The sequence below is a fragment of the Globicephala melas genome, chromosome 3, assembly GCF_963455315.2.
Source record: "Globicephala melas chromosome 3, mGloMel1.2, whole genome shotgun sequence".
Taxonomy (NCBI): Eukaryota; Metazoa; Chordata; class Mammalia; order Artiodactyla; family Delphinidae; genus Globicephala; species Globicephala melas.
Genome location: NC_083316.1, coordinates 93988578 through 94132756, shown reverse-complemented (window position 1 = coordinate 94132756; position 144179 = coordinate 93988578). Strand labels below are relative to the sequence as shown.

General features: G+C 37.3%; 2 protein-coding genes across 3 annotated transcripts; both read left to right on the top strand.

The window, feature by feature from the left end:
- Window positions 1-49366: 49366 nt before the first annotated feature.
- On the top strand, window positions 49367-79945 carry CCDC112 (coiled-coil domain containing 112). Its single transcript, XM_030869852.2, has 10 exons — window positions 49367-49619; window positions 62768-62889; window positions 66499-66620; window positions 69512-69601; window positions 72095-72170; window positions 72573-72963; window positions 76074-76487; window positions 77929-78024; window positions 78926-79044; window positions 79258-79945. The coding sequence occupies exons 1-10, from the start codon at window positions 49503-49505 to the stop codon at window positions 79286-79288; spliced, it is 1578 nt and encodes a 525-aa protein (XP_030725712.1). The 5' UTR covers window positions 49367-49502; the 3' UTR covers window positions 79289-79945.
- Window positions 79946-82792: 2847 nt separating this feature from the next.
- Window positions 82793-140117, top strand: PGGT1B (protein geranylgeranyltransferase type I subunit beta). 2 transcript variants are annotated; one of them, XM_030869854.2, is made up of 9 exons: window positions 82793-82939; window positions 90847-90965; window positions 102340-102407; window positions 106161-106312; window positions 107889-108021; window positions 120932-120977; window positions 128501-128685; window positions 134460-134568; window positions 138141-140117. In XM_030869854.2, the coding sequence occupies exons 1-9, from the start codon at window positions 82800-82802 to the stop codon at window positions 138320-138322; spliced, it is 1134 nt and encodes a 377-aa protein (XP_030725714.1). In that variant the 5' UTR covers window positions 82793-82799; the 3' UTR covers window positions 138323-140117. The 2 variants fall into 2 exon arrangements, with proteins under 2 accessions (XP_030725714.1, XP_069901275.1); XM_070045174.1 differs by lacking the exons at window positions 82793-82939; window positions 90847-90965 and adding an exon at window positions 91922-92104.
- The last annotated feature ends 4062 nt before the right edge of the window (window positions 140118-144179 follow it).

Genomic DNA, 144179 nt, shown 5'->3' with positions numbered 1-144179 from the left:
GTGTTCTGACTTCATTCTTAGTCTCCATTTAGCTCCAGGCTAAGTAGTGACAAGATTGCTGGGGCAGCTCTAGCCTTACATTTTCTCAGGTTCAAGTCCAGCTCAAAAGAGGTCTTTTATGGTAGCTTTTGAACAAGTCATGAAATTTATTCTGATTGGACTAGTTTTGGTCATGTGCTCATTTCTGAACCAATCATTGTAGATAGACGAATATGCAGTACATTCAGTGGCTTACGCCTGAGTCATGTGTTCTGTCCTTAGAACCAAGGGAAGGAACCTCACGGGACAAGGGGCACATCTGCAGTGGGAGTCAGGAGCTGTTGGAGGAGGGAAAATGAATTCTAGGGAGGCAAACAACAACTATTAGTGTTCTATCACTATTATAATTATCTTTAGGCTACCATTATTTATACAGTTCCACTTAGTCCGTAGTACCTGGCACAGGAGCTGCATAATGTTTTTTTTTAAAGGGAACTTTATTATTTTTATTTATTTATTTTGGCGGCGTTGGGTCTTCGTTGCTGCACGCGGGCTTTCTCTAGTGGCAATGAGCGGGGGCCACTCTTTGTGGTGCATGGGTTTCTCATTGCAGTGGCTTCTCCTGTTGAGGAGCACGGGCTCTAGGCACGCAGGCTTCAGTAGTTGTGGCACGTGTGCTCAGTAGTTGTGGCTCACAGGCTCTAGAGCACAGGCTCAGTAGTTGTGGCGCACAGGCTTAGCTGCTCCGCGGCATGTGGGATCTTCGCAGACCTGGGCTCAAACCTGTGTCCCCTGCACTGGAAGGTGGATTCTTAACCACTGCACCACCAGGGAAGCCCATAATACATGTTGAAGGAATGAGCTGTTTAGTAATGATAAACATGAGTTCAGTCTCTCAACCGCCAGTCAGACAGGGCTGCTGAAAGTCAGGTGCATAAAATGAAGAAAACATTATTCCCTTGAAGCATAAAGAATATATCAGATTTTAAAGCTGTTCTTCAGATCTTTGTTATTAGATTGTTTTGACTACCTAGGCAGTTTTTGCACATATTATAAAATGAAATACATTTTATATTGCTATATAAATTGATGGTTTTAAGTATCTCCCTAAGTGAGTGCATCTGACACACTTCACTTTCAGCCAAATTGGAATGCTTCCAAAATGTGCTTTCAGATGTTGCAAATGCACCTCCATTCTGGTGCCTCGCTGCCTAAGCAAATGCCTTCCCACCCCCTGGGCGAGGGAGGGCGGAGGCGAGAGGGGAGAGGAGGAAAGTGCCAAGTCAGCTTCGGCAGTGCAGAGAGATGTGTTCTTTCTTTTGCATCTTTCCACTCCTACTGCTTACTTTTTCTACCCTCTAAGCAGGGAAAGGCAGGACCAAGACTTTTGGTAGAGGAGAGGGCACAGAAAATTATGTAACTATTTCTAAATTCTCCCAAGCGTGGTACTAAGAATGACATATAACTAGTATAATTCTGTATGCATAGAGACAAGATAATTCATTACTAGCACCATTGTATAAGCATAGAGCAGAATTAGTTCATTATATATATGCATGTTTTAGGGCAGTAGGGAATAATTCTCTCATAGAACTCTGCTTGAGAAAGGCTGAGTTAGATCTTAGTATATCATCATCTTGTTTTATTTGAGTACCCTATTGTCTGTTGAAGAAAAGAAGGTTAATTTTTTCTCTGGTGATGGACAGGAATGCAAATCAGGCTCCATCAAGTATGCACACATACACACATGCATACACACATGCATGTGTATGTACATATATAACATATTTGTACAATACATATTGTGTTCGATATATTATGTATATAATATATATTCAATGTCCATATGTATTTCAATATATATTTGTATATATATGTATGTATGTGTGTATACACACACACACACACAGGAAATTCTTTTTTAACTTCAGGAAGGAAGGAGCAGTATGGCCTTCTGAGTGTGAAGGAGAGAAAACCCTTCCTCAGTACACATGGCTCCCCGCTTGGAGATGCAGAAATTTGTTGCTGAGGAGCAGCCCAGCAGCCCAGTATGAGCAGAAAATGGCAGTGTAGTCAACTCCATCCTTGGGCCCTGCCCCCGTCATTGGACTCTGTAGGTCTGCTCTGAGAAGGGCAGGTGTCTTTCCCCTTGACAACACGGTGTGGGCACCCTGTGCTTTGGTGGCTGTGGTGGGTTCCCCGCACTTAGGGAGGAGAGCCGGGTGAATCTCACGGAGAAGCACCTTACATGTTGCCTCCATTCTGCCCAAGATGGCAGCCCTTCCAGTGGGAAGAGGCTCCCTCCATTCTGCATGAGGCTAAGCTTTGTCACTATCTTGCCCTTTGGCCATGAAGTAACTGAAAAGATTCCTTCTACGTATGTATCTTCAATTTCATTGCCTGGAATGAGAGCTCTGGAGAAGGGTATAGAACCATGAGTCTTCTGAGGAGGTGTCAGAACTATGGGGCAGAGACAGCTGTGCCTTATGCACACTTGGCCATGGCTCCATGCAGCATACAGCTCAGAGACTGTGTAAAGGAGCAGCCATAACCCAAGTCAGATATGCAAGTGGGGTAGGTAGGATTAGAAGGATACTCCTCTCTCTTCCATGAAGCACACAGAAAAACCCTCCTTCTTCCCTATGCACAGACCACATATGAGTTGGACACCTTGAGTTTGCATAATGCTTTCCATCTAGATACTTCAAAACACTTCCTTGGAGAGAATTTCTGAAAGGTCAGAGAAATGGGAAGAAAATCAAAGCTTGATTGTTACAGCCTCACTCTGATTTTATAACACACTGAGCAGGAACGGTCTATCATGTCAGTTAATATTCCTGTGCATTTTTTCCTCCTCTCTCCACTGACTGCTTCCCAGGGGTAACTTAGCAAAATCTAGCAAAGGACTCCATCAGTCAGGGCTACATTATGAAATTTTGACTCACTGAAGGCAGTTTGGTGAGCAGTTTTTCAAAGCTGATTTTCCATTAGGAAGAAGATGGGACGTTGGGAATTAAGTGGGAACAAAACAAACTGGCAAGGACATGTATTACAACTGCCAAATGAAACAAGTAGTAAGGCATCTGGTTTCGCCACAGCCCTTCTCTGCCCTGCCTGTGGACTTTGCTGCCTTTCTGTATTTGTAAACTGCAAATAGGTTTTAAAACATTATCCTGATAAAGGGTGGATTCACTTTATTCTTGTTCCCTAAGGTCTGACCTAAGGGTTGGACTTAGGAGTAGATTTTCTTAATAAAAACTGTTCAAACATTTCATGATTTAAATATTTATTTAATCCTTCATTTTTAATTAAAACTAAACTGACCTGTTTCACATAGCCTTAGCCTAGTAAAAGGTAAACTTTACCTTTTATTCAGGTGGCATTAGTGTGAAATATTTGCTTCATCACAAAACAAACTGAGAGAGCAATTTGAAATCAGGTCAAATAAAATCAGCAGTCAGTTTGGATGGTAGTCTTTTCCTCTACCCTTGCATTCTATTTCTGCAGCCCTAAATTTTCCATAAGGGAAAAAAAATGTAACAACAGAGAAAAAGAATAAAAGAGGAAAATAATCAGAAAAACAGAATACTATGAAAATGTGCAAAACTTTCTGTGACCAAACTGCTGCTGCTGTTAATAAAGGACCCAGTGTGTAACTGCTATAGAAGGGATGCAAGCAAAATGATTTGAGAAGGTCATGGTTCATGAACTCAAATGGCAAAGGATCTAAGCAAGAAACAGAAATGAGTGATTGCAACCAAGGCAGTAGGGGTGACCAAGCCAACAGGAGAATGCTTGTTCAGTCTAAAACATTCACATTGAATTTAAAGACTACTGAGGGCCTGCTGTGGACTTCCAGTTTTCCATCCCTGGAACATGGAGGAAGTCAACTCTTACAGAAAAGCTTTCATTTATATTAAACCTTGCAGAATGAGTAAAATTTCAAGAAAAAATAGAGAAAGAACAGGAAGGAACATTCAAACCTGAAAAGTTTCACAAACACAAGCCTAGGTGGCAGTGGGAGAAGAGCTTTTGTGAGTAGAATGAGGTCTTGAGTGCCAGTGTGAGGAGTTTAAACTTTATTTAGTATGTCCAGAATAGAATTCTACATCCCCTCCAAACTATTCTTTTCCCAGGGTACCACGGCTCAGAATGTCGCTACCATTCCACCTGTCACTCTGGCCAAAACCTAAGAGCTACCATATTTTACTTTCTTTTTCTCTCAGACCCCAGGGACAGAGTCAGGTTTTGTGTAAATGAATCTCACAAATTGGTGGAGGGTTCTCATCAAGGAAAAGGCTGTAAAACTAGGTGCAAACATGAGTATTTATTTTGCATGACCTGTGCAGGTGGCAGGAAACCCACTTCTGCAGAACTTCCATCAAAGCCATCATTGGAATCTGCTGTCTCTACCTTCAGAAATACATTGCAAATCCAACTGCTTCTCCTGACATCCACCGCTACTTCTCCAGACCAAGCCTCCATCAGCCCTGGCATAGATCACTATAATTCTGGCCCCCTAACTCGCCTCCCTAGTGACATTCTTGCCCTGCTGCAATCTATTCCAGACACATCAGGCAGAATGATCCTTTTAAAATCTAAATCAGATCACATCATCTCTTTCCTCAAAATCCTTCAGTGGCTATCTGTCGTACACAGAATAAAATCCAAAGTTCTTCCTCTGGGCTCCACGGTTGTAGTATATAGCCTCTACTTACTTCTCCGGCAACATCTTCCACCACTCTTCCCACTGATCACTCCCCTGTGGCCACACTGGCTTCCTTGCTATTCCTTGAACCAGGCAAGCACTCCACTGCCTTAGGGCCTTTGCATTTGTTTTTCCGTCTGCTTGGATCACCCTTTCCATAAATACTTTCATGTCTCTCCCCATCACTTTATACAACCTTAGCTCATATGTCACCTTCTGATCACCCTGCCTAAATGTCCACCCTTTAACCTCTATCCCTTTACTTCTCTTTATATTCTTTATCACTGCTTACTTTATTATTATTTTTTCATGTTATTGTCTATTGTCCCCACTGCATGTAAACTCCATGAAGGCAGAGATTTTACCTGTTTTATTCACTTCTGCTTTCCCAAAGCCTAGCAAAGTACGTGCCTTAGAGAATAGTGTAAATCCTTCTCTGGAGGTATATGGCATTCTCCAAAGCCTCCACAATTTTTCAAACTCAGTGTCCAGCATTTACTTTTAAAAAATTCCAGGCATACCAGGAAACAGGACTGAAAGAAAAGAAATAGGCAATAGAAAGAGACCTACAGATGACCCAGCTATTGAAATTGTCAGGTACAAACTAAATTAATATGTTTTAAAAAACCCAGATTAAACATATGAGACATGATGAAGATACACATTCAGTAAGGTAAAAAGATCTAACATGAGTGCAGTTGGACTCCTAGGGAAAAAGAGAAGAAATAAGGTAGAAAAAATATTTGAAAAGATAATAGCCAAGAATTTTTCAAAAGTGATATAAAAAAAAAAATCCATCCACAAACTCAATCAGCTTTCCAAGCCCCTAAAGGGATAAATACAAAGAAAACCACAATGAGGCACATCATTGTAACACTGCTAAAAGTGACAGAGAGAACACCTTGAAGAAGGAGGAGGAGGAGGAGGGGAAGGGGGAGAAGGAGAAGAAAAGGAAGCTAGAAAAATAAGGCACTGCCTTCAAAAGAATAACAAGACTGACAAGTTAGGTCACATTGGAAGATATGGCAGAAGAGAGATGGTGGAAGTCAGAAGGCAATGAATGTAATGGCATCTTTAAAGTGCTAAAAGAAAACAGTTGTCAACCTAGAAGTTTCTACCTAGCAGATATGTTCTCCAAAGATGAAGGCAAAACAGTAATTTCCAGACAAATAAAATCTGAGAGAATCTGTTATCAACAGACCTGAACTGAAAGAAATATTAAAAGTTTTTCAGACAAAGGGAAAATTATTTCAGACAGATGTCCAGAAATGTAGTTGATAACCTCTCTGTGATCCTCTCAGCGTGGAAACCAGCTCCTCCAAGGCCTCCTGCCCACACTGGCACTCTGATTTCCTCTGTAGGCCACCCACACCTTGCCTTGGGGCTCCCATCAAAGTCCTGCTCCCTCTGCACACCCTCATCTCCAGTTGCTGATCCCCTACCTCCAGCTGCATTCCAAAGAGTTGCTTCCTGCTTGCCCAGTGACTGCAGACCAGCTCCGGCCTGGGCGAAACCAGTGAACTCCTCTACTATACAGTAATCTAAGCTACACCTTCTCCAGCAAGGTCTGAACTCCTTCCATGTTTGTCCTTTCTTCAGTACTCTCTCAGATGTAGGATACCATGTAGATTTTCCTTATACTTTATAGTCACTCTTATCAGGGTATAATAATTGTTTATTAAGCCTATTAACTTTATTAAATGTCTACTGTTTAACCCACTGATTGGATTCAGATTAATACAAAGGACTATGTCAAAATGATAAAGGGTCATTCCACCAAAGAGATAGAACAAATTCTAAATTTGAATTCAGCTAATAATATAACTTCAAATTATACAAAGCAAAAATGGACATAACTAAAAAGAGAAATGAATTAATATATAATTGTAATGAGAAATTTAATATCTCTCAGTAATTGATAGAAAAAGCAGAGGTAGCTTCACTAGATATAGAAGATCTAAACAATACAACTAACGCACTTGATCTAATTGATATCCAGAGTACTCCACTTAAAGACAACAGAATACACACTCTTTTAAAGGGCACCTGGGACATTTACCAAAATTGAATGTATGTCAGCTCATAAAGGACACCTCAGCACATATTAAGGTACTGAAGTCATTTAGAGTATGTTCTCCTACCACAGTGGAATTGAGTGAGAAATAGATCATCAAAAGAAAAAATTTCCAAATATTTTGAAAATTAGCAATATAGTTCCAAATTTGGTGTAACCTTGTGAGGTTTTGGCCCCATTCTAAATAATGTTCTCTTTGTTTAATGTAGTTTAAAAACATCGCCTTTAAGTTATACTTGGATCTACCATATCAAAATCACAGGCTCATTACTCATATTTTACAAGGTTACATGTTAATTCAACTTGATCTATGTCCCACTCCCTGTCTTTTATTCACATGTCACACTGAGTGACTTTGCGTATTTCCAAAAAAAAAAAAAAAATCAAATATGCATTTAAAGGACAATGGCTCGCTAAAATTAGGATATTTTTAAAGTGGCCTGCCTTCACCACTTAACCTCTCCATGCCACAGTTTTCTCACTTATAAAATAAGAAAGTTTGAACCGGAAGTCTTTAAGAGCTTTCTAACTCTTAACATTTTATGAGTAAGTGAGCTCTAAATATGTACAAATATTTTATTTTAAGAAGTATATATATTAGATTACCAGAAAACACTGTCAAAGACCATTAATTAAGCTAGATGCAAATGTATAGTATTCATTTACATGGATTCTTTTTTTTTCTTTCTTACAAATTTATTTATTTTTGGCTGTATTGAGTCTTCGTTGCTGCGAGCAGCGGGCTTTTCTAGTTGCGGTGAGTGGGGGCTACTCTTTATTGTGGTGCGTGGGCTTCTTATTGCGGTGGCTTCTCATTGTGGAGCACGGGCTCTAGGCGCGTGGGCTTCAGAAGCTGTGGCACGCAGGCTCAGTAGTTGTGGCACACAGGCTTAGTTGCTCTGCATCATTTGGGATCTTCCTGGACCTGGGCTCGAACCCGTGTACCCTGCATTGTCAGGTGGATTCTTAACCACTGTGCCACCAGGAGAGTCCCCATTTACATGGATTCTTGATTGAGCAAAGAAATATGAACAGTCCAAGTCATTTTTTTTCCAGAACAGTGGTTAATTTTTGGACTTTGGGGTGACTGTGAGATGAAAAGAAAGTAAATCTGGGAGATGTTAATGATGATGTGACATACTAATGACAATGTTCAAAATATCGTGGGATTAATATAGAACGTGCTCATGTGTGCTCTCAAGATGTTGTTAATGTGAAAGGCCTTTACTGGAACAGGTTTTTGGTTATCTAGTCTGACTTGAGCTGTCAGATCTACCACCAGTAAATAATCTGAACATCAGGTATATTTTATTATATATTTTTTCTCTATGTTAATATTATTATTATTAGGCTATATCAGTACATTTCCTAATAGGAGTGGGGAGAACTCTCAATGATATACAGAAGGGTTAACACTGATATTACTTTTGCATTTTTCTTGGAGTTCTTAGTAACTAAAATTTGAATGCAGCCTTTGCAGTGTGCAGATAACTTCTTCATATTTATTTGATACTTGGGAGCATCATGATGCATCAGAAAAAGCAGGGACATTTAAGCCAGACAGACAAAAGCCACACTTTTCAGTTCTAGTGTGGCTATTTACTTACTCTGAGCCCTCCAAGTATTGGTTTGGCCAAAAAGTGCCTTCGGTTTTTAAGTAAAAATAAAAGACACATTTTAAATTTTCACCAAGAACTTTATTGAACAATGTATTTACCCTTTTTTTCCACTACCTTCTGCCATTTTTGAGGCAACTTCGTAATTCCATCTTCCCAAAACCTTTTATCTTTTTGAGCAAAGAACTGTTCTAGGTACCTTTTACAGTCTTCCAGGGAATTGAAATTTTTTCCATTAAGAGAATTTTGTAAAGACCGAAATAAATGGAAATCCAAAGGTGCAATGTCTGGTGAATACGGCAGATGAATCAGAACTTCCCAGCCAAGCTGTAACAGTTTTTGCCTGGTCATCAAAGAAAGATGCGATCTTACGTTATCCTGATGGAAGATCATGCGTTTTCTGTTGACTTATTCCGGATGCTTTTCTTCAAGTGCTGCTTTCAATTGGTCTAATTTGGAGCAGTACTACTTGTTGGAATGAATCGTTTGGTTTTCTGGAAGGAGCTTATAATAGAGGACTCCCTTCGCATCCCACCATATACACAACATCACCTTCTTTGGATGAAGACCAGCCTTTGGTGTGGTTAGTGGTGGTTCATTTTACTTGCCCCACGATCTCTTCCACCCCACATTATTGTACAGTATCCACTTTTCATCGCCCGTCACAATTTATTTTAAAAACGGGACGTTTTCATTACATTTAAGTAGAAAATCACATGCGGAAATACAGTCAAGAAGGGTATTTTCACTTAACTTATGTGGAATCCAAACATCAAAGCAATGAACATAACCAAGCTGGTGCAAAAGCATTTTCAACACTTGATTTGGATATTTTGAGTATGTTGGCTATCTCCCGTGTGGTATAACGTTGATTGTTCTCAATTAATGTCTCAATTTGATCGCTATCAACTTCAGCTGGTCTACCCGACCGTGGAGCATCGTCCAGTGAGGAACCTCCAGCATGAAACTTAACAAACCACTTTTAACATGTTCGATCAGTCACAGCACCTTCTCCATATACTACACAAATCTTTTTTTGCATTTCCATTGTGTTTTTACCTTCCTTGAAATAATAAAGCATAATATGCCAAAGATGTTGCTTTTTTCTTCCATCTTCAATATTAAAATGGCTACACAAAAATTCACCAGTTTTGATAAGTTTTTTTTTTAAATGCACGCTGATATGACAGCTGTCACAATACAATCGAACAAAATTGTTTCAGATGAAGTTAAGGACAACTAAGCCCTACTAGAGCCATCTTACGGAGAAAACCGAGCAAACCTTTTGGCCAACCCAGTAGTTACTTACTGTTTCTGTGGGTGCTTTTGACTGCAGTAACTGAAATCCAGATCGAAACTAGCTTTGATGAAAAAGGAATCTGTAGTCTTTTAATTGAAAAAGTCTAGAGAGGGCAGCTGTCAGGGGCTCTCTCGCTGTCCCTCTGTGACTGTTCCGGCTCTGCCCTCCTCTGTGTGAGCTTCTTCCTCTGACTGGTAGGGGATGGATGTAGCAGTTTCAGGCATCACACTTGAACATCCTAGTATAGCCTTACCAGTTATTAATGTTTTAGAGTATTTTGGTACCAATTGATAAGTACCTGCTAAGTGCCCCCAACATCCAGCTGCTGCAGCATCACACCCCAGGACTTTCCCACAGTCTAGCACCTAAGGGGGTGATATAGGGCACAACAGGGAACTCCAGACCCTGCTTCAGTATTATGTCCAGCATTCATTCTGATTACCCTGCTGGCACATATCACCATTTGGAGGAAGAGAGTCTATCTTTCCCTATGGCTTTGTGTACGAGCAAGAAAACTTCTTTCTCAGAAGTTCCCTAGTTCACTGTCCCCATTTCCCTTTTCCCATACTGGATAATGTGTTCATTTTCTAACCAGTTTCTATGGCTAGGGGAATGTCATGCCCTTATTAGCTTAGAATAAAGTTCAAAAATGGAAAAATGGGATAGGCTCACCCTTAAAGTTAGAGGAAGGGATGACTTCCTTGCTGGGTGCAAAAGGGGTGGATATCAGAATAAAAGTCAGAATATAATTGAGAAGGGGGAAATGGCTAATAGAAAGGCAGCCATCAGTGCCTGCTCTTTTAGTCTCAGTATCATCAGCTATAGAATGGTGTTAATGTTATCTACTTCACAACAAGGTAGTAGGGATTAAATGAGGTCATATGGTACATTACTTAGAATAGAGTTTTGTTCATTGATTCACATTAGGTGCTCAAAAAATAGTTACCAACAATACAAACAATAATAATGATTTGCTATTTTCAGGGACTCTTAAGGGTCTGAGATTTCACACCATTTGCAAGCTTAACAAGTTAGCCTGCCATAGTTTAATGGATCTTGGCCAAAGATACAACACCTCTAGGTCAGAAATAAAGAACTTTTTCACTCCTGGCATTAACAGTAGCCAGAGTATCAGCATTTTCTGTTCCAGTTCCTTGAGCCCCAGTTCCCACGTGGTGATTCTAAGAAGGGCAGGTGACACCTCGAAATGCAGTGAGTGACATTATAAGGGAGAAACTCTGAGCTTAGGGAAGCCAAATATTTTATAAAGGCAGTAAGCATGCCTGTTCTTTGCTCCAGAGGGAGACAAGATCTTTGTCTTCCAAGGCTGTTCTCTGTATAAACATCCTTGAAAAGATATATAAGAACAAAAGCAGCCTGTGCCGCTATTCACAAGACATGAAGAAATTCAAGAGTCCCTGTGGAGAATTATCTCCCAACAGTTGTTTGCTGGTAAATGGGTAAAAAAGTTTAAATATTTTTCCTTAGCAGACAAGTTTAATTTTTCTTACTTGAAGCATTTGACTAATATTCTTTTAATGTAAGATTTGCCATGTGTATAATATGTTGGTGGGGACCAAATGTTCCTGGGCCCTTATATGAGAAGTCTTAATAGATGAAGTGAAACTTACTATGTATAATAATTATCCATGTCCACTCACAGTTTAGTGTACACTGATAACTGGGCAGCTCTAACTGGAATGCCTTAAAAATAACACAGGTTAGTATAAATTCTACCATATCCCTGTAAAACCCAGCACAACTCTCATCTGCAACAAGATAATGTCTCCTCACTTTAAATTAAATGGACAGGCATTGGTTCAAGATGACAGGGTAGAAGGATGTGCTCTCTGTCTTGCGAGAGCACTGGAATCACAACTAACTGCTGAAGAATCATTGACAGGAAGACACTGGAACTCACCAAAATGATACCCCACATCCAAAGACAAAGGAGAAGCCACAACGAGATGGTAAGAGGGGTGAAATACAATAAAATCAAATCCCATAACTGCTGGGTGGGTGACTCACAAACTGGAGAACACTTATACCACAGAAGTCCATCCACTGGAGTGAAGGTTCTGAGCCCCACGTCAGGCTTCCCAACCTAGGGGTCCAGCAACAGCAGGAGGAATTCCCAGAGAATCAGACCTTGAAGGCTAGCGGGATTTGACTGCAGGACTTCGACAGGACTAGGGGAAACAGAGACTCCACTCTTGGAGGGCACACACAAAGTAGTGTGTGCATCAGGGACCCAGGGGAAGGAGCAGTGACCCCATAGGAGACTGAACCAGACCTACCTGCTAGTGTTGGAGCGTCTCCTGCAGAGGCTGGGGGTGGCTATGTCTCACTGTGAGAACAAGGACACTGGCAGCAGAAGTTCTGGGAAATACTCCTTGGTGTGAGCCCTCCCAGAGTCCGCCATTAGCTCCACCAAAGAGCCTCGGTATGATCCAGTGTTGGGTCACCTCAGGCCAAACAACCAAGAGGGAGGGAACCCCGCCCCACCCATCAGCAGACAAGCAGATTAAAGTTTTACTGAGCTCTGCCCACCAGAGCAACAGCTACCTCTACCCACCACCAGTCCCTCCCATCAGGAAACTTGCACAACCCTCTTAGATAGCCTCATCCACCAGAGGGCAGACAGCAGAAGCAAGAAGAACTACAATCCTTCAGCCTGTGGAACAAAAACCACATTCACAGAAAGACAGAAAAGATGAAAAGGCAGAGGGCTATGTACCAGATGAAAGAACAAGATAAACCCCCAGAAAAACAACTGAATGAAGTGGAGATAGGCAACATTCCAGAAAAAGAATTCAGAATAATGATAGTGAAGATGATCCAGGACCTCAGCAAAAGAATGGAGGCAAGGATCCAGAAGATGCAAAAAATGTTAAACAAAGACCTAGAAGAATTAAAGAACAAACAAAGATGAACAATACAATAACTGAAATGAAAAATACACTAGAAGGAATCAATAGCAGAATAACTGAGGCAGAAGAATGGATAAGTGACCTGGAAGACAGAATGGTGGAATTTACTGCTGTGAAACAGAATTTAAAAAAAGGATGAAAAGAAATGAAGACAGCCTAAGAGATCTCTGGGACAACATTAAATGCACCAACATTCGTATTATAGGGGTCCCAGAAGGAAAAGAGAGAGAGAAAGGACCCGAGAAAATATTTGAAGAGATTATAGTTGAAAACTCCCCTAACATGGAAAAGGAAATAGCCACCGAAGTCCAGGAAGCGCAGAGAGTCCCATACAGGATAAACCCAAGGAGAAACATGCCGAGACACATAGTAATCAAATTGGCAAAAATTAAAGACAAAGAAAAAATTTTTAAAACCAGCAAGGGAAAAATGACATACAAGGCAACTCCCATAAGGTTAACAGCTGATTTCGCAGCAGAAACTCTTCAAGCCAGAAGGGAGTGGCATGACATGTTTAAAGTGATGAAAGGGAAGAACCTACAACCAAGATTACTCGACCCAGCAAAGATCTCATTCAGATTCTATGGAGAAATCAAAAGCTTTACAGACAAGCAAAAGCTAAGAGAATTCAGCACCACCAAACCAGCTCTACAACAAATGCTAAAGGAACTTCTCTAAGTGGGAAACACAAGAGAAGAAAAGGACCTCAAAAACAAACCCATAACAATTAAGAAAATGGTAATAGGAACATACATATGGATAATTACCTTAAACGTGAATGGATTAAATGCTCCAAGCAAAAGACACAGGCTCACTGAGTGGATACAAAAACAAGACCCATATATATGATGTCTACAAGAGACCCACTTCAGACCTAGGGACACATACAGACTGAAAGTGAGGGGATGGAAAAAGATATTCCATGCAAATGGAAATCAGAAGAAAGCTGGAGTAGCAATACTCATATCAGATAAAATAGACTTTAAAGATTGTTACAAGAGACAAGGAAGGACACTACATAATGATCAAGGGATCAATCCAAGAAGAAGATATAACAATTATAAATATATATGCACCCCACATAGGAGCAGCTCAATACATAAGGCAACTGCTAACAGCTGTAAAAGAGGAATTCGACAGTAACACAATCACAGTGGGGGACTTTAACACCTCACTTACACCAATGGACAGATCATCCAAACAGAAAATTAATAAGGAAACACAAACTTTAAATGACATAATAGACCAGATAGATTTAATTGATATTTATAGGACATTCCATCCAAAAACAGCAGATTACACTTTCTTCTCAAGTGCACACGGAACATTCTCCAGGATAGATCACGTCTTGTGTCACAAATCTAGCCTCAGTAAATTCAAGAAAATTGAAATCATATCTGGCATCTTTTCTGACCACAGTGCTATGAGGTTAGGAATCAATTACAGGAAAAAACGTAAAAAACAAAAACACATGGAGGCTAAACACTTCGTTACTAAATAACCAAGAGATCACTGAAGAAATCAGAGAGGAAATCAAAAAATACCTAGAGACAAATGACAATGAAAACACTACGATCCAAAACCTGTGGGATGCAGCAAAAGCAGTTTTAAGAGGGAATTTTATAGCAATACAATCCTACCTCAAGAAACAACAAACATCTCAAATAAACCATCTAACCTTACACCTAAAGGTACTAGAGAAAGAAGAACAAACAGAACCAAAAGTTAGTAGAAGGAAAGAAATCATAAAGATCAGAGCAGAAATAAATGCAATAGAAACAAAGAAAACAATAGCAAAAATCATTAAAACTAAAAGCTGGTTCTTTGAGAAGATAAACAAAATTGAAAAACCATTAGCCAGACTCTTCAAGAAACAGAGGGAGAGGACTCAAATCAATAAAATTAGAAATGAAAAAAGAGGCATTACAATGGACACCACAGAAATACAAAGCATCCTAAGAGACCACTACAAGCAACTCTGTGCCAATAAAATGGACAACCTGGAAGAAATGGACAAATTCTTAGAAAGGTGTAACCTTCCAAGACTGAACCAGGAAGAAATAGAAAATATGAACAGACCAATCACAAGTAATGAAACTGAAAAATCGAGAAGTGATTAAAATTGAAAAAGTGATTAAAAATCTTCCAACAAACAGAAGTCCAGGACCAGATGGCTTCACAGGTGAAGTCTATCAAACATTTAGAGAAGAGCTAACACCCATCCTTCTCAAACTCTTCCAAAAAATTGCAGAGGAAGGAACACTCCCAAACTCATTCTATGAGGCCAGCATCATCCTGATACCAAAACCAGACAAAGATACTACAAAAAAAGAAAATTAAAGACCAATATCACTGATGAATATAGATGCAAAACTCCTCAACAAAATACTAGCAAACAGAATACAACAGAACACGAAAAGGATCATACACCATGATCAAGAGGGATTTGTCCCAGGGATGCAAGGATTCTTCAGTATATGCAAATAAATCATTGTGATACACCATATTAACACAATGAAGAAGAAAAATCATATGATCATCTCAATAGATGCAGAAAAAGCTTTTACAAAATTCAGCACCCGTTTAGGATAAAAACTCTCCAGAAAGTGGGCATAGAGGGAACCTACCTCCACTTAATAAAGGCCATATATGACAAACCCACAGCAAACATTATTCTCAATGGTGAAAAACTGAAAGCATTCCCTCTAAGATCAGGAACAAGACAAGGATGTCCACTGTCACCACTATTATTCAACATAGTTTTGAAAGTCCTAACCACAGCAATCAGAGAAGAAAAAGAAATAAAAGGAATACAAATTGGAAAAGAAGAAGTAAAACTGTCACTGTTTGAAGATGACATGATACTATAAATAGAGAATCCTAAAGATGCTACCAGAAAACTACTAGAGCCAATCAATGAATTTGGTAAAGTTGCAAGATACAAAATTAATGCACAGAAATCTCTTGCATTCCTATACACTAATGATGAAAAATCTGAAAGAGAAATTAAGGAAACACTCCCATTTACCATTGCAAGAAAAAGAATAAAATTCCTAGGAATAAACCTACCTAGGGAGACAGAAGACCTCTGTGCAGAAAACTATAAGACACTGATGAAAGAAATTAAAGATGATACAAACAGATGGAGAGATATACCGTGTTTTTGGATTGGAAGAATCAATATTGTGAAAATGACTATACTACCCAAAGCAATCTACAGATTCATTGCAATCCCTATCAAATTACCAATGGTATTTTTTACAGAACTAGAACAAAAAATTTTAAAATTTGTATGGAGACAGAAAAGATGCCGAATAGCCAAAGAGGTCTTGAGGGAAAAAAACGGAGCTGGAGGAATCAGACTCCCTGACTTCAGATTATACTACAAAGCTACAGTAATCAAGACAATATGGTACTGGCAAAAAAACAGAAATAGAGATCAATGGAACAGGATAGAAAGCGCAGAGATAAACCCACGCACCTGTGGTCAACTAACCTATGACAAAGGAGGCAAGGATATACAACGGAGAAAAGACAGTCTCTTCAGTAAGTGGTGCTGGGAAAACTGGACAGCTACATGTAAAAGAATGAAATTAGAATACTCCGTAACACCACACACAAAAATAAACTCAAAATGGATTAGAGACCTAAATGTAAGACCGGACACTATAAAACTCTTAGAGGAAAACATAGGAAGAACACTGTTAGACATAAATCACAGCAAGGTATTTTTTGATCCACCTCCTAGAGTAATGGAAATAAAAACAAAAATAAACAAATGGGACCTAATGAAACATTAAAATCTTTTGCACAACAAAGGAAACTATAAACAGGATGAAAAGACAACCCTCAGAATGGGAGAAAATATTTGCAGACGAATCAACTGACAAAGGATTAATCTCCAAAATATATAAACAGCTCATACAGCTCAATATTAGGAAAACAAACAACCTAATCCAAATATGGGCAGAAGACCTAAATAGACATTTCTCCAAAGAAGCCATACAGATGGCCAAGAAGCATATGAAAAGCTGCTCAACATCATTAATTATTAGAGAAATGCAAATCAGAACTACAGTGAGGTATCACCTCACACCAATTAGAGTGGCCATCATCAGAAAATCTACAAACAACAAATGCTGGAGAGGGTATGGAGAAAAGGGAACCCTCTTGCACTGTCGGCGGGAATGTAAATTGATACAGCCCCTATGGAGGACAGTATGGAGGTTCCTTAAAAAACTAAAAACAGAATTACCATGTGACCCAGCAATCCCACTACTGGGTATATACCCAGAGGAAACCATAATTCAAAAAGACACATGTACCCCAGTGTTCATTGTAGCACTATTTACAATAGCCAGGTCATGGAAGCACCCTAAATGCCCATCGACAGACGAATGGATAAATAAGATGTGGTACATATATACAGTGGAATATACTCAGCCATAAAAAGGAACGAAATTGAGGCATTTGTAGAGACGTGGATGGATCTAGAGACTGTCATACAGAGTGAAGTAAGTCAGAAAGAGAAAAACAAATATCGTATATTAACGCATATATGTGGAACCTAGAAAAATGGTACAGATGAACCGGTTTGCAGGGCAGAAATAGAGACACAGATGTAGAGAACAAACTTATGGACACCAAGAGGGGAAAGTGGCGGGGGTCGGTGGTGGTGGTGTGATGAATTGGGAGATTGGGATTGACATATATACACTAATATGTATAAAATGGAAAACTAATAAGAACCTGCTGTATAAAAAAATAAAAGAAAATTCAAAAGAAAAAAGAAAGAAAAGTAAATAAATATATTAAGTGGACATTTAAGGTCTTGGAAGAATATGGAGAAAGGGGGATTGGGGTTGTCTGGGAAAAGAGAGAAGGGCTAAGAATGTACAACAGGAAGTGATCCATAGCTACTCAATTCTGTTATTTAGCCATATACAAAGAGATATAAAATTTTCTCTAAATGTATTGCAACACTGGCTCTCCCCTCAAGTATCACAACATAAGCTGAACTTTGCTTCATCAATTCCAGTGTGTAGGACTCCAGTGGACTTTGGAATCAAACAAGACATTCCAGCCTCTGCTGCTGACTAGCTTTGTGAGTGTCCACAAGTTTCACATTTTTGCTTCTTAACTGGAAAGTATATATAATAATAGCACCTACCTCATAGGGCCATTATGAAGAGTAAATTCTGAAAATTTACTCTTTAGCATAGAGTCCAGTATACATTGTCAGTAAATGGTAGCTGATATACTAGTTGAAAAAATTTTAGTGATGATAGTCTTAATGATATATGAAAATATATATATATATCCTGTTCTCCATCCATATTCCTCATACATGTGGGACAAAAGCCATTTTATAAACCAACTACACATGATGAGTGTAGACTGGTCATCTAAATGATGAGGCATCCCAGAGACTCAGTGCCACCTCCAGGCCACCATGAGGTGTCTCTGGGTAATGTTCATCTGTCCATTTCTTGTACTCTGTGCAGTCATAGAGCCTGTTCCCAACTCCAGAAGATGGGTGTAAGATGCAGTAGTTAAATTTCAGAATATTCTTTATGCATTCTGGTTCCACTTTTTTAAATTGATTTATAGTTGATATACCATGTTGTATAAGTTTCAGGTATAGAACATAGTGACTCACAATTTTCAAGGTTATATTCCATTTATAGTTATTATAAAATATTGGCTGTATTCCCTGTGCTGCACAATATATCCTTGTAGCTCATTTATTTTATGCATATAGTTTATATCTCTTAATCCCCTATCCCTGTCTTTCCCCTCCCCCCTTCCCTGTCTATATCTGTCTCTCTTTTTTTCTTATATTCACTAGTTTGTTTTATTTTTTAGATTCCACATGTAAGTGATATCACACATTATTGTCTTTGACCTATTTCACTAAGCATAATACCCTCCAAGTCCACCCATGTTGCTGCAAATTTTTATTCTTTTTTATATATATATATACACATCACATTTTCTTCATCCATTCATCTGTTGATGGACACTTAGGTTGCTTCCATATCTTGGCAATTGTAAATATCGCTGCTATGATCATGGGGGTGCATGTATCTTGAATTAGTGTCTTGGGGTTTTTTGGGGGATATGTACCCGGGAGTGGAATGGTTCCACTTTTTGACTGTAAACTAATCAACACCTCAACAAGAAGTTGTAATATTTAAATAAATTATGTTTATAAATTTCTAACTAGCACCGTCTCTGGCACATTTTACACATTCAATAATCATTTATTCTTTCTTTTTCTCTCTGTTGTATTTTAAGGACGAGGTATTTTCTCCAAGTGGTTGTCAAGTGACACTTTTGGGGTCTAGAAGGAGCAACTCGTTCAGCAAATCTTAAAGTCCTTAAATTTTAGTGAGCATCAGAATCACTCGGGGAGATTGTCAAAAATGCAGAATTCCCAGGCCCCATCCACAAAAGTTTTGAATGAATAAATCTGAGGTGGTGCCCAGTAATCTGCACTTTTAACAAACTCTCCAGGGGATTCTTCTGGTGTCAGGGATGCGTGGACCACACTTTGAGAAATATTTCCTCAAACGTACCAAACTGTTTTGGGCTCAATTATCTATCTAATATTACTTATTTCTAGTTCTCTTTTACTATATTACACCATAAAAATTTGCTTTTTGGAATAAGGTATATAGAACAGTGGTAGAGAAGACCAAGTAGGGTGAGGGAGGGCAACTCTTCTATTTCCACCCCAGAGCACTTATTTGTCAAACCTAGAGTTGACACTACAAATAAAAAGTGAATTTTCCACTGATTAGGAGACTCTGTCTTGGTTTGAGAGAAGAGAAATGGAGAAATTTTCTAACTTTAAGGGTACAGAAACACATGAAAGAAAAAGGGTATCAAAGAATAATGAAAAGCGTTTTTATTAAGTAAAAAGAACACAATCCATTAATGTGGTTGGTCAGTGAGGATTTAGGTTATTATATAGCTAAATACAGAAGTGGTTTATATGTTTTCAGTAACGAAAACAGACCCTCACGTTCTAATTATGTTGACATCTGCTGAACTTGAGAAGAGAAAAATCATATGAGGATAAAATTGATAATAAATACTCCGTACTCTTCCATGGTATCGTATTGCACATGGAAATACCTGATGGGGGGTGGCTGTCAGTTTTTCCCTATAACACAGGCCTGGGGACAATTGGGGTATTGTGGCCTGTTTCCAGCTGGCTATTTCTAAGAAATAAAAGATTTCTGTGACAGAGACTCTGTGTTCCTGCAGGAACTTCCCTATTCATTATTCAAATCCATACAAATCCCTGGAACAGGTTCAGCAGCAGAAGTTCCTTTGCTTCAGGACAGTGAGGTATAAATAGTTTTGTAAGATTGAACGCCTAGATCATCTCATAATATTGAGAACATTGGAAGGTAACTGTGAATCAGGTTCCAAGCTGTTGTACCATTTCTTGAAAAAAAAAGTATATTTTAATTTATCTCTCAAAGGTCTAATGAATTTAATTGCTCCTGTTTTGAGCCTGGCTTCAGACAGTACACCCAATTAACCTGGCGGTAGTTAAAGGAGGAGTAAAAATCATCAAGTCAAATAAAAAGGCAACACTCAGAGATACAAAACTGAAAACAGTGTTCCTCTTTATTGGGTCATTATTTGAGAGGAGTTGTGTGACCTGGAGGCCTGAAATCTCTAGGCCACCCTAAATTTGGAGGTGAACATGGACACAGTGAAATGGGATGGTTGACTTTCTTCACCAGGAGGAGGAAGCTGATCTACAGCCCAGAGAAGGGAGAAGAACCTTTCTTCTCTGTCTCTGACGTAGGCAACATCACACCCCAACACCTTCCTAGGAAAGAAAAGCCTTCCTCCACCACCTTCCCAAATTCTATCACAAAGGACGTGATAGATGCTATGAGAGATGCTGACCCAAAAGTTTTCCTACAGTATTTTTAAATGAAACAGAACACCGTTTACCAATTATTTTCAATCTGTAAGACAACTGTGACTTACTGTACATACCTCTTTTCCCTTGCTCTTACTTAGATATAGCTGTCCAGCTATCTGTCCATCTCTTCCCTCCCACTCTCAGACTCACTGTTCAGAGATCACTTCCCCAACCCTTTCCACCGTGGTCACTGACTTGTCTCACTTCTTATTCCCTCTGTACAGAAATTATCAAAGGAGATTGATGAAACACAGAAGGCCGTAACTGCATCTTTAAGACGCATCACAATTTCTCTGTGTGTTTTTGAAAAGCACTGGGTCTGAGAAAACCAGATGACAATAACCAGCTGATACTTTAGGAGCGCTTATCATGTGCCTGGACTTGTTCTAATTTAAATACTTCATCCTCACGTCAGGCCTATGTTTATTATATCCACTTTACGAAGAAGTAAATCAAGGAGGAGAAAGGATAGATGACTTGGCCCGAGGTCACAGTTCACAAGGCTTGGAGCCAGGATTGGAATGCAGGCAGCATGGCTGTAGAATCTCTGCCGTAGCCACTACCTAAACAAGAAGATTAACCAACAGTGTGCGGTCAACCCCCGTTCTCCTGGCCAGACCTTCAGTGGACCATGTGACTTGAATAAAAGTGGGGAAGAGGAGGCACTGCTGCTGTCTCAGAGTCAGGAGGACCAGCCTCACCCCCAGCTGGAGAACCCTCAGAGGGAGCTGACAATAATGTTACGTGAGCCCCCTCAGACCTGGGCTCTGGAAAACAGGCCTCCTTCTTTCCTGAAGCCACAGGACTCTAAAGATCAATTGACATCGCGCCGAGCAGACTGTCTCTGAGAAAAGGGAAAAGTTTCATTTCCCCTTTAGGTGTCAGGACCCCCATCACACGTGTTGGTGGGGAGAGAGGCCACTGTCTTCTGTCCTGGCTCTGTGGTCTTGAGCCTGCTCAGCCTCATTCCCTAAAGCAGAGGTGCCAGAGCTCCCCTCCACCGCCCCTCTGGTTGGACGGAGGTCCTGAGCTGTGAGGATTTGGTGCAGGTGGAGGGGTTTTCTCCTGTGAGCAAACAGGACCCTCAAGGCCCCGGGGGTGGCAGTGGGAGGTGCTCACCTGAGAGAAGGAAGACACACTTCTGTTAGGGCCTGGTCCAGCGTGGCCCCTGGGCGCTCACACAGCGAGCGACAGTCACGGGCATCTTTCCTGCAGTCCACTCACCAGGCAGCCCCTTCTTCAGTGTATCCCAGGATCAGATTGCAGGTGCAGAAGAGTATGTAAATTATACCTGTTTTAATCACTTCAGTTATATATATAAACTCTCAGAAAAATCGCTAGATATTGTCTTCCTTTCTCTTTTTCCTTTCTCTTCTTCTCTGTTTTTCTCCCACACGATGAAAGCACAGAGTATCTTCTGCGATTCTCGACAGCAGTTCACTTTGCTTATATCCCCTCCACTGTTTTTTCATAATAGTGTTTCCAGTAATTTCTAAACTTCAACATAATGCAAAGCTTGCTTATCTTTGACAAGTAGAAAACCACTTTTAGAGAAACAAAAGTTCATACTTACGTTTACATATGTTTGCAATAACATGGAAAAAATAGGTGAAAAGAATACACCCCAGGTCATGAACATTGGTTATCTTGGAAAGGGGGGTAGAAATAGGGGGGTAATGGAGGCAGAGTTTATATTACTGTTTTCCTTATACATACTTTTATTGTTTCACTTGTCAGAGTAAACATGTTTTTTTTTGTAAATTAAAATAGAGAACTTTTTTTTTTATTATTTATTTTTATTTGCGGTACGCGGGCCTCTCACTGTTGTGGCCTCTCCTGTTGCGGAGCACAGGCCGGACACGCAGGCTCAGCGGCCATGGCTCACGGGCCCAGCTGCTCCACAGCATGTGGGATCCTCCCGGACCAGGGCACGAACCCGTGTCCCCTGCATCGGCAGGCGGACTCTCAACCACTGCGCCACCAGGGAAGCCCCCTAGAGAACATTTTAAGAGGAAAAAGTGGACTTCCACTTCTAGAAAGATGGAGTAGACATACTTTTCTCTATTCCTTCCACTAAGTGCAACTAAGAACCCTAGACATTATATATAAAAACAAAAATTAAAATAATCTGAAAGGTGGAGAGAGAAGGCAGACCGTCCATGGACAGAGGAACCCACGGAACAACTTGGTGTTTAATTCTCTGGGTTCTCCTTCTGCCTCCTTTATCCCTGACTTGGAGCTAAAGAAGCTAGCCACCCAGAAAAGCCAGTGGTTGCAGACACAAAAAAAGCCCAACACTTCCCTGGTGGCGCAGTGGTTGAGAGTCCGCCTGCCGATGCAGGGGACACGGGTTCATGCCCCAGTCTGGGAAGATCCCATGTGCCGTGGAGCGGCTTGGCCCGTGAGCCATGGCCGCTGGGCCTGCGGGTCCGGAGCCTGTGCTCCGCAACGGGAAAGGCCACAACAGTGAGAGGCCGGCATATAGCAAAAAAAAAAAAAGAAAAAAAGCCCAACAAAAGCCAGCGCTCTCTAACCAAAGGACCCGGAAAAGGGCAGCCTAGTAAGACAGAAAGCCTTTAGATAATAACCACTCTCCTCCAGCCAGACACCCAGCGAAAGTTAAGTGGGGAGCCTAGACTTCCACCCTCAGCAGGCTGGAAGGAGATGGTGTCAGAAAAGGCCAGGTCGGAAGCCATCCCTGTCAGACAGTAACAGGCCCCTCCCTTGGCGGTGTCAGGTGAGATGTCAGGTGAGAGCATGCGGGGGCCTGGCAGGGTCAGTAACAAGGCACTCCTCCTCCTTCCCCCAGGGGTGGCGTCAGGGAGTCAGTCACCACCACCCAGTGGTAATGGGACTCCCTCCCTCCCCAGTCAGTATCTGGAGCAAGGGACTTCCAGCCCCTCCCAGCCAGGGAAGTACCCACAGAGGCCTAGTGAGAGCCAGAACTCCATCCCTGCCTAGCTGTAACTTCTATCACACCAATTTTTAAAAGCTGTGAGACTCAAAATAAGCACAGTGAGAAGTTGTATGTTTACTTGACTAATGAAGTACTAATTAGCACTTCATTAAATCTGGTGCCTTGGATGTTTGAAATATCTGGTTTCCTCTTTGTTCTCAAACCTTGAATGTTTACAAAATTTACATAAAACAAGAATATATTCTAATTTGTCTTAAAAGTTCAAAGTATATAGAGGTATATAGAAGAAGAAGACAATCATGGCTAGCAGTTTGCTATATATCCTTCCAGATGATTTTATATCCATTTGTATAAATACACATATATATGTTTATAGATCTACAGATAGAAAAATGTCCATTGAAAATTTTAATGTAAGTGGAATTAGATTTTATGGGTTGTTTTACCACTCTTAAAAAACTTTTTAAAAACTTAGCACAATGTCATGGAGACCTTTACATACTAGTACATGATAGTTACATGTCAGTACGGTTTTTTTCTCCACTGTTGTGAATATATCACATGAGTATATCATAACTCCATCATTACCATAATGAATATCTTTGTATTCTTTGGGCACGTATATATATGTATTTTTCTAAGGAAACTAGCTAGATGTTTAATTTCTGGTTTGAAAATCACGCACATTTAAAATGTTTGACCCATACTGCCACATTGCCATCAGTAACACCTGTACCGCTATGTACTCCCAGCATTGTGGGACCCTCGTGTCCCCGTATCTGGGACCCAGCGTCTGTGATCGGGGAACACTTGCCCTCTCCAGCAGCGTCCTCTATCAGCCAGCCCTGTCTTCTCGCTGTCTTTCAGGGAATTTTCAAAATGTCTAGTCCATTAGTGGCAGTCCTTGTTTTTTAGCATGACTTTATTATTTATTTTTAAAATATGTATCCTGTTAATTGAAAAGATTTAGAGAGGTAGGTATGTGTGCTCAGTCTGACATCTTGTTCTGATCTTTCAGCTCTGCATAAAGGAAGATGAGTGGTTCAGAACTGTCATAAGGGAAGGACTTGCTAAGAATCTTTACATAGAAACTCTCTAGGAAATTTTCCTCTTTTGGAAATCTCTGACCCTGAAATTTGCCAGTGGGCTCTGTGAAACATCATCTGTCACGCTAGGTTTTTTTTTGGTTGAATGTGTGGGTCATGGGGGCAGAGGACATAGATTTTTATATCATCCTAATGGATTAATGGCTCGAAGTCAAATCCTGGCAGAGTATCAAAGACTCACATCAGAAATGCAAGGGTGAAAGTTCCCTCTCTTGAAAATGTATAATTTGGGACTTATTTTTTAAATGTTGAATATATTTATCATTTTCTTTTAATCTAAGAAATCAAAAGAAAACCACATGGTGCCAAAGTAGGAAAGAAAGCCTCCAAATAACACAATAATTTTGGAAGCAATAAAAATCTACTTTAAAAGATTTGCTTGTTTTGAAGAGCAGCTAAATGACCTCATGTTTCACATCGAATTCTCAAATCTGAGCGTTTGTATTCTGTCTGCCTAAAAGTCCTGTACGGGAGTCCAAGCAAATGCTTTGTTCAGCTGCTTTGTGCCCTGAGCTGCGTCTGCTGTGACAGGATTTCACCTGCTTCGGTTGGCAGGAAGGTTTCTGGCCACAAGCTCCACACTCAGGGCTGGATCTCAGCAACGTTGTGAAGTAAAGAGATTTTTTTTTTAGCGCCCGGCTTCCCAGTTTGAGCAATCTTTTTCTTCTTTCTCTGCATTTTCTTCTGTCTCCTACCTGTTGAAAAACTTTGGTTCTTTGTTAGATTTAGGTGCAAATAACTGACAGTAGCTTAAACTTTTACCCCTTTAAAAGTACCTGCATTTGATCATTGGTGCTGTAACTGTGGCATCCTGGTGTCAGCAAGCAGGTGAGGGGCAGGTGAAGCAGGACTCTGTGGGCACCAAGGCCTTCCAAATCCCACATAGTGAGGGGGAGGCGCTTTCATCTGCTCACCTGGGTGCCATTTCTCTTCTCACCAGGACTCTCATCCCGTTGCAGCCAACAGGGTAATACTTCTGTGCCTCTTCTGTTCAAAGGAGAGTCAAAAGTCAGCAGGGCTTCATATAGTAACTGCTTCAGTATGAACCCCTCGGAGGCCTCCAGTGGAGGGAATTGGTGAGATCAGGTGGAGCTCTGGCCCCTCCCCAACCCTGTTCTTCAAGTAAAGCAATTATTTTTTCCTTTTCTTCAGTGTAAAATGTTTGAAAATGGGGTTCTGTGGCCAAAAGAAAGATAGAAAACAACAGTGAAGGAGAAAAAGCTCTCTGGAATGGGAAAGATCTGGGCTCTAATTCCTGCTTCCTGAAGCTCAGGTGAGTTCAGTATGCAGTGACTGATATGAATGAGTCTCAGTGCCACGTCTGGCCAAAGGAGATTGTGCCCTTCAGCCACATCCCAGCTCAGGACACACGTTTGTAGAGAGGGGATCTCTTCACTCCATTCTTGGGGCAGGAAGGATAATGTACATGAGAGGGACATTTTCAGTAAACATAGAAAACCAGACTGTGGTAAATGACGTGTGATATTTTCACTAACTCTCCAAGCCTCAGTTTCCTCATCTGTAAGATGGGAGTGATGGCAGCAACCTCATAGGGTTGTTGTGAGGATCGAGTAACGAGTAACATGCAATGCTCTCTGCCCAGTGTTTGGCCCACAATCAGTGTAAGTGCCAGCTATTACCATTAAGTATATGTTCTATTTCACTCTCCAGTCTCTTCATGTGGGACCATGTGTCTCCCAGCTGGACAGGAAGTGTTTGGATGGCATTATACTTCTTATCCTATATTTTTAAACTTCCATTTCCCTATAATACCTAGCGCAGTGTCGGGCATATCATGGGTTCTCAACAAAAACCTGTCAGTTGAGTCATTAATATTGCAGCTGAGATCATTGGCTCTTTTTTCTTCTGCAGTCCATGAAATTGTGTCACCTCGGCTGCCCCCATTTCTGTTTGTTCTTTATATAGAGAATGCTACCTTTACTTCTACCTTTACTTTTGATTTTTTTTTAGAAAAAGAAGTTTCTCCTGTTTCATCTTTTGGTCTACCTACATGAAAATGTAAAGGAAAAAAAGGGATAAAAATCAACTTCTTCTGGTTTTTTTTAAATGTACTTTTAAGTCAACTCAATAAGAGCTTATATTTTCTGCTGTTAAACTACAGGATATTGGAAGAATCTTTTTGCTTTATACTCTTTGCTTTATACTCTCCTCTTGTTCTTGAGTGCTGCGGAGACTGTCTTGTTTTTATAAGATTAGAGAGGTAAACATCAATAAAGATGAACTGCGTAAAGTGTATTCAGTAGTAGGGACATGAAGAGGATTACATTCTCTTCCATTATTGGGTCGATTTTAAGTTAAAAATAGATCTGCTATAAGGTTAACGTTGTAATTTATGAGGTGGCAAAGTAAATGGTTTAAGTTTTTAAAATATGAACCATAAACATTGTAGCTAATATTGAATAACAAAGGAGTTTTCTTATTTAATGTACTCTTTAAAAACAAATAGAAATAAAATGGTATAGTTACTCCAGAATACAGTTGGGTATTTTCTTTAATACTAAACATGCACTTATCACGTGACCCAGCAATTGTACTTCGGGGCATTTATCCCAGAGAAATGAAAACTTATGTTTACACAGAAATTTGTACATGAATATTCCCTGCAGCTTTATCCATAAAAGCCCCAAACTGGTAACAACCCAAGTGTCCTGCAGTGGCTAAATGCTTAAACAGACTGTCGTCCATCCATACTCAGCAATAAAAAACCCAACTATTGTTACACACGACAGGAATTATGCTGAGTAAAAAAGCCAATCTCAAAATATATGATATTACATACTGTATGACTCCGTTTGTGTAACGTTCTTGAAATAACAAAATTAGAACGATGGAGAACAGATTACTGGTTGCCAGGGGTTAAGGAGGGAAGGCATAGCTATAAAAGAGTAGCATGAGGCAGCCTTGTGTTGATGCAACTGTTCTGTGTCTTGATTGTGGTGGTGGTTACATTCATCTACACGTATGATAAAATTGCATAGAGCTGTGCACACACACATACACACACACACATAAGGGCGTGTGAAGCTGGTGAAACTGAATAAGCTCTGTGTATTCTACGAATGTCAGTCTCCTGGCTTTGGTATCGAACTATAGCTGTGCAGATGATACAGTTGGAGTAAACTGGGTAAAGGGTATTTAAGACCTCCCCATGTATCTAACTCCAGATATGTCTATTAATCTCTTAAAAGTCCAGGCGCGTTCCCCAGCGCGGCTGTTAAAGAGCACACATACTTATCCATATTTTTAGAGAAATAAAATGAAGCATAAAATGTCTCACTGGGTGTATAGTTTATGCTACCGAATTTCTGTTATCCCAGAAATTCTTTATTCTCCACAGCTCTCTATATTTCTTTCCCTTTTATTTGATCTTCACAATAATCACATGAAATATGTAGGGGAAAAAACAGAAGTACAAAAATCTTAGGCTGCTAATATTACAGTTCTTCTGTGAACTGCCAAGATGATCACACATATCCAGGCACAGGTGTCCTCAGTAACCCAGAGACCCCTGGTATCCCTCAAATATTACATCAGAAGGACAAGGACACAGAAATGTGGAGTGACTTGACCACTCCTCCGAAGCACTGTGCTGATGCAAGCATTGTACTGTTTGGTTCATTCCGTCCCCCAGCCTTTTGTTCTTTCACAGTCCTATGAGGTAGGCATCTTATAAAGAATCCAGGTAACTCGTGAACTTTGATGAAGTCTGTAGACGACTGAGCGCAGGGCTAGTCCTGGCCGTGGCACACTTGAGGTGCCTCTGTGCTCAGTGCCTGGAGTCACTCTGTGTGGGTGTGAACTTCAGCTCTGCAAGGGATGAGCTGTGCCGTCCAAGCCAGTTACATGGCCCCTCTGTGCCACGGTTCATTTGTAAATTAAAGGCCATAGAGTGTTTTGAAGATCAAATAAGTTAGTACATGTAAGTCACTTAGACCACGGGTCATCAGTAAGTCATTCAGATCAGGAGCCGTCAAGCTGTGTCCTGTGGGCCACATCTGGCCCCACCCCTGTTCAGGAAAATTAAGTTTCGCTGGAACACAGCCAGACTCGTTCCTTCCGTATTACCTGGAGCTGCCGTCTTACTACAGCAGCAAAGTTGAGCTCTGCTAGCAACAAGGCCAGATGGCCCACAAACTGAAAACACTTTCTGTCTGGTCCTTTACAAAAGTTTGCCAACACCTGAGTTGGATGAATACTTGGCGAAAACTAAGTGCTCAGGTAGTGGTGACTATTGTCACTGTTACTGTTAAAGTTGACCCTGAAGTCTTGGAGAACAGGCTTGTGCCATCCATTGAGGGCTGGCACAGTTCATACTTCAAGTAGTTTATCCTTCAGTCATAATTCTGAAGTCTCTCACTTAGAAAACCTATACAGCTAGCCATGTTTTAGGCCTGTGTCCTGAGGGCAGTAACCTGGTAGAACTGGTTTATACTTTCAGGGAAAACTACAGTCACTCTAATTAATCTAGTATAGCTGACCTGTCAAAAATTCTTGGTTTTTGGCAGTTGCAGCATAGCTTTTCCAGGTCAGACAAACAAATGTGTTTGCTAGGAAAGCATGAGGCAATGGACTGATTTTCTCCTACACTAGGTCATGATGGTCATGTTCTCTGGCGCTAGGAAAGGTCATCACCTAGAAGGCCCTGCTGTTTCTGGAGGTCAAGTCTAAAGATAATAAGGAGAAACAGCAGAAGCTAATCTGGATTTGCAAAAAATAGAAAATAAAAGTAACACTGACCCCAGTAGAACTCCTGGATGAATTGGGATCAGCCCAAATTATAAAGCTAGAATAGATCCACTTGTCACATAGCATGTAGCTCCACCTTTGACAACACAGAGCAGGTTACATCCCTCCCTTGACTAAAATCTTCCACCAACTTCTCCTTGTAGCATAAAGTCAGAATTCTACGATCTTACACTGCTACTTCTCTGACCTCGATCTGCCACCAGTCTCCCCCTTGCTCACTTGGACGCATCACATAAGCTTTCTTTCCTTCCCAGCACGTCCAGAGGCTCCTGCCTGAGCTGTTTGTACTTGCTTTCCTCTCTCTTCTCTCTGCCTGGAACCCTGTGTCCCACATCTCCACAGGGCTGGTTCCTGCGTATGTTGCGGGTCTCAGCTCAAATGGCACTTCCCCAACCAATTTTCTCTCAAGATCACCCACTCACATTCTCCACTACATCTTCCTGTTCCATTCTGTTTGTAGCCCTCCTCACTAACTGAAATGATCTTAGGTATTTGCTTACTTGATAACTGTCCTTCACCATTAGTATCCAGGCTCTGTGATAGCCTGGAATTTCCCTTGTACATAATCGGTGCTTAATGAATAGTTGTTCAATGAAGAATGAATGAGCCAGCAAGGTTTTTACCTCACAACTTACCAAAAAAGTGTGAGGTAAAAAAATAACTCTCTAGGGAAAATTAATTTAGGTCAAAGAGTAGGATGTAGTTGGAGTGCAGTAAAGTAGCAGAGACTGTGTCAAGCAGAGCTCTTTGGGATGTGCTTTCGAAATGTGATCTACTGATACGTGCATCCTGTCTCCTCCCATTTAGGCAGGACTTTCCTGCTTACAAAGTCTATGGAAGTGTGCTTTACCTAGCAATTCCATTCCTCCTTGTTAATCTTCATCAAGCTGCCTTTAAAACCAGCAGACAAATGGAATGTCCCTGAGTGTTGAGTTCATCTAAATGCCTGCAGGTAATTTTTCCTTTCAGGTAATTTTTCCTCTGGCATCGTGGTCAAAAGGTCATGTCCCTCTTTCAGTAGAGAACAAAAATCACTTATAAACACTTTTTGAACTTTTTGTTAATTGTTCCATTTCCAGTTTTTTAAAAAATATGAAAAGTTATTAACACATAAAAGCCCATTCAGGAAAACAATTTTGTATCTGAGAGTAGTTCTCTAATATTTTCACAAAAAGTAAAACCGGATTGTCATATGGAAGAAATGATGTCATTAACCCTTGGAAAGACTCTAACAGAAGTTCTTTTGTACTACTACCAAAATTAGACAAACATTCCACCCAGAATGAGAGATCTAAACAGCCCCTTAAATTATCTATACTGGCAAAATAAGGCTGCTGTGAGAGCAGGCATCCGTTCTTCAGGAATCTCTCTTAGGACCAAACATGTCTAGTTCGTTTGTCAATAGCACATGGGTGTTATCATTGAAAATGTGTTTAAATTTTCATACAAGGTAAAATGTACACAGTTCATACATGTGAAAGGTTCTAGATTAACTTTAGAAATGAAAAAGAGAGGAGAGTTAAAAATAATTAAAACTACTTGTAAAACTCAGTGCATTTAGATGAAAAAAGCTTAGCCTAGTACAGATCTTATTTTCTAGCCCAGGTATTATTTTTTTAGTTGTGTGGTAAAAAGCTTACTGGTTCATTCACCATTCATGCATTCATTCATTCATTCATTCAACAGTGACCTATTAAATTTCTATTATGTACCAGGTGAAATTCTAGATTCTCACAGGACTTATATACTAGCGAAGGCAGACAAACAATTAACAAGAAAGAAATTTAATTTCAGATTTAAAACTGGAAGTTTTAAATGTCGGGTAAACTGTCTGAAAGAGTTATAGTCTTGACCAAGCTTTAATATTCTTCATGTAAATTATTGGACATCGATCTGGGCAGACTTAGGGAACATTAATTCTAGCAAGAATTCAGAATTTCACATAGACACAGATTTGAGTGAGAATTTCAAAGTGGGACAGATGAGAAGTGTGTCTTGCAGTAGGATTTTATTTTTATTGAATTGAAAGAGGATTGGGCCCAGATTTTACTGAAACAAATTAAATATTGGGCATTTGCTCTAATTATGTAACTAAATAAATGCATTTTGTAAATGGAGGTTATAAAATAAAAAAAAGCTTTTCATCTATTTGGTGGATTAGAAAGACCAGTCTTTCATGGAGCGATACGTTTTGCTGTTCTCCACGGAGCTCTCCTCTGAGATGGGTCTCTGAGGGGGAGCACACGTGTGTAGGAAAACTCAGGGCCTTACTTGCTGACTGCTGGGTCTCTGCCATGTGCAGAGGGCTTTACAGCCATCACCTCATTTAAACCTCACAGACAGCCCACCAAGACAGGTAAAGGAAATGGACAGAAACAGAGAAGTAATTTGCCCAAGGTTTGCACAGCTAGTAGGTTAGTGGGAGAATCTAGATTCAAATTTAGGTCGGACTCAAGAGTCCATAAGCCCTCAACCACTTCACTGGGACCTCTCTCAGTTGAGAAATGTGTGGTGAACTTGAATTTGAATCGAGAAAGCGTTATGGGCTGTTTGACTGTTTCCCTAAAGGGAACTGCACAGATCCCCTGGACAAACTCCAGGCATTTGACAGGCTTATTTTGACAATGCCTGACAAAGATATTTGCTCCCAGTACATAGTTTTCACTATGGGTTTTGCCTTAAATTTTTGTTTTTCCTACAAATTTATTAATAAACCATATCAAAAGGAAATTCATGACATATTTAAATGCTAAGAGACCAGGGGACAAACTTAGCACTGGAAATAGTGACCTGATTTCACTAGATATTACAGGAAAATTACTGATTTATAGGTCACTGGTTTTTTTCTACCAGAAGTTTTTGACTAAATTAGGTTACAGCCTGCAGGCCCTTCACCTGTCTCTCACATAAATAAAATGTCCCAAGAGTGCCCTCTCAGCCCTACCCACTGCATGGCTGACACAGACATTTCAGCTAGTATAAACTACCTTTTGTTTGTTTGTTTATTTCAGGAGAAACTCCGTTCCCTCAAATGGGTGTGGGAGTGATATGAAGATTTGCTCAAAGCCAAAGGTGAGTGATAAAACATAATAGTCTCTAAAAGGATCTTTCTATGATTCTAGAATTCTTTGATTATAGGATATGGAATAGAAATTAATGAGACATGTTTCACATAAATGAGCAAATCTAGGATTAGAAGTATGTCATAATTTAAAGACAACCCCAAATTTATTTTTAGGCTGCATGAATCCTTCAGGGTCCTTGATTTACAAAACAAAAACAAAAAACAAAACACATTCTAGTTTAAGGGAAAAATAATTTTTTTATTAAAGGTTTTAAGAAGTTCTCAGAATCCTGGTGAGGGCCAGAGAATCAACTATGATGCTCTGAGACCAGGTGCTACATGCAGCTTACATAGGAGGATGGTCCTAGGGGATACCTCACTGTCCCTAGGCCTAGACAGCTCATCTCTTGCCCCCAGTGGTGGACCCTAGAGGCTACTGCTAGGACCTCTGGTCATGGTCTCTCGGAGATGCTGCTTCTCCCTCCACCTGCCATGATGGATTGCGTGAGGTACCTTGCTCACTTCCCCATGGAGTTCTCAGTCAAGTGGGTCTGATTGACAGAACCTGGACCCTATATTTGGACATTTTCCAAATATAACATAAGCCCAAAGATAATGAGTAACCAAAAAACATGACAAATGCCCACTTCAGTAAAGCAGTATAACCTCAGCTTCCCCTTGGTGCCTGGAGACACACCCTTTCCAGGGTAGTTAATGCCCCACAGGCCCCACTGTTGACCAATGGCAAGTGAGGAGTGGGAAAGAGCTGAGAGATAAATTCCTTTCCCTTCCCTTCTCCTGATGGGCTGCCTTGAGATGCAATAGCTTATCTGGTCTTGCCGAACACATCGCATGAGATGGAGCATTAACTATACTCGTTACCAACCACAGGCTGACTGAAGCCTCCCTCACGTTGCCTCTGCCTCACTCCTTTTCCCCTCACTCTTGTTTCCCTGAGATTATACCTCCCTAGAAAGTGGCAGCTCATCAGCTTTTCCCTTAGGCTCTGGTTTCTTGCAACCCAGGCTACAAGAGCATCTCTTGCAGTTGCAGTGTATTCTCACTAGAGTCTTTGGTCTCTAAGACCAGCTTCAATTATTTTCTCTAGAAAACTAGTAATAGTAGCTCGTGCTGATTTGAAAACCTGCGTTTGCCATAACTGTCACTCATGTTGAAAACTCTTCTACTGTCTCTATTTTTTCCTCATGCGCAAACAAAAAAGAAAGAAAGAAAGGAAGAAAAATTCACCGGGAGGTTGGGTTGTGAGAGTGGGAGTGGAGGAATTAACTTGTCATTGAGAGTCTCCTAGCTTTTAGTTAACTCTCTTCTAATTCCCTAAACAAGCCATAGTGTCTCATTTCTCTGCGCCCTCCCTCAGGTTATTTTCTCTTCTAAAAAGCTATTTGGGGCTTCCTGGTGGCACAGTGGTTAAGAATCCGCCTGCCAATGCAGGGGACATGGATTCGAGCCCTGGTCTGGGAAGATCCCACATGCCGCAGAGCAACTAAGCCCGTGCGCCACAACTACTGAGCCTGAGCTCTAGAGCTCACGTGCCACAACTACTGAGCCCATGTGCCTAGAGCCCGTACTCTGCAACGAAGAATAATCCCCGCTCACTGCAGCTAGAGAAAGCCTGCGTGCAGCAATGAAGACCCAACGCAGCCAAAAATAAATAAATAAAATAAATTTATTAAAAAAAAACTGTTTGCCTTTTCTTTATTTTTACAGTTAAATGTTTCTTGTCCTTGAAGACTAATCTTGGGTGTCTCCTCTTTAAGGAAACTGTCTTGACCCCCGACCCAAATCTAATTTACATTGAGCTGTGTATTCCTATGGTACCCTGTACATCGCATTTATGTGGGCCATGCTGGACTTCAGCTATTGGTCTTCCCTAAAAGCCTGTCTTTCCTAAAAGATAGTAAGCTTCTTGGGGACAAGGACCATGTCTCATTTGGCTTTGCAGCCCTGGCTTAAATCAATATAACTGGCACATAATGATTACTCAATTTAAAAATAGCTGTTGAATATGTGATTAATATATGTGGAATAACTGGTTGAATAATTCCATTCAGGATCCCTGTGCCATGTTGTGGCAGTGCCTGGAAAAATCCCCCATCTAAGCCCTTGGCTGGGTGGAAGAGTTGTTTCACCCTTGCACCCACGTAAGAGATAGTCAATAATTGCACCGCACTGTTCTACTTGACAAATCCCAGTCATTTCTCCAGGAAAGAAGAAAACCCTATGAAAGGATTTAGTGTTGTATTTTTTCTTGGTTCCTAAGTGAGTGAGTGAGGGTGATAAGAAACAAAATTTCTACTAAAAAAAGTAAGTGAAGTGTAATTTCACCTAGAACTTGCCTCATAGGTGACCAGTGTTTTTGTCATCCACATACCACTTGGCCAGTGGACAAAAATAGCTGTTAAAAAAGACATTTAATTGTTCCCGTGTTTGGCAGCCCTGTCTAAAGTTAATCCTCATTTCATATATGTGTCCAAATGTGTTCTAATTTTTTGTGTAGAAGATATCTACTCACTCATTTATTCATGGATCCATTTAACAAATGTTTATTGATGCCTGCAATGGGCTTGTGTTGGGCTAAGGATGCAACAGTGAGCAGAACAAAGCTCATTCCTCATGGAACTTGCATTCTAATAGGGGAGATGTACAAACATTGTAATCCATATTCAGTAATTCTTTCTTTAAATAAATTTTAAACATTATTTATTTACAAATAAATAAGTAAATATAAATTTATTTATATTAAGCACTACTGATGACTAGATGGTAAATATATGGGTGCCCCATGGAGGCTACTCTCTAGATCAAATCAAATGCTGACAACTGTTAATGAAGGAAGGGATCCAAATTTCGGTAGGGGTGGAGGTGGCCAAAGAAGGCTTCCTTGGGAACTGACATTCAAACCGTGTGCAGAAGGATCATGACTAATAAGATAAAGGGAGGGTTAGAGGTTCACTCTAGATTGCACTGCTAACATAGGCAAAGGGATACTTGGCACATTTGGGGATCTGAATGAGGCCCAGGGTAGCTGGAGAACCAGGAGAGAAAGAGTGGGAAACAAGAACGGTGGTCAGGGCCAGATCACACAGGGTTTGTAGATCATTTAAGGAGTCTCATCACACACACCAGGGGATAATAGATTATTGAAGTCTGAATGAGACTGTTGGTAAAAATGAGTTTGTGAACTTCAGAGTTAGTAGTATCTATTCTTTTGGCTTACATTCTAGTATGAGTAGTTGAGTTTTTTAACTGTTTACATCATGTAGAAATTAGTATTAAAAGCTGTTCTGACAATTTTCACTAAAAAGAACTCTTATATTTAGTATAAAATTTGGGAAACTCAATCTATTTAAAAGACTTGAATGTCAGTTGACTATATTTGAGAATCTGAATATGAGAGTAAATGTTTTTACTTTTCTGTCTGGGTTTTAACTGGTATGTGCCTTCATATCCCTACTGCTGGTATATCCTAGCAAGAACAGTCTAATTTTTATGCATAAAAGATGAAAATGTTATTCTTTTGCAAAGAATCAAATATAGACTCCCCACTGTTGTTTATTGTTTCTCAGGTGACATCTGGTGGATAAAAACTGAAATGCAGTTCTCTGTAGTTTAGGAAAGGTGAGGTTCTCAAATGTCTTTGGGAGGAAATCATTAAAGAATATGAGCTGAATTGGTTGAAGATTAATTTTGCTTACAATTTTGACATTATATTTTCTGCATTAAGTAGGCATTATGGTATCAGATGTAATGGAGAGAACACTCCAGTGCTCTGCTGGATTTGGCACGCTTTGAGTTCTGCTCAAACCTCTGACAGTAAATAGCAAAGTGATTTGCTATTGTTTTTGCTTTTTTAAAGAGCTTCAAAATTAAAGCAAGAGATTAGCTACAGATGGACAAGAATCAGATTGCTATTGGACTTCTCAGTGGCTATACTGGATAAAAGAGACAAGAGAACAATATCTTCAACATTCTGAGGGAAAATTTCTTTCTATCTAGAGTCCACTACCGAATCAGGCTCTCCTTCAGGTATGAGCAAAATAAAAGCATTTTCAGACATGCATGGGTATGAAAGTTATCCTTTTGTGTAAGTCCTCTCTGAAAGAGTTACTAATTTAAAATGTTGTCTTTGTTAAGCACTATGTTTCAGTTTATTTTCAGATATTTTCTTTTTTGCTGTTGCAATTTTGGTCTTTATTTCCATTATGTTTTCTTTTTTAACTTTGAGATGTAATTGACATATCCATGATGTTTTCTAACTGGTTGTTTGTATAGATGAAAGCAATTAAATTTTGCACACTAATTTGATACCCATCCATCTCATAAGTCCTCATACTGTTTGCAACAGATTTTTAATTGAGTTTATTGGGGTTTCCAGGTATACAATTATCTATAAATAGTAATAAATGTACCTCTCTTCCAATGTTTATACCTCTTATATCTTTCTCTTGTCTTATTGCATTGGTTAAACCTCTACAGTTATGCTAAATAATAGTGGTGACCATAGACATAATTGTATTGCTGTTGATTTTAATGGGAATACTTCTAATGTTTCCTCATTAAACATAATGCTGGCTTTTAAGAAATATGGATCTTTCCTATTTTATGAAGATTTTTAAAAATTAATTATGGATACTGAAATTTTTCAAATGCCTTTCCCGCATATTTGAAGAAAATTGTACATTTTTTCTTTCTTTTAATCTGTTTTATCATTCAGAGTTCACTTGCAGAAAACAGAAAGGGATTTAATACACGGAGTGAACTGCTTATAAATCAGTGGAGAGCTAGAGGTTCAAGCTCTCTAGAAATAACTCCCAAATCCACACTGTAGAACTGGCCCACCAAGAGACCTGCTCCCTCTGCCACAGTAGAAAGTCATGCTCCCACCGTTAGCTCCAGGAACACACCATCTTAATGTGATCTGGGAATGAGAAGTTGCCACCAGAATTCTTAGCTGCCAGAACACACCTTCTTATCTGTTACCTCTGAATCAGAAAACTAATGCTAGAACTGTCAGCTGCAGAGTTTTACTATGTCTGCTATAATATGTCCCAGCAAAATGTGTGCCTTGCTACTATGTCTTCCCCTATTTAAATGAGTTCTGAAATCGAATTTCACACAAGTGTATCTGATTAGTAAAACATAATTTACATTGAGGAACCTAGCTGCAAGGGAGCCTGGGAAATGAGGGTTCTGAGCTTTTCAGCCTCTGCAGTATACATGGCACACTAAAAAGAGGCTGAAATAGATGCTGAGTGAGCTGACCAACTGTACCCAACCACTTCCTAACATAGGAAATGAAACTGAATCATTCTTATGATACTGGGAGTGGGGGGAACTAGTTTTCTTTTAATTCTTCTAAGATGCTGCTGGATTCAGTTTGCTGAAACTTGGTAAACATTTTCTGCATCAATATTCATAACTGATTTTTGTCAGTAGCTTGCTTTTCGTGTTATTGCTGTCAGTTTTTGGTAACAAACGTATGCTACTGTTATTAGAATTCGGAAGTTTTCCTCTTTTTGTCTCTGCTCTGGAACAGTTTAAAAAGCATTAGAGTCTGTTTATTCTGTAAAATTTCCTAAAATCAGCCTATGAAGCCCTCAGGGCCTGGAGCTCTTTGGGAGCCTACCATTTTAACAATTTTTTCCTTTTTCTTAGGTTTTTAATGTTTAGATTTTTAATTTGCCAACTTTAGTAGACGGTGTTTTCTTAGAAAAATGATTCATTTCATCTGGATCTTCACATTTATTTGCAGATAATCGAAAAAAATAGTCTCCTGTGATTCTTTTCTTTGTATTTTTATTATGTATATTTGTGCTTTCTTAATTTTAATTCTTGATCAGGTTAGCTAGTGGTTAATCTGTCTTAACTGGTTAAATTTATTCATTAGGATTATCATTCCTCTGGTTTTTATTTTATTATTTTTTTCTTTCACATTAATTCATTTCTCCTTTTTTCCATTTTTGATTATTGATTATTTTTTCCCCTATCTTCTTCAGCTAGGTGGTTAGTTCATTTATTTTTATTCTTTCTTATTTATTAAGGTAACTACTGAAACTGCTGATTTTCTGCTGAGGATGGCTTTAGCCAATAAACCAATACTTGGATATTGGTTTGTAATGTTACCAATGTTTTCTAATTAAATTGCAATTTTAGTTTTGATATCCTCTTTGACTCAGGATTTTAAAAATTTTATGTGATAGGGTCTTTCTGTCTTCTCAGTTGATTTCTTTCATGACCAGAGAATTATATCTGCATTATTTCTGCTTTTTGACATTTACTGAGGTTTTTGTGGCCTAAATATATGGTCATCTTTGTGAATATTTCATGAGTGTTATAAAATATAGTCCCTGTTTTCAGTGAATAGAGTTCAGGATATGTCAAGTAGAATTACCTTATAAATCTGTCATCTAGTCTACTCTTTATTGAAAGCCCCTTGTCTGTGACCTTCTCCAGGTAGTCTCCCTGTGGCTTGGCAGCCTTAAAGAAGGAGAGCAATTCTGATATGGGTGTCTTGACAGCTACAGTCCCAAGCTCTGCCAAGAAAGTGAACATCCCTGCCTCCCCAGCTAAGAACTAGTCCTTGCAGAAATATTGATAGGCAGGGAAAAGAAATCTGCAAGAACTAGTCATAATGTCTTATTCATTTACACTGACCAATAGCCAAGTCAGGCGCACGCTTGGCTTTACATATTTGTACAAAACCAAAACCTTTCCTTTTTTCTTTCTTTCTTTCTCTTTTGATTCCACTGAGGTTTCCACCAAGTACTTCCTGCAGACAGTTGTGTAACACCCTCTGAGCAGTCTTTCAGTGCTGCCTACTTCCATGCCCAAGTCAGAATGGCACTTCCTTGTATTTCTCTGTCCTTGGAAACCTGGTTTGGTGTCTACAGTCTTTCCCTGATAATGGCCTAACGCTTGTTGATTTTCCTTCCAACGTGAGCAAGCCATACAGTGTCTCTGTGCTCCAGATTATGCCCATCACTAGACATTTACTGGTGTTATAAGCACCAGCTAGTGTTAAAATGTTAAGTTTATCTCAGTCTATGTGTAACAAAAATTCAAAAAGCACTGGTTTTAAAAATAGTTCTTTTTCTCACATAAAAGGAAGCCTGGAGGCAGCCGGTACAGCTGCTCAAATTAATACATGATAATTGTAAAAAATCTGAAACATTACAGAAGTCCCAACCATTCAGTAATATTTTCTTTATCATTTTCATGATGTACAATTCCTTAACTTCCACATTTATATACAGATATATGTTTTTGATTTAAAATTCTCAAGCAAGAGTATAAATACTTAATTGAAAAGTTATTTTGTTCCTGTGAGCTAGGAGTTCCTGAAAATTTTCCCATAAATCCAAGGGAATACATAGATGATATATGAGTTTAATTTTCTATCTAACTGTAGAAGAATGACCCTGTGATAACTTCTGAAATTAATTTTTTAACGATAGGTTCATGTTCATCAAATGGGTTTGCATTTTCAGGGAAAAGTGCTCTATTGGGACTAAATGGTATAGTCATAAAACTGTCAACCATACTGAACATTTTTCATTTCCCTGAGTCTGATCTGAAGGATGTAAACCTGGGACTACCTGCAAAAGAATAATCAACATCCATTCAAACACAAGTGATTATCTTCTTTATTTTCTACTGGCCTCCAGGAAAAAAATTATTTTTCAAAAGAAGAAAAATAGACTTGGAGTTTTTTTTTGCTTTAGGAAAATAAGTTTTAACTATTAAGTCAGATCCAGGCTTGATGCTTGGCTCTGCCATATTCTAGCTGTATTATCTTAGAAAGTTTATTGACTAAGATTCTCAAACTTTATTTATTTACAGCAAAGAGTAGCTGTGTGTGTTGTTAAGAGTGTTTGGCACATGATAGGCCATCAAAAGTAAGGATTATTATTTTTAAAGTAAATATTCACATTTTTTCCTTTTATCTAGACCTACCTTTAAATTGTCTTAACAGCTACATTTGGTGTAAAGATTCACTGTTGTTGCTTTGGCTGTTGTTGTTGTTATTGTTCAACAATAAATATTTTTGCCCCATCAGGGAACTGACAATCTGTTGGAGAGTATCTGATTAGGGAACTCTGATATTATCGAGGAACTATAAAAAAAGAGCTGAAAGACTGGGAAGTCTTTACACGACTTTCTCTTTTCAGTTTCTATAAATATAGTTAAGTTTAAACAATTGAACATTTTGTATGGGGATAGTCATTTAAAGGTCAGTGGAAGGAGTTCAATTGTTTTTATTTGAGAATAAAAATTGTGGAGGAAGTTATCACCCCTTACATAAGTAATATTGATTAGCTTTTTTTTTTTTCCATTAGGGATATCAAGAGGTATCCTTTTTTTTTTTTAACATCTTTATTGGAGTATAATTGCTTTACAATGGTGTGTTAGTTTCTGCTTTATAACAAAGTGAATCAGCTATACATATACATATATCCCCATATCTCTTCCCTCTTGCATCTCCCTCCCTCCCACCCTCCCTATCCCACCCTCCCTATCACACCCTTCTAGGTGGTCACAAAGCACCAAGCTGATCTCCTCGTGCTATGCGGCTGCTTCCCACTAGCTATTGATTTTATAGTTGGTAGTGTATATATGTCCATGCCACTATCTCACTTTGTCCCAGCTTACCCTTCCCCCCGTCCATGTCCTCAAGTCCATTCTCGAGTAGGTCTGCATCTTTATTCCCATCCCGCCCCTAGGTTCTTCATAACCATTTTTTTTTTAGATTCCATATATATGTGTTAGCATACAGTATTTGCTTTTCTTTTTCTGACTTACTTCACTCTGTATGACAGACTTTAGGTCCATCTACCTCATTACAAATAACTCAGTTTCGTTTCTTTTTATGGCTGAGTAATATTCCGTTGTATATATATGCCACATCTTCTTTATCCGTTCATCTGTCGATGGACACTTAGGTTGTTTCCATGTCCTGGCTGTTGCAAATAGAGCTGCAATGAACATTGGGGTACATGACTCTTTTTGAATTATGGTTTTCTCAGGGTATATGCCCGGTAGTGGGATTGCTGGGTCATATGGTAGTTCTATTTTTGGTTTTTTAAGGAACCTCCATACTGTTCTCCATAGTGGCTGTATCAATTTACATTCCCACCAACAGTGCAAGAGGGTTCCCTTATTGATTAGCTTTTATTCTGATTTCAGAAGTCAATATGAAGCAACCTTATTCCAGACCTGTCAGTTTATACTGGTGAATTCTATAGCTCACCATAAAATTATCCATTTGTTAGTGTATTTAAGACAGTAATACAAATATTTTGTTAATAATTAAGCCTATATAAAAGAATAAATCTGGTGCCCAGGCATAAGAGTCTATTTGATTTTGCCTAACTGTCTGGAGCAATTCCACACATTTTCAGCATATTATTATGTAGCTTTGGGATGGATCATAACTGCTCCACCATTGTTCAGTTTGCAATAGTGATCTCTACATAATTATTAAAACAAAATATTTGCCTCTTCTAAGTCCTAGTTTCATGATCTGACTTCAGGGGAACCCAAATTGAAAGCCTTTCTTTTTAAGTTAATTTTTATTGGAGTATAGTTGCTTTACAACGTTGTGTTAGTTTCTACTGTACAGCAAAGTGAATCAGCTATACGTATATATATATATCCCCTCTTTTTTGGCTTTCCTTCCCATTTAGGTCACCACAGAGCACTGAGTAGAGTTCCCCGTGCTATACAGTAGGTTCTTATTAGTTATCTATTTTATACATAGTATCAATAGTGTATATATATCAATCTCAATCTTCCAATTCCTCCCACCCCTCTTCCCCCTTGGTATGAATACATTTGTTCTCTACGTCTGTGTCTCTATTTCTGCTTTGCAAATAAGATCATCTACACCATTTTTCTAGATTCCACAGATATGCGTTAATATACGATATTTGTTTTTCTCTTTCTGACTTACTTCACTCTGTATGACAGTCTCTGGGTCCATCCACATCTCTACAAATGACCCAATTTCAATCCTTTTTATGGCTGAGTAATATTCTGTTGTATATGTGTACCACATCTTCATTATCCATTCCTCTGTTGATGGACATTTAGGTTTGACAGCCTTCTTCTATCTTCCTGTATGGAAGAAGTGTGAGAATTGGAAAGAAAGCGATAACATGATCTCTGTTTGCAGATAATGTAATAGAATAAAAGGAAACCCTAAGATAATCATTCTAAAAATAAAACCAAAATTAAGAGAATTGATTAAAGTAGCAGCATAAAAAACTAATAAAGAAAAATCAATAGTTTCATATATCCGAAGAATAACTAGCTAGATGATGTCAAGGGAGCAGAAATCACACTTGTAGTTGCAAGAGAATATTTTTTTTAAACTTAGGAATAAGCTTAAAATGTTTACTCTTCGAAGATGGAAAAGTAGACTGGAACAAATGTAAAGGCATCCCTTGTTTATGGGTAGGGCAACTCTACATCATACTTATGTTAATTCTTCCCAAGTTAATAAAGAAATTTAATGTGATTCCATTAAAAATATTGAGATTTTTCTCTTAAAGTAGACTGTTGAGTCTAAAGTTCTTTTGGGAAATGAGTAAGCAGGAAAAGGAAGGGAAACCCAAAAATAAGAACAATGAGAGGAACTAGCCCTGTAAGATATTAAAACACTGTATAATTTCCCTATAAATAAGAAAAGCATGTTCACTGATACATAACTAGATATACAGAACGATAGAATAGGCAAAAAATTCAAAATAGAACAATTATATGTGAAAAGTTAAGTGACACCTCAATCACTGGGGAAATATACTGTTTTAAATAAATATTTTTGGCATAACTAGATAGCCTTTTGGGAAAAAGTAAAATTGAATCCATATCTCATCCTGGATATCAGAATGAAATCCAAATTATCCAGATATCTAAATGTAAAAAGTAAAACTGTACAAGAACACAAGGATTCATTTCTTTATAAACTGGGAGTGAGAAAAGCCTTTCCAACTATGATTACAAATCCAAAAGCATCAAAGAAAATGCTAAAACATTGACAAACTTGACTACATAAAAATAGAAAGAACTTTTTCAAAGCAAAAAAAAAAAAAGAAAAAGGCACTAAACAAATTAAAAACCTAGAAGAAAATATTTTCAATTTATATGAAAAAATTCTATAACAATCACCTAATTGATAAAGAGCTCTTAAAAACTGGGAAGACCATACACAAATATAAACTCCAAATGGCTTAAAGACTTAAATGTAAGACCAGACATTATAAAACTCTTAGAGGAAAACATAGGAAAAACACTTTTTGACATAAACTACAGCAAGATCTTTTTTGACCCACCTCCTAGAGTAATGGAAATAAAAACAAAAATAAACAAATGGGACTTAATTAAACTTAAAAGCTTTTGCACAGCAAAGGAAACCAAAAACAAGACAAAAAGACAACCCTCAGAATGGGAGAAAATATTTGCAAATGAAACAGACAAAGGATTAATCTCCAAAATATACAAACAGCTCATGGAGCTCAATATCAGAAAAACAAACAATCCAGTTAAAAAATGGGCAGAAGTCCTAAATAGACATTTCACCAAGGAAGACATACAGATGGCCAAGAGGCACATGAAAAGATGCTCAACATCACTAATTATTAGAGAAATGCAAATAAAAACTACAATGAGGTATCACCTCACGCCAGTCAGAATGGCCATTATGAAAAAATCTAGAAACAATAAATGCTGGAAAGGGTGTGGTGAAAAGGGAACCCTCCTGCACTGTTGGTGGGAATGTAAATTGATACAACCACTATGGAAAAAGTATGGAGGTTCCTTAAAAAACTAAAAATAGAACTACCATATGACCCAGCAATCGCACTACTGGGCATATACCCTGAGAAAACCATAATGCAAAAAGAGACATGTACCCCAATGTTCATTGCAGCACTATTTACAATAGCCAGGACAGGGAATCAACCTAAATGTCCATTGACAGATGAATGGATAAAGAAGATGTGGCACATATATACAGTGGAATGTTACTCAGCCATAAACAGAAACAAAATTGAATTATTTGTAGTGAGGTGGATGGACCTAGAGTCTGTCATACAGAGTGAAGTAAGTCAGAAAGAGAAAAGCAAATACCATATGCTAATGCATATATATGGAATCTAAAAAACAAAAAATGTGGGATGGGGAGGGTGGGAGGGAGGGAGACGCAAGAGGGAAGACATATGGGAACATATGTTTATGTATGACTGATTCACTTTGTTATAAAGCAGAGACTAACACACCATTGTAAAGCAATTATACCCCAATAAAGATGTTAAAAACAAACAAACAAACAAACAAACAAAACCCAAAAAATGGCACTGATGAACCTAGTTGCAGGGCAGGAATAAAGAGGTAGACATAGAAAATGGACTTGAGGACATGGGATGGGAGGGCAAAGTGAGAGTAGCATCGACATATATACACTACCGAATGTAAAATAGTTGGCTGGTGGGAAGCAGCAGCATAGCACAGGGAGATCAGCTCAGTGCTTTGAGATGACCTAGAGGGGTGGGATAGGGAGGATGGGAGGGAGGCTCAAGAGGGAGGGGGTATGGGGATATATGTATGCATATGGCTGATTCACTTTGTTGTGCAACAGAAACTAGCACAATATTGTGAAGCAATTATACTCCAATAAAGATCTATTAAAAAAAAAAGAAACTGGGAAGAGGAAGACTAAATACCATTGGGGAAAGATGTGAACAGTTTAAAGAAAAAACTGACATTCTTTAACTTACGAAAAAAGACTTCATTCATAACAAGAGAAAGGTATATTAAAATTACTGAGAGTACCATTTTTCACCTATTCAGATTGCCCAAAATACAAAAACTTGAAGAAATACTGTGATGGCAAATAATAAGGAAACAGGCACCCTCAGGCATTGCTAGTTGGAGTACAAAATGGTACAACTTCTATGGAAAGGAATTTAACAATATCTAACTACATTTCCTTTGCATTTATCACTTGACTCAGCAATTCCACTGAAGATACACTTCCCCAAATATGAAATACTTATCATTACTTGTGATGGGGTTCAGGGCAGGCCACCCCAAAATATGCTACTTTGGCATATTGATTGCTTTGAGTTCAAGTTACTTGAGAAACAGCCAGTGCAAGATGGACTCCCTGACCCTGCCCTCTTTCTGCCTGAAAGCAGGAAATGAATTTCCCATCTGAAAGGCAACCTCTGAGCACCAAGACTTAGGGACATTTTTACCTCCAGGGATAGAAAATTCAGGGTGGAAAAGGCTATGTAAACTAATTCTGCTTAGTTTCTTCACTAATTAATACCCAAGCCTAAGTGTCTTTGTCAGTTCTTCACAAATTAATTGTTTCTTTGTCTAAAAAGTATAAAAGCTGCCTGCTTTGGTCATTTCTTTGAGTCTCCTGTTTCTGTGAACTCCCATATGTATGAAATTAAAATTTGTCTCCTGTTAATCTGTGTCATGTCAATTTAATTATTAGACTCTCAGAAGAACCTAGAAAGGTAGAGGAATATTTTTTCTTCCCCAATACTTGTCACAGCAAAAGATTGGAAATAACCCAAACATCTGTCAATAGATGCCTGGTTGAGTAAAACAGAGTATTATGCATCCATTAAAAAAATGAGGAGGATTTCTGTGAACTTACATCAAGCGAGTTGTAAGATATATTGTTAAGTGAAAAATGTAAGGTGTAGAGTATTATATGTGTGTTATGAGTTGAATTGTGTCCTCTAAAGAGATATGCTGAAGTCCTAATGCCCAGTACCTGTGAATGTGACCTTATGTGGAAACAGGGTCTTTACAGATGTAATAAAGTAAAGATAAGGTCATACGGGATTAGGGAGAGCCCTAATCCAATGACAGGTGTCCTCATAAGAAGAGGGAAATTTCGACACAGAGACACAGACACATAGGAGAGAAGGCCATCCAACCATACAGGCAATGACTAGAGTAATGCTTCCATCAGCCAAGGAAAACTACAGGGTGCTAGTGACCACAGGTGCTGGGAGAGAGGCATGGAACAGATAACTCACTCTCAGGAGAGGAAGGAACTCAGGAACCAACTGTGCTGCCACCTTGATTTTGGACTTCTGGCCTCCTGAACTGTGAGAGAATACATTTCTATTGTTTTAAACCACCCAGTTTGTGATACTTTGTTATGGCAGCACTAGCAAAATAATACAATATGCTACATGTTTTTGTAAGAGAAAAGGAAAAATAAGAACACATATATATATATACTCATTTTTGCAAAAAGAAATGTAAAAGAGCAAGCCAGAAATTAATAAAAAATGGTCACATATAGAGGATCAGTTGACAAGGCCATGGAGAGGGTGTGTTTGGGGGCAAGATTTCCTTAAATATGTCATATCATTTTGACTTTACATACATTACATATGTTTTACATAGTTTTTAAAAAGGATACCATAAAGAAAAAAAATAGAGGAAACACTAAAAGTGAAGACAAAAACAATCAAAAGAATCTGACTACCTAAAAATAGATTCTATTACCACCCAGAAAAGAGAAATTTCAGTAAACTCTTGAACACAACACTCTGACTGAATATCCTGTGCGGGACATATTCTAAGGGCAAAAAGAACTACAAAATGATCTTAAACTTCTTTCAGTAGGTTTACTGTTAGTGGTAATTTCAGAATTGTAATTTGAAACTACATAATTGTTGCAAGAAAAAGCAAATAAGTAAATATGTTGATATTCTAAGGAACCAAGATTTTTAGTGTTTAAGAGAAAAGAAATACAAATATAAAAGAAATTAAGGAATGACAAACCTCTGATGTAATGTTAGAATTGGTACAAAATGTAAGAAATGAAACTATACAATGAGAATATATTCTGTAGCTCTGGCCACTGAAAGGGCCCCAAAGTGAGGGCCCAGGCAGCTGCCTAATCTTCATGTTGCAAAGGCCTGCTCTGGTTTTCTGTTTATGAGATTCATAATCATTTTTTGGAATTTTTCATCCTAATAAAACAGTAAAAATCTTAAAGTGGCCATCTTGCGTGTTGTTACTATTAATATATTCCCTTATAGTATCCAATCCAGTGTTGTCCCTGGCAGAGACCACTCAATTCAAGTAATTGGTTGACTGTTTTCCCTTGAGGCTACCAGATTATTCTAGACTAACAGTTACAGGAACTCAGACAGTGCTGTGACAACACACCTCATTTTGGGTAAAAGGTAAGTACATAAATTAAAGAGGTCTTACCTTCTCAATACCCGGAAGCTTCCCTCTTCCTTCTAGTGCATGGGGAAAGGAGAGCAGCCCATCTTTTGTCTCCAAATCTACCAACCACCTTGTGCTGCAACCCTCCAGTAAGGAAGAGCAGGTGCCCCTCTCAGACATCAAACTTTCCATCTGTGACCTAGACTCCAAGGTACAGATGCCCTCCACTAGTCCCCAGCTTGAAACATACACACACATACACACCACATGTATCTTCTTTGATCACACATCTTCAAGCTACCACCTCATTTCACTGATCACCTGCATCACAGAATCATCAAAATAGTTGTCTAAAGACATTATTTCCACCCCTCACCTTCATCATCTCCTCAGCTGTCTCAGCCAGGCTCACCACCCCACTGACAGTGCTCTTGTCAGGGTGGCCAGTGGCCTCCTCATTGTCAAATCCAACCATCAGCTGTCTGTTTTCATGTCACTCAACCTTTGGGCAGCAGACCACACAGTTGATCATTCTTGAAACACTTTCTTCCATAGGATTCCGGCTTTCCTCCCTTCTTACAGACCTCTCCTGTCAACTCCTCCTGTCTGTGTCATCTGTGTTGGAGGGCTCTAGGCCTCAGTTCCCAGACTTCAATTTATACTCTCCCTGAGTAATCTCATTCACTTTTTAAGATGTTTTCTACTTGGAGATGAAGACCAAATTCATATATTTAACTCTAGTCTCTTTCCTGGGCTCCATCTGCCTGTTTTAACATCTCTACCAGGATGGTCTCTGGAGTTAGACCGGTTAGGCTTATATCCCAGTTCCTACTTGTATATGGTCTTGTGTTACTTAACATTATCCGTGAAATGAAAATGATAATAGTACCTACTTCACTAGATTGTTTAGAACAGTACTGGCACAAAGTAAGTGCTCGATAAACACCCTGTTTGTTTACTTGTTTGAATTCCCTGATAGAAGTTTGGAGAGAAGGAACTTCGTGTGTGTGTCTAATTCAACAGTTAATTCTCAAGGTCTGGCATATAGTAGCAGCTGGATATTGATTGAATTAATGAATCGATGAATGGATGAATACGTTCCTTTAAAGGAGGAAAACGCAATGCATCCACAAATCAGCTGAATTGCCACTGGTTGCCAATGCCTTGACTGCAGGAGTCATCTCTGGCTTTTCCCCACCTTCCCAACACTGTATCTTTGGAGTCTCTCTTCTAAATGGCCAAGTCCTAGGAGTGTGACATCCCTGCGTCTGATATCTGATAGTGTAGGGCGTGCTGTGTTTTGTTTGAAAATGTGAAATATATTGTTCAGGCTCATCAATAATGTTTTTTAATTTAGACTCAGTTTCACCAGAACTTAGTAGAAACCTAGAAAGAAGTTCTATTATGTAAAGTATCTCTCTCTATGGATATATAGATATCTATGTATATCATATATCTATATATAACACGAATAAATTTAAGTAGGACAGTGAAAAACAATGAATTTTCCCGGTGGTTAGGGAACAGGGGCCGGGGAGAAAGACTTTTTGCCAAATAAAGAGTAGATAACGTGCACTGTAATAAAACTGCGCCGCAGAGCACAGCGAAGCCGAGCCCGCCACCGGCCCGCGCTCCGGCCCGCGCTCGGGCCCCGCCCTGATCCCGACCCCGCCCCGCCTTGCACCGCGGCCCACCTCCGCCCCGCACTCCCGCCCCGCCCTGCGCTCCGGCCCCGCCCCACATCTCGGCAGCGTTCTCCCTGCCGGGGGATCCCTGCCGCCCCGGCAGAGCCAGAATCTCCCCACGCCCGAACCCCTCCACCCCAGGCCTGGGGGGCCGCAGCGCACCGAGCGGCTCGGCGCGGAAAGATGGCCGCCCTGACGACGGTCGTGGTGGCGGCGGCGGCCACAGCTGTAGCGGGGGCTGTGGCCGGGGCGGGCGCGGCCACCGGGACCCGCGTGGGAGCAACGCCTGTGCCGCAACAGGTAAATGGAGGAGGCAGACGTGGGCCGGGAGGCTGCAGGCGCCAGAGGCTGGACGGGGCCCCAGGCTGAACAGGTGTGCTGTGCAGCGCGGCCCCGGGAGGCGGGAGGCGCGGTGTTAGCCTCCCTTTGCTCGGGGCCTGGCGCACGCCAGCGTTTCGCTTTGTTCGCTTGTGCGTTTAACAGCTTTTACGGAGCCGCCTCTCTTGAGGTTTTGGAGTGGAGGAAGATCTGGGTGGAAACGCTGGCTCTGCCTCTTCCTAGCGTGTGATAGGAACATATTTAACCTCTCGGTGACTCAGTTTCTAATCTAAACGTTGGGACTGATAATATGCAGCTTCTCGAGCCGTGCACATTGTCTGGGAAGCCCCTGGTACAATGCTTGGTTGGAGAGAGATTCGGTGCCCAGTGACTGGTGGCTGCTGTATTATTGTATCAGCGCTGGGAACACAAGGAGGAGTCAAACATGGGATGGTCTGAGGCTGATGTGTTTCCAGAGATCTTCTCAAGACCCGTTTCTCTGCAGTGAGGACCAGAGGATCCCCCAAGGAGAATTGTTGGATCCAGTTGCTCAGGTCAAAGAGCACCTCTCCTTCTCTCACAGCCCACACCCCAGAGCATGGGCAGTTCCTGTCTGTTATACTTCGGAATAAGTCCAGAATCCCACTCTTCTCACCACCTCACATGGTGGTCCACACCATCATTTCTCCCCCAGCAGAAATACTTTCCTAGTTGGTTTCTATTCTTCCACTCTTGCCTTCCTCAAGTTTTATCAACAGTCAGGTGATTGAGTCCAGTAATGACACTTGTCTGCTCAGATCCCTCAGAGTAAAAACAAACGTTTTTACCGTGGTCCACAGGGCCTCTGAGCTGCCCCTACCACCTCCCTGTCACCTCATCCCCAGTCCCCTGCTCTGAGTCGGCTGCAGCCATACTGGCTTCCTGGTGGTCCTTCAGACAGGTGGAGCACACTCCTCTCTCAGGATTTTTGCAGTTGCTGTTCCCTCTGCTTGGAATCTCTTTCCTCATGGTCTCATGGCCAACACCATCACCGCCTTCAGATATCTTTGTTCAAATGCCATCAGCTCAGTGATTCTTTCCTTGACCTCCCCTTACTGAGTCCCCCTACCCAGCACACCCTGTTGTCTTTTCTGGTTTTGTTTTTCTCCATAGCACTTATTACCATATAATATATTACATATTTTATGCTTACTCTTAAATTTTTCTCCACCCTGCCTGGGAATGTAAACCCTGCCCTCTATGAGGGAAGAAACTTTTGGAAGTTTATTCACTATTGTATTCCCAGTACCAAAAGCTGTGCCTCTTTAGTCCAGGAACATAGTAGATGCTCATTAAATATTTGTGGATTAGTCCAAACCTGAAAGAAGGCTGTTATGAGCTGAGGACAGCTTCTATCATTTTCTTCCTCTAAGGAAATACAGTGTCTTTACCTGTTTCAAGAAATTCAAGAAATTCCACCTCAGACAAATTTTCTCACACATCCTCTGTATTTCTTTTTATTATTCTAACTCTGGCCCAAATGTCTCAGGAAAAAAATATAAAATACAGAAAAATACATAATAGATATATAATTTTTTCAGATATATTTAAAATACTTTTAAAATCTTTTTTAAAATGTATGGCCCTAGTGTTTTAGTCCTCTTGGTGGCTCTCTCTGGCTTACTTTAGTTGAAAATGATTTGTTCTCCAAATTCTTACAACCATTTTAACCTCCTGGTTTGCATTTCTCACAAGTTGGCTAATACTGTTATTGATGCACACTCTTGCCGACTACAGTGATTCTCAGAGGTTTGCCTTCCTTGGTGTTGGACCAGAATCACCTGTGGAGCTGTTTCAACTGTGACATCGGTTTCTCACATTCAGCAATGTCTGGAGACAGTTTTGGTTGTCACAGCTGCAGGGGGACTGTGGGGTGTTTGTGTGTGCTCCTAGCATCTAGTGGGTACAGGCCAAAGGACAGCTCCCCCAAAACAAAAAATTACCTGGTCAAAAATATCAGTAGTGCTGAGGTTGAGACACCCTGCTTTATACCCTCTCACCAGTTTAGGGAAGGCAGAGCCTCATGACTGACAGTCACAGCAGTAGTGAGGTAGAATTTCTCAAGGGTGTTTGGGTTTAAAAAAAAAAACAATTAGAATCTCTACTGTACCATACTGTGCTTTTTGAGGAGTTTAACTATGTGTTATCCCTCTGTGTATTCCCCCCAACATACCACATACACATACACACAGACACACACACATACACACTATACACTCAAATTCTACATCCTAGCACTGAACTTGGATATTTGTCATAGGATTTCATGAATGAGTATTCCTGTTGACTCTAACGGTGAAACCAACTAATGTTTTCCTGAGAAGAGATAATTTTCCTCATGATATTAGAGATGTCTGCCAAAATATCTAAAGTTCCTATAGTAGCCTGCTAGGGCTTCCATAACAAAATACCACAGACTGAATGGCTTAAATGACAGAAGTTTACTTTTTTACCATTTTGCAGGCTGGGAAGTCCAAGATCAAGGTGCTGTCAGGGTTAGTTTCTGGCTTGTAGACAGTCACCATCGTGCTGTGTCCTCACATGTGCATATGCAGAGAGAGAGAGTTTTCTGGTGTCTCTTCCTCTTTTTTTTTTTTTTTTTTTTTTGTGGTACGCGGGCCCCTCACTGTTGTGGCCTCTCCCGTGTGGAGCACAGGCTTCAGACGCGCAGGCTCAGCGGCCATGGCTCACAGGCCCAGTCACTCCGCGGCATGTGGGATCCTCCCGGACTGGGGCACGAACCCGCGTCCCCTGCATCGGCAGGCAGACTCTCAACCACTACGCCACCAGGGAAGCCCTCTTCCTGTTTTTATAAGGACACCAGTCCTAATGGATTAGGACTCTATCCTTATGATCCCATTTAACCTTAATTACTTCCTCCAAATCTAGGACTTCAACCGTGAATTTGGGGGGTGATAATTCAGTCCGTAACTGTTTCCTTAAATTATTTTGGAAAAATTATCTTCGAAGTTTTAGAACTATTTTATATTGTGTTTTATTTTACAACCTCCATAGAGTGTGGAATTCCATAAATTTCTCATTCATTTTGGAAAGAAATAATGTACCCTATCTATGTACTTTAATACTTGTATATTATTTGTCCATAATTCTCCTCAGCCATTGCCTTTCAAGGCCGAAGACCATGAATCTCTTGATTGTCCTCTCAGATGCCCTTTCCCTCTTGATCTTTCCAGCAGCTGAATTATAACTTTTTTGAAGTATCTCTAGCAGTATCACCTAGTGTACGTTCTGGTTTTGTACCAAGATAGAACTGTGTCTTCTGTTTGATTTGTTTCTAATGACCTTCCTGTGATGACTTGTATTTTATGGCATTTGGCTGCCTGGAGTGGTCCTTCAGTAATAAGCACATTACTTTTCTGACTTTAAATTATTACTCAAAATTGATTTCCTCTAGAAGATCACACACATGAATAGGGCTGTGTGTGTGTGGTTAGAGTGCAGAATCCCCCTCCCCCCTCAAGGATAGTCACATCCTAATCCCCAGCACCTGTGAATATGTGACCTTACATGATTAAAGGAACTTTGCAGATATGATTAAATTGAGGATCTTTAGATGGGGAGTTTATCTGGGTGGGCCGATATATTCACAAAGGTCCTTGTAAGAGGGAAGCAGGAGGATCAGAACCAGTAGGAGAGGTAACAGTGGAAGCAAGAGGGTGAAGTTATGTGAGGAAGGGGCCATGAGCCAAGGAATAAAAGTGGCCTCTAAAAGCTGAAAAAAAGGTAAGAAGTAATAGATTCTCCTCTGAATCTCCAGAAAGAACACAGTCCTGCCAACACCTTAATTTTAGACTTGACCTCCAGAATTGTAAGAGAATAAATTTGTGTTGTTAAGTTTGTGGTAAACAAATCTTTGGTAAATTTGTTATAGTAGTGATAGGAAATGAATGCAACCAGAGAAGGCCTAAGAAGGCCTGAGCTCTCACCTTTGGCTGGTCTTGAAACTCTGTGCAACAGGAAGTGAAGGCTAAAGTAGAGTTTTAAACTGCTTGCCCGAGTACTGATGGCATGCTCCAGCATGTACTTAGACCACCTCAGCAAAGACTGGGGGCTTAATTTGTTCAAGACATCTAAGAAAATCTTTGACCAACCAATTGTTCATGGACAACTAAGCTAACAAAACAGGGATTTCAGTACCACACAAACAAAGAATACAGATTTTACCGAATTGGTTCAGAAAAATGACTAAACAAACAGTGACAACAACAAACCTTGGAGAGGGGAAAGAATCTCATTTTCAGAGTTGCCACATTATATTATTTAAAGTGTTGAGTATTTGACAGACAAATTATGAGATGTGCAAAGAAACAAGAAAGTATGGTCCACACACAGAAGAATTAAAAAAAAATAGAACAGTAAAAAGAAACTGTCCCTTAAGATGATCAAATGTTGGACATAATAGACAAAGACTTTAAATCATCTACTTTAAATATGTTCAAAAATCTAAAGGAAACCATTTCTAAAGAAATAAAACAAATTATGAGAATGGTGTCTCACCAAATAGAAAATATCTATAAAGAAAAATTATAATAAAAGAATCAAATAGAAATTTTGGAGTTAAAAAATACAAGAACTCAATTCACTAGAGGGGCTCAACACTAGATTTGAGCTGGCAGAAGATAGGTCAGTTCAGATTATCCAGACTGAGGAACAGAAAGAAAAAAAGAATGAAGAAAAATGAACAGAGCCTTAGAGACCTGTGAGATACCATCAAGTGTCACAGCTAATGAGAGTCCCAGAAGGAGAGGAAAGAGAAAACGGGGGAAAAGAATATTTGAAGAAATGATGGGTGAAATATGAATCTGCACATTGTTGGAACTCAGTGAACTCCAAGTAGAATAAACTCAAAGAGATCCATACCTAGACATGTCATAATCAAACTGTAGAAAAGACAAAGACAAAAAGAAAATCTTGAAAGCACCAACAGAGAAGCAACTCAACACATACAAGGGATCCTCAGTAAAAACTGGTTTCTCAACAGAAACCTTGGACTCCAAAGGCATGGAGTGATAGACATAGTCAAAATGCTGAAAGAAAAGGACTCTCAACCAAGAATTCTGTGTCCAGAAAAGTAATTGTCTAAAAATGAAGGAGACTACATCAAACTAAAAAGATTCTGCACAGCAAAGGGAACATCAACAAAATGAAAAGCCAACCTACTGACGAGAGAAAACATTTGCAAGTCATATGAGGAGTTAATATCCAAAGTATATACTTGTACAACTCAATAGCAAAAAAAAAAAAAAAAAAAAAAATCAGATTGGAAAATGGGCAAAGGAACTGAATAGGCATTTTCCTCAAGAAGACATACAGATGACCAACAGGTGCATGAAAAGATGCTCAGCATCATTAATCATCAGGGAAATGCAAATCAAAACTGCACATTTTAGAATAGCTGTTATCAAAGGGACAAGAAATAACAAGTATTGGTGAGGATGTGGAGAAAAGTGAACCCTTGTGCACTGTTGGTAGGGATATAAATTGGTTTAGCCTCTCTGGAAAACAGTATGGGGGTTCCTCAAATAATTAAAAATAGAACTACGATATGATCCAGCAATTCCGATTCTGGGTATTTATCTGAAGGAAAAGAAAACACTAACTTGAAAAGATACATGCACCCCAGTGTTCACTGTAGCATTATTTACAATAGCCAAGAAATGGAAGCAACCTATGACCACTAATGATGAATGGATAAAGAAAATATGATACACACACACACCACTGGAATACTATTCAACCATAAAAAGAAGGAAATCTTGCCATTTACAAAAATGTGGATGGACCTTGAGGACATTATGTCAAGTGAAATAAGTCAGACAGAGAAAGACAAATACCATATGATCTCACTTAAATGTGGAATCTAAAAAAAAAAAATTAAACTCATAGGTACAAAGAACAGGTTGGTGGTTGTCAGAGGCAGGGGATAGGGGCTGGGCAAAATGGATAAAGGTAGTCAAAAGGTACAAACTTAGTTATAAAATAAATAAGTCCTGGGGATGTAATGTACATCATGGTGACTAGTTAACAGTAGTTGTTAAGAGAGTAGATATAAAAAGTTCTCATCACAAGAAAAACAATTTGTAACTCTGGTAACGGATGCTAACTAGACTTGTGGTGAGCATTTTGCAATATATACAAATATTGAATCATATTGTACATCTGAAACTAATATAATGTTATATGTCAATTATATCTCAATTTAAATATCAAAGGAGATTGGAATTCAAAGGGAGCTTGGAGTTTATCCAATAAAATATTTTCATAAAAATAACTTTAAAAATAAAGTTGAGACTTAAAGATATTAAATAATTTGCCTCGATTTCTGTTATTAGATATACATCTCAATAGGGGCTCTGTTTCCAGCATAGTGTTTCTGCCAATGAAACATGCTAACTCAAGCTCTAAGTGAGTTGATTTGTTAAAAATATAGATAATTTTATCCCTTACAGCCTAGTAAAACCCAAAGACTTTATTGTTTGCCAAGTTATTTTTCATAAAAAACATATAAAATGGAAACCTAGGTTACAAAATTTGCTGCCACTAATTATAAGGACATCTTCACTCTATTGTCCCCAAAATATAATGGCAGTAAAATATAATGGATAATGGTAGACTATGGAAAATTGAAAACATATGCACAGGTCCTCTATTGGCTCCCATGTAAATTCTCCTAGAAGTCCGCATCCCTGGAATTCACATAACTAGAACAAGTAAGTGCACTTGACCCTTAAACAGCACGAGGGTTAGAGGCACCAACCCCTGCATAGTCAGAAATCTGTGTATAGCTTTTGACGCCTCAAAAACCTAACTACTAATAGCCTACTGTTGATCTTTTGGTCAGTTAACACATATTTTGTTATACTGTATTGTATACAGTCATATAATTTGACTGTATTATATACAGTCATATAATGACTGTATATAGTTATTATACTGTTGTTACAGTATACATACTGTTGTATACTGTTGTATACATTGTTACAATTAAATAGGCTAGAAAAAGTAAAATGTTACTAAGAGAATCATAAGGAGGCAAAAACACATGAACAGTACTGTACTGTACTTATCGATACTGTAAGTTTACATGATTTGTTTATAAGATGAATTGCCAGTCAGTATCTACATCAGTATTGTCTTATACAAAACACTATAGATGTTGTATGTATTACTAACACTAGACATCAAAAATGAAAACATAATGTGAAGAAGAAATTCATATTTATTTACAAATATAATGGTCCATGCACTGATAATGAAGAGCAGCAATATGATTGCTTTATGGTAGCCTAATATAGTCGATGCGTTTGCTTCACAATAGCCTAGCCTATACACCAGTGAATGAATCATTATAAAATTTTTATGGCATACAATATTATCATCATATTCATAATGTAACATTGGGAACATTGTTCCATTTTTTTCAAAAACCACTTACCTGTGATGTTAGGCTGCTAGGCACTTTCTCCAATTAAGAGAGAGAAAAGCATACTGTACGGTAATGTAATTCTTTGAAAACAAAGTTATAAAACAGTAAGAAAACTAACGCATTATTAATTTTATATGACTGTCACTCACCTTATGCCTATGTCAGGATAGACTAGTATCTACATATATTTCATGCATTCATGACATACCTTTTTCTTAATTATTTTGATATTTCTAGGCTGTGTGATTCGTCTGTTTTTTTCAAATTGTCACAAATCTCCAAAATTTTTTCCAGTATATTTATTGGAAAAAATCTGTGTATAAGTGCACCTGCTTCAAATCTGTATTTTTCAAGGGTCAACTGTATAGTACTTCTCAGAATTGGAGCATATTTTCCTCAGCTAAACATAATTTCCCCATATGATCAAGATTATATTATACTTGTAAGCTAATGAACAAATTTTTAAAAATTGTATTCTCTACACACATTTCTCAAGTACAATGTAAAAATCTTTAGTGGAAAAAATGGAGAAATTTAGACAATCCCAGATTTTAAAAAACTGAGAGGATTCATTGCCAGCATATCTGCCCTACAAGGAATACTAAAGGAAGTCCTTCGAGCAAAAGTAAAAAGATACTAGGTAATAATTCAAATCCAAGTGAAGAATAATATCGATAAAGAGTACTGGTAAAGGTAAATATAGAGGTAAATATAAAAGTCAGTATAATGTAAAGGTATATAATAATAAAGGTAATGTATGATAATATATTATTATAATAAAGGTACATATAAATATATTTGTAATATATAATAATAAAGACAAATGTAGAGGTAAATATAAATGTCAGGGTTTTTTTTGTTGATAACAAATTTCTTTCATAAAATAGAGAAGGGAACACTTCTCAACTCATTCTATAAGGCCATTGTTACCTTGATACCAAAATTAGACATCACAAGAAAGAAAATAACAGATCAGTATCTCTTATGCATACAAATGCAAAGATTCTCAACAAAACCGTATCAAGCCAAACCTAACAACATAGGGGAGGATTTTACACCATGATTAGTTGGGATTTATTCCAGGTATATGAAAATCAATCAACATAATAGAACATACTAATAGAATAAAGGACAAAAACCATATAATCATCTCAATAGATGCAGAAACAGCAACTGAAAAAATCCAGCACTCTTTCATGATAAAAATATTCGACAAGTTAGCAATAGAAGGAAACTCCTCTGCCTGTTAAAGGCATCTATGAAACACCAACCTCTAACATAATACTTAATGACAAAAGATTGAAGACTTCCCATAAGATCAGGAATAAGACAAGAATATCCACTCTCACCACTTTATTCACTGGAGATTCTAGCCAGGCAACTAGGCAAGAAAAACAAAAAGCATTCAGATTGGAAAAGAAGAAATAAAACTATCCTTATTTGCAGATGACATGATCTTGTATATAAAAAGTCCTAACTAATCCTCCAAAAAAACTATTAGAGCTAATAAACAAGTTCAGCTGTTTGCAGGAACTTGCAGGAAACAAGAGCAATGTACAAAAATCAGTTGTACTTCTATACAGTAGTAATGGACCATTCAAAAATGAAATTAAGAAAATAGTGCCATTTTGGAGTATTACTCAGCAATAAAAAAGAATGAAATATTGCCATTTGCAGCAACACAGATGGACCTAGAGATTATCATACTGAGTGAAGTAAGTCAGACAGAGAAAGACAAATAGTATATGATATCGCTTATATGCGGAATCTAAAAAATAATACAGATCAAGTTTTACAAGACAGAAACAGACTCACAGAAAAAACAAAAACAACAAAAAAAGTATGGTTACCAAAGGGGAAAGAGGGGGAGCAGGGATAAATTAGGAGTATGGGGTTAATGGATACATACCACTATATATAAAATAGATAAAGAACAGAGATTTACTATATAGCACAGGGAACTATATTCAATATCTTGTAATAACCTATAATTGAAAAGAATCTGAAAAAAATGTAAGAATCATTTTGCTGTACATCTAAACTAACACAATACTGTAAATCAACTATACTTCAATTAAAAAATTTAATATTCCATAGTATAATGAAGAATAAAATACATAGGAATGAATTTAGCAAAAGAAGTGCAACACGTTTAAGTTTTTGAAACATATGTTTCGAAAACTCAGAAACATCATTGAGAGAAATTAAAGAAAACCTACCTAAACGAACATTCTGTGTTCATGAATATGAAGACTTAATATTCGTGAGATGGCAGTACTCCCTAAATTGATTTACAGATTCAATGCAATCCCTATCGGAATCTCAGCTGTCTTTTTTTGTTGTTTTTTTTGCAGAAACTGTCAATCTGATCCTAAAATTCATGTGGTAAATTCAAGGGACCCAAAATAGTCAAAACAATCTTGAAAAAGAACAAAGTTGGAGAACTCCCACTTCTTAATTTCAGAATTTACTGTGAAGCTACAGTAATCAAACAGTATGGTACTGGCACAAGGATAGACATACCAGTGAGAGTTAAGAGTAAACCCTTACATTTGTGGGCAATTGATTTTCAACAAGGGTGCTAATATAGTTCAATAAGGAAAGAATAGTCTTTTCAACAGATGGTGTATTCACATAAAAAAGAGTGAAGTTGGACTTCTCTCACACACCACATATAAAAATTAACTCAAAATGGATTAGAAACCTAAATCTGGGAGATAAAACTGTAAAACTCTTAGAAGACAACTTAGATGTAAGTCCTCATAACCTTTAATTAGGTAATGGTGTCTTCTATATGACATCTAATGCACAAGCAGCTGAAGATAAAATAAAGTGGACCAGCAAAATTTAAAACTCTGTGCTTCAAATGACATTATCAAGAAGGTGAAAAGACAGCTCAGAGAATGGGAGAAAATATTTACAAATCATATTTTGATAAGGACATATCTAAAATATATAAATAACTCTTACAACTCAAAAATAAAAACACAACCCAATTTTAAATATAGGGAAGGAGATAAATAGATACTTCTCCAAAGAAATAGCCAATAAGTACATGGGAAAATGCTCAGTATCATTAGTCATTATGGACTAACGAAAAACCACTGTGAGATACCATTTCACATCTATTAGGATGACTGTAATAAAAAAAGATAGACAATAACAAGTATCGGTGAGGATGTGAAGAAACTGGAACCCCCATTGGTGGCTGGTGGAAATGTAAAATGGTGCAGCCAGTGTGGAAAACAGTTTGGCACTTTTTCGAAACCTTTGTGCTTCAAAAGACATTATCAGGGAAGTGAAAAGGCAACTCAGAATTGGTGAAAATATTTGCAGATCATTTATCTGATAAGGGACTTATAAGAAGGCTCACAGCTTAAAAAAAAAACACGAAATTTTTAAATGGGAAAGTAAAAACGAGTTACCTATGATTCAGAAATTCCACTGCTAGGTATATACCCAAGAAAATTGAAAACATATGTTCATACTTAAACTTGTACACAAGTGTTCTTAGTAGCATTATTCATATTGACCAAATAGTGAAAGTAATCCCATTGTCCATTAACTGATGAGTAGATAAACAAAATATGCTAGATCTGTATGGAATATGACTTAGCCATAAAAAGGAATGAAGTACAGATTCATGGTACAACGTGGATGAATCTTAAAAAACATTATACTAGGGACTTCCCTGGTGGCTCAGTGGTTGAGAGTCTGCCTGCCAACGCAGGGGACACGGGTTCAATCCCTGGTCCAGGAAGATCGCACATGCCATGGAGCAGCTAAGCCTGTGCGTTGCAACTACTGAGCCTGCACTCTAGAGCCTGCGAGCCACAACTACTGAAGCCCACGTGCCTAGAGCCCGTGCTCCGCAACAAGAGAAGCCACCGCGATGAGAAACCCGTGCACCGCAACAAAGAGTAGCCCCTGCTCACCACAACTAGAGAAAGGCCGAGCAGCAACAACAACCCAACGCAGCCAAAAAAAAAAAAAAAATACATTAAATAAATTAAAAAAAAAATTTACTAAGTGAAAGAAACCAGACAGAACAGGTTGCGTGTTGTATGATCCTGTTTATATTAATTGTCTAGAATAGGCAAATCCAGAGTTGGAAAATAGATTAATGGCTGCCTAGGGGTATGGGGAGTGACTGCTTAATAAGTACAGGGTTTCTTTTTGGTTATGATGGAAATATTCTGGTACTAGATACTGTTGATAGTTGCACACCTTTGTGAATATACTAAAAACCACTGAATTGTAAACTTTATGTATACATTTTATGGTATGTGGATTATATCCCAATTTTAGAAGTATTTCCTAAATTCATTACTTTATTCTTGCTTGCTTCTCAAAATTTAAAGGCTTGTTTCCTTTTTTCTTTTTCTCCCACATCCAGGCTGTCAGCAATTCCTCTTGGTTATACCTCCCAGATATATTTAGTCTTCTTACTTTTAATCTTCACCGTCACCCTGGTAGCCCTGAACACCATCTTTCCTTGTCTGTGTTGCTGTGTCACCTGCCTCATAGATTCTCCTGCTTCCAGTCTTTCCTCACCTCCTCCTCCACCTTCCATCAATTTATTCAACAAAAAATTAGCCAGAAGGATTTCCTTTAAAAATTAAGTGTATATGGGCTTCCCTGGTGGCGCAGTGGTTGAGAGTCCGCCTGCCGATGCAGGGGACACGGGTTCGTGCCCCGGTCCAGGAGGATCCCACATGCCACGGAGCGGCTAGGCCTGTGAGCCTGCGCGTCCGGAGCCTGTGCTCCGTAACGGGAGAGGCCACAACAGTGAGAGGCCTGCGTACCGCAAAAAAAAAAAAAAAAAATTAAGTGTATCGTGGCATTTTCCTACTCTAAACCCTTCAGTAAAATCGAGACTCCCCTAGTGACTTAAAATGCTGGAGTGATGTGCCACTTGCCTACCTCTGTATCCTCATCTCCTACTTTACTCTGCACTTTACTAATCTCGTGTCACAGTTGCCTTTTCTCTGCTTTAACTAGCCAAGGTTTTTCCTGCTCTAGGGCTTTTGCACGTGCTAGTCCCTCTGCCTGGCACACCTTTCCCTATAGTTTTTGGCATGGCTGGCTCCATTCTTCCTTAAACATCATCCCCTCAAATAGAACTTCTGTGGCCATTCTAACTGAAAAAAAAAAAATAAAAAAAAAATAATGCTTTGCCCCATTATTTTCATCTCAACATTTTTTATTTCCTTAATAGCACGTACCATGTTTTTGTTTTTAATTTATTGCTTTTTTACTCTTTTCTTTTTAAGTCTGTTCCCCTCACTAGACTTTAAGTCAAGCGCCATATTATCATGGGCTATCATTGTTTCCCTAGTGTCTAGTGCAGCACCTGTCACATCATAAGTGTTCAATACATATTGGTAAATGACTGATTGAATGAAAGAATTAGATCTGTTTCTGAAAATCCCTGAAGACTTTACATATCTTACTTACTAATTTAGCATTTTAAGATAGATATTCCTTCTTCCACAAAATGTATTTTTAAAAATTAAATAAGATTGGCCCCCAAATTATCCCCTGAGAAACTCCATCATTGATGTTTTTTCTCTGAAAAAAATTCCACCTTCATCTCCTACCATTTTTATTATTGAGGATAAATTTATTTTTGTTTTCTATTCAGAGTGATGGCTGTTTTGGTACTTCAGGTGGAATTCGTCCTTTTCAGCTTCAAAACTGGAAGCAGAAAGTTAGTCGGACTAAGAAAGCAGAATTCATACGTACAGCAGAAAAATTTAAAAATCAGTAAGTATAAAAACATTATCTTCAGATAACATTACTAGCCATTTTATGGTGAACAGCATAAAAATTCTACTACACCCTATCCAGTCCCACACTAAGTTATGAAATTCTAGTCACTAGTCTTTCAGATGTAAAACAAGAGAAAGGTGAGAAGTGTGAAATAGACATATGATAATAAGCTATTTAGTATAAAGTTAATTTTAAGTATAGTTATTTAAATTTTATTTATTTATTTTTACCATTTTGAGACAGTGTATATCAACAAAAACAAAAGTTATTTCTTTAGATCACATATATCAAGTAACAGATTAAATACATTTTTACTTACCTAGGTGAGCACTCAGTAAATCTTTTTGAGTGAGTGAATAATTTTAATGAAACGTCTGTGCTGTACCCTTGAGGTTTTTTTATTGGCCTTTTCATTGGTTTCCCTTCCTTGGTCTCTGCCCTTTCAGATCCATCCTGCACATTATGACTAGAATGATTGAGAAGTTGGCATTTATTTTAAGTTTTAGTGTATATGTATTTTTAAAATAACCAGTGATATTTACTCAATGTTTAACATTATCGGTAGCACCATATGATATGATGAATATCATGAGTAAAGATAAAAGAATTAGTATTCAGAACACCCAACCCTATCCTATAGCTGGAGGCTTTGTACAAACACTGCTCTGAATTTATACAATATCAGTTTGCTAAGGAACCAAGAGAAAAGGAGTCATTTGTAAGAAATAGTCTCTGGACCAGAATTAGTGGCAGTTGGGTCTGTTTAGAAATTCTACCAATAAAAAGTGTACTGTTCGAATTTTGAAAAGTTAGACCGTACTGTAGTCTTGTGAGATTGAATTCTCACTGTATTTGTATAATTTTTATATTTTTAATACTCAGAATTTGATAAAATACATTTTTTTTAAAATTTCCAAAATGCATTACCTTAGATAGAATTGGACTCTAGGTTAAGAATTCTGGTCATGTTTCTCTCTAGATAGGGTAATCCACCAGGCGGTTAATGTCCATATATATAGCAAACCAGTAGATTATGCCAGTATAGATAGATACCTTGTCTATCAGTGTGTGTAGGTTTTGTAACTCTGATTAATCTTCCTTCATCTGTTGTAAGGTTTTAGAAAAACTCATTGAAAGAGTATTAGAAAAATTCATTGAAATTGAATCCAACAATTCTCATTGGATGCAAAGGAAAGAACACCATTTGTAATATAATTGTTTTATTTTCAGAATAGGTTATACATTCACATAATTCAAAAATCAGTTCATATCAAAGGGTCTACAGTGGAAGGTCTTTGTTTCAAACACTTCCGTTCCCCTCAGCTAGTAGTTTTAGTTTCTTATGTATCCTTCCAGAGATCTTTTATGTACTTACAAGGAAATAAAAAGACATATTCAGATGGTTCCTTTTTTATATAAATGGTAGCATACTGTATACACTGTTCTGCATCTTGTTTTGTTTTTTTAACTTAAGAATATATCCTAGATACCAAGGAGTTATTGATTTTGTCAGGCATGATAATGGCATTATAATTATATATGTCAAGTATCCATAATCTGTAGAAATGTACACTGAAGTATGTTGGGGTGAAACTATATAATGTAGTAGATTTACTTTAGAATACTTAAGCAAAAAAGGAAGAGAAAAGATAAGAAAAGGTAGCTGAACCAAGAAGGAAAAAGGTAAAACTGTTGAGTGAATCAGAGTGATATGAGGTATATATTGTATGAAGCTATCTGAGGGGAGTCGGTTTACCATTCTCTACTTTTGGGTATATCTAACATTTTCGTATAAAACCTTTGTTAAAAAAGAGTGTATCTTGGAGATCTTTTCTTATCAGTACATAGAACACGGTACTACTGCATTGTATTCCACTGTAGGGGTGTACCATCATTCATTTAACCTGCCCCATAGTGATAGACATTTGGGTTATAGTAAATCTTATGTTATAACATAATGCTGAATTAATTGCAGTTTCCACATAGGTTCACATTATGTTGCACATGTGTGAGTGTATCTTTAGGAACAATTCCTAGAAGTAGAAATGCTGGGTCAAAGGTATATGAATTTGCAAATGTGATGAATATTGCTAAATTGTCCCCCATAGGCAATTTATGATTTCACCAACAATATATGAGAGGACCCATTTCATCACAGTTTCATCATCAGAATATATTATTTAAAGTTGTGATTTTTTCCCTAGTCTGATAGGTATACAGTGTTACCATGGTATAGTTTTAATATTCATTTCTCGTATTATGAGTGAGGTTGAACACCTTTTCATATGTTTGGCAATTTGTCTCCATTATTACATTTTGAATGTCTTTATAGGTTAATATTTCTAATCCAGGAATATCAAAACATACTTACTGTCGTCACATATCCTGTGTCCATGACAAACATTTCTATTTGATCATAGTAACTTCCCCCACCCCAACCAGAGACTAGATGGGCTGGAGTCCTCAGTGCAGGACTCCAGTAGCTACCCTCAATCTGTTAGAGTTGACCTGCAGACTGACATCTATTTGACGTCTCTGTTCTACCCCTTCCTTCCTTTCCCAACATACGTGCAAGTTATGACCTCTTCAGCCTTTGGGGCAGCCAGGTAGGGCCTGTGACATTCTCATCTGTTTACCCCAGTATGCCTTATGGATATTAAATTTTTCTCTATATGTGGCAAGTGAAAAAGATTGGGAAACTCTACCTTAGATAGTTGCCCCTTGGGTTATATGAAATTAAGTCAGTGGCCAGAGATACTCCACCACTCATTAAATTCAGGATTAGTGGAGAAGTCATGTTAATTTCCACCTTGTGGGAGAAAGAAAACAGGCGTTGAGAAAGTAAATTTCTGTGTCCAACTAAAAAAATTTCTTGATGGTAATTGTCTTGTTTTACCCTGGGGTTCAAGCTAACATTAAAAGTCCTACCTACCAATAGGTAGATGGACTAAAGCCAAGGAGCAAGGATGAGACGAAGGAAGCTTTGAAGTAAATGTAGACAGTATCCCTTAAATATACAAAAATTCCTAGATTGTTTGCCTTTTGAAGTTTTAGTTTTACTAATATTAATAACTTGCATTTCCATAGTGCATTTTACTGTATAAAGATCCCTCACATATATTAGCTCATACAATATTAATCACAGCCCTGTTGGGTAGTGCTGAGTTGTTATTATTCACTTTTTATTGATGAGGATGTTCATGCCTGGAGAGGTTAAATGTCTTGGCTCATGCTACAAAGTTAACAGTATCTCCTATTGAAAGCAGCCATCAGCAGTGGTGACAATTTTCAGCCCACGGTGAGATTGAGTTGGAATCAATAGCCAAAAGTTTATGTGTTTTCAAAGCAAGTCTATGATTAAATTTTCTTAAATTAACATTTTGTAACTTAAGTAACAATTCAAATTACTGTTGATTTTAGTTGAACTTAACAGTTTTCTAACTACTATTTTGACTCCTTAGCCTTATTGATCCAAGTAATTATATTTTGAATCCTTAGATGAATTAATCCAAATATAAAGTACAGACTGTAAGTATCTTCATATTTTAAACAATTAAAAATATACTTAAATCATATTTACACTATTTGTTTCTTTCCCTAAAGAGTTATTAACATAGAAAAAGATAAACACAATCATTTCTACAACCAAAAAAGTGACTTCAGAATTGAACATAGTATGCTGGAAGAATTGGAAAATAAATTGATTAACAGCCGGAAAACAGACAGTAAGTGGAGTTCATGATGAACAAAACCTGAGATATAAAGTTATAGTTTTGCCCTGTGCTTTGTCTTTGTTCATTGACTGTGTTATTTTCTCTATCAAGGTACTTTCTAGCTGGTAATGAGTTTATCTTTTAGGGGTATGTATTTATTTTTTGGGGTCACTAGTTATTCTGACTGGATTGTTTTCTGTGTATATTTCTTTAATTTTAATAGGAAAAAGAGGGTTTTGTTTTCTGGTTGTCAAATCAATTAATGCTATTAAATTTTTTTAAAGTAAAGGGAAATTGATTCCTGGGCTGTCTGATCTTAGCTCATCACCACGATCTTACTGACTGAGCCCCGGACTAAGTAAGCATCAACAGATTCAGAGCCTGTACTTAATGGTATGAAGTGGTCAAGTCACATAATTGCTTAAACTGGAGTTTACTTGTCTGTGATATAAAACCTACCATTTCTACCATAGTAGAGCTGTCTGTGCATCTGATGAAATAATATATAAGAAAGTGCCTTAGAGGTTGTACAATGAATATGTTCTGTTGTTTGTTATGAATATTAATCATTGTTAACAGTGTACTAAATGTTGGCCTTAAAAAAGAATTCTACAAGAATACTTTGTTTCCTTGTAGAGTAGATTTTATATGCTGCAAAGTCCTTATGTTATAATAATAAAAACATCTTAGCTTTGATTAAAGGAAAAATAATGGTTATCAACCCACTGAGCTTTATAAAATATTAAGACTTATTATATAGAGATTATACTGCTCATGGGACTCCCTTATAGTCAATTAAAAGAATATTTTAATAAGTTTTTCCTTTCAGAATGTAAGATTGCGCTATTTCAAAAAGTCATCTTTTGTGAGATAGTGGCAAGAATCATTCTCCCTCTTGTGTTGGAATGATAAGACCTAACATAAATGCCAAATTGCCAGTTCTCCTCTTTGATTCATAAAGGAATCTAAGCATCCCTTGTTTAATATTTCTTAATGTCCCTCAGTTCTTTTACAGACAACAGCAAGGCTGATCTTTCTGTCTCTCAGTCATGCCATTAAGTAGAGTGTCTCCATTCTGTGCATTTTAAATTATTTGATTTTCCCCCTTTTAAGGCAACTTTATTTTTATCATTTTATTTCTCTTCTACAATTTTGCCTCTCTTTATTCACACTTTGTGTTTATTTTATCTAGGAGAAGAAGGAATGCACTGTGTTAGTATAAGGATATAGAAATTTCCCCTTCACATATTACAGCTCAGGAGTACTAAATACATATTCCTTACATCAAATATCATGCCACAATTTTAGCCTGAATTTATGTAATATTGTATTTGAATGGTTTGCCTGCAGTGCAGAATGTCAGTTCCAAATGAATTAATAAAAGATCATTTGCCCGGACTTCCCTGGTGGCGCAGTGGTTAAGAATCCGCCTGCCAATTCAGGAGACATGGGTTCGAGCCCTGGTCCGGGAAGATCCCACATGCCGCGGAGCAACTGAGCCCGTGTGCCACAACTACTGAGCCTGTGCTCTAGAGCCCGCAAACCACAACTACCGAAACCCACGCACAGCAAAGAAGACCCAACGCAGCCAAAAAAAATAATAAATTAATTAATTAATTAAAAAAATAAAAAGATCATTTGCCCTGTAGCAGTATCACTGTAGCTGATCAAACTGTGGCAAAAATAAAATAACAAAAAACACTTTCCTGATTACTTTACTAGGGAAGTTTCTTGACCTAAAGTTTCAACAGTAAGACTCTGTAAAATACATTGGATAAAGTTTCTACTTTTATGGAACATTTGAATTTTAATAAAAAATAGAACAAGCCAAAGTCACATACACATATTTGAGGTTTGTTTTGAATATTAGCACTGGCTTCAGGCCTAAAGGTAAACTTTTTAAAAAATAATTGCTTTTAAGGACTTTTGAACAGAGCTTTTTGGTGCCTCATGTTCATTTGTGGAAAAGTTGCAAAAAAATAAGAGAGGGGGGGTGCATAAGTAAAATACCCAAAGATGATAAAATATTACTATATATGAATATGTATATGAATGTGAATATTTGACTTTAGCCTAATAATTTAAGTAAATATTAAACTTCAGAAAGAAAACATGAAAGAAGAACCCAGTCTTCCTGTTGCTGATACGGAACATCTGAAAATGGCTTTGAGACCCTCTTCTGTTCTTCAGGCTTTTATTGTGGGCCTAACACTTTACTTCAGACTGGTCCTTTGGCTGAGCTTGGCAACCTGTAGCATACATACCAGTAAATGGCACCTGAGACATCTCCTCAAGGCCATGACTGTGACACCAGTGGGTATCACCAGCCCCATCTTAGAGGATGTGGTTAGATGAAGTTAATTCTCACTAGGAAGTTTGTCAGTATTCATAGAATTAATATTGGTTAGACAGTTTTAATATTCCAACAGTAGTTGAGGTCAAAATCTATGTCCATAAATTAAAACAAATTAAAAGAGAAAGAAAAAAACTGTTAAAGAACAAAACATGACTAAACCTATGCTACTGATCCATGTATTTGAGTGTCCAATAACTCAGTCTCTAGAGTTTAAAAAAATATTTCCAAGGACATTTCCTTGGCACAGGTTATAGTAAGATTTAGCCTATTGTGCTTTAAAACATTAGAGGAAATTGAGAGATGGTTTAGTTAGAGCAAGAGTTTGTTCAGGCTGTTTTGACACTTATAAATAACCATCTTTTGTTCATTATTTAATTGCTCTTCACTATCATTTATTAAATAGTGGTGATCATAAGGGAGTGACATAAGTGGTGACTATAAGGGAGTCCCATGAGCAGTATAATCTCTATATAATAAGTCTTGTGTGAAGAATCCTGAACCACATTTGTCATAGAGTTATTTTAAAGTACATACTTCTCCCTTACAGGAGTAAAAATCCAGCAACAATTGGCCAAAATACACAACAATGTAAAGAAACTTCAGCATCAGTTAAAAGATGTGAAGCCTACACCTGATTGTAAGTAAATTTAGATTTTATATTTTTTCTCATGTATTAGTTTTTTCTTTTGTTCATTAGAAAAGTTTATATTTTTCTAGTAAGAATTTTTCTATTTGGCATTAATGGAGGAGCTAAGCCCTACTTTTTGGTTAGGGATTAATAAGGATACATCAGAAAACTGTAATATCTGGTGTTTATGTATTTTTTTATCTTTAAAATGCTATCAAACCCTTACAACTTATGAAGTAGACAGAACAGATAATAGTGTCACATACAGGATGAAGAATCTGTGGTATGCAAAGATTCAGATTCAGCTGATGAAGAGGAAAAAAAGACTGATTTCTTGATTCTTAGCCTAGTGTTTTCCCATCATTTGCTTTTTGAAATTATTGCCTTTCAGAGGCATTTCAAATACCTAAGGGAATGGCTAAGTAGTATTGGGGCAAATTCTAGTCATTTGTGAAAAACAAAATTGTATCCTTACCTCCTTGCTTAAGCCAGCATTCATTTCTGAGAGATCAAAGCAATGCAGTAAAGTGCTCAAGATGTATGGACTTAAGAATCAGACACATGTTGGGTCAAATCCTTGAACTATGAGTTAAGTGATTTTAGGCAAGTTACCTGATCTCTTTGAGCTTTCATTTACTTAGCTCTAAAATGGAGATAATCATACAACCTAACTCATAGAGTTGTTGCAGGAATGAAGTGAGACAATGCACATAAAGCATTTATGCACTGCTTATAACATAGTAAGCAATAAAAAATAGTAAATATAATTATTATTTATTAAATTAATACATGAAACCATTAAAATATTAGAAAGGAACATGGGTTAATATTTTTATAATTGTATTATAATTTATAAGAATGACAAAGATCAGAAACCATAAAGAAAAAAGTGGACATAATTGACTATTAAAAAATACCTCAAAACCATAAGCAAAGTTGAAATACAAATTAGGAAAATATTAGCAGTATATATGTGACTTAAAAAGCTAATATCCATAATGTGTAAAGAGTACCTACAAATTAGAGCAACAGAAAAATGGGCAAAGATTGTAAGTTGCATATTATAGCAAAAGAAACACAAAACACATGTGAAAAGGTGCTCAGGCTTATTAATTATTATAAAAATGTCAATTAAATCAATGACAATAAATTTTTGGTTATTTTGGAACTGGCTAGAATTACATGGGAAGGAGCACTCTCAAGAACTGTAAAGAGATAGAGCCTCTTTGAAGGACAGTGTGACAGTATTTAGCATACTGTAAAGTGGGCATACTTTTTTGATTTAGCATTTAAGGTTATCAGTTATCCTCTAAAAGTATTTATTTGAGGTGGCAGGGATAGACTGAGAGTTTGGGATTGACATGTACACACTGCTATGTTTAAAATAGATAGCCAGCAAGGACCTACTGTATAGCACAGGGAATGCTGCTCGATATTCTGTAATAACCTAAATGGGAAAAGAATTGAGAAAGAATAGATACATGTGTATGTATAACTGAATCACCTTGCTGTACACCTGAAACTAGCACAACATTGTTAATCAACTATACTCTGATATAAAATAAAAATTAAAAATATTTATTTGAGCATGCAAAAATATGTATGCAAAGATAGTTACTACAGCATTGCATCTATTTAAAGGTTCATCAGTTGGAGAATTAATTAAATGAATTAGGGTAGCATTAGACAATGAAATACCATGTAGCCATAAAAAGAATGAAGTAGCCATATATATATTGATATGGAAAGTTAACTACAGCATTTTGTTAAAGAAAAAGTGCATGTCACAAAAAAATATATGTGGTATAAAATATTTTTTTTGGAAAAATATTTAAGATATGTACATAGGAAAAAATCTGTAATAAAAAAACTGCAATCGGGGCTTCCCTGGTGGCTCAGTGGTTGAGAGTCCGCCTGCCGATGCGGGGGACACAGGTTCGTACCCCCGTCCGGGAAGATCCCACATGCCGCGGAGCGGCTAGGCCCGTGAACCATGGCTGCTGAGTCTGCGCGTCCGGAGCCTGTGCTCCGCAACGGGAGAGGCCACAGCAGTGAGAAGCCCGCGTAACGCAAAAAAGAAGAAAACAAAAACAAAAAACTGCAATCATAAAAATTCACTTTTTAAAAGCACATTTTTTTCTTATCCTTTAGGCTAAGAAATGTGTTTTATATATATATATATATATATATATATATAATTTTTGCGGTACGCGGACCTCTCACCGCTGCGGCCTCCCCCGCCGCGGAGCACAGGCTCCGGACGCGCAGGCCCAGCGGCCATGGCGCACGGGCCCAACTGCACCGCGGCATGTGGGATCCCTCCGGACCGGGGCACGAACCTGCGTCCCCCACACCGGCAGGCGGACCCCCAACCACTGCGCCACCAAGGAAGCCCCCTAAGAAATGTTTTTAAATTAAGGGAACATTCTAATTTTCTTCCTAATTTTTAATCCTTAGTCATAATAAAGTATGACATAATTTTTCCTTTTTTTCTATTTACAGTTGTTGAAAAGCTCAGAGAAATGATGGAAGAAATTGAAAATGCAATTAACACTTTTAAGGAAGAGCAGAGGTTGATGTATGTTTTAAATACATTTTAATATACAATTATTTACCTTTTTTTCAATAACTCTTTACTAGATTGTTGTATGTAAACTATTTTATTGTTATGTATTTAATACTAGTCTTACACAAAGGCAATATAAAACCTCTTTTCTTTTACTTTAGGTTTTAGACTGCTTTTCATGTTTGAAGTGAATTTTCATTTATATTTGGACACTATAAAATCTCAAATAAGAATTTGAAAGATTGTTTTTTCTCTGAGGAAACTCTTTTAAGGCTTAGATTTATAAATGTTAATAATGTAAAGTGAAGAAGATGACATCAAAAGAGTTGGGAATAATAAAATTTGAAGAAAAATGAAGGGTTAATATGGATTGGTTTGTATCTTATTTTTCAAACTTTATTTTTAAAATTTTAGCTATGAAGAGCTTATTAAAGAAGAGAAGACAACTAATAATGAGTTGTGTGCCATATCAAGAAAAATTGACACATGGGCTTTGGATAATTCAGAAACAGAGAAAGCTTTCAGAGCAATGTCGAGCAAAGTTCCTGTAGACAAAGTAACACCAAGTACTCTTCCAGAAGAAGTGGTAGAGTTTGAAAAATTCCTTCAGCAAGCAGGAGGGCGACAAGGGGGCTGGGATGATTATGATCACCAGAACTTTGTAAAGGTGAGAAACAAGCATAAAGGGAAGCCAGCATTTATGGGAGAAGTTCTTGAACACCTTCCTGGAAGAACACAGGATGAAGTTCAACAGCATGAGAAATGGTATCAAAAATTTCTGGCCCTAGAAGAAAGGAAAAAAGAGGTAATAACAATTATAATAGCTATTATTTGTTGTATATTTTTGTGTTCTAGGACTGTGCTAAACTCTTTAACACGTATTATTAACTTTACAACAACCCCGTGAGGTGTGTTACAGTTTTTCCCCCCATCTTATAGAGGGTGAAACTGAGGCATTGAGAAGTGAAGTCATTTTAGTGGAACTATAGTTGGACATCCTCAACATCCAGCATATCTACTCCAGTAAATAATACAGTGGGTCAGAAAATGTCTGACAGTGGGCAACACCCTCTGTGTCCACTAGAAGTGTGGGAAATGCAGATTTACCCAGGCTTTTGATAAAAGTCATCTTACCAGCAAAGGCCACATTATTTTCAACAGAAAATAAAGAGGCAGTAGAAAGAAAGCTCTTTGACTCAAAAGTTTCTTTTAGTTTTGGCACTTCAGCCTCATTGTTTATTTTAAAAGACTCAAAATTTTGGCAACTCCAGAGTAAAGGGGTAACTCTTAATTGCAGCAAATACCTAAAAAGTTCCATTTTCACAAAAATATTATTCTGGCTCTGGTTTAGATCAGGATTTCTCAACATTAGCATTGTTGACCATTTGGGCTGGATAATTCTTCGCTCTGGGGGCTCTCCTGTGCATCGTAGGATGGTTAGCAGCATCCTTGACCTCCACCCATTAGATGCTGGTAGCAGCCCCTGAATTGTGATTATCAAAAATATTTCCAGACATTACCAGATGTCCCCTGGAGGGTAAAAATTGCCCCTGGTCAAGAACCATGGGTTTAGATAGTCTAAGTTTGAGTCACTTTTTTGTAGACTTCAGCTAGATAAACTTTAACTCGATTGGTTTAACAAGAAAGGTATGACAGTTCAACAAACAGCATACCTAAGGAGCATTAAAGAAATATTTGATTGCACGTGTAGTCTAAAGTTTTAGAAGAAATAGCTGGCATTTGTTGTTGCAGTTGTTTCTGCCCAAAATAAGTTGAATGTTTGTAAGGTTGAGACTTGAAACTTTAAGAAAAACTTTGAAACATAAGTCATTTTTAAAAACTCAAAATAACAAGCAATTAAGAATTATTTGGGATTTTTTTCTCCACGATACTGAAAACTTGAGGTCCACAGGCCAGCAAAGTGGTCCGTGGACCAGCAAAGTCAGCATCACCTGGGAACTTGTTAGAATTTAGCAGGCCCCAACCCCAGACCTAATCTCAACTCTGGGGGCGGGGCCCCAAAATCTGTGTTTAAACAAGTACTCTAGGTTATTATGTTAACAAGCTAAAGTTTGAGAACCACCTCTCTAGGGAAAAGGAACAGACACAGTGCTTCTTGTAATGAAGGTAAACCACCTGGATTCCGGCTTTCTCTTCTTATTCCCAGCCACTCTGTTTCCTGATATCTGATGATTGATTGGATGTAGGGGTGAGGTAAGAGGGGGTGTGAAAGTGGAGGTGTCATTTACTGAAGTAGGACATGGTGGAAGAGAAGAGGGAAGTTTGGGGGTAAAGCATCAGGAATGCAGTTTCAAATCTGTTGAGTTTAAAATGTTGAGTAGGAAATTTACCATTTTTATCTCCCATTTCCTTTAATATATCCTGTGTTTTGCCTAAATGAACATACTTATTTTCAGACATTCCATGAACTTTCTGGCCCAACTACCCTTGCTTATCTTGTTCTCACTTTTTGGAACCTCCTTCTTTCTTCCCCCTTCCACTATCAACCTGCCCAAATCTGCCCAGATCAGATGCTGCTTCCTTTCTGCTCACTCAAACATAAATAGTCTGCTCAGAATTTCACTAGTACTTGTTTATATGTCTTGTATGATGTGTGATGGCACATTCTGCATTCTAGTATTTACGTACATATCTCACCTCAAGCAATGCTGCTCAAACTTGGTGCATGGACTGGATGTTAGTTTGCAAACTATTCTGGTCTTCAGTGAGTTATCATGATTGCATGAGAATCAGCTACCCAGTAAGTACACTATTTAGTTCAGGTGGCTGTTTTTTCATAGAAAACTTTCTCATTGAGGAAGCAGTACACTGATGTACATCCTGGCATGAATTCCTGATATTGTTGTGGACCAGTACTTTGAGTAGCACCATACTAGATGGCATTTGGTATTGTTTTAATCTTCTATGGTTCCCGTCACATTGTCTTGCGTATAGTACACATAGCATAAGGATTTATTTAATGAAAATGAATGATATACCATAAGGAAAGATGAGGAAATGATTTCCCAACTTGAGGGGAAAGTAATTCAGTGGATGTTTCCTTTATGTCAGAGAAGGCTGCTAGAATTTTAACTAATCTTTACATACCCATATATAAAGATCTGAAGCTATTTTACTTTTTACTTTTTTTTACACTTACGAAGCACTATGTGCCAGGCATTTACTCATTTAAACTTCACAACAACCCTGTTTGAGAAGTGCTGCCTACCACTTACAGATGAGCAAAATGAGGACAGAGACATTTAGTGACTCGTCCAAGGTTACACCTAGTAAATGGCAAAACCAGGATTTGGTCCCAAATACCTGGCTTCAGAGCACATACTCTCAACTACCCCACTTTTAATTCCTCTTCTGATATTTTGACCAGAGATAGGTCACTCAGAAAGGATTCTAAGCCTAGAAAGAAGATTTGGAAGCAGAAGTGAAATGATCAGAGGAAAGGGATGTTTCCCCTGAACACAAATGAAGGAGGTAAAGGGGAGGAAGATACTTAATGAGGTGTTGTCCTTGTGTAGCTGGGGATTAAAAGAGGAAGAGAAAGGCTGATGGAATAGCCATTATTCAGTGTTTTAAAAGATACATTAAATTTTTTACAAATAGAAATAGAAAAAACCTGCATTGGTTTAAAAAAACACTTTTAAAAACTAAGCAACTAGCATCCTGCATCACTATTCTAGAAAGAAAGATGGATTTGAGGTTGTATTTTAAAATGGTTTTGGTGGGAATTTTCTGGCAGTCCAGTGGTTAGGACTCAGCTCTTTCACTGCCGGGGCCCAGGTTCAATCACTGGTTGGGGAAGTAAGATCCCGCATGCTGCACAGTGTGGCCAAATTAAAAAATAAAATGCTTTTGGCTATTAAAAATATTTTTTCTTGCTATGTTTTAACCATTTAGTCTATTCAGAATTGGAAAACCAAAAAGCAGCAAAAAAAGGAGGAAATTTTCAAGATAAAGGAAAAAGCGGAGAACATACCAATGCTTTTTCATAATAAACAGGAAGATAATCAAAAGCAAAAAGAAGAACAAAGAAAGAAGCAGAAATTGGCAGTTGAAGCTTGGAAAAAACAGAAAAGTATAGAAATGTCAATGAAATATGCTTCCCAGTTAAAAGAAGAGCAAGAGAAGGAGAAAAAGCAGCAGAAAGAACGTCAACGCCAATGTAAACTAAAATTGCTGCTAGAAACTTATACCCAGCAGAAGAAAGAACAGGAAGAATTTTTGAGACTTGAAAAGGAGATTAGGGAAAAGACAGAAAAGGCAGAAAAAAGAAAAACCGCTGCTGATGAAATTTCTAGGTTTCAAGAAAGAGTGAGTAAATACATTTCCTAAATAATTTTTCAGTGATACACATGGAGGTATTACTTCCAGGTTCAGTTCAGCAAAAATTAATTGAATCCTTCTTATATATCTGGCCTGGACCTAGCATTAGTACACCAAAATAAGTGGGCCATGCTCCCTGCTTTCTAGTAGATTATAGTCTACTGGGAAAGACTGGTGTGCAAATAGAGGACTTCAGTATAATATGGTAAACAGTGTGGTGATTGAGGTGTGGACAGAGAACTTTCGGAGGTGGATGTGCAAGAAAGAAAGCTTACCATAACTGTGAGTGTGAGACAGAAGGTGATACTTGAGTTGAGTCTTGGAAGAGAAGAAAGGGGAAGGAAAGGGGAGATCTTTCTTAGTAGAGTGAACATGAATGGGCAGCTTGGAGGAGTGTAACAGAGTAGTTTGTGGGGGAAACTGTAAACACTTCAGTATTTTTAGGGCATCAACTGGGAGATGGGAACCAGCAGGAGACAAGGCTGGAAAGGTAGCCACAGGCCAGGCCATGAATGTCTTGTTTCCTTTGCCGAACTGGCTGGCTTTTCCCTATAGGTGATTTGCTTACTAGTTCACTGTCCATCTCCCTACCGTAATGTAAGCTCCATGAAGGCAGAGGTTTTGCCCTTTTTGTTCATCCTTTACCCTAGGGTCTAGCACATTATAGATGCTCAACATATACTTAAAGGAATCAAGGTTATTGCTGAGAGGATTATAGGTGATTTTAAACAAATGTATATAAGAAAAATCCTAATCAAAGAAAGAAGTTGCAATCTTATTATCAGACAGGGTGGAATTCAGTCCAAATGTATTAAAAAAGACAAGGAAGGGTACTTTAAAATGAAAAAGAGTACAAATGAGAGGTAAGTGCTATGAATTGTTATATGCATCAGAATACATAGGAACAACACTCATAAAGCAAAAATAAGGGAAATACAAAGAAAAATAATAGGAAAAAAACACATTACTAGTGGGATTTCTTTTGGTTCATATATAAAAATCTCCCTAAATAACAAAAGATCCACTCCCCAAAAAGGCAAGCAGGTCACATAATTAAAGGCTTAGGAAAAAAAAGAAAACCTGTTATACAGAAAATATATGAGAGGTCTAAAACCAGACATATCTGTATTGATAAGTGAAAATAGGCTAACTCACCCATTAAAAGGAAGTTTTAGACTGAGCCATAAAATAAAACAAGAAACGCCTAAAAGAAGGTGATTCAGAAAGGATGTGCATGTATTACATTTATATTCAGAAAATAAAGCTCTTACCTTTTTTGGAAAAAGTTGATATTAAAGGAGTATTGCTACTTAAGGTAATTTAATTTTACTTTAAACTTTATTAAAGTTTACTTTAATAAACTTTGAAACAGATTCTAGCTGATTTTAATTTCTTAATGTTATCTTTTTTGTTGGTATATGTCTTTTAGGATTTACATAAACTTGAATTGAAAATTCTAGATAGACAATCAAAGGAAGATGAAAAGGCAGAAAAACAAAGAAAACTGGCAAAATTAAAAGAAAAGGTACTCAGTCCTGAGATTAATTTATTTTCATTGTTATTATCCTAATTCATTGATTTGTAAGGATACAAATATAAAATCCATTTTCTTTTTATCCATCTCCTTTATTTCACACTTATTTATTTACATATTACAAAAAATAACTTGGTACAACTTAAGCAGCTGTTGTGTGAATTCTACCATTTCACATTATAAGCACCTCATTTTCTTTTACCCTAAATTCCTTCTCTCTTCCTACTCTTCATTCTTTTCTTCATTCTTCCTATATGAGCCTATATTTTAGACCTATAGCAGCTATGAGCATTGTTTAATTTCATTGGTGATAAAGATACTGGTGACTCTCATGGATAAAACAAAGGACTTACTGGTGTTTATTTATCTTAAATTTATTGTCTGGCTATATCACTATCATACTTTGCTGCATTACATTTCCCTCATGATAGAAATAGAAAAAAATACAACAGTGGAAGTAGAATAAAATAATTGAACTTGGGCTTCCCACCGCCTGCCGATGCAGGGGACACAGGTTCGTGCCCCGGTCTGGGAAGATCCCACATGCCGCAGAGCGGCTGGGCCTGTGAGCCATGGCCGCTGAGCCTGCGCCTCCGGAGCCTGTGCTCCGCAACGGGAGAGGCCAGAACAGTGAGAGGCCTGCGTACTGCAAAAAAATAAATAATTGAACTAGAAAAAACCCCTAAATTAACACTTTATTAATAGATTGATATAATCCAAATTTTATTTTAGCTATATGAGCACAATTATAAGTTTACTGAAACGGTTTTATTTCTGTCTAGCGAATATCAAGTATTTTCCTTAAAACTGCTGTCTGTTACTAAGGATCTTACAAGTACAAACTTAATAGTTCATATAAATTAACTGGCACTCATTTTACTTCTGATTACAGGTTGAAAACAACATTAGTAGAGATCCCTCTAGAGTTTACAAACCTACCAAAGGTTGGGAAGAACGCACCAAAAAGATAGGACCAACAGGCTCTGGGCCACTTCTACATATCCCACATAGGTAAAAAGGAGTTAGAATGGGTGTTCACTCTATAATAATTTAATAAACTGCATATAAATTGTATATATTTTATGCAGTTTATGTATGTATATTGTGTTTTATAATAAAAAGTTGATAAAACAAATCTATATACTTTTTTAAAGTTAACATTTAATCAGAACTTTTAAAAAATATCCTATATATTTGTAATTGCTCTTTTCTTCTTCTCCTTAGGGCTATTCCGACCTGGAGACAAGGAGTTTAGAAAAGAATATGGGATAATGAAATTGGCATTCAGTTGATGAGAATGTTAGCATATTCTGTTATAGGAGAGAGTGACTGTGTTCTTGAAATATTACTAGCCTAGTCAGATTGATTATTGTGTTGCATGTGAATTGGCAGGTATTAAGTTCCATGAGGCATTGTCATTAGTGTTTCCTGTTTACACTAAGAGGGTAATTAATGTACAAGTTGGCCTATTATTGATGTAAAAGTTCCTTGAATAAGTCTATGTTAGAAACAGTATTTCATTTAAATACTTAGAACATTTGAAAGATACTTTGTTTTTGTCACTGCATAGCAAAATAAATTGAGACAATCATACAGTAACATTTTTAAACCAAAATTGTAAGATTTATAACTTGGAGCTAAATTAGCCTGAGTAACAAAAATGTAAAGTTTTTTTTTTTTGAGTTATGAAATAAGTTGGTACTTTTTCTAAGTTTAACAAATTGGTAATTTGTCAGTTACTACATTTTTGTGTACCAAATATTTTGTATTTGTTTGAAGCATGCTTTGTTTTATATAGAGAATATTTATTTTAAAAATATGCCTCTCATCTCATATATACCCTATTATTTGTATTATTGATATTTAATCTTTTTGGTTTCCTTTAGCTATTCCAAATCTCCTTTCAGCCTTTCTGGACTCCACACATTTATAAAATCTTGTGTCTTTCACATCTTCTTGGCTGATGCAGTTTTCTTTTCTGCTTTGTTTGCCTCAAAATATGAAAATCTTCTGTTTTGAAACATTATCTGAAATAAGCTGGCTTTAGAATACTATGATTTCTCTTAGTGGTATTTAAAATGTTTTAAAATTGCTAGACTAATATATTTGGTCAAAAGAGTTAATTTTAAAATCTCCAAACTTTTGTAAATGAAAACACAATTTAACTTAATTTGACTCAACTTTTCTTATTAAAAAAATCTTAGTTCCTAACTTTAATTAGTTCCCATCTTATAGGAAAGGCATCATATACATAATAAATATAGAAACTCATTTCTTATAACTTTTATATTAGAGTATCTTTAATTGTAATTTGATACATTTAGGTCAAATGACTCAGAAATTTACTATGAGTAGTAGTCAAAACCTTTTCATATTTCAAAGTTAATATTCAAAGTAGATGGCCTCCAAATTATGGAAACTGAATTCTGATTATACAATTATTGGTGCAAAATGAGAGAATTAATATAAAACATCCTTAATCAGGAATGCCCATTTCATTTATTGTACTTGTTCTCCTTAACTTTTTAAAATGATTTGAGGCAGTTTAGAAATAAAACAAAGAACAGGACAAGGAAATTTAAAAACAGAATTGAACAGCGACAAGATACAGAAAAGTAAAGGTTTCTTATACATTACTTTCTAACATGTTGCTTTTTGTTGTACACAAATACAGCTTTTAGTTTCCTGCATCTAAGGTAAGCTTACTGGGTGATATGGTTCTTATAGCTTTTTGTTTTATTTATTTATTTATTTTTTAAATAAAAGTAAGTATGGAAGTATTTTGAAGAAACTAGTCCTAACTGAATCTATTGATAAAATAAATGAGGAATTTATCATATGGATCCTTTGTATAAAGGATGTACAATAAACATAATAATGTCTACAGTTACAGGCTTATAGAAGAGATGTCAAATAAACATTTCTTATACCAGATTAAAAAGTATATTAATAAGAAATTTAGAAAAAAAACTAAAGGAAAAATGTTATAAAGCACCCATAATTCCACTACCCTAAGGTAATTTCTTCCAGAAATACACCTACATATTTTAAATAGGTAGTCGTAGAATACATTTTAGATATTACACTGTAATCGCTTAACATTACATCACATATTTTTCTGTTTCTGTATAGTTCAAACATTATCATTTAATGGATAAATAGTATTCAATTTTATAGATACTCTATCATTCCTATACTTTGAAGACTTGTGCTATTTATACTTCTTAACTAATAATGTAGAGTGACATTTTATGTAGGTGGTTAGATTCTGTCACATGTATGTCAAAAATCTTGTATGGTCAGAATCACCCATGAAAAGGTGGGTGATTACTTACCTAGGAGGTATATTATCTCTCAGTGAGTCCACCATAGAAGTATTTCCTCCAGATTTGGATCAGATTAGTGGTTCTTGGGCTGAGAATCAGATGAAATATTGGCTCCCCTTTAAGGGCCAGGTTGAATAGGATTGTCTTTCTGAGCTTATATAGAATGTGCATAATTGATTCTAGTAAGTTATATGTGTGTGATGTAATTTCACTTTGAACATCTTCAGACATTTTGTGGTGTATATGTGTAAGTGAGAGAGAAAGATCTTCATTGTAATAATGGAGTGAAAACTCCTCTAAACTGGGCATACCTAAAGGGCAAGGACTGTTGGCCTCTGTATTTGTAGGGAAGCACCAAGGACAGCCCTCTGCCCCTACCTGGCAGTTGTTAATGCAGTATTTGTTAAAGACATGCAGGAGTACCTGTGAATAATTAGTTACTAGTACCTAACATTATACAAGGTGCTTTGGATTGGTGAATTAGGGTAACTCCAGCCCACATGGTATGTTTTTTAAGAAATACATTTTCTAAGAAAGCTAACAATTGAAATTATGCCCAAACTTCTATTAGTTGATTATAAAAACCAAGTTCAGGCCTGATCCTTGCGTGGATTTTTTTCCCCCAAGACTGAATCGTAAACTTAAAGGGAAGACTATATGGTTGAAGCAACTTAAATCCCTCTTTTTGAAGAAGAAAAAAAAAAGCTAGAAGCCTATGTTATTTCATTTTTTTAGCATATGCGTAGAGAACACGTTGCGCATATTTTCCGTTGCAAATTGATCCAACATTGATGCTGGATGACACATTGACTCAAGGAGTAAAATCTTTGTCCCGTAAAAGCAAATGATACAAATCCTCGCATGCTAGTGAACAGGGAGTGTGTGTGTGTGTGTGTGTGTCTGTGTGTCGATAATTATTTAATAAGCATTTGGTTATCCCCATAACCAAATAATTTGATTTGTATATTTTCTCCATCCATTCAGCTTAAAACTGTGGCCGTCGAAAAATGAGTCTGTTGGCAAATTTATACTGGCCCATCTCTATTTTCATATGTACCATCTTCATGTTCTTTAGGGCCTTACTTTTCTCAAAGCGAACTTGAAGCTACTGACCTTGCACTTCCTCCCAAATATCCAAGATAAAAGTTCTAGAAGGATGTGTGGATTTGTGGGCTGAATTTTACAAGGCTTGCGAGGTGTTTCCAAACCTTTGGAGCTTAGCGTAGAAAAGGCGGGGTCGTGCGCTACCTACGGAGAAATGGGAGGGAGAAAGCGCCGCGTAAGGCCTTCCGTTGACAGCGTGTAGCTTCAATCACCGATGTGGGAAGCGGAGGGCGCACTTGCCCTCCCCGCCCGACCCCCAGGTGTTGCCCCTTGGGTTTCCTTCGCGCCGCGAGGCAACTGCTTCCGGGTCGCGGCGGACGTCGTTTCCGTAGCAGCATGGCGGCCACGGAGGAAGAGCGGCCGGCTGGGAGTGGAGAGGGAGAGCGGCTGGATTTTCTACGGGACCGGCACGTGCGGTTCTTCCAGCGCTGCCTCCAGGTCTTGCCGGAGCGCTACTCTTCGCTCGAGACCAGCAGGTAACTGGTGGCCACAGCCAGCGAGGCCGACACAGGGCCCGGCCCCCCGGAAAGGCGCTGCGGAGCCTGATGGCTAAGTGGGCGCCCCATGAGGGCTGCGCCACCGACCACCCGGCACTGCTTACCCTCCCGGGCCGGGCTGCAGTCACCCTCGCTCCCGCGAGCTACGGCGAGAGGGCTGGGGCGAGCTGTAAGTCGAGGGCTTTTGGAATCTACAGGTTTCGCCCTTTTCACTTCTCAACCATGTTTTCGTCTCAACTTTGAGCTTCCTTTTTACCCTGCTCCGAACCTGTGAGTCCCTTGGCCTCGCTTCCGAGTATAAACAGAAAAAGACAAAGGGTTTGTCATCGTATTTTACCTAAATAGCCTCTCCAGTGCTTCCCTTTCGTCCATAAAGTCGTTAATTCTTAATTGAATGCCTGTATGGTGTTCAGTGTATAGGAGCGGTAGGGAGCCTCTAAGGTTTGCGTAGATAAGAACTTTCCAGGAATCGTAAATCTAATGATAGGATTGGCGAAAGAGGTGCAGTGTTGCTGGAAGCAGCCTGTTAAAGTTTATTTGCAATAGCATTGTGAGTTGGGGTGGTCTGAGGACTGTGATCTGGCAGAGGCTAAGAAACTGTTAGTTAGTCATTAAGAGTAAACGTCTGGGGATGAGAATAACGAAAGGAGGCGGCGATCTTTGCTTTGCACTGTTGTGTTTTGAAGTGAGACTCCAAAGCTTCATGGGACTGGCTTGGAAGAGAGAGCCAGTTGGTTTTGCTCTAATCTTTTCCGTATTTTCGTAACTGAGTCTGTGGTGTATTTTGAACACTTCAGTTTTGGAAGTTCTATAGATTACTTTCGCATGCATGGTCAAGAAATATTTATTATGGTAGGTGCTGGAGGACAGCTGAACAAGACGTACAGGCAGTTTCAATAGGGCAGGTTCCTAACCCGGATTTCCTTAGAGAGACCTTCCCTAATCACCCTTTCCAAAGGAGACTACTTCCAGTCACCACCTGAAATTATATATTGATGATACCCTTCTTTCACACAGGATTGTAGACTTCATGAAGGCAGGATTTTTGTCTTTCTTGTTTACCTCTGTAATACCAGGGCTGCCCTGTCCAATTTGGTAGCCACATTTCGATATTTAAATTTGAATTAATTAAAATAAAATAAGATTAAAAATTCACTTCATCTGTTTCCAGTAGATACCACTTTTCAAGTGCTCGGTCACCACATTGGCCTGTGGCTTTTGTTTCTATCTCAACATTTACGTCATCTCAAAAAGTCCTACTGGACAGCATTGCACTAGAACCTTGACTAATATCTGGCATAAGAGAAGGCAATAAGGACATATTTGTTGAATAACTATTCCGAGCTGAGCCCTGAAGGATGAACAGATTTTTGCTAAAGAAAGAGTGAAGCATCGTTTATATTCCTTTCTCCATCTATGTATATTGATTGACTAGCAGAGCCCATACCTCGATCTAATTTAACATTTCCAAGACTCAGTCATTGATTGTAATGATATGGGTTGTTTAGAAATACATTGATAAATCACATATTTTACGAGGATTAATTTTATATTAATTTAAAGCATTTGAATAAAGAAAAACATCCATCCTATTTTGACTGTTAAACAGTTGAACTTTGCTTGTAGCTATCACAGGTCTGTGGTTGCATTTTCAAAATGCTAGTGTGTTTGGTCTATAAAATTCAGCAAGGACAAAATCATACAGACTAACGCATGTTGGCAGTAAACTGTAATCCTGCTCACAGCATAAATTGTCTGATTAAACAACTAACTTAACAATAGATTTAATAACTTAGTATGATCTTAGGATTTACACCAGGCATTGTATATTAGATAGTAGATATGTAATATCACAATGCACTAGTTTAAGAGATATTAATTATATCCTTTTTATGCCTCATGTTTGTCACTTAAGTATGTTTTATCATTTTGGTTTTTTTAATGGCCCAATTCATAACCACATTTAAGATAATATGCACATACTGGGTTTTGTGGTGACTTTTTTTAAGTTTTTCAATTTTTGTCTTTCCTGATTCACATTCTTTACTTTCCTTAGTTCAGCATTAAGTCCTTTTGTGGTGTATGTGACTCATAATTGACTTTAAGATGCTTGTGGAGAAGCTCCAACTTTTTAAGCAAAGGTGACTGGGTCACGAAATTTTTACTAATAGAGTTTTAAGATAAAACAATGTATTAACTGAGTCATAATTCTTAGCTAGTATTATAGTTCAATTCCACAAGCATTTATTGAGGGGTACCATGTATCTGGGTATGGGGATAGGTATAAAGCAATGATTCAGGTTTTCCTGTGTTCATTTCTTTTTACTGATAGATGTGAAACAGCTGACTCCTAGGAAGGCTGATATTGAATTAGACATTTAGACCCTTATTTTCTGACCCACCATTTTGACAAAATTATTCTATTTCCCTGTTTCTTTTAGCCCGATCAATAGAATAATTTTAATTTTTCTAATAGCAGTGGCTTTATGAAAATTATAAGGTATACTGTTTGTTGATTCACTCGAGTTTTTCTTTTATATTAACTTCTGAAAAGTGATCGTTACTAGTTAACTCAAGTGAATATAGACCTTGGATTGTGAGCTTTGTCAGTTAACAGGTTTCTTTTCATGAGTGGCTTAGAGAGCTTTTTGGTTATGTGATATTGTTGTCATTTGTGTTTGGGCAGTGGGCATTAGAGTAGGCCTTTTTAAGTTGGGGAGCAAAATATTGACCATTTTCTTTTATGTTATTTTTACAGACCCAGCTCTTCTAGAGGAAGGGTTTAGATGATTTTCCCCCGCCCCAAGACATTCACAATCTTTCTATTCTGGTTTCCTCCGTATCCCCTTTGTATCCTGTGTTGTAACCATTGAGCTGCCTACCAGCCAGCAACTTCTCCTTTTGTTCTCTCCATTATCTGAAGTATATCACAGTCTGGCAGTGTGTCTCTCAAAGTGTGTTGGTGAGGGAGGCTTTTAATCAGTGATAACAGAGTACTTATAAAAATACACATACCTGAGCCCCTCCCCAGATCTACTGCATTCGACTTTCTGTATGGGCCTGGGAGTCTAGGTTCATAATAAGCATCCCAGGTAGTTCTGATGCACACTAAAGTTTGAGACGGTTTGCCTAATAGGAGTAACAAAAGTACAAACAGATGATTTAATACAACAGTGCTTCCCAGCTCTAATGTGCATATGAATCACCTGGGGATCTTGTTAAAATGCAGGTTCTCATTACGTAGGTCTGGGTAGGGTCTGAGATGCTGCAGTTGTGACAGGCTCCCAGGTGAGGCTGATGCTGCTGATCCCCTGGCCCACGTTGATTTTGTTTGCACGGTGATTGTGATATTCACAGGGCATTCCGGAAGCACCTATGTAATCAACCTGAAGAGAGACTCTGAGGAAGAGTCTGAGGCTTCCTGGAAGAAGTAACCCTGGAGCTAAATATTAAAGAATGTGTTGAGTTTTTGTATGGGTGAGTGGATTATAGGCAAAAGGACAATAAATAAAGACAATAAAGATAGATAAGTGAGTACTGAGCAGGGAAACACCAGTAAGTTCTCTGACAGTGGTTCAAAATGTAAGGCAGGTGTGGTAGGAATTTAGTATGGAGAGGTAGACATAGGTTTTCTTTGCCATGTCAAGAACCTGGGAATTTGATATCATGTAAGTGACGGGCAGTTGCCAAGCAGTGGATCTTTCTGGTTAGATATGCATTTTAGAGTGATCATTGGATTTGAGGTTGGTTATTGTATCAAGTGGGACAAAACCAGAACCAGGAGCACCAATTAGGAAGCTGTTGCAATAGTCCAGGAGTCAAGTGCTGGGACAGCAAAATTAGGGACAGAAAGGAGGGGATGAAGAAAGAAGGAGGAGTCCCAGAATTCTAGGGTTGAAACTAGCAACTGGTCTAGAGAACAAGAGGCAAAAGGAGCAGATTTAGAAAGGAAGAGGATGTTATCTGTAGTAGCGCTTAGAAACATCATTTAGTTTACCTGCAAATTGATCTGTTGGTGAAGCAACTTGATTGTGGGGGTGGGGCGGTGGGGGGGATGTTACTTGTTCGTCTAAGTAAGATAAACTTTTTATATATACTGTCCAGAGGAGGAGAAGGGGCAGGAAGACATGACTTAGTTCAGTTTTTCAGAGTTCAATTCTAGGGAAAAGAAGAAAGGAAGAAAACAGACAGATGCTCTCCAAAGAAGTAATAAAGTAAAAATCACTTCACTGGCCTGATTTTAGGTGCATGCATTGGCAAGATTACCCCTCTAGATGCCTGAACCAAGGCAGACCTAGCAGTCTCTGCCCCAAGCAGCAGTCAACTGGGCACCACAAAACCCTACATTATTTCTCCCAGAGGCCCACAGCCCAGAATTCCTTTTTATTCCATGTGACTTATTTAATTCTCTCCCTCTCAGTGTTTTAGGACTACTTGAGAACTCTAGTGTGGTCAGAAAAGGAATACTTTCTTATTATCCTTAGAGGAAGTCTGGATGTTTGCTCCAAACTGACTTCTTGGTTCTGTCTGCCAGCCACTGCTGGGTGCTTAACTTGATAAACAGGCTTTTCACTATAGTGTTGTTAATCCTATAAACCTTAGTCTAAACTGCTATGAGTTGAAAATGCTGGACCTCGAGAAGCTTTTAATAGTTAAGTATGCAGGACTTCAAAATAGTTTACCATCGGATGACTGAATTCTGGTGTTTGCATCCATACCGTGGAGCAAGTAAAACAAAAAAACAGATCATTCAGGTATCTCTTATATACAGATAACAGTGTGACTTTAGAGGAGAGTTTCTAGACCTCAGCACTGTTGACATTTTGGGCCAGACACTTCTTTGTTGACTGGGGCTGTCTTGTGCATCATAGTACATTTAGCAGCATCCCTGGCTTTCACCAACTAGATGCCAAATAGCACCCTTCCCTAGTGGTGAAAACCAAAATTGTCTTCAGAATGTCCGCTGGGGAACAGTATTGCCCTAGTGGAGAATCGCTGTGCTTCTAAAGCCTGGCTGCCCTTTAGAATCATCTGGGAAGCTCCCCATCCTCCACCCCGTCCCCACTTACCCAAACACCAGGTCCCAGACCCTACTTTCCATCTAGAATTTATGATACCTTTGTCGTGGAGTAAGACCTAGGCCTCTCCTGGTTTTGTTGGTGGTGTATTAAGTTGTTTGTTTTTAAGCTGATTCTAATTGCGCCACATTTGAGAAACACCCCTTGGACTCAGAATTCCTTGAGTAGTTTTCATTGGTTATCTAGCATTGAAATCTCAAGTTACTTGAATTCTTTGGACTTTCTTATCTTGAACTAGAAAATTAAAGAGGTGGACTAGATAATTTCTGCTTTTAACTTAGGAAATAATACCTACTTATTTTTATAGCCCTTTGGATATGTTTTCTTACAACATTTTTTAGTAACAGGAAGATGATTGTTTTATCAACACCTCATGTTGTTCCTCACTTTTATCTCTCTTCCTTTTGCTTTTCTCTGTAATAATGATTTAATAAACTCAAATATTAGATGCTTAATTTTACCAGACTGTCGTCATTCACTTTATAGATTACAGCCAAACTGAACCCTATGATAGCTCTCCAGGAGGGCTAGATGTAGTATTGCAGGTCTTTTATTTGTTAGGTAATTCAATAAATTGAGTGCATATCATGCACAAGGCAGACCTTATCTCATGAAACATAATTAGCACCAAGAGCAGTGATTTTCACATGTGAGTACTGTTAGGTAGAAATGTTCCCCATGTCTAAAATATTTTGTTTTGGAGAAGAGCAACTGGGGGGATGGTGGAAGTTGGCAACTAATGAAAAGGCCTGTATGGTGTAAGTTAGTCCTGTCCCTTCAAATCAGGGAAATACCAATAATAATAGCTTCCACTTATTTAGTGCTTGCTTTTGAGCAGGTAAGCACAATAACTGTGTGAAGTTTAATGATTTACAGATAAGGAAGCTGACTTAGAAAAGACTTAGAAAAGGTTTGGTAACCTAACCAGATTACATATAGCTAGAAATTGACCAATTTAGGATTTGAGGCTAGCTCATTTTATTGCAGATCTGGGCTCTGAACTCCTGCTCCCCACATAAAGGTGTTCCATTGCCCTTAATTTATTTCTGATCTTATCTACATAAATCACCTCCCTAATTCAAGTGGATTTCAGTGAGTTGTTAGAATTAAATTGAGATAATATATGAGAAATTTCCTAGCCCAGTGCCTAATACATAGTAATACTCTCTCGATAATGTGAGTTTCCTAAAATGTATTGTTCTTTTTTTCTTAATTTTTTTTTTTTTGCTGTTGTTGTACGCGGGCCTCTCACTGTTGTGGCCTCTCCCATTGCGGGGCACAGGCTCCGGACGCGCAGGCTCAGTGGCCATGGCTCACGGGCCCAGCCGCTCCGTGGCATGTGGGATCTTCCCGGACTGGGGTACGAACCTGTGTCCCCTGCATCGGCAGGCGGACTCTAAACCACTGCGCCACCAGGGAAGCCCTAAAATGTATTGTTCTTGAGTGTACCAGTATCTCAGTTTTAGTTTTTGCCTTTAAGCTTTGGTTGGAATTAAATTGCTCTCTGATTTCTCCTCCTGTTATCTAATGGATGCCAGCCTTTTCAACCAGGGATCAGAGAGAGAATTATACCCTTTAAAAAAATGAGTGACTATTTTCTCATTTCTCCTAAAGTTGGTAATACCATTCTAGATGCAGAGAAGTTAATTATATACAATGGTTGCCTTAGGGCATTAAGGCTTAATTTTCTCCTGGAATCTCTGTTTAGAAGGTTATAGAATGCATCAAGTGGCTCTGCTAGAAGATTTTAGACCAGATAATTTGAAGTATTAGTTTATCAGTATTAGTCATAGGAATTATTAGAATATGGAAACGAGATAACCATGCTCAATCAAACAACATTGTAGAATGCATCTCAACAGGAAAGGAAATATATGAAACAAACTCTTTAAGTAAAAAGCTACCACTAAGGGGACTAGTTTTTATATGAAAGCACAAGGCGTAGATTTCTGATTTAGTGCACAATCTTGGAGGGGAAAGATATTGCTTTATAGTGTTCCATTTCATCAAAAATGTTCGTCTCGGGCTTCCCTGGTGGCGCAGTGGTTGAGAGTCCGCCTGCTGATGCAGGGGACACGGGTTCGTGCCCCGGTCCAGGAAGATCCCACATGCCACGGAGCGGCTGGGCCCGTGAGCCATGGCTGCTGAGCCTGCGCGTCCGGAGCCTGTGCTCCGCAACGGGAGACGCCACAACGGTGAGAGGCCTGAGTACAGCAAAAAGAAAAAAAAAAAAGAGTGAAGAAAAATGTTCGTCTCTAGGAAAATGGAAACTGAAATGCATTTGCATTTTTAAAAGTGTTCCTTATTCCTCAAAATTCATTATAAATTTTTTCCAAGGGGTCACATTATTCATAAACAAATTTGAATAATGATAGATTTATTCTAACATCCTTAAGAATTAAGTACCAGCTACAAGCATAATTGCTCTTGGCAAATCAGTGAAAATTGAGATTTTTATGTATTTTCCACCTTTTTGGCCTTATGTATACTGATTAGGTGCAGGGAATTCTCTTTTTCAAATCTACTTTTAGCCTTCAGGTTGCTCATAAACTGGTTTCAGTGAATTCATGTATACTTAAGATGAGTAGGGTTGATTTCTTAACCCTTAAATGTCCCTTTATTAAAAATTAAAACAAAGGTTTGATTGATACTATTAACTTATAAGAATAAATTGGTTTTTTCGGCTTTTGCAAGTTGGGAATATTGTTTAAATTATCGTAAAGTTGGAATGAGTTTATTATTTTTCTGAACCAGAAAGACTTCATTGGTTTGATACTTAAGATGGAATTTTATATTTTTCTCTTTTAGATTGACTATTGCATTTTTTGCACTCTCCGGGCTGGATATGTTGGACTCCTTAGATGTGGTGAACAAGGATGATATAATCGAGTGGATTTACTCCCTGCAGGTCCTTCCCACAGAAGACAGTGAGTGAGTTTTTAGCATTTTGTTTTTAGTGTGACTAGTTGTACCTGGCATAACATGTGTTAAACTCGGAAATCTTAGTATTTGTTCTTAAACTATTAACATATTTTATTCATCTGTGTTTTCCTTGTAACACTCTCTTTCTGTTCAAACACAGTGCTGACCAAGTCTAGTTAGTCATTAATCTCTGGAGAGAACAGTTTAGCGATGTCTAAGGTTGGATGGAGATTCACAGTTGTACACCATGCTGTGTTGCATATTTCCATGCTCACGACTGCTTGTTGAGCAGTATTGTAGTCCATATTTATGTTTGATTAGTTTTGTAGCATTCACTCTATTTTTCATTCCCAACCATTCTTTTTGTCTCTTCAGTGAAAAACTCATTGCTGTCAAAAAGTTTCATTCCAATCTCTTGGCCATTTTCCCTCTAAAGTTCCATTAGTATTTCTTTAGTGGTTTCTTAGAGCTCTTATTTATACTTCAGTCATTTTTATGCTTCTTAAAACTTTATACATTTTGATCAATTAAATAAATTCTCAAAATTCATAAATTATTGATCAGCTAAATACACACAAATTTATAAACTCTGTTGTTCACTCCATTAAGTGTAAAATACCTAATATCTATTTAACTTATAAATGTTAGAAATTCTAACATTGAATTGAATTAGAGCAAGCAGATAAACTCACAGAAAATCATGCAATTTTTGTCTGTGGTCACTACTTAACCTTTCTTTTAAGAGTCAGCATTTATAAATTAACTGTGTGGTTCATTGGTTGGAGTAATCATGTATAAATCTCACCCAGGTGAACTTTGGGGAAATAATAAGCTAAAGCTTTATTTAGAAATAAAGTGCTTTGATCTGTTAGCAGATGCTGTTGGACATGGTTTGTGACTTTCTACTTTATTGTTCTTGAAGTTTGTAGTATTTTTTTTTTTTTTTTTTGCGTATGCAGGCCTCTCACTGCTGTGGCCTCTCCTGTTGCGGAGCACAGGCTCCGGACCCGCAGGCTCAGCGGCCATGGCTCATGGGCCCAGCCACTCCGCGGCATGTGGGATCTTCCCGGACCGGGGCATGAACCTGTGTCCCCTGCATCGGCAGGCAGACTCTCAACCACTGCACCACCGGGGAAGCCCTGTAGTAGTTTTTAATACATAATTTAAAAAATCTGTGCCTGTTGATGAATTCTTGTTAAAAAATGATTAAGCATTTTTAGATCTATCAGAATTTTATTACATAAATATCTAATCATTTTTCACCAACTACATGAAGCAGCATATATGATATATTTCTGAGTAGTTATAGATTCTAACATGTTGGTGAGTAGGATTTATTGAATGTTTTGCTAAGAGTACTCTGCTAAACCTGTGGAGAGGGGCTGTGATAAATTATAAGATATGGTTCTCATTCCCTGAGAGCTTGTGGCTGCGGTGAGGTCACAGTTCTAGTCACCTACAAAATGGGAATAATTTGTGTTTTCCTTTTTTAATCAGGATTTTTTTTCACTAGTTTAAGTGAAAGTCTGGAACTTTTTAAAAACTTAGATATTAGACAGATGTAAGGTAGTTTTGTTATAGATTATGTATAATTTTTATTTACTAAAAATACATGTCCTAATCAAATTATACATTGTATTTTCTTAAATATATTACTGATACAGATATGAAATTATACACTGTGGTACATAGGAAAGCTATTGTATAAGTTTTTGTTAAAATATATATTATTTTTAAAATTATTTATGATATTCATTTCCTTGGAATAAAATAGCTATTATCTCTCTAGAAATGTAGGGACCATAGCATTTTAGTGAGAGACTCATGCTATAGGTTACAGTTACCAGAACACTAGTCACTTATTCACTATGCTTCCTACTTTCTGTCTTTTCTTATATTTTTATCTACCTTTAAGGACTGTTTGCCAGCTCCAGCTAATTAATATCCATATTCTTTTTGAAGCCTTCTTACTTTTCTCATTATTTGATCTTTTGTTGTGAGAGCTTTGCTGTTATCTGGACTTTCATATTATCCCTAATAATTGTGTTTGCTACATACTCACTAGAATGGCCAAAATGGAAAATATCAAATGTTGATGAGAATGTTGCACAACTGTAACTACTATTTTACAACTACTATTTAGCAATATTTACTAAAACTGAACATATGTACATTCTATGAACCAGCAGTTCTACTCCCTAGTAGGTATCCAACAGAAATGAAAAAATGTATTCACCAAAAGATATGTATTAGAATGTTGATGGCAGTATTTTTCACAGGAGTCCAGAGTAGGAATATACAAACTACCCATCATTGGTATAATAGATAAATGATATATTATAATTCACACAATGGAATAGTATACAGTAATGGGAAAGAACAATTTAGACCTACATGCAGAAATTTGGATGAATGTCACAAACATGTTTTGAGATAAAGAAGTATATAGTGTGTTATTCTATTAATACAAAGTGAAAATGTAGGTAAAACGAATCTGAGCTTTTGGGGAGTGACAAGAAGGAAGTAGGATGGGGCTTCTAGGTTGCTGGTCATGCACTTTTTCTTGAGCTGAGTGCTAGTTATACAGGTGAGTTTACTTTGCAGAAGTTCATTACTTGATGAAAGTTAACTTTGATGAAAGTTAAAAATTTTTTTGAATTAGGGTGTACTCACCATCTCTTAAGATCCATCAGAATTCTCTTTCCCATTGTACTTTCAACTACATGGACTTTATTGGATTGAAGCCCATTGCTAATTTTTTAATTTTTTTAGTCATTGTTGCTTAACTGTTGCTTAAAATATTTTTGCTTACATCTGAATTGTAAACTTCTGGAGGGCAGTGAATGCGTCAGTCTTACATTTCTTTTCCCTTTTGGTGCCTAGAGCATTTTTGTGTTATCAACAGTTGTTGGACTGCTAAATTACCTACACCTTTTCCTACTTTTCTTCTTTTCTCTATTTTCACGTTTAGCCTAGAGCGTCCTCTGGCTCCTCAAATATTTTCTCATTCATAAGACATTTGCAGACTGCATAGAACATGCTTTCTGTAACTCTTAGCTCTGTATTTGTCCTACTTTGTGATATCACATAAAATCTTAGGGAATTTAAAAATCTTAAAAGTGTTAAACAAAACCCAGAGACCGTAAAGGAAAAATTTGGTAGATTTGACTAAATAAATATTTTTAAATGTTATGTAGGGAAAGAATAAGTTGGATAACTGACGGACTTGGAGGAAATTGTGCCAATATATATACCAGACAAAATATTAATATCCAAACTATAAGGAATTGTTAACAATAAAAAAAATGACACATTGCGATTTAGAAAATGACAAAATTTATGAATAGGTAGTTTGCAAAAGAAGTACAGATAGTCATTAAATACATGAAAAGAGGATTAATGGATACTAGAAATTAGGGAGATGCAATAGAAACAAGGATGTTAACATTTTTTTATCTAACAAATCAATTTAGCAAAAAGTTTTTAAAAGTTTGTAGGAATGTGGGGAAAAGAGCACTTTAATATTCTTTTGGTGAAAGTAAAAATTATTGCAGCCTTTGAAGAGCATTTTAGCAGTGTAACTTTTTATCCTCACATATTCTCGTGTGTGTTGTAATTAGTTAAATAATGGCCCCCCAAATATATGCCCATCCAGAACCTCAGGATGTGACCATATTTGGAATAAGGGTCTTTGCAGGTATAATTAAAGTAAGGATCTCAAGATCAGTGACTGGTGTCCTTCCAAGAGAAAGGAGAGGGAGATTTGAGACACAGAGGGGAAGGCCATATGAAGACAGATGCAGAGATTAGAGTGATGGGTCCACATGGTAAGGAACATCAGGACTCCCCACAGCCACCAGAAACTAAGAGGGGGCATAAAATGGATTTTCCCTTAGAGCCTCCAGAAGGAACCAACCCTGCTAACAACTTGATTTTGGACTTCTGGGCTCCAGAACTATGAGAGAATAAATTTCTGTTGTTTAAAGCCACCAGGTTTATGGTAAGTTGTTACTAACCTCAGGAAACTAATACATGTGCACAAAAATCTGTATAGAAGAATGTTTTGGCATTGTTTGTTACAGTAAGAAATTAGAAACAAATATCCACCAAAAGTGAAACAGTTAAATAAACTATGGTTCAGTAAAGAGTACAGCCCAGTAGTGAAGTGACTGAGGTAGATCTATATATGTACCGACATGAAACTGTTCATCAAATACAGTTAAATGATAAATGCCAACATGTACAGGGGTGTTTTGTTTTACTGATCTATTAACATCAATGTATAGGAAAAACTCTGAAAGCGTGCATAGACAGTCTTTGTGGAGGGGGAAGTAGATGAAAACAGAGGTAGGGGATGGCAGGATAAGGTACTTTAGTTTTATTCTATATATCTGCATTGTTTGAATGCTTAGAATAAATATGTTTCTGTATTAAAATTCAACTTTAAAAATTTTAGCTTAACCGCTCTTCAAAACACAACAAAAATAAAAACTAAGCCCATTTATATGATTATACACAAATATCCATATTTTGCTACTGGCAGAAGCAATGCTCTACATTATTTAATATTTTGTAATTTTCAAAGACATCATCAAATTTGTTCTTCCCCTAATCTGCCTTCCCCAGAAGTGGAGAAGAAAATGAGAGGCAGAGTGATTAAGAGACCTGCCCAAGGCCATATACAGATGGAAAGTAATAGAGTCAGACTGAAATCCCTGGCTTCTGACTCCAGGCCCCAGTGCTGCTTTACTGGTGAAGTATGTAGGGCCCTAGTGGAGACTATCATGAATGGAACTTAAGTACATTGTGAATATTTAATCACAATTAACCCTGGCCTTCCACTTAATTCCAGGGTTGTAAAGACCCTGTGGTATCCTAGTAATAAGTGTGTGGTCAGACCATTGGAGAGTTGGGGCCCTTTTCATCAATATCAGGAAGTATTTAGGAAACACAAGGGATCAGGCTGGGAATTTTGTGTTACCCTCTCTGATCAGGGACACAACCAGAGAATTTTGGAACTAGAACCAAACAAGGAATATTATAGTCCATCATTTTACAAATGAGGATATTAAGATCCAGAGAGAGTAATGATTTGTCCACAGTCATACAGCTAGTTAATGCTAGGGGCAAAATTAGAATACAGTTTTCCGTTTCTAATTTTCAGTTTTTCTAATACTAGTCCCATGCAATAGATGCTCTGTTTATCATGTATGTTTTTCTGTAAGATATGGATTTTTTCATGAGAACTCTGAGGCTGTCTTATGGTGATAAAGGAAAATAAATCTGGCATCTCTTCCATAACAGAGCTCATAAAACATTAGAATTAAGTGTTTGGAATTGTAGATAAGGTGGTTTAATATTAAAAGGTAAAATGTTGAATGATTTCAGTTTTTTAGTAGATTTTTCAGTCAGCTTGTGCCTTTTTTTTAACAACATGCTGAAAATGTAAGTATAGTTTCATGTGGCTAAATTGAGCATGTTGCAGATTTTAGAAATTATAGAGCACCTGTTTGGGAAGCATTGTAGATCAAGAACTTTTTGCAAAGATAGTCTCACAGTGGTTGGTCGGTTGATGTCCCCAGTTGCCCCTAGTCACATGTCTGGTAGGCTGTACTACAGGTCTTTTCACAGTCCACCTGCAATTCCAAATAATCAGTTTACCATTTGGTTGGATGAAACACTATTAAATTTCTAATCTCTATGAGAGAAAATCTCCCACCTGCCTTCTGTTTAATTGCCCTGTTCTAAAACTAATCTGTGAAATTTAGAAAATAGATTTAAAAAAAACCACTTTTTAAATTATATAATATTTTATGTACCTTGTCTGGGTCTCTCTTGACATCCTGAAACAGTTATGTAAGGTGTGTCCTTTTACTAGGAAACCTTGTGTTTCTTGAGACCTGTGAGGAATTACTTCTATAGCCATAAAATATAAACGTCCATTTTTACCTTAAATCACCACATTCCTCTCTTGAATTCTCTTTGCTTATTGCAAAAACCTAACATTCAAAATGAGAATTAGAAAGTTAAGAAGATGACCAAAACAAGTTTTGAACTATATTTAAGCAGCATGACCACCATTAGTAATATATTTTAGCCCAAGAGTTGTCCTTTATTAGAAGCACCTAAATATAATTTTTTAATGTATTTTTATTTTATCATTCACAATAAAATTTTCTCCTAAAAGAGGGGAAACACATTTTCTTATGAAAAGCAAAATAACTGCTGATTAAAATGTCTTTAAACTCATTAAAGTTTTACATTCTACGGGTTTATAATCATTTTCTTTGCTTTTTAGAGAATATCTAAATGCATTGTCTTTTTGATGCTTGACATATAATTGGTGTTTATATGAGCTTAGTAGTAAAATCCTAGGTTGTAAATGAGATATGACGCAGTCATCAAGCAGGAGTCAGCCTTGTAGCTTAATAATTGACTTTCATGTGCAAGCATGCAGATAAAGGGATTGTTTTCCTTATGGTTGATAGCCAAACATGTTATATTCTCTAATAACACATCCCTCTACGTGCTCACACATAAATACACATATATGTATTATATCCATCTGCATATGCCCATTTTTGCTATTTTCCTTTTCTTTCCATAGACCCAGTTTCATTTTTTTAAAGTAATCTGGGTTTTTTTGATACATAGCTATCTAGACTGCTTCCATAAAACAAGGAAACTAGTTCGACTTTATGTATGCATTCACCAAATCAGTGGTTCTCAATTCTGACTGTGTATCAGACAGGGATTATTTTTCTTTCTTATATATGATTGTTCAGGCCCTACTGTGAGAGTTTTGATGTGGGCCGAGGTTAGGACCCAAGAGCATCTATATTTTTCCAAACTGTACTTGATTCTGTTGGTCAGCCGGATCACACTTTGTTCGCTTCGTTATTACTGAATAGGAACACTAGATGGTGCTATCTAAAAACCTCCAAAGAGGTTTAAACTGTATCCTGAATTTGCATGCAGTTGTAAATTTGGAATAAATTGCATGTTTATATTTTAATAATTATCATGAATAGGTAAGCTTACTAGAATTATAAAAGAACGCACAATAGCAGACAAATCTTGACAGGAACCAGAAAGAATGGCCTAATGAATTTTTTAAGATAATGATATGTACTCCATTTTGAAAATGGAAGAAAAGGTATTTTTATTTTAAAGAAAACGTTCCTTGATAAATTGTAACAGAAGCTGTTAATTTCCTCCTATTTCACTTTTGATAACATCTAATTAGCTGATGTTAAATGGTTACTATTTATTGAGCCTTAGTCACTGTGCTGAACACCATCTAAACATGCCCTTGAACCTTTAGAAGAACCCTGCTAAATATTGATTGTAGTATATTATTGTTCCTAGTTCAAAAATGGAGGGAACCAGCTCAGAGAGGTTGTTACTTGCCTATAGAACACAGTGCTAGCAAGAATAGGATATTGAGTTTGATTCCAAGTGTCCATGCCACAGCTCCTAACCTTATGTGGTATTTTTCAGCATCAATATTTCTGCTAGTTTTCAGAAAAGTTAATAATTTAAGTGACATAAAAACACAGAAATGAGCAAATAGAAATTCCATTCATTTATTTCTAAGGAAATAATTTCATTGAGAAACAGATATTTATTAAACCCCTACTGTATGTCAGCCTCTGTAAGGCTGACAGAGGCTAACTAAGTTACTTAGTTAGCCTAACTAACTTAGTGGGGGCTCCAGAAAGGCTTCCTAAGGGAAGTATAAACTCAGACCTGAAACGTGGAATCAGAGCTTTCTTCCATCAAAAGTAGAAATAGGATTTGATTTTCATAGAAAACTATCAGCAAATCAGTAGCTTGAAAGGATAACTTTTAAAAAGGCAGTCTGAAGGAAATAAAACTGATTGCAAAAGTTTTAAGTCATAATAGGAAAACATTTTAGGCATCAGATCAAATATAGAGCCTAGGAAAATATACCTTTTGACGCTACCCCTCGCCCAATTAAAGATGGATTAAAACAAGTGACGATAAAAGGATAAAGGCACCCATGGCTTGGTAAGGAAGGGATAATTTAATTTTAGATTTTAAAAGTACAGTGTTAACATCCAATTTGGAGTATTGGAAGGAGTATTAGGCAGAATTCTAAAGATGTTGCCCCCTCTCCCACCAAAATTCCTGTTCCCTGGTTATTTAATCAAACACTGAGTTCTACAGAATTTGCAGGTGAAGTTAAGGTTACTAATTAGCTGACCTTAAAATGTGGAGATGGTCGATGAGTGTTATACATACAGGCACAGTATAATCACATAAGCCCTTAGTAAAGAAGGCAGAAGAGTCAGAGAACTGCAGATTAAAGAGGGCAAAAGAGAGATGCTGCAGAAGGGGAAGCCAGAGAGAGTCTAAGCATGAGGCGGATTTGAGCACCATTGCTGATTCTGAGATACAGGGGCCCAGATGCAAGAAATGGCAAGAGTGCCCTTTAGGAGCTAAGGGGGTCCCCCAGCTGACAGCTAGCAAAGGAATGGAGACCTTAGTCTTAAAACCATAAGGAACTTGATTCTGCCAAATAACTTGAATGAACTTGAAGGCAGATTGTTCCCCAGAGTCTCTAATAAGGAATGTAGCCCTACCAGCACGTTGATTTTTAGCCTGGTGAGACCTGCCTTGGACTTCTGACCTTACAGAACTGTGAGATGATAAATGGATGTTGTTTTAAGTTGCTAAGTTTGTAGTAATTTGTGATGACAACAATGACTAATAAAGAGAACAAAATTCACCTTTAATCGTATCCTCCTACACAGTATTATTTTATTTATTCTCTTCCAGGCTTTGATGATAAGCCCACTTCGCCTAATTATAAACATAATACACATATATTTTTGTATCCTGCTTTTTCTCTTAACTTGAGCATATATATTTCTCTATGTTACTATGTAGTTTTCCCTAATCATTACTTTTCATAGCAGTATAATGTTCTTTTGAGTATAGTATGTTATATTTAACCTGTTGGATTTTTGTGTCACTTCAAAATTTTTACCATCACAATACTATAGTGAGTGTTTCTGTGCATATGACCATCTCATATTTGAAGTTACTGGAGTGGATTTTCAGGTGTATCATTACCAGTCAGAAGGTATGAGCCTTTGTATAACTCATTATATATTGGCAAGTCTTAAATGGCTTACTAATTTAAAATTCTTAAGCAAAGATAAGAGAACCACGTTCATCAAAATCGTTATCACCATTAGATAACATTCTTTTTTAAATAATTTTTTTGTTAATGGGGGAAGATGCTTGGTGGAGAGTTTTAAATTTAGGGATAGTTTCCTAAATTACTCAAAGAATTAATGTATAAGCTACTATTCTAAGTATTTCAGGTGTATAAAGCTGAATAGTTTATAGTACCTGAAAACCAGTTATTATGATTAGTCATGTACCAGTCATAAGAGATATGAAGCTAGTTCTTCACCTCGGAACCTGTTTTTAAGTCAACTTGGTTTTTTTTGTTTTTTTTTTTTGCGGTACGCGGGCCTCTCACTGTTGTGGCCTCTCCCGTTGCGGAGCACAGGCTCCGGACGCACAGGCTCAGCGGCCATGGCTCACGGGCCCAGCCGCTCCGCGGCATGTGGGATCCTCCCGGACCGGGGCACGAACCCGTGTCCCCTGCATCGGCAGGCGGACTTTCAACCACTGCGCCACCAGGGAAGCCCAACTTGGTTTTTTTTTTATTAGCAATGCATGTACAGTCTGTTGGTACTACGTTCCTACCTTCTATTTTTATCATGCTGATTTTATAATAGTTCTCAAAACCATAATTATTTTCTTATTGTGGGTATGACCATTTTTTTCATTTATATTTTTTAATTTTTTTTCCAGCTTTCTGGAGATAATATTGACATATATATAAATTTAAGGTGTACAGCATGATTAGTTGATACACATATATACTGTGAAATGATTACCACAATAAAGTTAGTTAACACCTCCATTCCCTTTACATAATTTCCTTTTTGTGTGTGTGGTGATAAAATTTAAGATTTACTATTTAAGGTCTTAACTTCCAAGTATACAATACTGTATTGTTAACTATAATCACCATGCTGTACATAACATTAAATCTCCAGAACTTATTCATCTTATAGTTAAAAGTTTGTACCCTTTGGCCAACATCTCCGCTGCCAGCCCTGACAACTACTATTCTACTCTCTATTTCTGTGAGTTCAGCTTTTTTAGATTACACATATAAGTAAGAACATACACTATATGTCTTTCTCTGTCTGGTTTATTTCACTTAGCATAATGCCCTCAAGCCTCATTCATGTTGTTGTAAAAGGCAGGATTTCCGTCTTTTTGATGGCTGAATAATATTCCTGTGTGTGTGTGTCTGTTTGTGTCTGTGTAACACATATGACATTTTATCTGTATATAGCTCACATTTTCTCTATCCATTCATCCATCTTTGGACACTTAGGTCGTTTTCACGTCTTGGCTGTTGTGAATAATGCTGCAATGAACGTGGGAGTACAGATATCTCTTTGAGATAATGATGTCATTTTGGGGGGGATATATATACCCAGAAGTGAAATTGCTGGATCATGGTGGTTCTATTTTTAATATTTTGAGGAACCTCCATACTGTTTTCCATAGTGGCTGCAACGATTTACATTCCCAGCAGTAGTCACAAGAGTTCCCTTTTCATGAATGTAGATATTTTCTTTGTTAAGTTCCCAGTTATATTCCATTGACATCTTGAAAAATTTTAGGTAGGAAAAATATCAGTGTGAGTAAACATAGTTTGAATAACTAGAGACTAAGTGCTAACTTACAGTGTTCTTTTGTACTTCAAAGCGAAGTATTGGACTTAGAATGAAGGTCTAATACTAAAATACAAAGTACATATATTTTCTGTGACTGTAGAGCAGTTTATACCTTTACCTTGCTCCCCTGTAAAGAAGCCATGAGTTAAAGTAAAAAGGCACTAGATGGGACATTAGGTTTCTAGATCCTTTTATGTTGCTAACCAGCTATTACCTTGAACATGTCACTTAACATCTGGGCTTCTGCTTTCTGTTCTGTAACATGAGGGATTGAATATGTTGATGACATGAAAATGGTCATTTAGGAAAAGTATGAAAGCATTTTGTACTCAGTGAGTTAGGCTTAAATTAAAGGTACCTGGTAGGAGGTCATTGGTTTGGTTTGGACTGGTTTGGAAATTAAATGAAGAAATTCCCATAAAGCTCCTAGAGCAGACATTCAGTGTTGCCTAGCATGAAAATGGAGACAGTGACAAAACTTTGGTACTAAAATACTCTGTTTCTGAGAGACTGTATAACTGAACTGCTTTAGAATCTGTACAAAAATAAGGTACATTTAAAATAAGTACCTATTTTTATTTTCCAGGATCAAATCTAAATCGCTGTGGTTTCCGAGGCTCTTCATACCTGGGTATTCCATTCAATCCATCAAAGGTTAGTTCTCTTTGCATTAGGAGGAAGGAGGAGAGGGAGTGGAGAGATTTTAGTAAGAAAGAAAACTAAGAAAGTAACAGAAAGAACCAGGCCTCCAAGTTTCAGTGTAGCTAAATACTGTCTAATACTGTGTGTTGTGAACTGGAACTTTTTAAGGGAAAGCTATACCCACCTTACTTCTGGAAGAATGCACAATATATAAATGAACAGAAATTCCTGTTGTTAAAAAATTGTCTTTCTTACTATCGTGTGTGTGTGTGTTTGTGTAAAAATTATTGGTGATTTCTTGGAGAAAATGGAAATAAAGCACTCAAGAACATGATACTTGTTCTCTAAGAAACCAATGAACCGTGTGTTACAGAAGGACTTTATATTTGGTTCACATTTCTTAGGAATGAAAGAGAAAGCTCTTGCTAAGCAGTGATTGGAGACCCAAGTAGTGATGAATTATGATGACATTCCTGACGGTAGGCAGACTGTCTTCAGACTTATAGGCAGAGGCTTTGGTACCAGCACATGCAGGTATAGAAAGCAGTGAATCCTAACATATGAGAAGCTTTTTTTCTTCTTCAAAGAAGCAGACCCCAAACAAACTTTTGTAGGTGTTTCATCTGTGCGTAAAATATTTTTCTACAATAGAAAGCAGAGCAAAACTTCATCATTTTGTGGAAAGAGACCTCACAAAATAGAAACTTTTTCCTTGATGGGGGTCAGTCTGCTTATATAATGGTTACAAGCCAATATCTGGCTACACTGAGTACATCAAGATTTATATCCCTTTCCAAGCTGAAGGTAAATGACATGTTGCCAATTTTTCCATACTCTGCTTCAAAATTTTGGAATAAATAGCAGTGAGTTTGGAAAAGGTGACATGATTTGATAGAGGCACTGCTTCAACTTTCTTCCTCTGCCCTAAGCTGTAGACCAGCATGCCTGTGTCAAAGTCATATGACTTTGCTAAGGTGTCTCCAATCATGTATGCCAATTGCTTTTAACAGAGAATCTAGAAACTAAGGATCCATAAAAATTGTCCTTTTTCCCCATACATATAATACTTTCCAACTTAAGCCAGTCCTGAATAGAGGTAGCTCTCCATTTAGTCATAATGGACAGGATATCTAAAAGTCATGGCACTGATAATAATGACCATTATACAGCACCATACCCTATACAGATGTATACTTAAACTTGTTGGGGTAAAACAGTTCTTTGATAACATTACTTTTAAGAGACAGCCCCCTTACTCCCCTCACCCCCTTCCAAGGCATTTTCGAAACAAAAGGATAAAATGTAAGGAGAAAACATTTTTTGCCTTTGATTCACAGAGTCTCCTGAAACCCATTTTGGGCCCTTAATTCATCGAGACCCTGGCATTTTCTGGGGAAGCTAGGTCTCACTCCATTCTGTGTTGCATTAATCTGAATCTTGAGTGTTAGAGGGAGCTAGAGACTCTAGCTGGAATCATATAGGGCCACAAGGAGTTGTCACTTAGGGTGGTGGCTGAGAATCCAGGAGACAGATGAAGCCAAGAGAATCTGAGGAGGCACATATGATTTTTCAATACAGTATGTAAATAGTATCTTCGCTTTTTCGTCTGAAACCACCTATGGGCCATTCACTTACCTGAAAAATGTCCAGGACCTTTAGTGGCCATAGAACACTTTTTGAGAAACACTAATGGATCTTCTCAACCCCCTTTTCTCACTGTTTTCCTTCAACAAATCCCATATTCTCTATTAAATTATGTACTGTCCTTAACACATACTACATAGCCTGGAATCTTCCTTCTCTGCTTTCCTTTTACTTTTTCTTCTACCTGTAACGCCGCCTCTTCATCTGTACCTAATCAAACTCCTCTTCTGCTGCAGAAAACAATCCTTTATCCAGGTATTATTGTATCTCCATCATGACACATACAGCATTCTACTTTGTACTGTACTTATTCAAGTAGCCCTCTTCTCCCTTCAAGGTTAAGGTCCACATTTGATTTCTGTTCGGATTCTGCACAGTGTTTTTAACATAGCAGATATTTAGTGTGAGTACCAAAAAATGAAACGTTACAGGATTTCTAAGAAGGCAGTTATAAATGTGGAATAGGATATCCAGGAGTATTAAAGCTTGAGTTCTAAGGAGGAGCTCAGAATGAAAGAAATACCACGGTGAAAATTTGCTTGTCATATTTGTGAGACCATATAAGGAATTGTATATGTAAGGCTGGGTAGATGGGGTGAGTTCAGATTATAAAGGATATTGAACACCTTTGCAAACTTATTCTATGAAGAACTACAGAAGGTCAGTGAGCAGCAAAGTATTCTGATTAAGTCACTAGTGGTTTCAAGACCCTTGAGTCGTGACTCCAAAGAAGTAGTGGCCCTTTTGATATTTGCCTTGCACTTGCATCATCATCAGTAAGATAACTAGCATCTGTATAGACAGTAATTTTATTTAATCCTCAGAGTAACCCTGTGAAATAGGTACTAATATCTCCATTTTCCAGAATGAGAAAATGCAGCAGTGAGTAGTAGAGCCAGGATTTGATGCCTTACAGTAGTGTAGAAGCTAACATTTATTGTAGAAAGCAGAGGAGTCTGTTTTAACCAGAATCTTGGTACAAGCTTCATTTTAACTTTCTAATGTTATGGGCAGTTATTCTAGTATTTGAAGCAATTATTGATGAGCCCAAACTAAAACAGAAGGAAATCCTGTGAGAAAGATGAATTTAAAATACACTCTTATTCTATCAAAATTAAAACTTTCTTAAACTGAGAAATAGTACAATGTGAAATTTTACATTTTTTAAGTGAAATCATCTTTTTAAAATAACCAAACAGGATTGGCTATTTGAAAATAATTATAAAACTTTAAATGCTTTGTGTATTGCAGAATGTAAAGTTACTTGGTTTTACATTTTTACTTTTACTTTAATAAGTTTTTTAATTAATTTTATCTATACCAGTGCCAGCTAGAGTCTACAGGATTTCCTACAAGGCGTCACATATTTTATAAACCTTAAGAGACTTTGATAACTGTTGATAGTTTTGTTGAAACAGTCAAATCAGTGAAACTAATCTAATAAATATTCTGGTTATATGAGTTTCCTAGTTTGACTCCCCAGCTCTGCCTGGGCAATTACTAGTCTAACAGTCTTCACGAAAGACTTTTTGCAATCAATGCTCATTTGGTAATTTAAACTTTAAAAATTAGATTGTTTTATTTCTAGAGAATTTTTCAATATTAGTATCTTGAGCTCTTCTTTGCATTTTTTTGTCATTCTAAGTGTTAATATTATTAGAGACTCAAATAATTAAACCATATGAGAATAGAATAATGTTTTTCAACTGTATTGTTTTGTAGGATTTTTAAATGGTGATCACTACTGTGGTATTTAATTTGAATTTGTACAGCATAAAAAATAATTATTTCTACATGCTTTTCTAACTTTATAAGGCTTAAATTATAAGTGATATGGTTGGTCAAATAGGAAGTTGAAATAATTTGGCTTATTTGAATATCAGATCTACTTCCATAAACTTGAGGATAAAATTGAAAATTATGTAGCCTGGAAAGTATGCAATAATACTTATGTTGAGACATACACGAAATTGAGTTTTGTTTGTCTCTATCAGATGTCTATGCAAATCAGTATAAACAACATTTAATTTTACTGTTTACTAAAACCTCTTGTCAAATTGCATAATGAAATAAGATCTCATTTCAGTTTTCTAATTAACATTATATTAATTTTGAATCTAGAATCCTGGAACAGCTCATCCTTATGATAGTGGCCACATAGCAATGACCTACACTGGCCTTTCATGCTTAGTTATTCTTGGAGATGACCTAAGCCGAGTAAATAAAGAAGCTTGCTTAGCAGGCTTGAGAGCCCTTCAGCTAGAAGATGGAAGGTATGGGTCATTCTTCGTTACTTGTCTTTTTTTTTTTTAAGAAAAATCATTTGGAATTAAAAATAGATATAATCCTATACTAGAATTGTAGAGTTTATCATAAACTCTTATTAGAACCAGCTAGAGTTCACTGTATACATACGGTTTAAGTGCCTGATCAGTGAAATATTTCTTATGTGAATGAAAATAAAAGTAATCACAATAACAGTTCCATTTTTTCTTAGTTCATTTTTCTTTTTTTTAAAGGCGATAATAGATCCATAAATAAATGGTTTAATAGTTTCAGGATTAGGATCTACTTTAATTTACATTCTGGGTAAAAAAAATGGACATTTTGAAGCAGACATACATTTAATCTAAACTTTTATGCCTTAAGACATAGTGATGGGGGAAAAAGGGATGAACATTGAATATTATTATATTCTAGTGTAGGTAGTTTCTGTGATATTATTAAAGGATAGAAAAAGTAGTGAGTTCATTAATATTTGATGGTTTGAGTGGTGTGTCTAACAAAAAAAAAGTTTTAAGGTGAAACTTTTTTTTTACGTTTAGGAAGTGATAAAGCAGTAGTGATGCTATCTAAAGAAAAGACTTTGCAAACAAATCCTGCCACGTTGTTACAGCTGTAGTCCATCTACTGCTGTGTCTATTTTCCTGTCAGTATTTTAAAAACACTGCTGTTGATGAGGGGAAAATTAGTGGAAACATATAAGATAAATTGACATTAATTGGAAATACTATAAAACTAAATATTTACCTCAGCAAGTACATGTGACTAATTTCTCAATAATTCATTATAGTTTGGTCACTGCTGTCTTATCCTTATTTATAAATAAAAGAATAGATATGAAATACAAACTATTATGTACTTCTCTAAAACTAATTAAATATGTGAAAATTAAATTAAAACAATATGATCGGGGCTTCCCTGGTGGCGCAGTGGTTGAGAGTCCACCTGCCGATGCAGGGGACGCTGGTTCATACCCTGGTCTGGGAGGATCCCACGTGCTGCAGAGCGGCTGGGCCCGTGAGCCATGGCTGCTGGGCCTGCACGTCCAGAGCCTGTGCTCCGCAACGGAAGAGGCCACAATGATGAGAGGGCTGCGTACCACAAAAACAAAAACAAAAACCAATATGATCAGTTAATTAATGGTTATCTATATATACATTGAGAAGAAATTTCACATAAGCAGAACTTGGGCTTGAGAATTTCTTACTACCCAATAGGTCCCTGCTACTTTTTCTGCTATTAATTCTCAAGCCACTGTGCCATAGCTTTCCATGGCTGAGAGCAAAGAAACTTACTCTGAGTGGTGGCATCTGGGAAAGAGTAACTGTGGTAGTATGTTAAGCTACCCAGAAATTGAACTTGGGAGTACAGTGTTGATTTAGAGATAGTTTTATATTATTCAAATTAATAGTCCTTTATTGAATAATACAAGTAGTATATGGTTTTTAAATCTGTATTTAGTGATAGCTTTTTCTGTGAGTGAAGACATGAAGTAGGTGTTTCTAACTAACCCCCCTACAAAAAAATAAATTATAGTACAGTAAATCATATGGTTATTATTTTCAGTTTTTGTGCAGTACCTGAAGGCAGTGAAAATGACATGCGATTTGTATACTGTGCTTCCTGTATTTGCTATATGCTCAACAACTGGTCTGGCATGGATATGAAAAAAGCCATCAACTATATTAGAAGAAGTATGGTGAGTTGTGTTGATAAATTGACTCTTTGTTTTAAGTTATTACTGCTGATATATGGGGACTGGGGCATGCCTCATCTCTTCTAGCAATAATTTGGAAATAAGGATAATAAGATTGCTTTCTGGGTACATCATATATCAGAATAGCCATTTAAGAATAATATTCAAGGAAAGTTTGACTCTTTAGCCATTAAATTTTAAATGTAATCTGATTGTGTCCAAAGAAACTGTCTTTAGCAGAAAGACATTAGTCAGCCTTAGAAGCAAAAAATAGCAAAATCTCAAAGGTAAATGTTGAACCTATCTTAATAGGGATCATTGGGAAGTCGCAGCCAAGCATAAAGGAGAATTACAGTGCCCTTGGTGAGATTATTCCTATATTGGGTGTGAGGTGTGAGTTCCTTAAGCTATTTTGACTAGCAAGATTGACTAGGCTGACAGTAGATTTTTGGATCACTTTTGGTTTCTTAATACTTTTATGTGGGTTTTTTTTTTAATCTAAGGTTTATTTTAAGGAGAATATCAAGTAGAAATTTTATTCTTTCACACAATACAATTTAATCTTTTTATCAACAATAGTAAGGAAAACTTAGTTTAGTCTCAGCCAGAAGTATCCTTTGCTCTACTTTTTAGTCTCTCATATACAACCAGAGAAATAGAAGTGCTGCTTCCCAGGTCTATTTTACTTCCTAAATATGAAATTTTTATAGATTAGAATATTTTAGGCTGTTAATTCAACTTTTACTAGTCCATATTTCAGAACAAAAATGTAAGTTCTTAGAGGAATGGAGTTATTTTTAATTGAATGTGTGAATGTGAATCAGATTTTATAGAATCTATAATAGCACAGGTTTTTAAAAGCCTGTGGAGGCAGAAAGACGAAACCTTTAAAGGAGTTTTAACATCTTTATTGGAGTATAATTGCTTTACAATGATGTGCTTTGTAAAAGGAGTTTTAAGAGGAAAGGAGGTTTATGTTATAGACAAAGGTGGGAGATATACATTTTGGCATGAATATTGCAGAAATAACACCATGTTCTTCTCAGTGCATTGTATTTGGAGGTACAACATGTTAATTTGCTCTGTTATTGGTGATGTTAACTTTAATCACTTGGTTAAGGTGGTGTATGCCAGATTTTCCTCTGTAAAGTTAGCATTTTTCCCTTTGTAATTATTTAGTATCTCATGGTGAGATACTTGGAGACTGTATAAATATCCTGTCCCTCATCAAACTTATCCACTAGTATTGGTATGCATTGATATTTTCCAGCTCTATCATTCATTCTGTAATTATCAGTTAAAATTCTATAGTTATGGAAAGCTTTCCCTTCACCTTTATCTACTTATTTATTTAATTTAAACAGGCACTCTAGATTCTTGTTTTACTCAATGGGTTATTATCTGTAACTATCATGATTTATTTTGATGCTGTCCCAGATTCAGCCAGCAAAAACCCCTTCACCCCTTCAGCCAGCAAAAACCCCTTGTGCCCTTTTGGTGTGTCCCCTTCATTCTTTGAGCACCTCCTTGTCTTCTGGTACAAGATATTCCAGATTCATAGTTTAATTTCCCAGCCTCAGTTCTGAAATTGGTCATTTCTTCAAGGAGTTCTAGTTCTTATTGGAGGATGATGTTTAGAAACCACGATTTGGGCACAAAATGTGCTTATTGGTGCTGGGATATCACTGCTTCTGGCCCCTCTCTCAGAGGTAGGAAATGTATATATATATACACAGACATCCCCCTTACACACTTATACACATCTATATCTTTTTATCTATCTATCTATCAATCAAAAACCGTGAGTTCACACTAATACCTCAAATTTTAATCCAATACCACTAGGTTCATTTTAACCTTCCTTTTTTCATTTGTAACTCCCTTCTCAGAGAGTGACAAACCTGTCTCCTATTATCCAGAATGCATTGGTTCTTTTTGTTTAGAGCCTGAAGGTATATAGTCAAAATGTTATATTTAAGAAACACTTGAGTTACTTCTTTTATTCCCTCCACCCCCAACCTTTAGTTTGTTTATGTTAATTTATTTGAAATAAAGTTGTTTATTTGTTTCTGTTTGGATTCTATTTTAGGATTCCCCCCAACTTTGTTGATTTTATTTCTTTAATATGTGAAATATTAACTCAGTTTTGAAAGTCATAACTATACAAAAAGTTATATTCAGAGATGTGTAACTCACAGGGCTTCCTGTTCCTTCTATCTCCACCCCCTTCCTAACTCCCATGTTTGCCACCTTGTTCCCATTCACTCTGTAGGTAAACGTTCTCATTAGTTTTTGGTTAGGCCTCCCTGTACTTCTTTTTGATGAACAGATATGTACATTTTTATTTCTGCTTTCTTACTCAAAAGAGTACTTTCTTCAGTTTGCTTTTTACATTTAACAATATAGCTTGAAAACCACTCTATATCAGGTCATAGAAATTTTCCTCATTTCTTTTTTAACAGTTTTGTAGTACTCCATCACGTGCACATGTCATAGCTTTTTCCAGCTCTTCTATATATAGGCTACATATTTTCCAAATGCGAACAGTGTTGAAATTCATACCTTCTACATGTGTGCTTCTGTATTGTTGGGGATATAACTTCAGAATAAATTCCAAGCAGTGGAATTGCTTAATCAAAAAGTAAATGCATACGGGGGGATTGGTTCAAGGTGGTGGAGTAGAAGGACATGCACTCACTCCCTCTTGCGAGAGCACCAGAATCACAACTAACTGCTGAACAGTCATCGAAAGGAAGACACTGGAACTCACCAAAAAAGATACCCCACGTCCAAAGACAAAGGAGAAACTGCAACGAGATGGTAGGAGGGGCGCAATCACAGTAAAATCAAATCCCATAACCGCTGGGTGGGTGACTCACAAACTGGAAAACAGTTACACCACAGAAGTCCACCCACTGGAGTGAAGGTTCTGAGCCCCATGTCAGACTTCCCAACGTACGGGTCCAGCAATTGGAGGAGGAATTCACAGAGAATCAGACTTTGAAGGCTAGCGGGATTTGATGCCAGGACTTTGACAGGACTGGGGGTAACAGAGACTCCACTCTTGGAGGGCACACACAAAGTAGTGTGCGCATCAGGACCCAGGGGGAAGGGGCAGTGACCCATAGGAGATGGAACCAGACCTACCTGCTAGTGTTGGAGGGTCTCCTGCAGAGGTGAGGGGAGGCTGTGGCTCACCATGGGGACAAGGACACTGGCAGCAGAAGTTCTGGGAAGTACTCCTTGGCATGAGCCCTCCCAGAGTCCACCATTAGCCCCACCAAAGAGCCTGTAGGCTCCAGTGCTGGGTCACCTCAGGCTGAACAACCAACAGGGAGTGAACTCAGCCTCACCCATCAGCAGACAAGTGGATTGAAGTTTGAACTGAGCTCTGCTCATCAGAGCAAAACCCACCTCTACCCACCACCAATCCCTCCCATCAGGAAGCCTGCACAAGTCTCTTAGATAGCCTCATCCACCACAGGGCAGACAGCAGAAGCAAGAACTACAGTCCTGCATCCTGCAGAATGAAAAACCACATACACAGAAAGATGGACAAAATGAAAAGGCAGAGGACTGTGTGCCAGATGAAGGAACAAGATAAAACCCCAGAAAAACAATTAAATGAAGTGGAGATAGGCAACCTTCCAGAAAAAGAATTCAGAATAATGAGAGTGAAGATGATCCAGGACCTCAGAAAAAGAATGGTGGCAAAGATCGAGAAGATGCAAGAAATGTTTAACAACAACCTAGAAGAATTAAAGAACAAACAAACAGAGATGAGCAATACAATAACTGAAATGAAAAATACACTAGAAGGAATCAATAGCAGAATAACTGAGGCAGAAGAATGGATAAGTGACCTGGAAGACAGAACGGTGGAATTCATTGCCACAGAACAGAATAAAGAAAAAGGAATGAAAATAAATGAAGACAGCCTAAGAGACCTCTGGAACAACATTAAATGCACCAATATTTGCATTATAGGGGTCCCAGAAGGAGAAGAGAGAGAGAAAGGACCCGCGAAAATATTTGAAGAGATTATAGTCTAGAACTTCCCTAACATGGGAAAGGAAATAGCCACCCAAGTCCCAGAAGCGCGGAGAGTCCCAGGCAGGGTAAACCCAAGGAGAAACATGCCGAGACACATAGTAATCAAATTGCCATAAATTAAAGACAAACAAAAACTATTAAAAGCAGCAAGGGAGAAATGACAAATAACATACAAGGGAACTCCCATAAGGTTATTAACAGCTTATTTCTCAGCAGAAACTCTACAAGCCAGAAGGGAGTGGCATGGATATTTTAAAGTGATGAAAGGGAACAACCAACAATCAAGATTACTCTACCTGACAAGGATCTCATTCAGATTCGACAGAGAAATCAAAAGCTTTACAGACAAGCAAAGGCTAAGAGAATTCAGCACCACCAATCCAGCTCTACAACAAATGCTAAAGGAACTTCTGTAAGTGGGAAACACAAGAGAAAAAAAGGACATACAAAAACAAACCCAAAACAATTAAGAAAATAGGAATATACATATTGATAATTACCTTAAATGTGAATGGATTAAATACTCCAACCAAAAGACACAGGCTCACTGAATGGATAGAAAAACAAGATCCATATATATGCTGTCTACAAAAGACTCACATCAGACCTAGGGACACATTCAGACTGAAAGTGAGGGAATGGAAAAAGATATTGCATGCAGTGGAAATCAATAGAAAGCTGGAGTAGCAATATTTATATCAGATAAAATAGACTTTAAATTAATGAATGTTACAAAAGACAAGAAAGGACACTACCTAATGATGAAGGGACCAAAATCCAAGAAGAAGACAATAACAATTATAAACATCTATGCACCCAGCATAGGAGAACCTCAATACATAAGGCAGATGCTAAAAGCTATAAAAGAGGAAATTGACAGTAACACAATAATAGTGGGGGACTTTAACACCTCAGTTACACTAATGGACAGATCATCCAGACAGAAAATTAATAGGGAAACGCAAGCTTTAAATGACAAAATATACCAGATAGATTTCATTGATATCTATAGGACATTCCATCTGAAAACAGCAGGTTACACTTTCTTCTCAAGTGCACATGGAACATTCTCAAGGATAGATCACATCTTGGGTCACAAATAAAGCCTCGGTAAATTTAAGAAAATTGAAATCATATCAAGCATCTTTTCCAACCACAACGCTGAGATTAGAAATAACTTACAGGGAAAAAAAACCTTAAAAAACAAACACATGGAGGCTAAACAATATGTACTAAATAACCAAGAGATCACTGAAGAAATCAAAGAAGAAATCAGAAAATACTTAGATACAAATGACAACAAAAACACGATGATCCAAAACCTATAAACAATCTAACTTTACACCTAAAGTAACTAGAGAAAGAAGAAGAAACAAAACCCAAAGTTAGTAGAAGGAAAGAAATCATAAACATCAGAGCAGAAATACATGAAATTGAAACAAAGAAAACGGTAGCAAAGATCAATAAATCTGAAAGCTGGTTCTTTGAGAAGGTAAACAAAATTAATAAAACTTTAGCCAGACTCATCAAGAAACAGAGGGAGAGGATGCAAATCAATAGAATTAGAAATGAAAAAGAAGTTACAACGGACACTGCAGAAATAGAAAGCATCATAAAAGACTGCTACAACCAACTCTGTGCCGATAAAATGGACAACCTGGAAGAAATGGACAAATTCTTCAAAAGGTATAACCTTCCAAGACTGAACCAGGAAGAAATAGAAAATATGAACAGACCAATCACAAGTAATGAATTTGAAACTGTGATTAAAAATCTTCCAACAAACAAAAGTCCAGGACCGGATGGCTTCACAGGTGAATTCTATCAAACCTTTAGAGAAGAGCTAACACCCATCCTTCTCAAACTCTTCCAAAAAATTGCAGAGGAAGGAACACTCCCAAACTCATTCTATGAGGCCACCATCACCCTGATACCAAAACCAGACAGAGATCTACCAAAAAAAAATTACAGACCAATATCACTAAGGAATATAGATGCAAAACTCCTCAACAAAATACTAGGAAACAGAATCCAACAACACATTAAAAGGATCATACACCATGATACAGTGGGATTTATCCCAGGGATGCAAGGATTCTTCAGCATACGCAAATCAATCAATGTGATACACCGTATTAACAGATTGAAGAATAAAAGCCATATGATCATCTCAATAGATACAGAAAAAGTTTTTGACAAAACTCAACACCATTTAGGATAAAAACTCTTCAGAAAGTGGTTATAGAGGGAACGTACCTCAACATAATAAAGGCCATATACGACAAACCCACAGCAAATATTATTCTCAATGGTGAAAAACTGAAAGCATTTCCTCTAAGATCAGGAACAAGACAAGGATGTCCACTCTCGCCACTATTATTCAACATAGTTTTGGAAGTCCTAGCCATGGCAATCAGAGAAGAAAAAGAAATAAAAGGAATCCAAATTGGAAGAGCAGAAGTAAAACTGTCACTGTTTGCAGATGACATGATACTATACACAGAAAATCCTAAAGATGCCAGCAGAAAACTGCTAGAGCTAATCAATGAATTTGGTGGAGTTGCAAGATACAAAATTAATGCACAGAGATCTCTTGCATTCCTAGACACTAAAACGAAAGATCAGAAAGAGAAATTAAGGAAGCGATCCCATTCACCATTGCCACAAAAAAAATTAAATACCTAGGAATAAACCTACCTAAGGAGGTAAAAGACCTGTACTCAGAAAACAATAAGACAGTGATGAAAGGAATCAAAGATGACACAGACAGATGGAGAGATGTACCATGTTCTTGGATTGGAAGAATCAATATTGTGAAAATGACTATACTACCCAAAGCAATCTACAGATTCAATGCAATCCCTATCAAACTACCAATGGCATTTTTTGCGGAACTAGAACAAAAAATCTTAAAATTTGTATGGAGACAAAAAAGACCCCCAACAGCCAAAGCAATCTCGAGGGAAATAAACGAAGCTGGAGGAATCAGACTCCCTGACTTCAGACTATACCACAGAGGTACAGTAATGAAGACAATATGGTACTGGCACAAAAACAGAAATATAGATCAATGGAACAGGATAGAAAGCCCAGAGATTAACCCACGCACCTATGGTCAACTAATCTGTGACAAAGGAAGCAAGGCTATACAATGGAGAAGAGACAATTCCTTCAGTAAGTGGTGCTGGGGAAACTGGACAGCTACATGTAAAAAAATGAAATTAGAACACTCTCTAACACCATACACAAAAATAAAATCAAAATAGATTAAAGACCTAAATGTAAGGCCAGACACTATCAAACTCTTAGAGGAAAACATAGGAAGAACACTTCGACATAAATCACAGCAAGATCTTTTATCACCCACCTCCTAGAGTAATGGAAATAAAAACAAAAATAAACAAATGGGACCTAATGAAACTTAAAAGCTTTTGCACAGCAAAGGAAACTATAAACAAGGCGAAAAGACAACCCTCAGAATGGGAGAACATATTTGCAAATGCAGCAATGGACAAACGATTAATCTGCAAAATATATAAACAGCTCATGCAGCTCAATATTAAAAAAACAAACACCCCAATCAAAAAATGGGCATAAGACCTAAATAGACATTTCTCCATAGAAGACATACAGATGGCCAAGAGGCACATGAAAAGCTGCTCAACATCACTAATCATTAGAGAAATGCAAATCAAAACTACAGTGAGGTATCACCTCACACCGGTCAGAATGGCCATCATGAAAAAGTCTACAAACAATAAGTGCACTGCAAGACCCTTGCACTGTTGGTGGGAATGTAAATTGATATAGCCGCTATAGAGAACAGTATGGAGGTTCCTTAGAAAACTAAAAATAGAACTACCATATGATCCAGCAGTCCCACTACTGGGCATATACCCTGAGAAAACCATAATTCAAAAAGAGACATGTACCCCAATGTTCATTGCAGCACTATTTACAATAGCCAGGACATGGAAGCAACCTAAGTGTCCATCGGCCGATGAATGGATGAAGCAGATGTGGCACATATATACAATGGAATATTACTCAGCCATAAAAGGAAATGAAATTGAGTTATTTGTAGTGAGGTAGATGGACCTAGAGTCTGTCATAGAGTGAAGTAAGTCAGAAAGAGAAAAACAACTACCGTATGCTAACACATATATATGGAATCTAAAAAAAAAAATGTTTCATATGAACCTAGGGGCAGGACAGGAATAAAGATGCAGATATAGAGAATGGAGCTGAGGACACGGGTAGAGGGAAGGGAAAGCTGGGGCGACGTGAGAGAGTAGCATTGACATATATACGCTACCAAATGTAAAATAGCTAGTGGGAAGCAGCTGCATAGCACAGCGAGAGCAGGTCAGTGCTTTGTGACCACCTAGAGGGGTGGGATAGGGAGGGTGGGAGGGAGACTCTAGAGGGAGGGGATATGGTGATATATGTATACGTATAGCTGATTCACTTTGTTATACAGCGGAAACTAACACAACATTGTAAAGCAGTTATACTCCAATAAAGATGTTAAAAAAAAGTTCAAGAAGATTTCTCAGAAGGGAAAGATCTGAGTTTCCAGATATCCTGAAAGGACCACTGAGGGCCCATTATAATGGATGAAAATAGGCTCAAACCCAGGAACATTACTGTGAAATTTCATAACACTGGAACAAAGGAAAGATCCTTCTTTGCCTTGACTCTTAGAGGATGTTCTCCACCAAAACAAAAGAGTAAACCAAGAAAGAGGAAGAGATAAGAAATCCAACTCAGGTGAAAAACATAGGAAGTTCCAAGGTTGATAGTGAAGGGAAGTCCCCAGATGACAGCTCTGCAACAGTGTGGAGAGCACTCAACCCAGATAGGACAAGGATGGAGGAGTGGGGGGCTCTGTTCAAGACAAAGACAGACATTGGTAGGTGTCTAATGGTGGTTGACTGTGTCTATCAGAAGCTGTGTCTATTAGACGGTCAGTACAAAGTAAAACACACAAATGGGGGAAAAGGTAACAGTTAATTTCAGGAAAAATAAGAAAATAAACAACCATAGTCCACAATGCTCAACTGTGAATTGTATTTTCGTAGACAGGTTACATAATCACAGAAGTTGATTTAAGCAAAGTGTAGTATCCTCGGAGCATGGGGCACAGGAACAGAGGGGAATGGGGTGTAAGAGAGTTGGATGCTTATCTACCATAATAAATGATAGAATATGTCTAAAAGTCACAATTTAAAACAGTATGATCTAGGCATATTATTTGGAAGCACCAAGATGTATACTCCAGAAGAAATGGCCAAATACTGAAAAGTGGTTGCCTCTGGAAAAGGGTACTGGAGGAGTATGAGGAATGATGCAGGGAATCACTGTTTTGTTATAAATTTTTGTTATAAATTTTTCAGTACCATTTAACTTTCTAAATGATGAATGTATATACCTTTGATAAAATAAATTTTAAAAAATGTTATGCTTTTCTAGGGTTTTATTTTAATAATTTTTAAAAAGCATATGTTATGCTTTTTTCAAAATGAAAAAATAAACATAAAGGAAAAAAAAGAATTACCATATGACCCAGCAATCCCACTGCTGGGCATATACCCAGAGATAGCTATAATTCAAAAAGACACATGCATCCCAGTGTTCATTGCAGCACTGTTTACAATAGCCAGGTTATGGAAGCAGCCTAAATGCCCATCGACAGACGAATGGATAAAGAAGATGTGGTACATGCATACAGTGGAATATTACTCAGCCATAAAAAAGGAACGAAATTGGGTCATTTGCAGAGACATGGATGGACCTAGAGACTGTCATGCAGAGTGAAGTCAGAAAGAGAAAAACAAATAGTGTATATTAACACGTATATGTGGAATCTAGAAAAATGGTAGAGATGAACCAGTTTGCAAGGCAGAAATAGGGACACAGATGTAGAGAACAAAAGTATGGACACCAAGGGGGGAAAGCAGGGGGTATGGTGAATTGGGAGATTGGAAATGACATATATACACCAATGTGTATAAAATAGATAACTAATAAGAACCTGCTGTATAAAAAAAGTAAATGCATACATAAAGTTTATCAGATATTGCCCATTTTCTCTACAAAAGGTATGAACCAATTTATATTCCCACCAGTGTATGAGAGTGCCTGTGTCCACACAGTGTCACCAATAGAATGTGTTTTCACACGGTTTTTATTTTTACCAATATGATGGGTGAAAAATGGTATCTCAGTGTTTTTAATTTGCATTTATTTTATTAGGAATGAGTTTGACCATTTTCTTAACTTTAGGACTGTACAAAACCAGGCCACAGGCCAAATTTAACCTGTAGTCCCCAGTTTGCTGACCCCTACTTGTAGTCCATTATTTTTCCTTTTTCTTTAGGTATTCCAATTTAGTGTGTTTTCTTTCTTTGCTTATCTTTCATTTCAACCACTTTCTCTCTGACCCTTTTTACTTCTTTATCTCATTTTTATTCTCTTTGCTGTTTTCAGCCTTTCTTAAATGTCACTTACTGTGTTTTCCTGAAATCATTTAATTTTTATTTCTTCCTACTGTTTATCCTTTTCATTTTTTAACGTTAAATCTCTTTTCATATTCCCGAATGCTTATTTGAGGATATGCAGTTGAGTTTGGGGTGCTGTATTACAGTTTTCCTTTGCTTTATCACCATTTTTTGGAGGTGAAGGCAGATTTTCCTATACTGGGATGTTTTCATTCTGATTGTTGTGTTTTCATCTCAGAGTTACTTTGTGTAGATTTGTCTTTTTCTGTTTAGTCATTAGTGGATTTTTTTTTTTCTTACAAGAATTCCTAGTTTAAGAGTGCCCTCTTTTCAGTGCAGAGAAACAAAGTATGATTTCTTTAATTTAGAGTGTCTTTTTGTTTGTTTGTTTGTTTAGTGATTGGGGAAGGTTTGTGAGTTCTGTGATTTTCTGGTAGGAGAAAGGTTCTCTTTTGTTTCCCGGGTTTTTGCATTTTGTTCTTTGGAGTTTTCATTTATTTGGTCTTCAGTGGGCCCTTCTCCCTTCCTTTTTTAACTGTCTTCACCAGACTTATGCCCATTGAATGCTGCCACCTTGACTTGCACACTCTCCTCGGTCTTTTCTCTGTAGTCACTGTTCAGTGTTACCAGAGCTCCTACAGTACAGCATCCTCACTTTGCCTGGTAGTGCCAGACTGTAATGATGGCCTTGCAGGCTGAAATGATGCACAGTGATTTTAATCATCAGTGGGAAAAATGACCCTTGTTCTGTGACCTTTATAATTTTTTGCCAAAACATTAAAAACTATTACCGTTATAAATGTACACAGAATTTTTAAATGGTAAAACCAATGTTTATTTATTAGTACATCATAATTTAAAACATTAGCAATATTGAAAATTAAAGTGTTTTCTGTGTAAAAACATTCATCAGTAGTAGCTTGAACAGCACTGTTTGTCTTCTCATTATATAATTTATAATATGGAGCAGGCATCTTTTCTGTCTTGGTAAATGATCATACTCCTTTCTAAGTTTGTATCAGCTTCCAACATTCTGTCCTTTGCATTTTCATTGTGAAATATCTGAGAGTTCCTTTTATGTGAAGTTTTTGCCAGCATCTCTTCTCTAGAACATCTCCATCTTTTTCATCAGAGCCACTTTCCTCATTTATGTAGATATTTCTTTCGCCTTCACTTGATTTTTCTGACTGCATATCTAGTCTCAATCAGCCAGCACTGTCATGATAGCTGTTTCTTATATTACTCTGTTTGATCTCAGTTTCACTTTCAGTGTTAACTGCTTTTCATTTCTTTACTGCACTTTCATCTTTGGTAGCCAATCTCCTTTTTTGATTGTTTTTAAAACATCATGTGGGTTTATCACTAAAAGACAAAGAGACAGCACAGCCACATACATTGCTGTCTGTGTGAACTGAAAAACATGTGCAGTGACCAATTACTACAGACTTTGAAAAAGGTGACGTGATTGGTCACTGATTGTGATACACATCTATTATGTATGTAATGGTTTGTGGACTGAGGAGCTAGCAGCAAGTTTGTACTTTATGCAGTTGCTAACTGTTAATATATTGTTATTACTGAAATTTGAACCATACTATGTTACTTAACTAAGCGGGGGTACCTGGAATTTGTGTATATTGGAACTGTGCAAAGCAAGGATTGCCTGTATTTCACACTGAGGCTTTTCCTAGTGATTTAAGCTAGTGATTTTAGGTAATCTCAGACCTGCCATTAGCGCCCCTCCTCTCTCTTCCTCACAAGTTTTCATAGATTGCCCTTGCTCTCTGCAAAAGTATGTCAGGAGTGTGGGATTTGATGTTTCTTCTTCTGTAGAAAGGAAATTTGAAGCTTGAGCATGTCTTCTAGCTTTGACAAGGTTTCAGTTTTATGTAGTTGTATTGTTCTTATCCTGTTTTGATTTTGTGGGATATGTGGGGTGATTCAAATTTAGGCAGGCACCATTATCATTGGCTACCTAAGAGCCTCAAAATAGATTTGTGTTTATAATGTTATAGGAGTATAAAATCCTTACATTTTCCTTAAATTCATATATTCTTGAAAGTGAGAGAGGAATAAAGGTTGGGGCTTCTTATTGGGTAGAAATTAAATATGTAGGTGCCATCTTTGGACAGTATTCTCAGAATATGCCTAGTGCATACATTTACTGATTTGGCTTGGTGAATAAGACAAGAGCCGGTACTTGAAAATGCCTAGATCTATTTCATTGTGGGAAAGAGTGCATATTTTGAAAAATATAAAGGAGAACTAAAATTAGATCAAGAGACAAAAAATGAGCATAATGACAACTTATTTATTTATTATTATTTCCCTGTTAAACTGAACATATTTTTCTTTTTCAGTCCTATGACAATGGGTTGGCACAGGGAGCTGGACTTGAATCTCATGGTAAGGCATCTTAAAATAAATGGACATGTAGTTTCTTTTGTTCCTTCAAATAACATCATGGTATCTTCAACATGTAGGACCTCAGAAGTCTGTCTCAACTCTGGGTGCAGCCTGACTGTCTTCTTTCCTACTTCTCTCTGTTGACACTGCTGTGCCAACTCGAGCCTCTCCTAGGTCAGTAACCATTCAGAGATTATTCAGACCAGAATGTTCAAACAGTACTTTCTGGTGATCATTTCAGCTGTTAGTTGCATGAAAACATCTTGGGATGATTTAAAATATTGTTAGAAAACAGCACGTTTTCTTCTTTGGTGTAATACTAAAAAGCTAGATACAGAATATTAAACATGAATCAATGAATTTGTGAAGAAAAAATTTTTTTTACCTCCTTAATATAATTGTCCTAAGTCATAGTGATAAAACATTTTGCCACATAGCATATGTTCACTGCGTACATTAATACAGTTTCTCCTTTCACACTTTTCCTCAATTTTGGCAGAACCAGAGTGAGCGATAGTCACTTAGTTTGTCAAAACATCAATAGCCTGAACTCTTTCAAGTGGAATATATCGTGTAGAAGTAAATGCACTTCCTTGCTCCTTTTTTTTTTTTTAAAAAAAGAGCCCAGATCAGGGAGGCTCTCTGAGTGAAATCCTTGTTTCCTCTTCATCACAGCAGTGTTTTTGTGCTCACCTGTGTGTCCATCCCTCTGCTAGCGCGATAGAGTAGAAAGAACACATCAATATTCAGGTCTCAGCCCTAACACTAGCTATGTGGCTTAGGCCCCTTACTTAATCTCTCTGAGGATTTCCTCATCAACAGAGTAGAAATAATTATATCTTTCTTTAAAATTATTTTTAGAGATACGAGGGAAACTGGTTTGTAAACTGTAAACCATGTATAAACATTTTTTTAAAACACATTCCTTGTGCTTTCCCTAGGACCTGTCCTATCAGGTATCTCTTCCCTCTCTGACATTTTCACTCCCTCCTTCGGTGGTATTTGTAGAGCATACGTGTCACTAAGGGGCGTATAGAAAACTGTCTTGGATTTTCCTCTGAAGCCATACTGTAATTAGGACATCATAATTCTTGTGTATGTCTATATGAGATTGGGGGTGGCAGTAGCAATTATGTCACTGGTCATCACTACTTGGTAAGGAGGGATATACTTGTAGTTGCACAAAGAGGAAATCTGGCATCTATAAGAATTTCTGAGAAGACGAGGTCTGGGCTCACTATTGTAAAGGATGTTAATGGGCACTCAGGCGGAGGAGATTCTTTGCAGTGCAGGAGACCTGTGGAACAAACACTGTTGTTCCCCAGAAAATGGGATTACGTTCTCTGGGATATGAAACAGAGAGGGCCGCTCAAACATGATACTCTCTGATGGAAAAAAAGTCTTGCTGAGTCACACAAGTAGTGATTTGGAGTCAGTATGACTCGAGTAGGATCACACCCAGCAAGATCATCATTGATGGGCTGTGGTTCATGCCAAAAAGCTTACATCTTCCTTTTACACTCTTTTTGTCTTGGTAGATTTAAGGTCTAAAGCCCGAGAGGAGGGCTTCCTACGCAGGGTGCCACAGTACAGGGTGTGCTGCAAATGGGCTGTAGGCATGCCAAGCTATTGCTGCCTGAGCCTTTGGAGCAGCCAAGACCTAGGCGTCTAGAGCTCCCGTTTAGGTACCAGGAGCTCGCTCCTCAGGTCACCGCTGTGTGTTCTGCAAATGTCAGACGTTTTAATGTTCTTGTGTGCTGTGAGGTTAGATGGGCTGAGAAGTACTACTCTAGAAGGCTTTGGTATAGCCTCCCTTCCCTATCTTATCACTGTCTACACTGGCAAGAGAAACCTCTTTCTAAAAAGTAGTCTTGCAGATTGGGCACTCTGAAGTCATGGTGTTCTCCCTTTTTCTCCTTTTATTAATCTTTTTAGAATAGTGGTCCAGGTATACTATTTGCCCTTCTACACAAATGGCTTGTTCTTTAATTTTTCTGTGTAAGATTCAGCAACTTAAATGAAATATTTCTTTTAAAGTCATGAATGGTCTACATTTCAAATCCAGTGTCTTCTCATTCCTCATCTTCTTATTTATTGAAGCAAATGAAGCTGTTAGCCTCTTCCCCTTCTTTCTTGAAGTATCAATTCCTCTTGTCCTTCTTCCTGACAAGTTGTTTCTGGCTCCTTCACAATTTTTGTTTCTTCCTCTCACCTCTTTATCTTAGTCCAACTTCCTTCTTTTCATTGGATCATTCATCTTTCTAAATATCAGGACTCTTATACTTGCTATTCCTTCTATATAGAATCCTCCACTCCCATCCCTAGCAAACACCTGGCTTCACTTCACATCCTTCAGGTATTGGCTCAAATGATATTTTTGGAAAAGCCCCCTTTTTAAAATTGCAAACCACCCACAAACACACCTCATGTTTAGAGTTGCAAACCAACCACAGATACATACCCCATTCTCTGTCCCCCTTTCTGGCTTTATTTTTCTCCATACCACTTTTATTTTATTTATTTGTTTATTGTCTGTCTCCACATAATATATGCCTCATGAGATCAGAGGTTTTGGCCTATTTTATTCACTGTTTTATCTCCCACACTTGTAACACGTGGCACATAGTTAAATGAACTAACAGATGGTTCCCTGTCAATCATCCCTGGGGTGATGGCACCCACACTTTGTTTCCAAATCTATACTGTTGCTTCTGAGCTGCATACTGCCTTTCTGTGTGCCTGCCAGGCAGAGCTAGCTACCTTTATATCTCTCAAGCTGCACATTTTTAAAAACCATCATTCTGCTCTTTCCTTCCTTCCAAGTCTGTTTTTGCTATTCAGGAATGTGGAACTATTCTGATCTACTGATTTTTCAGAGAGCCAGAAATCCAGAATTTGGGGTGTTTAATCTCCTGTTCTGTTTTTTGTTGTTGTTGTTCTTAACTTGCCAGTCACACCAGTCCTCCATTAGTCACCAGTTTATAACCTTTTACAGACTTAAAAGGAAAAGAATTTATTTATTAAGCAGCTGCTCTGTGCCAGCTAACAGTTTTCTCACTTAATCCTCACACTAGCCCTCCGAGAGTGGACATCTTGGTATTAGTTAGATTCAATCAGAAGCAAAATCACTATGAATATTAAAGACTAGGAATTTATTATAGGAGTAAGATTTTACATGGTTGTGGAAGAAGATGGAGAAGTAAGGCCCTGAAAGGGGTAGCAGGTGGATCAGGAAAGAGTCACTGACAAGCTCTCCTGAGGCACTGGCACAGGTGGACAAGTGAGACCTTGCAGGGGAATCTGGAGAGCCAGGTGCATGCAGCTGCCAGAATGTAACTGGAAGGCTGTTGTTCGTACATCCATTCGTGGGCCTGGTGTCACTAGAGCAAGAAGTAGAAAGAACTTGGATTCCAAGTATATGGGAGAATAAGGGCAAGCTAGACTCTCACAGCACCTCTACCCTTGTCTCTTACCTTCTGTGCCCACAACCAGGGCAATGGCTACTGCTTCACTTCCACCTTAGAGATCTCACACAGATTTCTCTAGCTTCAGACCATATAAAGAAGGGGATTCTGGGAAACAGTTCTCGCTTAGCCAAGTTAACACAGTATAAAACCACCACAGTGATTATTGTCGTTTTACCCAGAGAAGGTAAGTAACTTAACTCCTAGGCTCACATATCAGGTAAGTGTCTTGAAACCCTATGCTTGTTCAGCAGTACCATTCTGCCCATATTTAAATCTCTTAGTGTAGTTCTCCGTGGTCCAGTGCCAGCCTAGCTTTGTAATGTGAGAGATCCCTTCCATGTGCTCTAGGTTGCAGAGAAAATGTATTCTCCAAATGTTCTTACATGCCTTCTCACCCCTGGACTTTACTAATGTTCTTTTTCCTATACTTGAAATGCTTCCCCTTTACTTCTCTTCATTTCCCTTTCCTTAAACTTCAAATTTTACCCATCTTTCTATGCTTAGTTTCACTGTCACATTCTTTGTAAAATCTTTCATTGTTTCTTGTCCCCCCTAGCCCTAAGCAATTTCTCCCTTTTCTTATATTCCCGTAATACTTGGTTCGTACCATTTACTTCTGTTTACCTTCTCTGCTAGGTTGTAAACTGATCGTGTCTTATTTATGTCATACTCCATATGCCCTTGAATATTGTAGTTGTCCAGTACATATTCGATGAGTTAGTTATGCTGTATTCCACTCTGCATCCGAAAGCTGGGAAGGCTGAATTTAGAATGTGTACTTCTGCTACAGTTTGATGTTAATCAAGTTTTTTCATGTGTTCTTTGTCCTAATTCCGCAGTCTAAATGCTGCTTAATACACTGTTTTCTTTTTCTTTTTAACTCAACTGCTGTTCTCCAACACCTGCTTAGCCTGGAGTCCATTTGTCACGAGAACTAAATAGGCACATTGTACCCTTCTAGGCCATGATTATCAAATGTTATGATTCTGTTTATCCTAGTGATTCTTTTATGATAGTACAGTTTTAAGGGAAAATGTTCATGTGTTTTGGAAGAATTAGATTTTCCTACTTCGCTAGGATTGAAACTACTTTTCCTCTTGAGATTCATAATGTAAAAGTTCACATATCTTCATTTGATTCCATGATTCTTTTAGAATATCTCTACTCCTTAATCCAGAAGAGAAGTATTAAACTTTACTTGGCCTGATTTCGTCTAAGCATTCAACTCCCTTCAATCTCCCTCACTTCACCTTTTTCATGTGGTGTTTAAGAGTAAAATGATGTACTTATTTGTGTACCTGTTTACTTAGCTTTCTACTTTAGCTGTATGTTTGTTGACCATCTTAAATTACACATTTCAGAGCACATAGATTCTTTCAAATTATTTGGTATATACAAATAGATACTAAGAGAATGCTTAAAAACGAGCTTTAAAACCTTACGGGAACAATAAGTTAAAACATAAGTAAAGCATAGCAAACAGAACCAGAGTCAGTAACATCTCCTTTACCCTGCAACTGGAAGAACTGGGGTAGGTGTAAAGAGAGAACCAGTCCCTCCCAGCTGTGATTTTTTTATGACAGTGGTATTCTGTGTACATTAATTATCCACATAACTGAAGCATTCCACTTTAGGTGGCAAACTTTCAGCAGTTTCAGGTGGAAATCTTTCTCTTATTTGTATGTGCCTTAATATTCTCGTACTCTTACATGCCTTCGATACAGAAGGTTATTTTCATAACCTTCTTCAACCAGGGCATAATGAACAGAATTTAATCTTTTCTTGATGAATTCAGATCATTATTATGAGAAGGAATTCTTAAATTGTACTTTAATATATATAGTGATATAACATTCTCGAAGATTTTTGAAGCTTGTAGGAATCATTGACCTAATCCTATTTAGCCCCAAAAGGATATTCTAGTTGAGGTCTTGTGCCTGCTTTTTCTTACTGTACTTATTGTCATAATGTTACCTGTCTTTTCTTGCTGTTTTTGTCTGCCTCTAACACTCTTCTAACATCCTACTTTTAATCCAGGTTTTTAGAACTGGTGTTCTAAAATTGTTTACACAGGAACCTCTCAGGGGTAAATGTTGATAAGTGAATTTTAGCTTAAAGAATAGACTTTGTAATGACTGTGTTTGGCTACTCAGAGACCAGGCTTACTTCAGAAATTGTCATTTTCAAAATCTGGTCATTTGGGCAAAGTAAAGAGTATTTTTATTTTGAATTGTGCCAGTTTGCTTTAAAAAATCCGAACAATTATTTTGGAGAGTAACAATTAAGTGTGTCTTTATTTCTTGGTAGATAGTTTTAAAGATTATGTACTTTCTCTTAGAGGCTTTATATTTAATGATGTAATAATACCTGAAGTCATGGCCAGCTTCTCATGAAAGAGAAATTGAAACTAGTAGGTCATTGAAGGGGAAATAAGATTGATAGTTGCTGAATAGAAATTATTCTAAAAGGTTATGATAAATTTGTTTTACTTTTGTTTTAATTCACTCATGACTAACATAGATCTCCCTTTTTTTTTCCATTGGGAAAAATTCTGAAGACTAAATAGTTCTTACAGTGTGACCCTTTTATTTATTTATTTTTATTTTTTGACAGTGACCCTTTTAATGTGATAGCTGCCTTGCATTTTCTAGAGAGAATGCTCACTTTTCCTTTGCCAGAGAATACAGCCAAGATTTGTAACACCAAAAGGAAAGTTACAGGTTGAGGCATATTAGGAACAATCTATTTAAAGAGATGGAATTAATAAAAATCACTAGGTCAAGTTGTAATAAGTTGGAAATATAAGTATTTTCAAATTGTTTGGAGTTGACAGCAGATAACGCCAATGGAAAGTGGTGGGGGTTTTTTTGTTGTTGTTTTTTCCTTTATGGAAAAATACTGACTTTTCATTTCCCGAGGAAAGTAATTACCTTTGTGACTATATTGGTTCTATTGAAGCTGTAACATTTTAATAAACTTAGGGGTATAAAACAACACAAATTTATTCTCTTACAGTTCCAGAGGCCAGAAGTCTGAACTGCATCTTACAGGGCTTCAAATCAAGATGTCAGCAGAGCAGGTTTTTTCTGGAGGCTCCAGGGGAAAATCTGTTCCTTTGTCTCTTTCAGCTTCTGGTGGCTGCTGACATTCTTTGACTTCTTGTCTCATCACTTTAGTTTCTGCTTCCATAGTCACAATGCCTCCTCTTTGACTGTGGTTTAATCTCCCTCTGCCCCCCTTTTATAGGGACACTTGTGGTTACACTTAGGGCACACCCCATCCAGGATAATCTCCCCGTCTCAAGATCCTTAACTTCCATCACATTTGCAGAGTCCTTTTTGCCATATAAGGTAGCATGCCCATGTTCAGGGATTAGGACCTGGATATCACTGGGGGGCATTAGTCAGTCTACCATAGTGAGCATGGACCTGTATTGTGCATCTACTTCCAGATACAGTTTTCTTCTCCACATTACCCCCATCCCCAACACACACACACACACACACACACACACACACACACACACACACACACACACTTGCCCTTTGCTAAAACTTTTCTTCCTTAAATTTCTTAAGCTGACATATAAACTTCTAGTTTATGTTATATGTGAAAATCAGTCTGTAGCTTTAGGCAGATGGAACCTCAATTCATAATCAATACACTGTCTTTAAGGGAATTAAAATCAGACTCAGGTGATAGAGTAGTAGACAGGGAGTAGGAATTCTAGATTTTAGTTTCAACTCTCCCATTAACCATATAATTTTGAACTACTTTCTAAATCTTTTTTCATTTAAAAAATTGTTCTTACGGCCTTAAGTTATTTTAATTTTTTTCTATTTCATCAAGTTCATATTGAAGACTCCAGTGCTTAGTGGTTATTTTAAATAGTGAAATTAAGGTAAATAAAATAGTGAAATAAAAGTAAAATTAATTGTCTTTTAATTTTATTTCACTATTTTCTAGAGTTATTTAACCCTTTTTTTCTTCAATCATTTCATATTATTTTCCTAGACATCTAATAAGTTTAAAGTATTGTGTGGTTTTAATTAACAGGAGGATCGACTTTTTGTGGCATTGCATCACTGTGCCTGATGGGTAAACTAGAAGAAGTTTTTTCAGAAAAAGAATTGAACAGGATAAAGAGGTGGTGTATAATGAGACAACAAAATGGTTATCATGGAAGACCTAATAAGCCTGTCGACACCTGTTATTCTTTTTGGGTGGGAGCAACTCTAAAGGTAAGAGAAATAATAAAAATGAGAAACCTTTACTCTTTGTTAATAAAAAAACTGTGCGTAAAGGGTTTGGTCTTTGTAATGTTCATTAAATATTGTTAGGTTTAGGGCAAAAGGTTTTTCCTGTTGCTCTGGCAAAGCTAGTCTCTGTATGGTTTTTCCACAGAATTCAATTATCTGTTGTACTACTTAGAAATTTCTATTCTTATAAAGCTCTAGTGTCCCAGAACCTATGTAAGAAAGTAGGTGTAATGTCATAAAAAACTTTTACCTGAAACTGATCGGTGGTCTGTCTAGTGGGGAGATCTGTCTGAACATACCAGTAAAGGGTTTATGGGAAAATTTAATCTTAAAAGATAAACCATGGGTCATTCCTTTAGAAACCATCTAAGGTTTTCTATTTTGTATTAATTTATTTGTGTCAGCCTTCTGAAATGTATTGATTAATATGTTCATACATTTTTCCCATCTCTACTACCTTTTGATGTACCTAAATACATAAGCTTGTTAGCCATTGTATACCCACAAGTTTTCAATACCTTAAAATCGCCTTTTTTGCCTTTAAAACATATCACCTAGGCCTGATATTCAGGAATCTAACAAAAGTCTATGTTCATCATCTATACACAGCAAGTCCCCTGCATATGAACAAGTTGCATTCCGAGAGTGCGTTTGTAAGTCCAGTTTGTTTGTAAGTCTAACAGAGTTAGCCTAGGTACCCAACTAACACAATCGGCTGTATAGTACTGTACTGTAATAGGTTTATAATACTTTTCACACAAATAATATGTAAAAAACAAACACAAAAAGTAAAACATTTTTAATCCTACAGTATAGTACTTTGAAAAGTACTATAGTGCAGTACCACAGCTGGCATACAGGGGCTGGCATCGAGTGAACAGGCAAGAAGAGTTACTGACTGGAGGAGGGAGAGGAGGTGGGAGATGGTAGAGCCAAAGGATCGTCAGCAACAGGAGACGGAGGGCAAGCTGCAATTTCACTCACGCCTGACGTGGATGGCACAGGTTCTGGTTCCTTGCTGGATTCAGTTCTATCTACCCTCTTGAAAAAACGATCCAGAGATGTCTGGTTAGTAGCTCTTTTTTTCTCGTCATAGATGACACGCTAGCACTGGATTGCATTCTGAATGGCTGCTGCAACCTTCGTGTACCGTTCTACATTCGGGTCCTGTGCCTCAAAAACTAACAGTGTCTCCTCAAATAAAGAAAATCCCCTTGCCATTTCCTGCATCATGAATCTCTTCGGTTCTTCAGTTACTTCTTCCTCTTGTCTCTCTTCATCCTTTCTCTGGGCCTCCAGTTCCATCAGGTCTTCATTAGTAAACTTCTCCTGTTGCACACCAAGGAATTCAATGAAGTCGTCCTCTTGCAGATCTAGCTTGAAATAAAGATACTGTACTACTGTACTCTATACAGTACTGTACAGTAGAGTACACAAAAAGCACAACCACTTGTAGAGGATGCACGCATGTGACAATGTACGCCAGACATGTGAACTGACTTACGCGATTGGACATGTGAATGCACGTTTGCATCTTTGAATGTTCACAACTTAAAGGTTTGTATGTGGGGACTTACTATAATATCCTAATTTTTTTCTCTTAAACAAAATTCATACATGTGGTTGAAATGAATTGGGAAAATAGAACAATTTAAAATGAAGGCAATAGCCTCTGTCTCCTCACTTTTAGTGCCATTCCTCAGGTGCACCATATTAATTTTTATAATTATGAAAAGTTTCAAACATACCCAAAAGAAGAGAGAATAGTGTATAATGAACCCTTAATATGTTCATCAACCAATCTCAACAGTTGTCATCCCAAAGCCAGCCTTCATTCATCCATATACCTATCCACTTCCCTCACCCTCACTGACTAATATTTTAAAGCAAATCCCAGATACCATTTTTTATATTATCTGGAAAATTTTCAGTATAATCGCTAAACAAAAAGAGCTTTTTAAAAAATGGAACCGTAGTATCACTTCTAAGAAATCAGCCATAGTTCCTTATCATTAAATATCAAGTCAGGATGATATATATTTCCTATTGCATCACATCAAGAGGCATATAATATAATCTCTGGCTGTCTCTCCTTTTGATCAAAGGGCTCCAGAGTTGTCAAAACTGATTCATCCATTATAAAGTTCCCCATGAGCCTTCTTTGTTCACTTTTTTTTTATGGTGTTAAAATATACGTAATGTAATAAAGTTTAACTATTTATAAGTGTACAAATCAGAGTGTTGTGTAACCAATACCACTGTCTATACCCCAAACATTTTCATCATCCTAAACATAAACTGTGCTCCTTAAACAGTAACTCCCCATTCTCCCATCCCTCCAGCCCCTGCTAACCTCTATTCTACTTTTTGTCTCTGTGAATTTACTTATACTAGGTACATCATATAAGTAGAATCATATAATCTACTGTGTCCTGTGTCTGGCTTATATTTCTCAAGCTCCATCCATTTTGTCACATATATCAAAATTTCGTTCCTTCTTATGGTTGAGTAAATATACCTGTTTTATGTATATACCACATTTTGTTTTTCTGTTCATCTGTTGATGGACACTTGGATTGTTTTCACCTTTTGGCTATTGTAAATATGGTGGCAGTGAGCACTGGTGTAAAATAAATATCTGTTTCTGGATAATTACCTAGGAGTGGAATCGGTGTATTACATGGTAATTATATGTTCAACTTTTTGAGAAACCACCAAACTATTTTCCACAGTGGCTGCACCATTTTACATTCCCACTAGCAATGTATAAGCGTTCCAATTTCTCTACATTCTCACCAATACTTGTTTTTTCTGTTTTTTTTTTTATAATACCATCCTAATGGCTATGTGGTGACATCTCATTTTGGTTTTGATTTGCATTTCCCTAATGATTAGTGATATCGAGCACCTTTTGATGTGCTTATTGGCCATCCTGTGTATCTTCTTTGGAGAAGTGTCCAATTTATCTATTTTTTCTTTTGTTGCCCGTGCTTTTGGTTGTTATTCCATGAAATCATTGCCAAATCCAATGTTATGAAGATTTTCCCCGATGTTTTATTCCAACGGTTTTATAGTTTTAGTTCTTGAACTTAGGTCTTTGATCCACTTTGAGTTGATTTTTGTATATGGTATAAAGCAAGAGCTTCAGCTTCATCCTTTTACATGTGGGCATCCAGCTTTCCCAATGCCATTTGTTGTAAAGACAGTTCTTTACCCATTAAATTGTCTTGGCACCTTTGTCGAAAATCATCTGTTTATTTCTGGGCTCTCCATTCTATTGCATTGGTCCTTACTGTTTTAATTACTGTAGCTTTGTAATAAATTTCAACGTCAGGAAGTATGAGTTCTTGACATTTTTCTTTTTAAAGATTGTTTTGGCTCTTCAGGGCCCCTTGCAATTTCATGTGAATTTAAGGATTGGCGTTACCATTTCTTAGGGAAAAGGCTGTTGAAATTTTGATAGAGTTTACACTGAATCTGTAGATTGCTTTGAGTATTGTTGACATCTTAACAATGTCAGGTCTTCCTATCCATGATGATGGAATGTTTATCCATTTATTTAGATCTTTAATCTTTCACCAGTGTTTGGTAGTTTTTTGCATACAGATATTTCACCTGCTTAGATAGGTTTATTCCTAAGTATTTAAATTCTTTTGGAAGCTGTTATGAGTGGAATTGCTTTCCTAGTTTTCTTTTGGATTGTTTGTCGCCGATGTATAAAAGCTTCATCATCTTCTTACGGAATGGTTTTAGCAGCCGTTGAGGATCATTACTTAGGTCCATTATGTCATTGGGGGTTGCTATATGGTGATATTCTATCATTCCCTCTAAATTTATTAACTAGGATTCTTTTATAAAGAAGAATTTCACTTTAACTTAAGGTATGGTTATACAGAGAAAGGCAGATGATTGTTTCTCTTAATTTTAATAATGTTCATTCAGTCAGTGAGTTGGTTCCCTAGCATCCTCTAAAGTTTTCCAATAAAATAATTGGGTTTTAGGGTTGTTTTTTTTTTAACCTTTGAGTATCACTGTGAACTCATAGATTTTAATATATTTTATCCATTTTAGTCCATTACATTGTTCTTTTTAATGCTCAAATTGTCCCATCTTTAGCCAGTAGGAGCCCCTTCAAGTTGTTTCTTGAGTCTTTTTGATATGACCTTGGTGGTCTTTGACAACTTTCTAAAGGCAACTACTTTTAAACCTTTTTAAAATTTTTAATTCTTATGGATAACTTTAAATAATAACTTTAAATATGCTGATTTCTTGACTTAACACCTTTAGGCATTATCCCAGCTATGAAAACATATTCCCAACTATAAAAAATGAAGATTTGGCCTCCCCTTTTTCCAGCAGATTGTTACTGGTATATATTTTTTTTAGTTCTGAACCATTTCTCTTCCTCTCCCTTCTAAACCTTTCAGTTTACCTTTACTTTTACAACATCAGCTTAGGTGACATTCATATTTTGTTCAGTAACGATGATCAAATATTTTATGCTTTGCCTTTAGGTTGATTTTAAAATTTGAAAACCAGTAATCACATATTAGGGCTGTATAAATACTTTTTATTGCTAAACCAAGTACAGTGTTAAGATTATTGTTCCTTCTTTCTATGTAATGACTTATGTGCCACTTGATGAAAAATGTTTCTAGCATCAGGAGTCTAAAGAGTCTCTGCTTATATTCTATTAATTAAACCAAATGAATGAATAAGTTGGTTTCTTATTTGTACCATAACCTTATTATTGGGTTTGTTTCTCTTTTTGAGAAATAATGCTTCTTTATTAATCATTAATACCTTTCGTGGCTCTCTGATTTATTGACACACTTTCAGCTGCTTTGTGACACTTCTTGAACTTTCTTATCTACTGCTCACCACTCCCCAACCCCGTTCTCTTCACAGTTTGACAATCCTTTATTTTTTTCTATTGAATGGGATCTTCAGAGAAAGGACAAATACATGTCCTAAATCTTTAAGCTACATAATTTTTTATGCTAAAATTGTATTTGTCTCACCTTGTATCTTTCCTAATTAAAGAGCTTTAATTTTTTACTATTCTCAAACAAAACTGTCTCTAGCACGTGGTTAATAATTTTTGTTGCTCTTTTTTGAAATATTTTTAGTTTTCATTACCAGCAATTTGTAACTAATAGTTCAAAAGCCTGTCATGGGCTTCCCTGGTGGCGCAGTGGTTGAGAGTCTGCCTGCCGATGCAGGGGACACGGGTTCGTGTCCCGGTCCGGGAGGATCCCACATGCCGCGGAGCAGCTGGGCCCGTGAGCCATGGCCGCTGAGCCTGCGCGTCCGGAACCTGTGCTCCGCAACGGGAGAGGCCACAACAGTGAGAGGCCCACGTACCGCAAAAAAAAAAAAAAAAAAAAAAAAAAAGCCTGTCATAAGAGTTAGAATATAGGTTAATTAAATTGCCCTTTTAAAAATAACTGATGAAGTTGAGCATACTGGGAAGTTGTGTTTTGAATGTAGCTAAATGTGATGCAGAGAAGTCAGTTGGGTATGGTTCAAAAGAAGGAAATAGTGAGTGGGTCAAGAAAAGGAGAGTATATTTGATAAGATGATAAAAAAAAGTTAATGTAGTTGAGAATTTTAAATGCTCAAGCCCCCTAGGCTTGTTCTGAGAGCCTTACTTAATTAGAGAAAAGCATATTTAAATTACATATATCTGAAAATTGAGCCAAAGGTCAATATGAAAGTTTTATGTCAATAAATTTATATTTGTCATGTCATTTCAGCTTCTGAAAATTTTCCAGTATACTAACTTCGAGAAAAATAGAAATTATATCTTATCAACTCAAGATCGCCTCGTAGGGGGATTTGCCAAGTGGCCAGATAGTCATCCAGGTAATTTATTTTTTGTATAAATCCAGAGCAACTTTTGTTTATTTTTTGAGTAGATCTTCAAGCATCTTTGTCAGAAAGGGCATATGATAGAAAATATAGGCACAGTTGTAAACTTACTTTAAATAATGTTTTTAAAAAGGTAAATTGTTTAAGTTTATGGTAGATTTAGGGTCTTTGGGGTGTAAAGGAAGGATTTGATTATCAAGATGTATTGGTATAGTTTGCCCTTTTTTCCATATATTTCACTTAGCAGTGTTTCATCTTGTTGCGGGCAGTAAGGCAGATGGTCTGAATGGTCCCTGTCCAAAATAGAATTGGTTCATCCAAGATCTTTAGGATTACTAGCTATCACTTGAGCTCTGCAGAATAAATTACTCTTAAATCCAAAAGGGAGCTAGTTCTTACTCTTTTCATAAGTCATTAAATCAGAAATCTCAAATCCTGAATACAGGTGCCCCTCACTGTCCATACTCTTATTCTCTGAATTTTGGCAGATTCAGGTTATTTTTTTTAGATGAATACTTTTGCTATATGAACTCTCAAACCATTCACTCTCTAAAACTCAGGAACCAAATAGATTCAGACAATACAATATTCCATGCTTTCCCAGCTCAGGAAAGGCATAGATGTGAAGAACAAAAGATTCTTGTATTTCATAAGTACTTTTAAAAGGGTTCTTCAGAAATAATGACATTTCTTCAAAATATGTGGATAATTCTATTTTCCAAACCTAGACAGGCCATAGTCTAAGCTGCATGCTCTAATATAATAAAGTCAGTAACTACATGGATGCCATCTACAGACCCCTCAGGCCTAGCCTGCCAACACAGCTCATCATCTCCGTGCTCTGCCCTGCCCCAAAACTTTGGTGGCACTAGGCCCAAGTTCAGGCCTAGGATTCTGAAAATGTCTTACCAGTCTTCCTCTAGTCCAGTGCCCCTCCTAGTGACACTGTGTGTGTGTATGTACATTTGCTTAAATGAGAGGAAAGGGACCAAAGCTCTTTTCAGACTCCCAAAGGGATCTCTGATGCAAAAGAGAACCTCTAATCTAAACTCTTCTGTTAAGTCTGTTACAATTGTTGAAAAACTTTCTTAGCACTCAGAGTCAGCTGGCACTGCACACAAGGCCCTCCCAGGATTTGACTCCTCTCTCACCGCTAGCATCGTTCTCCAAGCTGCTTGCCCTTCCCCCTTAGGTTTCACCTCCAACAAAATGAATCTATTTATAGCTTCCAAAAAACTCAATTCAAGACTTTGTTAAAAATAAGTCAGAACACTGACACTTTTGATAAGCAAATTGACCAAGTATTAGCTATAAATATATGACACTAGATTTAAGGAATGATTGTTTTTGCAGCATTGCAGTAGTGTCATGGTTTTTATTATTAGTCTAGAACCTCTTCACGTCCTCTCTTGTCATAGAACAGTTATGGTCAGAATATGTACCTGAATTGAAGTACAAATAAGGGGCTCATGGAATCATGTCAGGAATATTTCCTGACATCCATATTTACGTGTATTTTCATGCAAACTATGCTTCTTTTTAAAAAATGTACAATGCTTTTAATTTCTAAAGCAAAATAATATTTTTAAATTTTGATATCTATAACACATAGCTGTAAATATGTTTAAAAAGTGCCTCAAGAAAACAGTTCTTTTGGTATTGATTCCATTGTTTTCAATCAGTACATGGTACTATTTTAAAAAATAATGTACTGTTTTAACAAATAATGGGAATAAGGAAATGACAGTCTCTTGAAAAGCATTTGTTATATAAACATATTGAGATACATTTTGATTTTTTACAGTAGCTTTTTTAAAAGAAAATTATTGGAGCTTTTTTCTAGAGAGATCAGTTGTTTAACATTTGAGTAAATACTTGGATGTAATATTTTTTATAGATATGTTACAATGTCTTCAGATCCTGTACATTACAGAGCATAGGAAGTGTTTGTATGATAAATTGAATTTATGTGGAAAAGATCTGTTCCCAGAGCTGTTATAAAAGTCATTTTAGTCAGAGTTTTTAAAATTAGCTTATTCTTGGTTCTAATAAATCAATCTAGTAGCAGATTTGACACACAGAGATTTTATGTACATTTATAGGAAAAACTTACGAAAAAATGAAGTTTTATTATGAGGAAAATATATATTTCAACTCTAAAGTGCTTGAATACGTCATCACCTACAGACAAAGAGGGTTTTTTTTTTGGTTTTTTTTTGTTTTTGAGGATTGAAACATTACCTTCTATTTCATTAGCTTTTACAAAACATCCTTTTGAGAAAAAATAATTCTTACATTACTGGAAAGTGTAAGATCCTATTTTATTTATTCTAAGTGTATTTTCTGTTGCATTCTTTTCCTAGAAAAGTTTCCTTATTTCTGTACAATAAAATTTAATGTTGCTTTTTAATTTAGAAAAACTGCAAGAAAACTATAATAGTATAGGAAAAATCAAGTTTATTTTTTGTGGTCTGAAAATTAGAGGAAAATGAGCTAGAAGAAACCTAAGTATTCTCTGAAAAAGACATAAAAGGGGATTAACATGGACCTTCATTGGTGAAATAACTTTTTCACAAATAACATTGAGTAAGCACAACTATCTGTCATTCCTTTTTTGAAAAGTAAATGATACTTTTGTGAGTAAAACTTTCTCTTTAATTCTTTTGACACAAAAGATGTTTTGAACTTTAATAGCTCATGAGACCATAAATGATGACGAACTCAAAAACAGAAAAAAATTTTGACTGCTACAAAATCTGCATTTTGTAGCGTTCCCATAACTGCAGAGCTCTGAGCCCTTTCAGAAGTCATATAAGGCTCTCAGGCAAGCAACAGTCTTGTGATTTCAGTGGCCATTTAATGGAAGAAAGTTGCTGCCCCCTGAAAGATGGGAAACAGTAGTGAGGCCACTGTAGAAGAATTGTTATGGTATGAACACTCACATTATTATGACCAAATAGAATGTGTGAGTTTGTTTTTATTGTCAGGTCATATATTTTTAGAATGACTGACATTACCTGAAATAGGGAAATTAAATATGGTACAGCATTCCAGAATGGATTATTTTGCCTAAGCTTCTTTCATTTAACATAGTATTGTCATCATATATGGTTTAGGAACTGTCAGAAGTAAAACTTAGAGGGGAGGGCTAATGCTACTTAGATTCTGAGGTTTATTTTCACTTTTAAGAAAAAATTTCTGTTTATGATATGAAGCTCCTTGTTTCCATATTCTATAGTAAGCAAAAGGGAAAACCCATTAGAGTGAGAAGTCTTTTATATCACTGGTACTCTTCCTTTTTGTTCTTTAATCACAGAGGATGTTGGTAGTGTCACTTCTTCAGCTAGGAACTGTTCTCCTTTGTTAGTGATGTTTTCTTGAATAATGTATCATCTGATTTTCATCACCTGGTTTTTAAAAATTTGGGGTTTGAGACAGCAAATATTTCAAAAACTGTATTTAGTATTTTTCTAAATTTATTTTTAATGTAGTGATGGGCTGATAAGTAGCTAAAATATTTTGTACAAATAAGAATGCCTGTTATGATAAAACTGCCTTATTTTCAGATGCTTTGCATGCATACTTTGGAATTTGTGGCCTGTCACTAATGGAGGAAAGTGGCATTTGTAAAGTTCATCCTGCCCTGAACGTAAGCACACGGACTTCTGAGCGCCTTCGAGATCTCCATCAGAGCTGGAAAACCAAGGACTCTAAACAGTGCTCAGAGAATGTACACATCTCCACATGACTAACTTTAGATTGGGAGGGTGGGGGGATTTGTAGCCTAACTGTAGCTCAAGGTTAAAAGCCATGTATAACCAAGTGTGCTCTTTTTTTTAAGAGGTAGAGTCTTACAATCGAATCTTGTGCTGATGTCACTTTGGTATATGGTCTTGAGCCAGTAACCTTCGTACTAGGTTTCAAGGAAATCTTTGTTGAAGTTTGAACCACAGTGGACTCTGTTGTGGTTCTTAAATGTTTATATACTGTATTTCTAAGTTCTCTGAGGCAAACTAACTGTATGTATGAAGGTTATCTTTTTAAAAAGCTCTTCAGTACAAAATTGTATCATAAATACAAATCTTCAAAAGAAGTTTACAGTTCACATAGCATTGATAATCTTCAGGTGAACACTTAGTGATCATTTAAAAAGCTTGACTGCTGATGGTAGAACATTGCTTTAATGAATTAAGTATCTGGGATTATCCTTTGAAAACAGATGATCCCATAATTTTTAAAAAGAAGACTTATTTTGACTTAAAATGTGCCAATTAAACTTTTGTGGCCTATACAAATGAAATTAACTTCATAGCAAGAATGAATAGGCTTAACTAATACAATAATTTTCTAAAGGGAGATTGTTTTAAGAAGACTATTATGTAACTGAGGGACAAGTAATATAACTGTATGTGATTGTGAATGGGGAAGTTTTGTGCTGTGGAGGTCATTTATTTTAGATGTTGCTGGGGTAAATAACAGTTATGTTTGATGTTAATCTCAAATCATTAGTTCCTTTTTTTCCCTTTCTGCAGAGAAAACAGTCTTATCTAGAAGGAAAGCCATTTAATGGTTTTGTTTCTTTTTCTGAGATATGTGATACTGTAAATTATACTTGTACTTTCATAACTGAGTTATTTTTAGCCATTTGGATTCTTATTTTTAGTTTGTTGCCCCAGTGTGTTAGCTGCTCAAATTTCAAACTGATGATTTTCTAATTTTTTCAAATGAAATAAGTAAACATTTAAGTAAAAAAATAGCACCGCTCAAGTAAAGTTAATGGTGTAGCTCCGTACACGGTCATTCATATTTTTGTATTTTCAGGTAAGTGGGAAGGAAATGTACCATTTAGGGGTTAAGGACTGGGGTTTTGCTTTTCTTTGTTTTGTTTTCTTCATTCTGTGACCTAGCTAATTGTAAAGGAATTAGTATAAAAACTCATTTTTATTAGTAATCAATTTATCAATAAATTACATCTGTCACTGTTGCTCTATGACGTTCAAAGTTATGAGAGTAGTGCTGAAATGGAGAAGGAAGTCTCTTCACCAGAGGGACTGGGTTTCATTTAAAGTCTTGGTGATAATAAATGTTGGATTGTTAGTTTTACAAGTATCAGTATAAAAACTAAGTTACTAATATCACTGTTTAGGTATTGTAATATTTAAATTTTTAATTTCTTTCCTAGAGTGGAGAAAAAATACCCTTAAACAATGGTCCTTCCCAAAGGAAACGTAGTATATACTTGGAGAAATGATGCACTTATTATTGGCATGCTTAGTTTTAAACCTCAATTTGCCAAAGTCAAAAAAAAATTTTTTTTTAATTAGAAATAAAATCAGTTTTCTGATGGTGGGGATAAAATAAGCCTAACAACAGATGTCATCCTTCCATGAGTTATTCCAGTTTGTACCAGTTTAAATTCTGACAAATTAAGACATCTACATCTCAAACTAACTCATTTCGTAGACATCAGGAGTTAAAATGGCATATATGTAACGGCTTTAGAACTATTCAAAAAGCCCCCATTTTTTTTTTTTCCTGAATTGCCATTAGTGGTTGGAAGCTTAAAAAGTTAGTAATAGTAACCGTATTCGTATGAAGGAGAATTCCAAGGTCAAAGTATTTCAAAAAACTACTAAATATTTTCTAACTCCTTGTGTAATTTAATAGCATAAGATTATATATTACAATATGATTCTAATTGATATACTCATGAGAGACCTCCTTGTGAAACTTTATGGGCCAGTGAATGTTCACATTCCACAGCAGCATATTGACCAAAAAAATACCAGCCCATTGTGAATTGTGGAGAAACTATTCCCAACTTTTTCTAAATAGTTACCTACAAGAAAAGTATTAATAAAATAAATTATAAGCACTATTTCATATATATACTTGGTTCTTTAGCAGTGGTGATAGAATGAGGAGGGGAATATGAAGTCTCAGTAACTCTGCTCCCTATGCTCTACGGCCAACTCCAGTATGGTATTTTTTAGACTATGGTAGGAGAGGCCTTGTTTTGAGCATATGCATGAAAACAAGGTTCATCAGGTCATATAACACAATTCAACCTATTTATCATCTACAGTGCTTTTAGATTTGACCTATACTATGTGTACATTTTAATTAGATCTTTAAATAATTATTTATAAATATTCAAATTCAAATAGAGGTTTTGCCGACAGTGCTACATAGTTTGAAACTGTTGGGCCTGATAATATTTGAGAGTCAGTATAGTAAGGAGGTGCTCTGGAGTCAGATGACTTGGGTTTAAATCCTAGATCTGCCAGTTCACCAGTGTAATCTTGGACCCTAACTTCCCCTTTGATAAAATGAGGGGGGAAAAATGTAACTCACAAGATTGTTTGAAGATCAAATGAGGTAATACATATAAAGTACTTAGCATAGTACTAAGTAAATAAAGTAAATTCCTAATTATAATTTGTCATAACCATCATAAAATTGTTTTTAAAACCTCTCTTTTCTGTAATAGAGATCCCACAGAGTTTAAACTCGAGGAAGATGATGGCAGCACTGTAGTTTCTGAATTTCCCCATTCGAATCCAGAGTAACTAGGATAGCTATTCTACAAAACTAGATGACAGGGTGTCCCCATGAACTTTAGAATACAGTTTTATAAGGACAAACCACTGACCAACATAGTTTCAGCATCTCTGTGGGAGGAAGTGAAAGGCAGGCAGCTGGTTTCTGACAGCCTTGAGAATAGAACTATAGCATTGCCCCCAGTTTCTCACTAGAAAGTACAGTGGGCCAGTCTGAGAACAAAAGCTGAAACTGGGAGGGGTTCTACAGGTCCCCATTTGCAGGTAAGTGTTAGAGCAATATGATATGGTCTGATGATTGTGCTAAGAGCAGTCTGGGCCCGTCCTGTATACATCTTAAGACTAATGAGATAAAGCCTAGCTAGAATGAGAATCCAAATTGGGATAGGTACAATAGGACAAAGAGAAGAGAGAGTCCAGATAAATGTTGGGAAGGAAAGTCAATATACCTAGACATTATATGTGGACATAGATAATCTTTTAAATCACTTTGTGAAAATGAAAGAGGAACTTTAGGGCCGTAGAGCAAAGAAAAGTCGTCCTAGGGCACCCCTTCCTCCTAAAAGTACAGGAAAACTCATTTCACCCAAAAACAAAAACAAAACCTGAGGATTACAGTCAAAGCCCATTCAAAGTTGTTTTAAGGAATAAAAGAATAAGCAGCCCAATATCCCCACAGACATTGGAAGCACACCAGCAGGACATGACCACAAGACTGATGAAAACCTAGTATTTATTGATTAAAAAAAAGCCATTATGACAGGAAATTTATAATTTTAGAGCAATATCAATAAAAATGAGAAAAGCTAAGAATTACACAATCGAGTCTTAAAAGCTGGAGGAAAAAGCAAACCAAAAGGAAGTAGAAGGAAGGGATTAATTAAAAGGGGGAAGGAGGGAAGACAAGATAGACAAACCACCAGACAATCTTTTCAAGAAAAAAAGGGAGGAAGCAAAAACACAAAAGTTTAAATGACAAGAGAGAGAACATAAAACAGTAAATTTTTCAAAATTATAACACTACTTTGAGTAATTTTATATAATAAATTAGAAAATGATAACCTTTCTTAGAAAAATGCCAATTGCCAAGATTACCAAAGTAGATACAGAAATTCAAAACAAATGGACTCTTTACAAAAAAAATCAGGCCCCGATTGTTTCAAGGGTATTTCTACCAAACTGTCATGATTAAATCATCCTAATGTTGTTTAAGCATTTCCAGGGGCTATAAAGAGACTCTTGAGGGCAAAAAAACACAAAAAAGTCTTCTAAATTCATTTTGTAAAGTGAACATGATAAGCATTGTTTCTAAAACCTGACAAAGTTTGTACCAAAGAAAATTATAGACCGCTCTCACTTATGAATATATCAGTACATAAATGTTAACAGTACATTAGCAAACAATTCAGCACTTTTAAAAAATATTGTCATGAGTAAGTTGGATTTATTATAGGAATGCAAGAATATTATTAGACAATCCATTAATATTCATCATATTAAAAGAGTTAAGGAGAAAAATCATATGATTATCTCCATCTTTGCAGAAAAGACACTTGACAAAATTAACATTTATGTTAAATACACTTAATAAGTAGAAATTGATGAGTAATTCATTGACAGTGTACCTGTGCCCAAAAGCCAGCATCTTAATGTCGATACTAAAGTCAGGAACAAGGCCCACTATCTCCTCTACTATTTAACTTTGTGTTGGGGGATTTAGTCAATGAGATAAGACAAAAGAAAACAAAGAGGTGAATTGAAAAGGAAGAGGAAAACTTTTAAAATATGATTTTATATCTGGAAAGCACAAAGGAATTTGTTGAAAAGCTATAAGAGAACTTAGTAAAGTAGCAACTGCATACAACTTACAACTATCAGTAGCCTTCACCAGACACAAAAGAGTGCATACTCTGATTCCATTTAGATGAAGTTCAAAATGGGCAAAATTGTCTATGGTGTCAGAAATCAGTGCCCTCATTCAATCACTACCTCCCTCCTCAAAGGTAAGCACTATCAAGGCTTAAATCACCATCAGTTATGTCTGGTTTTGAACTTTCTTTAAGTGGAATCATAATCAACGCGTTAGTTTTCAACTGGTTTCTTTTGCTCCACAGGGACTGGAAGAGTACAAGGCAGAGTCTTTGGTGCTGGCGATGTTCTGTTTCATAATTTAGGTGCTGGTTACATAGGTGCATTCACTTTATGAATATTTATCAAGCTGTACACTTATGATTTGTGCACTTTTCTGTACGTATAATTACAGTTCAATAAAAATGTTTACTAAAAAGAATAAAAGACTATATATGTATATAAACCTAAACTAGTTAGAAGATGTTCTTGAAGAGAAGATCCCTTTTATGATTGCAAAAAAAGAAAAAAAAACAAGAAACGTATATGTAAACTTGAGGTCCAAAACCTGTATGAGAAAATCTTAAAACTCTTGAAAGCCCTCACATGGCTCTGATGCACACTGAAATTTGAGAACCAATCGCTGATTTAGAAAAAGCAGCTTGCGCAGGAGAAGCAAGTAAGAGCCCCATAATTATTTGCAAATGTAAATTTTAAAAAGTTTGAGTTAACAGTAAGCTGAGTGCGATTCAACAATGTGCTCTTTGCTCCCACCCCAAAAAAGCTAATGTGATCTTAGTCTGTGGTAATAGGGTTGAAATGTAATGAATGCTCAGCTATGCAAAGAAAATATGACATTTATTTTCTCAAATGGACCCAATCTTCATTTGCCCGTATCTTCATCTATCAAGAGGTAGCGGAGGCTAAGGAGCGGGGCCATTTAAATTTGTCAGCTAACAATCTCAGTCTCTTCTGATATCAGTGTTTTTTTTTTCTCTCTTGCTCCTTGTTGGCTGAGTATATGTGCCTCCTGGCAGTTCGTGGGGGCCTCTGTTGCAGGTTGCTGCTCTGATCTGGTGTCTACTAAGGTGTCTGCCGCCGGTCTAGTGTGGCCTTTGCAGGTGGGTTGCTGCCACTTGCCGCTAATTGCACAGTCCCAGCGCTATGGCCGTTTTGCTCTAATCCCAGGCCACCGCC

What these genes read in the sequence shown, in the direction of transcription:
- CCDC112 (XM_030869852.2), top strand. Translation starts at nt 49,503, where the DNA reads ATGGCCGCCCTGACGACGGTCGTGGTGGCGGCGGCGGCCACAGCTGTA. An exon ending in GCAGAAAAATTTAAAAATCA is followed by an intron (nt 62,890 to 66,498) that starts GTAAGTATAAAA and finishes CTTTCCCTAAAG; the next exon opens with AGTTATTAACATAGAAAAAG. An exon ending in TAGAAGAAAGGAAAAAAGAG is followed by an intron (nt 72,964 to 76,073) that starts GTAATAACAATT and finishes TTAACCATTTAG; the next exon opens with TCTATTCAGAATTGGAAAAC.
- PGGT1B (XM_030869854.2), top strand. Translation starts at nt 82,800, where the DNA reads ATGGCGGCCACGGAGGAAGAGCGGCCGGCTGGGAGTGGAGAGGGAGAG. An exon ending in TCTTCGCTCGAGACCAGCAG is followed by an intron (nt 82,940 to 90,846) that starts GTAACTGGTGGC and finishes TTTCTCTTTTAG; the next exon opens with ATTGACTATTGCATTTTTTG. An exon ending in GTGGCCAGATAGTCATCCAG is followed by an intron (nt 134,569 to 138,140) that starts GTAATTTATTTT and finishes CCTTATTTTCAG; the next exon opens with ATGCTTTGCATGCATACTTT.